Source organism: Tauraco erythrolophus, chromosome 3 (assembly GCF_009769465.1).
Source record: "Tauraco erythrolophus isolate bTauEry1 chromosome 3, bTauEry1.pri, whole genome shotgun sequence".
NCBI classification, from domain to species: Eukaryota; Metazoa; Chordata; class Aves; order Musophagiformes; family Musophagidae; genus Tauraco; species Tauraco erythrolophus.
The window spans coordinates 47,570,026-47,714,204 of NC_141467.1; the positions used below are offsets into that span (position 1 = coordinate 47,570,026).

General features: G+C 40.4%; 3 protein-coding genes across 4 annotated transcripts; all 3 read right to left on the minus strand.

The window, feature by feature from the left end:
- Window positions 1-218: 218 nt before the first annotated feature.
- Window positions 219-21,039, minus strand: TWSG1 (twisted gastrulation BMP signaling modulator 1). Its single transcript, XM_009990507.2, has 4 exons — window positions 20,917-21,039; window positions 12,854-12,953; window positions 8,245-8,511; window positions 219-405 (listed from the first exon to the last, which is right to left on the minus strand). The coding sequence occupies exons 1-4, from the start codon at window positions 21,037-21,039 to the stop codon at window positions 224-226; spliced, it is 672 nt and encodes a 223-aa protein (XP_009988809.1). The 3' UTR covers window positions 219-223.
- Window positions 21,040-27,390: 6,351 nt separating this feature from the next.
- Window positions 27,391-98,383, minus strand: ANKRD12 (ankyrin repeat domain 12). 2 transcript variants are annotated; one of them, XM_086608571.1, is made up of 12 exons: window positions 98,291-98,383; window positions 78,058-78,195; window positions 69,957-70,104; window positions 60,321-60,467; window positions 59,116-59,316; window positions 51,624-51,766; window positions 49,897-50,044; window positions 41,503-46,205; window positions 34,163-34,261; window positions 32,414-32,557; window positions 29,113-29,208; window positions 27,391-28,796 (listed from the first exon to the last, which is right to left on the minus strand). In XM_086608571.1, the coding sequence occupies exons 2-12, from the start codon at window positions 78,142-78,144 to the stop codon at window positions 28,611-28,613; spliced, it is 6,102 nt and encodes a 2,033-aa protein (XP_086464697.1). In that variant the 5' UTR covers window positions 78,145-78,195; window positions 98,291-98,383; the 3' UTR covers window positions 27,391-28,610. The 2 variants fall into 2 exon arrangements, with proteins under 2 accessions (XP_086464697.1, XP_086464698.1); XM_086608572.1 differs by lacking the exons at window positions 78,058-78,195; window positions 98,291-98,383 and adding an exon at window positions 64,084-64,144 and having other exon boundaries at window positions 69,957-70,026.
- Window positions 98,384-103,415: 5,032 nt separating this feature from the next.
- Window positions 103,416-118,666, minus strand: NDUFV2 (NADH:ubiquinone oxidoreductase core subunit V2). The gene is made up of 8 exons (XM_086608575.1): window positions 118,574-118,666; window positions 115,835-115,900; window positions 110,039-110,101; window positions 109,838-109,954; window positions 108,205-108,373; window positions 105,761-105,870; window positions 104,759-104,835; window positions 103,416-103,864 (listed from the first exon to the last, which is right to left on the minus strand). Exons 1-8 carry the CDS (start codon window positions 118,613-118,615, stop codon window positions 103,771-103,773), a joined length of 738 nt encoding a protein of 245 aa, XP_086464701.1. The 5' UTR covers window positions 118,616-118,666; the 3' UTR covers window positions 103,416-103,770.
- Between the last annotated feature and the right edge of the window lie 25,513 nt (window positions 118,667-144,179).

Genomic DNA, 144,179 nt, shown 5'->3' on the forward strand with positions numbered 1-144,179 from the left:
ACTTAAAACATAATGTTGAAACTTCTACTAGTTAGCCTTGCTTACATATATTAAAAAAAGAAAAGAAAAAAAACTTTTCAGATTTTATACATCTTTTTTCAACCAGGTACATTTAATTGCAACCAGTAGGCACTCCACCAAAACATAGTATTTGCAATCCCCATCTCTTTAACTGATAGAGATTACTTTGGCCTCAGTATTGCTATATTAGAATTTTCCTGCTTCAAAACATGCAGTTCATACATTTTACAGTTTTACTGCCATAGTCGATGCATTCTGGCCCAATACACTCACAGCAGGCGTTGTGAAACCATCGGTATTTGGAAGCTCCCATGGACTCGCAAGAGATCTTGCACTGATGTATTGACATGCAGTCATCAAAATACACCACAGTACACATGTGTTCTAAACCAAGAGGGGGGAAAAAATTTGGTTTAAAACATCTTAAAATATTTTTAAAGGTTAGTTAGAAATTAATTAAATGTGCAGCTTTTGAAGAAGGATTGCAAATCATCATGACTATGAGGCATACGGAAAAAAAGGTGATAGAGAAAGCAGAGAGAAGAGGCAGAGAGCCAAGGTACAATCTATCAACTTCAAGTTTTCAATGTCTACAATTCAACTTGTTGTCTGCTCTCCTTCTGGATTGATTTATTTCTATAGTCACAGGTAAGAATGTTTTGGGGTTTTGTCCCCCAGTTATAAGGGATAACTTCTAAATTGTAAGGATGGGCTATGCCAAAATAACAAGCAGGCATGTGTCCTCTGAAGGCAGTATCAACGTATCACTTTCACGGTTGCCAGGAGTTACTATAAGCTATCATGAAAAACTTGAAGTTATTTAAAAAAACCCAGCAAAACCTCACTTATTTAAGTGTAAATATTTCGTTCTCCACAAATGTTTCAACTCCACGATATTCTTCAACCACATTAAATCAAAGAGCTAGAGAATCCTGTTTTCCTCAACTTGAAACTGCACGTTTTTCTTCTTTTTTTTTAGCAACACCACCAGCTTTACTACTAAGATTAAGAAACCCCTTCTGCCCAAGTGTTGACTTTATTTTTCTAACATCCATCCAATTACTTGCAATGCCATGAAGTTTGGTGTTGCAAACTCAAACTGGAGCTGAGGCATTCACCACAACTGTAAACCAAAAACATCCCTCCCCAGTCTACTTCCAGTTCTCCAAGCTGACAGATTTTACCAACTTTCTTCTGTGCTGAACGGGTGATTACACCATAACTTCGTTCATCCTCCAAAGGACCTTGATTGTACCACACTTACCCCCAGCAAAACTTGGCACACTTTGGGGAAAAGCACAACTGAAAGCTGTCTGCAAATGTGAATGTCTCACTCGCACACATCACACAAATTTGTGAGCGGCAGATGTCCAGGGGCTTTCTAGCCTATTACAACTTCTGGTTTGTAGATCCCAGAGAAACATACTTACCTACATTCCAATGTGGATTAGAAAAACGTAATCCAAATGTAAATGGTAAATCAAGACGGTGGGTTTTTTTTTTGAATGATTGTGGAGATATGGAGAAGGGTGAGTAACCAAAGGACTCTCAGAGCAGTGTAGTTGTTAACTATAGTGTTTTTTCAGTCTCTTATCTGTAAGCAAGTCTTAGGAGGCTGAAGTGCACCAGAACGCCCCCTTCAAAATATTGGTGGCCTATAGATTACCAGCCTCAGTAGTATGCATATCTCATGGAGCACTCTTAAGGTGAGGTCTGAAGGTGAGTTGAGGCCAGCATCTATGCAGTTGGTTTCCTCAGTACCAACAATAGATGATCTCTGTGGTGCCCATGCTTTTGGGCAAATGATGAGGGACAACACAACATACAGGACAGCACAATGCACCCAACAGTTTTTCTGTGGACAGTATTCACTGCCTTGTTCAGGCTCTAAACTGATGTACGTGTCTTGCAGACACCGTCTACAGTGCAACAGGCAATAAGGATCTTAGAGAGGAAGTGCAGGCTCATAGCTGCTGAAGCAGTTTTTTGCTCCCAGGAAAGCTGTGCTGCGAGTAAAGCTGCAGTTGTCCAAGAAATCTTGGAGCACCTGAAGTACTGCTGGGAATGTCAACAAAGTACACTGTGGCTGTGTAAGTCTTCTTGGCACTTCTATTTCTGTGACCCCTTATAATAAAGCCTGAGGTACAGCAACCAGAGGAAGAGAGTTCTCACAGAATAAAACCTCTGCCTAAAACCAACCAACATATCTACAGCTTCAGTAAAGACACTTTATTCACAGAGGGGAGGAGGAAAGAGCAAAACAAGTGTATGCTATGGTACTACATGCAAAGAGCGACCAGCCAGGTACACACCTGAAGTGCTCAGCCAAAGCCGCAAAGTGGTAGGGAGATGCAGCCACCACAGCCTCAAAGGCAAGAATCCACCCAGAGGCCATACAGCAGCTCTGTCTTCTTATAGAGAACGCACAAGGACTTGGCAGTATTTCATCACTCGTGACAAAAAGCTCAGATTGCCAGGGTTCCAAGAAGGAGCACGTACTATCCATTCTCAAGAGGCTCAGACATTCCCAAGTAACTGTCTCCCTCACTCCTCACAGGAGGTTTTCAGTGGAAGGGTAAGATATGAGAAAGTATAGGTGAGTCTCCATGCAGCACTCCTCATGAAGTGTAAGCACCAGTGCGTATCTCATCAGTCATCCAGCTCAGTGCTGGCGTCCAAGCACAGGAACCTTACAGAAGCCTCTCTAAGACATATTCAAACTCTTTGTACGCTCTTGCTTAATCCCAGTTCACTCCTTTGATAGCCTTTTAGTAGTTTTCTTCTCAAGTTTGACCTTAAATGCCACAGGTAGGGTCAGTCTTAGAAGGTGTCAGCTGGAGGCACAGAGCCTCTGCCTCAAAACAGGCAATCCTGGCTAATCTAGAAAGATTTCTTGCTGCAAAATCAGCTTTTGAGATGCCATCTCCACCTGACTGACCTAGTCTCTGAATCAGCTTGAGAAGGCAAAATGACTCATGGCTCTCTCTAGATAGCAGTGGAACAACTCTAAAGAAACCAGAGTCCTCTCCAAAGGGTTGCCAGAAGTTCTCACTGCTATCATGCTGATCATCGCACTCTGACTTGCAACACACAGAGGAAAGCCTACAGTAGGTCAAGAAAGCTTGTCAGGAAAGTTGTTCACGCTCTGAGGTGGGCTAGCTGCTCCCAGCACTTGCACGCTGTCTTCATACCAGAGAATGACCAGTTCCCTCTGTGTTAGGAGACATCTGTGTTCACCTTCATGTTAACCTCTACTGTGACAGCCTCATCCGTGTTAGTACCAGTTAAAAATTCCTGGAGAAGCCCAGTTCATCAGCTAATGCCTGCTGAAACTTGAAATAAACCTTTCTAGGATGCAAAGATCAATGACACTGAACTGAGAGACTGAAGACATCTCCTAGGGGAAAGGAGGCCAGAAAACAAGGAGCACCAGGCCCATAACTCCGGCAAAACCAGATGACAGCAGTCAGGTCCTGTGACACTGGAGAGACTGGATTCCTCGACCACTCTCCCAGAACCAAAATGGGAACCAAAGCCAGACCTCAATCTTATTAAGGTGGCGGCAACAACAACCAAAGGTGTTAATCTTGACTGACTGGAGAGTGAAGAACAAAGTTTATTTCCACCTGCACACAAGCCAAGAGGATTAGGTCCTAGAGGACCAGTCCAAAAATGCTTGAAGGGGAGAGGAAAGACTACACATGGCAGGCCAGAGCCAGCAGTAGATCTGGCTGATTCCCAGTAGCTCTTGTAAGCAGCTGGAGGACGTGCTCTGTGTATATGCTACTAAACCGTTTCTGAAGTCTCACTCACTCAGAGACTTGCCAGGTCTCAACGAGTCAGGCTGCCCAGGGTGCACTTTGTTCATCATAGGACACTGGTGGTCCCCTCCTCACCAGCGTCTGTGTGACCATGCAGAGGCCGAGTTACTGAAAGCAGAAGAGTTCCTCACCTCAAGCATTAAATCTCTTTACAGGCTGCAGAAACAGTGACACAGGAAAAAAATATATACCTACAGGCTCTGTTGGGATCCAGGAGAGTATTTAAATTGTTTCACAAACCTAATTACACAGTCATCACTTGGCTCCCTCAGTGCAGATAAAAAGGATGTTACTTAGTGCAGTAACAGTTCTTTCCTTTGCATTTTGCCAATTTTCACACAGTAAGGACTACAGACTATAGGTGCAGGGAGGGAGAAGGATGCAGCACCATTCTTTTTTTTCCCAGAACATGAGTTTCCTACCTTTTTTCCCCCCCAATTCATACTCAACAAAGGTTGTGTAAGAGAAACATTCAAGTCTAAATTTGAAACGACCAGAAGAAATGGACTCACATTTCTCTCAGGCTTTGCTGTGATACTGTCTGTGCTGCAAGTGAGATCTGCATTGGTGCACTACGGAGGAATTTAGCACCTCTGAAGATAAAACACTTCGGTTGTTGTAAGTTAAGGGAAAATGCCTATCTACAAGATGAAAAAACTTTCCCAGTTAATGACAATTCCCTGTATGTCACCTTTGAAGTTACCTTTGGCGATATGCAAGGTTAGTTGTCTGGTGGTCTGTTTATTGGTAGCTCTAAAAGTACTTAAAAAAGATAACTGTCCATCCAGCAGCCATATCACTTTATGCCAATCAGAACTTATATTAATAAACATTTAAAAAAAAAACAAATCCAAAATCTTCCTAGAGTACCTACAGAGGTAGATGCCACTTTACTGGATTTCTATCTCTCCTCTACCTGGCTGGCACTGGAGGAGAGCGGAAGCACAGAGCAGACGCCGTCCCCTACGTCACTAAGCAGCATAAGTCAGAGCCCCTTAACTGTAACACAGATTTTGTTTCATCAGTTGCCAAAAGATTATCTAGTTCCTCTCTCTCTCTCGCCAACATCCTGTCATCATCTGAAACAATTAAGCTTATTTAAACATCTGAACTGGCAGTTCAGAGCTCTGAGGGTATCAGCTAAAAAAGTACAGCAAAAAGAATAAAGTACAAATGTAGCTCTAGATTAATAATTATCACAATCCTCTCTGAAGTAGCAGCTTAAATGCCAGAAACTACCGATACGAAGATCTACAGCAGCTCCAGCAGCGCACGCATACTTTGGCAGCTAAAACGTTAAAAGCCAATTCACAGGAGGAAAGGGAAGACACTCATTAAGATAATAATGGGGAAGTTCAAGGTCTGGCGGCTGGGCTCGTATTAGGCTGGGTCGAGAAAGGAATGCTTTATAGCCCACCGCACTCCACCTCCTCCTGGATCTGCAGCCGCCCTCCCGGGGCCGGTGGCTTCACGCCACTCATGCACAAAGCTTGCGGGTTCCCGTGACTGGTGCTGCTTTTCCTGGCACTCACCCAGAACGGCATCGAGCAAGTCTGGCACCCCGGACCAGCTTAACGGCGATCCCTGCATGAACGCGCATGGAAATTAAAATCAGAATGGCGTAACACTACGTGATGAGGGGTATTTGCAGGCAGAGCCTTTCCAAATTTTGGAATGTATTCCAGAAGACAGCACAGAAGCTTCTGTACCCTTACCAAAATCTACCTCTCATTAGCTCCTCTCCCTGTACAGGCAACGCAATAGGCTGCTGCCAGCACACCATGTTGGAGTGAAGCATGCAAGGAGTCACAGAGGAATTACAAAATGGAGGCACAGCACTGTAGAAAAACCCAATGCACATGTGTTCCTGCTCACAGGAATATTTTTTCAAATCTCTGAATGTCACAGCCTTGAAGACCACTTCTTAGTGAGTCACCTTAAGGACGTCTCCATTGGCAAGATCTGCCCTTAAGCCTAGCAGCATGTATGGGGAGAAGGAAAGAGTAAAGAGATGGTCTTCAGTTTTGTCCACTGGAGGCTATGCTTGTATTTACTGCCACTGAGCACGCACACACACAGACCCACCCTCTCTTTCAGCAGTTCTTCTAACACGTGCTGGCTTGTTAAACCACAGTGACTTGATTGTGGCATTGAACTTTGCATGGGCAGAAGCCATCAGACTCCAGCAGCTTCCTGGGCTCTCTTTCTGTGCCCATGCTAACAAGACTCTTTAGCCCTTGACCTACTGCCCCTCCACCTTTTGGTTACTGCTTCCCCAATGGACTCATCAAAGAAGTATTAAAACTAATGCCACCCCAGGGCTCACACAACATCCAGCACAAGAGGTACAATTCCCCAGCTGTCTTTTCTTCCACCGTAATAAACATCAACTGACCAAGGCCAGCAGCCAACTTTTCTTTCCACCTTCTTCTGTTCCCAATGTTCGAATCACCCACGTTTTTATAAGCAAACTTATTAATATGACTTCTGAAAAAGCAGAGCATTACAAAGTTATCTACATTGTGACCAAGAGGAGACTCCTCAACAGGCTTACATATTTAGATACTTAAAGTATAGGATGCTGAAGGCCGTTTTCTACCTTTTCCAGCTCTTGAGTGATCACTGAGATGGAGGAGGCAGAGCCAATGATTACAAGAACAGCTCTGACATTTATTCCTGTTCTAAGTGTCTACTGAAGCCTGAAAAGCAGTGGCATTTGGAAACTATTTCCAAATATAACTGCTGGTTTTGGACTGTCATCATTCCAGTGAAAGCTCTCTCGACCTAATCTCTAATACGTTCTTAGTAAATGAAATGAAGGAGACTTTTGACTAAGAAAAAATTGCAGCATTATGTATTTGTCTGTGTTGCTAAACTCAAAACTCCTCCACACCCTGGAGATGCAATTCAAATTCCAAGTTTAATCCAAAACTATCATTAGCCCATCCTGTTGGTATGGTAGTAAAGGACTGTCAGGGAACAGCCATCTGGGCTGCAGTACCTAAGCACAGTGGTATATATTCAAGATTGTTCTAAGCATATTTTTTTTTCCTCAAATACAATTTACATCTTTAAATACTGTAGCGTTTGCACATGGGGCTTTTTGATGCAGCAAGTCATGTTAAATGGCAAGCCACATTCTCATAACGGCGAGCAAGCGTTTTAATAACGTCAAAGACGTATGAATGAGATGCTTTCTGACCATCTGGTTTCCCAGATCTGGAATTAATTTATTTTTCTAACATGCCTTAACCAAAGGAAATTAGAAAAGTTGCCATTACAGTCCCATTTAATCAGCAGCAGTCCTGCTCAGAAACAACTAGGTCAAAGGTTCACAACGGTATGGAAAAGCAGCATGTCCATCAATTAGGCTATCTTTCTTTGATAAGATAAAAGAGCCATCACAACAGCAACATACAGGGTTACGAATATTTAAAGTGTGTGTTGGGAAGGAAGCAAAGCATTAATTACACTAATAAAACAAATCAGATGCTCTTTTTTTCCCTGTTAAGCAGCAGTTTCACTATGAACTGTTTATGAGATTCTATTAAGTCTGATGTAATGATTTGCAGGGAAAATTATTTCAGGTTTTGTATGGAAACCAAGAAGCAGAGAATATTTTTCTTATAGTCACTGTTGTCAATAGCTCAAACTTCTCATCTCCCCCCGCTCCCCCAGCAAAAAATATTCTGAAGTCTGTCCTCTAAACTGAAGATGAGAATATAAAAACTTGATATAAAATAAGAGGCTTGTGTCCATAAGTTGAATCCCTGCCTCCAAATCGCTTATTTTTAAGATTGTCTGTCACATATCCCTCCTCAACATAAAGAGCGATCTCGCTAATCTTACTCAGGTTTACTATTAAGCCTGGATTTCCTACAAACCATCCTTCTAAAGAGTTCAAGTTATGCCAGCTCAGACAAAAGAAATAAACATTTACTCCAGAAGCAACGGTTTATGGCACGTGGCTTTCTCAAACCTCTCAAGCCATACATTTCAGTTGTGCCTGCCTCTGCACTGATACATGATTTGGGTTCAGTTTTTGGTCTGTCCTGTCTCCTAAGCTACAGCTAATTGCTTCAAAGTCAAAGAACATACTGTGTCAGTGCACGTGAAGTAACGTAAACAAACTGCCTCGTGCCACAGGAGGAATTACAGAGAATACAAACTCATGTGGTTCAGTGTCTCCTAAGATCATCAGACACTTTAACACCATCTCCTGTGTTCCTCAGTACTTTTGCCTCGCTCCTTTTGTTACGTAACGCTCAAAATTAGACTGAACTTTTCACACTTTTTTATGGGAAAAGAAAAAGCGAGCAGAGACAAGCACAGAGTATGCACCGAGAAGGCTCCTCGAAGAGACGGGAGGAAATGCTAGGAATTTAGACGCTACACTCATTACCTTTGTCACTTGAGTAAGGTGCATGGACATTGTTGCTTGGAACAGAGACGTTCTGATGCTGCGGCTGGTTCACCGTTTCTAAAAAGGAAACAAGGTTCTCGTGGTGCGACAGTTCTTCTGCCACAGGGAAGGAAACGATATTCCAGTTCAGCTGAGTATCCCCTTCTGTCAGTGCCCGGAAAAGTGAAGGAATTGGTTCATGCAACTCCTCAACAGTGCTCTTGGATGTTGGAGGTGTGTCACTGTAATTGCGAGGATTGCACATACCTGCAGAGAAATGAAACAGCAAGTTACACGAAACTCCCTAAAATCCTCTTTTTGAAACAGGCATGAATATTTAGAAAATTAAAATTGCCTTTTTTTTTTTTCTGCTAAGCAGAACAGAGCCCTTTCATATATATTCCACTTCTGGCTCAACGGCAGAAGTGCCACCAAATACAGCAGGATGAGCTCTCCATAAAGGCAGGTTTCAGATCTCTGCAGACTTCCACAAAACACACCTGTGACTTGTGAGATCCAAGTGAAAAGAAAAACCTCATCTGAACAGCACTTCACATCCCTTTTTATGCTAGCATAACAGTTTAGAACGTGAAGAGTTCAACGAAAGGCTTGTTTCCCCTGGGAAAAGAGACGAGGCACGGTATAATCGATACTAGCATCAATCTGGAATGAAAGCTTACAACTGAATGAAGATAGTATCTGCACAAGTCCTGAGGTACAGGAAATTTTTGATCACAATTCAAGTATTTGATCTCATGTGCTGCAGCAGTGCACTAGATCTTTTTAGTCGTCTGTCAGCAACGCAAAGGTCGCTATCAGGAGGGGGCAAGAGTCTGAATTACTTTATCTGCTTAGAGACTGCTGAGATGAACCTTGGTTTGCTACTTAGTTGGAGGTGTCACTACAGGCAAAATGTTTTTTTCCAGGTTCTCTCTTCCTTATTTTTCAGCAGCTTTTGTGGTATCTTTTTTCCAACTTTGTAATCTTTTTTCTCTTTGCCACTTCCTACAAAATGCTTTTGTGATGTGCAATGCAGGTGACAGTTTTTCATTAGCCTTTTAAACACTAACATTTATTAACAACCATGAAACTGAAGGGTATCTTGATTTAATCCGAACATGGAAACAACCAAGATTAAAAAGGAAGGTTGTATCTGCATAGGTATTTAAACTCAGAAGCCTATTAGAAGTCACCTGGCAAGAGACAGACATCCATTTTCCTCATGTACATCTGGATATCGTTTTGGGTAGTTTCACAGGCATGGTTTTAGACAGCTACAGCTGCAAAGCACACCAATCCTTGAAGTATCAAAGCAATATGGGACATAAATGTACAAAATCTGCCTGCCCCACACAACTGGAGAAGCATCTACTGTCCTGCACACACATTAGGACTCCAGCTTCAGAAATCATGTTTAACTAGAGCCTTATACAAGCATTACCAGCGTTTAATAATATGAACAACACAAGATCATCTGCTCCTATGAAAATGTAAGCCAAGTATTGGATAGGAAAAAAAATAAGCCTCTCCTTGAAACAACATCAGGTCCCACTACAAAATAATCCCACTTACACAAACTTCCTACTGTCAACAACTATTTTCCTACTTCTCTCAACTAGATTTGTTCTTCACAAACATTTCTGGACTCGCTGCTTTAATAAAAAACTTCTGTCCCTGCATTATCACCTTTTAGTAAGCACTTGGAATATTCACCATACAATTATAATAAAGGCTGCCCACCTGACAATGAATTAAGAAGATACCAAACCAAGTATGAGTTTCATAGAGATATATTAAGAGATGTATACTTCAGTTGATGTCATTGTATTAATGTTGTGAAATGGAAAGTCATGAGACTTTCTAGAGGCCCCCTCTGTCAGGGTGAATTCAGAAAATAAATTTCACTGAAAAGAAGGACACACAGGAAAAAAAACCATCAAGATTGTTTATTAAATTATTGCAGGATGTGTACAAGTTTGCGTGCATATCAATGAAGTATGAAAATATTATCTTAAGATAGTACCAAGAAACCATTGCTCATAGTTTAATGAGTAATTGCTCAATTTACTAAGATCCTTCTCTCTTACTGTTTTTTAAAGTATTTTAATTATAATTATTATATTTACATACAATAATTATTATAAAATAGTAGCTTTGGTTAAAACAAAAATAAAAAAGTTTAACTTATGAGCAACTGGTAAGGAACAAACATGTCTACATTACTGCTTTTGAATGAATGAGAAGACGCAGAAATGGGCTATTGAAATGATGGAAGCAAATCAACATGAGGGACTAGAAGAGCTTAACTCACAAAGCTTAGAAAAACAGAGGAAAGAGGAACCTGTTGCTGTTCTCCCTCCTCCAGTGTCTTTTTCCGTCAGAGAAAGGACGGAACATCCACACAAAACACACAGCATTTAGCTGAGCATCATAATGTTAGTGCTGGAGGGTAGGAGGTACTTCCCGACCTCAGAGCAGGCATGACCTGAAAGACACGACAACCTATCTGCTTTTACATTACACATGATCAGCGTATAAAGAGACTTAAATATCAGCTCAAGTATCAGCAAAGAACTGTCTCCAGGAAGTATGGCATGCACTCCTGTTTCATCATTTGAATAAGGCTACAGCAAGTATGACCCTACACTGAACAGAAGAAGAACAGGAACATACCATAGAACCAACAAGGTCCGAGGCATCCACAGAACCATCAGGAGATGTTTTAGTTTACTCAGGACTGGGAAATTAGTTAAAACAAAACTTCATTAACTTCTCTCCTGGATATCATCATAGGAAAGGGCAGCAGGAGAGTCAGTAATTTGCAGATTTAGAAAAAAAAAACTTGTGTGGAGATTTCACTTTTTTTCTTCACAATCCCAAGAAGTAGGTTCTTCCTCTCCTAGAGGAGATGAGCACACTATGCCTTGCTTTCTACAGCAGATAATGGTTCTGAACTAGGGAAATAACCTACTGTCCTAATCCTCACCCCTGTGACTGAACATGACAACTGCGTACATTAGTATTACATTACAAAAAAAAAAAAAAAAAAAAAAAAGAAAAAAAAGAAAAAAAAAAAGAAGACATTGGAAGGGCAAAGGGAATGGGGAAAAAAAGATACTTTTAATTTTTTTTTTCTCTCTTTTCAAGGAGCCCAAGATCAAATAGGAAAAACAAACTCTAGGGCTTCTTTCTAAATATGTATCCTCCACAGGTGCAGGAGATGAGAATACTTTATGCCATTGGGAAGAATGACACATATACAGGACCAAGCCATTCCAGTGCTCACTGAAAGACAGTAAAGCAAAGGTAAGCTAGCCAGAACCAAGCAAAAAGCAGGATGTCAGAAAGCACATTCACATCATTATGGAACAGGAGAAGCAATGGACTGCACTGAAAAGGAGCATTTTGACACTTATCATCTGCATGAATTCAGAGAAGATCCAGTCATTCGGTGAAGCTGAGAGCAGGTGCAACACTCGAGACACATCCCTTTCATGGAAGCCAGAAGGATTTTGAATGGCAGCAGAGGGAGACTTACAGCAACCAGCAGAGGATGAAGCTTTCAATGCATTTAAAACAAGAGACAGAACTAGAACACATAGTCCTTAAGCAAGGGCAGCATTCACTTGCAAAGATCTGGGCACTCTGAACACTACCTGTTAGTAGTAATGCTGTTCTTTTTGAGATTATCATCTAATGCTACAGTAAGAACTTGTATGCTGGGATTGTTCAGCCTTGAAAAGAGAAGACTTCGGGGGGACCTAATAGCTGCCTTCCAATACCTGAAGGGAACCTACAGGAAGGCTGGGGAGGGACTTTCTGGAAGAGTGTCCACTGATAGGACAAGGGGAAATGGGTTTAAGTTGAAGGAGAACAGATTTAGATTAGATCTTAGGAAGAAATTTTTCAGTATGAGGGTGGTGAGACTTTGGAACAGATTGCCCAGAGAGGTTGTGGATGCCCCCTCCCTGGAGGTGTTCAAGGCCAGGCTGGACGGAGCCTTGAGTAGCCTGATCTAGTTGAGATACGTCCCTGCCCATGACAGGGAGGTTGGATTAGATGATCTCTAAGGTCCTTTCCAGCCTATGCCATTTTATAATTCTATGATTCTTACCTTCCACAAAGAGCTCTTTTTGCAAATAAAAGAATGATGAAAACATTGGGCCATGCATGTTTACTACTGTTCCCAAAGATTCACAAGGGAGCTCAAACCTAAAGTTGTCCCTGTGCGGTTTCTGTCAATACACTTCACAGTTAGAACCTCCACACAACACCCAATCGCATGAAGCAGGTGCTGCGTAGTTTCCTCAAGATGACAATTCAAAAAGCAGTTTGTGTTTTAGAGACAAAATTAACAGTCAGTTAACGATGACATTAACCAAGCAAAATCTGGACTACTGCCACTCCCCGCTCCATAGCAGCAGATACAGCCTTCAAATGTTCAGTTCCCCACAATAATTTTTTTCAGTACCCGCGGAACAGCTGCAAGATGTTTGAAGCACAGTTTCTGTCCTGATGTTTTACTTCTATTGTAAGACTGTGAGCTCAGCATGTGGCAGGAGGAGCAATTTAAAAAAAAGAAGACAACCCCAAAGAAATGCAAACTTACCAACACAGTCACAGCACTCATCCCAAAGCGTGCCCAGGCAGAGCATGCACTCCTTACAGCAGGAACAGTTCCCTTCCCCAGGGCGGCACTGACACAGCTCCTGAAACAACAGAAAGTCGTTACACCGCAGCAGCCCCAGATGTTAAAATGCTAACACGGCAGAGCGATTCTTCCTCCAGCCACAACTCAAATTATGGCATTAAAAAAGCTTAGTACACTAATACAGTGAGTAAACGGTAAAAATAGTTCCAGCCAAAGAACCGATCTTAGTTTACAAAAGGATCTTTTGCAAGCTTTTTTTTTTAAACAAAGGTGAAATTCTAAAGACAAATCTGAAGTCAAGAAGCATTTACAAGAGAAAAAATGTTATTCATGGGAAAGGTGTGTGCACATTCCTGAATCTGCAAGTTCTTTGAATGTTTTTCCCATCACAACAGGAAATTCAAAGGATGTTTCTTTACATATAAATAGCGTGCATAAGTTATAATTTAGCTAAAAAAGGAAGTTACTATAAGCCGCATGTGCATACTCAAGAAGATACACAACGTCTACCATCACACCTATTCATGGACTCTAAAAGGAACTTACTCACTTAAGTCATCGGACCACAGGATTTTGTGCATGTCTGAACACTTGCTACACATTGCTCTCCATTTTCAATATTAGTGACCACACTATTTCTCTCCCCACTCCCAGGTCCAGCTGATTCATTTTTGCTATTACGAAAAACAACCCTCTCCCTCCTGCTCCCCAAAATGACACCTTGAGATACTTCCAATATTTCTGGAGCCTCTAGAAAGTGAAACGGTATGCACACACATTTTTCTTTAACTGCTACTAAGCTAGAAGAACAGAAAAGGCACAGAAGCAATACAAACATTTCTCTTCACATTACCTAAACCTCGAGGTGCTGGTTTAGCAGTCCTGCTGAAGACACTACAGTTGTCGACCTCAAAGCATGGAAATAGGCTACATGGATGAAGGAAACAAATCTAAAAACCAGGCTGTCTCCTTCTCTCTATCTCAAATCTGTACTAGTAATTCCAGTTCAGCAAAGACCGCGGCTACACGATGGTAATATACGGGCTTGAACTATGCCGTAGTGCAAAACGCGGACAGCTAAGAAGTCACATTTGGTTCTTGTCTTAAGAATTTGGTTTTGATGACGTTTGTCTAACTATCACATTATGCACAACTGGTGAGAAAACAAAATCCCGTTACTGGAAACACTGACCACGGGATCCTTCCCACCCCCAGTGTTACTGGAAGAACCATGGGCAAATCTCTGCTACACACTGGACTGGGGAGAGGATGATGACATCCATCGCCGCTCTTCGATCCCGTTCTCCAGAGGCAGAGGAGGGACAAACCACAGTGTGGTCAGGAGACGCACATGGACAGGAGGGAAGGGCAGGAAGATGGTTTGGCATGAAATTCGCCTAACCTGGAGTCACCACCGAAGGCTCCACCTTAGGTAACCACAGCTGGGTCAGGGAACCGCTCCTTACAGGCAGACACGAACATCACCCACAAAGTCTTTCTGTAGCACCTTGGGAAGAAACCAAGGGGGCAAAACTCCACTTTTAAAGTAGTTCTTTGCCTGCTATTGTTAAGAAGCATCAGGTAGGGAAGAAAGAGGCATTTTTACACCAAACATCAGGAATGCGTTTGCTAGGCAAGACAAGGTGCAGAGATGCACGTGATGGTGCCACCTCTGTTCTCTCTTCGTTCTACAACACTGGCAACTGCAAGTGTCCGCAGCCTGTTGAGCTGCACAGGGATCGCCCCTCTCTTGCACTGACTCACATGGCCCACAGAAGACCGAAGAGTGCGTTTCAGAGAGCGAGGCCAGAGAAACGTCCAGCTGGGGACAGGGATTAAGAACGCAGTGAATGAAGCTTCAGGGCTCCCAGTTCGGGACTAAAACTGCACAAACTCCCAAAACCTGCTGCAGACATGCTACATTGTATTAACATAGCATAAATACATTGATTCCTTATTCTTCCCATCCACTTCATCTCAAATCACAACTCTTCCTGAAGCCAGCAAAGAAACAAAATTCACCAACTACTGTGTGTTCTACGTAATGCTAAGAAATGCTGTTGCCTGCACTGTTTAATGTGAACTGTTGGCACTGCTGAGTGATTGAGTGTGAACTCCTGCTCTGCATGCGTTTTTGCAATATGCAGTCTTAGTGAGTCTTGAATTCTTATTTACAGAATGGAAAACTACCAAGATTTTTTACTTTTTCATCCTCAAAGTTTATTAATGTCACCTATTACTATGCTGTTTCCAAGTAAAAGATGAAAAACAGGCTCATTAATAAAATATACAATTTTTTCCACAAGAGGAGACACCACAGACTTAGAAAGATGACTTATGTGAATGAATGACACATTTCTAAAATATTTATCTTACCATTTGATAAACAGATTGTGTCAGCCTTAAGAATAAAAAGCCCGAATAAAACAACTTTAAAAGTAACCATAAGTAAAATACTGTTACCTTGGCCAGAGAATAGTATTAATACATATTACCATTAAAAATATCCTGTATATTTGTACTTCAACAGTAAAACTGGGCAAACAACTTTATACTCATTAAAGACATTGCAACACCAACAAGCCAGTACGTGGGAGGAGGCGATTCTCCGTAAACCATTAAATGTAATGTATGAATCAAAGCCAGAAAATTTCCTACATTTAAGTTGTTTCAGTTTTATAGAAGAGTATTCTCACAGAATTAAATGTAACCTTAAATTCTGCACTTGGAACATAATAAAAATTTTTTTTGCTTAGCATCTGTATGTGTAAGCACTATCTTGGGATAGCATCATTATACCTACCAGTATTTTAACAAGTTTATTTTTACAAGAAGGGCTTATGAGCAGTGTAATTTTGCTAAGTTGTTTTGTTTCGGTTTTTAACTTGGAAGGGGAAGAGGGAAAGAAAGAGCAACTTCATTAATCAGCCTCCTGAACAGTTCTTGAGCTCCCCCCTTCTCAGAGCCTGACCGTCTCTTCAGGGCAGTAACTGTATGTTTTTCCATATATGATTCTATATGTGTGTGCACGTACGTGGTTTCCTTAACCACTCTCGAGTCTTTCTGCCTGACTCATTCACACTGGATACTTGTACAGGATACATCTTTTTAAAAGAATGCTTACATGAGACGTGGGTGAAGCGAGGCAGAATGAGAAACGTTCCTTGTTGATAGCTGGGGGTGGTGAGGCGTCAGTGGAAGAAAATATTACTCATAAGTGAACGTGGCAACTTCCCAAGCTGAACTACCAAAGGTGCATCGGAGAATGTATTTCGCTAGGCAAGAAATAAGTCTCTCAGTCTAAAAATATGGCATTAAATAGGAAGCAGGCATGTTCATACAATAAAGATACTTCTGCTCCAGAGAGTAAACAAAGATTTTTACAAGGTATTTAACATCTGCATTGGTTTTTTTTTTTTTCAAAGCTTTCTTGAAATGACAGAGACTACTTTCTCGGTGCAGTGAGAAACAGGACCTGAAGGCATTGGCAACATCTCTGCAAACTGGAAAGGGGAGCGAAAGAAAAAGAGCTAATGCTTTTTTTCCTAGAACAGTTTAATAACAGAAAATCTCCTGGAAGCAAACCAGCCAGAACTGTTTTGTTAACCCAACTGTGTTACGTACTACAGCCACACATAAACACTACAAGTAAATTTTTAGATGCCTAAGCCCTGAAGTTAAGGAGTGGTGCTTATTTCATACCACAGGGCTAAACAGTCTTGGAAATCCTTTAAGTCTGTAAACAAGATTAACAGGAGGTGAAGACAAAGATGAAGAGAGATTTTTAATCGGAACGATACTGCACCAGCAAAGGTGACTGCAGGCATGTAGTGTTCGGGAGAGAAAACTCTGTGTCCTCCAGAAAACAAATCCTCTTTAGCAAGATCTGAAAACCACGCCTAATCTATGGCACCATTTGTTTCCTACTCACAGCAGTATTTCAAAGAGCCTTTGCAGATGAGAAGGCTTCCAGCACAGCACAGACGTACCGTCCAAGCCCGAGTACTGCAGGTAGCTCTGCACCGCAAAAGGCAGCCGGGGACTTGCCTCAAACGCGTTTTCTACAAACAATTGTGGGAAAGTCTCATCCTAGAGGTTTCTGCCTTCAAGGATTTCCTCCATGTTGCAAGGACACAATATCTGCCTCCACTCCGCCCAGCGAGCGTAACTGGCCTTTGCATCTCCTCCACACATGGAAACATCAAAACAACCCACGCATCCAAGTCAACAACAGATGTGCTACAATAAATACTGCACCACACGCGCTGCGTGCAACCAGGGCGCGACAGCCTACCTGAAAAGCAAGGCAACAGTCACTTACTGACTTCAACGCACCAATCCCAGAGACACGGGGGGAACTAATTCCATGGTCCCACTCTGCCTACACTCCTAAGTCTACCCACGACTCCTTCAACAACTACAGAAAGCCTCAAAGTTTTCTGTGAAGGCTAAGCTTATGTGGAGAGGCGCCTGAAGCTATTTTCTTACAGAAAAATAAGAAGTAGACTACGAGAGCACCAATGAAGCCAGAGCCTCAAGATGTAAAAGGAAAGCTGAATGCATGCGAGTTGTTGATCTCATGCTCTGTTCTGGATCTAACAAAATAAATATTTATGTAGGGACCACCCTCAAGCAGAGCAGCTCCTAAGGAGTAGCAGTAATGACTGTACTGACTTCTAGCCACGCTGGCAAAAATATTTATATTAACCGTATGGGTTTTGAGAGAGCAGGTCTTTTGTCTCATTATGTCTCTAAGACAAGCAGCCTCATTTTCTGCACGCAGATGCAGACGACAAACATTCACATTCTGTTTGCTCCCCCAGTTGTCTCTGAGCGACATTAAGCTGGTTTCAAGCCACGGGTTTTGCCCAACTAGAATGGTTACAAAAACACATTAGGGGAAAATGTCATGCAACAGTCACGCAAACTCACTCAACACAGTATTTTATTTTTAAGTTCAGATTTCTCCAGAAGAGTACAGAGAAGGAAAAAAAAATACATGTATAAAGTCTACTTGTAAACCTACCCAAGAGATAATATGCACTTTACATAGCAGTGCAGTGCTTCTACCAAAATAGCACTAAATAATTATTTATTTTTTTTAAAGAAAAAGCCAAGAAGAAAGATGATAGTTGCTTTAAGTCAAAGCTTTAGGAATCCTCATATCCACAATCAGACTAGTCTGACCTGATCTGTTCTTTTATAAAGTATGAATACTGACTGGTATTCAGGTCCGTTCGCAGAGAGAAAGCAGCCCGATGGTGAAAATGAACAGCGGCATTCCCCCGAAATTGTACACAACTCACATGGCCTGGGTTACTTTAGGGTCTCAGAAAATTGCATACAATTTTGATTTTAGGGAAATGCTTTAAAAAGAGATTCCGTATCATCTATACGAAGTTAGAGTGAACACACCTGCAGCCCAGAAAGCCAACCGTATCCTGGGCTGCATCAAAAGAAGCGTGGCCAGCAGGTCGAGGGAGAGGATTCTGCCCCTCTACTCTGCTCTTGTGAGACCCCACCTGGAATATTGCATTCAGCTCTGGGGTCCCCAACACAAGAAGGACATGGAACTGCTGGAGCGGTTCCAGAGGAGGGCCACGAAGATGGTCTGAGCACTGGAGCACCTCTGCTACGAAGACAGGCTGAGAGAGTTGGGGCTGTTCAGCCTGGAGAAGAGAAGGCTCCGGGGTGATCTTATTGCAGCCTTCCAGTACTTAAAGGGGGCCTACAGAAAAGCTGGAGAGGGACTTTTTCCAAGGGCATGTAGTGATAGGACAAGGGGTAATGGATTTAAACTGAAAGAGGGGAGATTTAGATTAAATATAGGGAAGAAATTCTTCACTCTGAGGGTGGTGAGGCACTGGAACAGGTTGCCCAGAGAAGTTGTAGATGCCCCATCCCTGAAAGTGTTCAAGGCCAGGTTGGATGAGGTGTTGAGCAACCTGGTATAGTGGAGGGTGTCCCTACCCATGGCAAGGGGGTTGGAACTAGATGATCTTTGAGGTCCCTTCCAACCATTCTATGATTCTAACAAGTAGAGCAGCACAGGGTCTCTCTGCACACACAGGGCTGCGTCGCTACAGGGATGCCAACATAAGCCAAGAAAAGCACCGCCATGTGAACCACCCCCATGCAGCGCAGAACCTCAGCCATCTTCCCAGCTGTGGAAGGACTTCAGTAATTTAGCTCCGCTTCTCCCGGGCTGTACTTTATCCAGAGTAGCTCATAAAAATAAAATTTAAATGCTGGGTGTCTTAAGCTTGTCTCAATAAAAGGTGATTACTTAGGAAGGAGATGTCTGTGCTTTCATGGATGGTGGGACTCCACCAGTGGCACAGGAAAAGGACACAATAGATCTTCCCTGTTTTCCCCTTCATCTGGGCCAACAGCTTTCTTGTGAATCAATAAATCTTCCTATTTAAGTGCCTCCAATGCCACAAATAGCATCTTACTTTTTAAAGAGGTGCCAAGAGGTGACTGGAAAAAACGCAACAGAAGGAACTCACAAGTTTATCGGTTTGTCACAGTGCCCAACGTACCAGCAAAAACACTGGCGTTATCTTTGAAAGGTAAAAGTGAAAAGCCTCTTTCTTGCTCCCCTATTTAACAGCTCCACAGACCATGGTGGGGCTAGAAGCAGCACTAAGTTCTCTTTTTGGTTTGTTTGTTTGTTTTTTGTTTTAAAAAAGCAATGGGTTAGGGCGGAAACCAGAAAGACGACAGTTCAGCCTGCAGTCAGTCTTCATTCCACAGGATGGATTTGTCAATCTGGCAAGTACTTTTATTTGTAAACCAGACAAATTTTATACGGAAGTCAATGAAACGAAGTAAACGTGGAAATGCTTCATGCCAGTTCTGCATTGCTTTTCAGACTGTGGTCATACATTTGCAGTAAGCATACTAGCACATTACCGGCATGTGATACTTGTGCACTCTGCTATTGCATTTCTAATCTACAGAGAGGCAGTGAGAAAGAGTTTCTTTCAAAGAAGCTGCAACCAACTACATGAAGGCTCCTTTTTTCAATATGGAGTCAAGAAGTGTGCTCCATACACCACTAGTAAATAAATACTTGGTAGTTACCAGAACTGCTTGCAATTTTGCTAGAAAAGATACTTTTGTTCTGCTGCACACTGTACCTCTTAACTCCTACTGCAAGAGCAGCAACCTGGTCTCGGTCTGTTTCTTTCACTGCAGACAGACACACAGTGAGTCAAAAGCAGCATCTGGATTTAAGTTTAACATCCATTTCCTACCAGTTCAATTCATAAGTGTTTGGTTTGGGGTTTTTGTAGGTTTTTTAGGTAGAACCACATGCTTTCAGAGTTTGCTCATTACCATTTGTAGCCATAGGTCCCTCCTGATCAAAAAGCTTTTCCAAATGCACCTCAGGACTCTAAGTTAGGTCCCTGCTCATGTTCATTCTCCCATGTGAGTTTTTAGGCATCTTTTAATCAACTGTACAAATGGAGTTGATTAATTATGGAGAGCATCGGGCATCAACTACTGTCCCTCTGCCTGGGCCGGGAGAGTTAATACAGTGGGCAGATTGCAAGTTAAGGGGAATAGATAAGGACAACATCTCAAGATACGGGAACATTGTAAGCACATTTGAACTTCTGGTATTGCAGATATCTTTAAAAAAGCAATTGTCGCCCATAGAAACCTTTCTAATAAAATGTCTGGTTTTAATTGCTGCTTGTTCATAATATCACTAATGGAGACAAAAGAGACTGAAAACTAACAGTGTGACTGGTAGCGGCTTCTAACAATAACCCAGCAAGTATAATCCTTGACTTGAAAACGTTTCCATTAAAAAAAGAAAAATGCCCATATACACACGCACTTACCTATACAATGGTTGTTAATCTGCATTTACATGTGCAGGAGACCATCATTAACGTCTTTTTCAAAAAAAAACACTATTTAACATAAAATATCACTGGATCTTTTCAAGATAAAGCTTCAGAACTGTTTCTTAAACTCTTGAAAGCAAATAAAGGAGACACAACTTGTACCTGTATCAGGCATTTACTGACGTCACTAGCACAGAGAGCCTTATTGCAGCCTGTTGACGACTGGATCCACAGCAGGAACAGAAGCACAGTGACTGTGGGCACCGTGGTGTACTGCGACCTCATGTTTCCCACAGGTGAGCAATTTTCACAAGTACTTCAACCAGCACTGAAATACAAACCAGCAACAGAAAAGGCTATTGGAACACAAGTTAAATCCTACTGCCCTTCCCCCTTACAACTGCTTCAATAAAGATTAACTTTTTTTTTTGGAGGGGAAAAAACAAAAAGTCAAATTGGGGTGCTTAACAACCAAAACAACCAACCCAACCCCTCCTCCCCCAGCTAATTTGCTTATTTGGAGCTTTCTGCTCTTGCACCTTTGGATTAAAACTGCAATAAACTTACGGTGAACAATCACGAGTTTGCAGTATCAAATATGATACTCTATAAGCAGTGACAATAAAAAAATGCCTCAGAAGAGAAAGCCCGCCAGTGAAGACCTAATTCTGCAAATGCATAAAGCAGACAGGTAAGTTTCGTGTAGTATCTCCTCAGGCTAAAGGTACACACAGGTGTCCAGGACCAAAGCTATACAGCAACCTTTCACCATGTGTAAGGTAAGTTGCTGTGTCATCTTTGATGTAGACAGACTGTTGTTTTCACACCGACAGTTAGATGTCACATGGGCTTTCAATTCAATCACAAAGTTGTAAACTTCTTTTTAAAAAAATACAAACACCAACATTTTTTTAAAAAAAAAAGGTCCCAGAGACTTCAAACGAGGTAACTTTCAAGAGCCACACAAGCGACTGAAGTCAACCAGAGACACGAGCATCTGCTACTTCAAACAGACAGAAGGACGCGGTTTGTTCAAAGCATTCCACCTTTCTTCCTTTGTGAAAACCCGGCATCCCAGCAGGTGGTATTTGTTACAAATATAGCACCATCAGCCGTGTGCCAGCGAGTTCTCACTTGTGCTGAGCATGTGAACCCACTCAAAAGAAGACCCTATTGCAGTAGGCACCGTACCAGTATATAATAAAAGGCAGCCCGTGTTTGGGCAAGCTGACAGTGAACCTGTATTGTTCTCGTAAGAGGGAAAAAAATGCTAACGGGGCACTAATGCTAACGGGGTTTCTTTCTTTCTGTATCTGGAAACGTGTTTCTGTTTCATGAACTCAGAAGAACCCGCCACCCCTCAATTAGCAATATCCGAACACAAAAAAGTAGAAAACCAAGCCAACACGTAAATAAGGCACGATCTGGACGTTCAAAGCCTGTGCCAGATCAGCTTTTCTTACAACTCTTATTAAATGCTCCTGGATCTCTCCGCGCCGGGCGCAGCGCCATCCGCACCCATGCAGGATCGGGAGGGAACGCCCCCCCAAAACGCGGGGGCTCGCACGGAGAACACGGCATCCTTCCCCTCGGCAGGGGGTCACCGCGTACCCTCCCTGCTGCTCACCGCAAACAAAGTTTCCCTTCAACCAGAGACGGCCCGAACCCCCCGGGCGCTGCGTTCCGGCGGGGAGCAGCCAAGGCAAGCACGACGCTCGCCCAGATGGGCGATCCGGGCGTGTTCTAACTACGCACCGCGGCGTTTCGACGACGGGCCGTGGTCGCCTTCTACACAGAAGGCTCCCCAGAAGCGCAGCCGGAGCGGTGCCGTTTCCAGGAGCGCCCTTGCTCGGATGCGCTGGCGGCCCGGGCTGACCGCGCACGTTCCCCTTCCCCAGGCGCACCCCACCGCTGTATTTTCGTTTCACCGACCGCTGCTTCCCGAGACTTTTATCCGGCATCTCCCCCGTCCCTCCGCAGCACCACCCCTGCCCGCCCACCCCTCCTCCGCTCCTGCAGCCCGCCTCGGCGGCAACGGCTCCCCCCGGCCCCGGCTCAGCATCGCTCTCCCTCACCGGCGGGCTCGCACCCAGGGCGGAAAAGACCCCAAAAATCCTCCGGCGATCGACCCGCGCTCGGCTCCCCCTCCCCGCCGAGGCTCCCCGCCGCCTCCCGGGAGGCCCGGGCTCCAAAGATGGCACTGCCGGGGGCTCGGGAGGCCGGTGACAGGGAGCGCACCCCCCTGCGAAGGCGGCCCGGGGCAGGCGGGGCCCCGCACGGGGAGCGCCGCCGCAAGCCGCCCCTCCCGGCGGCGGGGAGCCCGGCCTCCTCCTCCTCCTTCTCCGGCAGGCAGCGGGGCGGCTGCGCCGAGCCGCACCGAAACTTTCCTTCCACAAAGAAACAGCCGCGGCCCCGCCGCCGCCGCCGCCGCCTCCTCCCCGGCCACCGGCTCCATCCCTCCGCCGCCCGCACCTCTCCCGCCGCGCCTCCCGCTCCGCCGGCGGCTGAGCTCACCGGACGGCGCCGCGGGCCGGGCACCCCCCGCTCCGCCGGCGGCTCTCGCTGCTCCGGAGGCGGCGGCGGCAGCAACCGCGCGCCGAGCTCGGCCCGCTGCTCCCCCCTCGGCCGCAGGCAGCGCGGAGGCGGCGGCGCGGCCTCCCATCGCCCCGCCTCGGGGCACCGTCAGGCGCCAGGACCCTCCCCCCGTCGCCGGCAGCGCGCCCCGGGACCCTCCGCCCCGGCGGGAAGCGGCTGCGCGGAGCGGGACGCGGGGGGAAGGAAGGAGCCGGCGGGTGGGAGCTTCGTGGTCGGCCCTGTGGAGCGGGACGGGAGCGGAGGGGCGCGGCCGAGGAGGCTGCCTCTGGGCGAGCTGCGAGAGGCCGAGTCTTCCAGCGTGAACGGCTCAGCGTCACCCCCCTCACGCCCGGAGCGAGAGGAGGGAACAAACGCGGAGGTTTTGCGAGGGGACAGGTCTGGCCGGGAGAGCTGGGAAGGGAGGAGCAGAGCGCAGGGGTTTCGCGGAGTGGCTGCCGCGGGGAGCGGAGGGCGCCTGGGGAGGCACCCCCGCACCGGAGGGCTCCGGGCAAGGCTTGAGAAGGAAGAGAGGGAGCTGGGGGGAACGGCCGCTGGAAGCAGAGAGGCTTTTCCGCTGGAGCGCTGCAGGGGGACGCGAGCCTGGCGGTCACCGAGCAGAAGGTGCCCCGGGGCCGCGCCCGGCCGAGCAGGTGGCTCGGAAGGCGCCGCAGCGGGGGGCAGGGCAGGGGCAGCCTTAGATGGGGAAGGGACCGCGGGCTGTGGGACAGCCGCGCTCAGGGTCTCACAAACGCTGCTGGGTGGGTGCTTATCCAGGCTGCAAGGGGCCGCAAGGTAAGGAGTTTAGTCCCTAGAATAAAAGCGCGGGGGGAACTTGGCTAGGAAGCCAGAAACCCCGAGTAGCCCTCAGGCCTGCCAGGAGACAACGAGAGCCTGGCGAGGGAAATGCGGCCTTATCCCCAGCAAGTCTCAATCCCTCCTAACTCACACCCCTTTGTTAAGAGAAATACAAAGGAGAGTGTCCTTAAACAACACACAAGGTGCCATCCCACAGAGAAAACTTGAAAAAACAACCCACACCAAAAACCCACGAGTGGGTTCAGATTCAGATCAGAGAAACTAGAAGATCATTGTCTAAGGGACTGAAACGCTTGGACAGTCCTCTCTGAGCAACTGAATTCTTACTACATAATTTAAATTGGAAAAGCAAAAATCTGTTTCACAGGCCCTGGTAATAGGAAATCGTCTCTCCTTGTAAAGAAAACACAGGCTAAACCTAAGAAACATCTGTCTTCAGATCTCATTATAAGATAGGATACTGCCAAAATATGTTTAAATTATCACAAAAATGTTTCTGCTCATACTTCCAGAGAATGAACTGTTTGTTTTACAAGTAAACACACTCAAACCCCCACCTTCCTCCCAGCCCTGTGAGACCCATGGGAGGCTGCTCCTACTGCCGTGTGGGGCGCAGAGCTGCCACGGCACCCCAATGCCACCCTGCTCCCTGGCTGGTGGAGCTGTGGCTCCAGCAGACTCCAATGTCCTTTCCCTCTCCGAGCACACACCGAGGTACACTGCACAACTGCACCAAGTTCCACCTATCAATCTGCCCGTCTGTCTCCTCCACCTCAAGTATTTTATTATTTGCCCAGAGAAGTTGTAGATGCCCCATCCCTGGAAGTGTTCAAGGCCAGGTTGGATGAGGCTTTGGGCAACCTGGTGTAGTGGAGGGTGTCCCTGCCCATGGCAGGGGGGTTGGAACTAGATGATCTTTGAGGTCCCTTCCAACCCGCACCATTCTGTGATTCTATGATTTTTGTCACCCACTTCTTGCCTAACACAGCCAACACTCCTGCAACCCAATTTTATCTTTTCTGTCCTTTATGAAATACTCTTAATTTTTCACATATCCCATACTTTAATTTAAAGTCTGTATTAGGTCCTCCCACTTCCAGTTATGTACGTTACCTTTTATTACTCTTAGGTATCTGATGGAAGTAAACTCATACCCGCTTACTAGTTGTTAACACCTTGCAGCTTTATCCATTTTTTTTCCTTGTCTTTTTAAATAGATAATACAGATTTCTGTATTATTTTAAAATTTTACAGCTACTTTCAGAAGAACATTTTACTTTCAGAAGAACATCACATTTGCATTTTCCTCAGTACATCTTAAATTCATAGATTCATAGATTCATTCATAGATTTCTAGGTTGGAAAAGACCTTAGAGATCATCGAGTCCAACCATCCCTAATCCCCATTAAACCATATCCTCAAGTAGCTCATCCACCCTATTCTTAAACACATCCAGGGATGGGGACTCAACCACCTCCCTGGGCAGCTTATTCCAGTGGCTGACAACCCTTTCAGAGAAGAAATACTTCCTAACATCCAACCTGAATCTCCCCTGACTAAGCTTATGCCCATTTCCTCTTGTTCTATCACCCTTCACTAATGTAAAGAGCCCTTCCCCTACCTCCCCACCATCTTTTCTCAAGTATTTATAGGCCGTAATCAGGTCTCCCCTCAGCCTCCTCTTCTCCAGGCTAAACAGCCCCAACTCCCTCAGCCGCTCCTCATAAGTTTTATTTTCCAGCCCCTTGACCAGTTTAGTTGCCCTTCTTTGGACTCGCTCCAGGAGCTCAATATCTCTCTTAAAGCGAGGGGCCCAAAACTGGACACAATATTCCAGGTGCGGCCTCACCAGTGCCGAGTACAGGGGCAGGATCACTTCCCTGCTCCTGCTGGTCACACTATTCTTGATACACGCCAGTATCCCATTGGCCTTTTTGGCCACCTGGGCACACTGCTGGCTCATATCAAGCCGGTAGTCAACCAACACCCCCAGGTCCTTCTCCGCCAGGCAGCTCTCCAGCCACTCCTCCCCGAGCCTATAGCGATGCTTGGGGTTTTTATACGCCAAGTGAAGGACTCTGCACTTGGCCTTATTAAAGCTCATGCCATTGGCCTCAGCCCAACGATCCAGTCTGTTCAAATCCCTCTGAAGGGCCTCCCTACCCTCGAGCAGATCGACACAGCCTCCCAGCTTGGTGTCGTCCGCAAATTTACTGAGGGTACATTCAATCCCCTCATCCAGGTCATTGATAAAGATGTTAAACAGAACTGGACCCAGCACTGAGCCCTGGGGAACCCCACTGGTGACCGGCCTCCAGCCGGATTTAGCCCCATTTACCACCACTCTTTGGGCCCGGCCATCCAGCCAGTTTTTAACCCAAAGGAGGGTGTACCTATCCAGGCCAGCAGTTACCAGTTTCTCCACCGGAACACTATGAGAAACTGTATCAAAGGCTTTACTGAGGTCAAGGAAAACTACATCCACAGCCCTTCCCTCGTCAACCAGGCGGGTCACCCTGTCATAGAAATCTTTGATTGGCAAGACCAAATCATCTTTGATTGGCAAGACCTGCCTTTCATAAACTCATGTTGACTGGGCCTGATCACCCGGTTAACCTGTATGTGCTCATTAATAGCACTCAAGATAACCTGTTCCATGACTTTGCCCGTCACCGAGGTCAGACTGACAGGCCTGTAGTTCCCCGGATCCTCCTTCCGCCCTTTCTTCTGAGCAATGTCAGGAAGATATTCCTATATAAAAGCAGGTACAACTTCTTCTTCCACAGGCACCTAACAAATTAAAAGTGGGAAAAAAAATTACCGGGCAGGAACTACATAGTTATTGGGTTTACTATGCTTGAGTTACTCTTACTTTATTCCTGATTGGGAAGAGCAGTGATGTGCACATGGGAAGGAGCCTACTTGTCCATATGGCCTCTTGTTCACTGCCCGTTCACTCTCCATGACAAGAAGGGTACCCTGGGCGTTCCTACAAGCAGGAGGAGTAAGTTCTCTGTAGTAGTTCACCTAGTAATTAAAAATCAGTCCAAACCAAGCACTTTAAATCTCTTTTCCAGGTAAGCAGTCTCATGCCTAAGCCCCATTTCTTTCAGAAGTAATTTCACAGACATCAGATCCCAAGCATTCTTGAATAATTTATGGATTAGTGGGTAACAAATCTTTTTCATGAATATCTGTAACCTTCTACTAATAAATAATTAACTGCTCATGAACAGTACTAAGAATAAAAAAAGGGTTAAATTTCACAACACGGGAATTTTTTTAGTTTCATTGAGTCTCCTATATTTCAGGAATGCTAAGATTTGATACAGCAAATGTTACAATATTAAGAAATTCCAACTAATAACATGACCAATAAAATTTATTAAACATTATATTTACAACTATTTACATATCCTTCCATAGATTAATATTAAAATAGACAATGTACAATTTAAGAATTTTCAAAGGCATTTTGTTGGAAAAAATAGGCTCTATTATGAGACCACCATATAAGAGCAGAAGGTTTTTTTTTTTGTTTTACACAAAAATATTTTCAGTATAGTAAGTCATAGGTATGGCATTACAACAGCAGACTAATACGAAATATGATTTTGTAAATATCACAATTGTTTAGGTATCAGTTATTGAAGTAAAGGAGTTAAGAGTTCTGTGAAGCATGCAATACAGTTCAGTTTCAATTCTTTTACAGTCATGGTGATGAAACAAGCAGCTAAATCAAACACATGCCATACAAAAAAGGACTGCCAACCAGGAACACTCTACACTTAATAAAAACTACAACTTTGGTCCAATAAAACATTAGACAAAAACAGTTTTACAGTTAAAATATCTATTTTATACAGGTTTGAACATTAATTACAAGACTATTTACATTTGCACAATATGTATAAAATAAATTATTTAAAAATGAAGACAATATTACATCTTTTTCAAAAAAAGAAAACTGTACAGTAATTTACAAAATACAATAAGATTAATAGACTATTTTCCTCCAAGTCTTACATTTTCTTCCACAGGCTTTTTCATCATTTTTCTGTGGGAGTTCACCTGTTACTGAAGTTTCGTAACACAAAGCTCTATAACAGATTTTAAGTATCATTTGTTTTTTGGTGGCTGTTTTAGTTACTAACAGCTTCCAGCGCTGTTAACTCATCATGTTTCATCATCTTTTTCAGCAGTAAGCTCTAAAGCTAGAGGCAATTTTAAAATCCAGGTAACGGCATTTACTGGGCAACTGACTTGAAAATTAGCATCCATCAGTCTTCTGTGTTTGAACAAGAACCCGTGACAGACTTCTCTGAAGGAACAGGTGAGTTATTGAGAAAGGTAGTATTCCACAGAATTAAGTGCTCTGTCTTAAAAGAAAAATATCTTCGTGTATCACTGCACCTCAGCTTCTAGTTGTCCAAGGGAAAGGGTGAGACAGACAATGCTATAGTTGTCATATTGGCGTCAATTCAAAGTCATCATTTACGTCAACGAGAGGAACGTAAAACTCCTGAATTTCATAAATGCTGATAGATTTGTAAGTAGCAGGATCGAGTTCTTGTAGTTTAAGCTGCCACTCCAGTCTCTGTACCGCATTTAAAGCTGCTGCTTCATGCTGCTGCCTCATCAAAAGGCACGTCTATTTTAAATTTGAGAAAGAAGTTATGTCAATATTTGAAAAAAATATTGCAATAAGTTTGAAAATAGAAAAAATATCTAGGAGCTTTTCTGGTAGAAGTAATTTCTCCACTACATATTTAGAAGCTTTCAGATTATTTAAGCTATATAGCAACAGAAGTTAGGGCTTTTTTACACTGCTAGACCCCTCTTTATGTTGCGCTTAAAACCTCGACAATAGCCTATGATACTGCATACAAATCTACTATTTACTCATCCCATCTTCATAGCGACATTAGAGGTTTCGTTTTTTTAAGTGGAAATGCAAAGAAGCGTACCTTTAATTTGTCAAACTTATCATCAACGTCCTGTAACCATGACATAAACTGTCTTGCATTAAATCGATCCCTCACTGATGTTTTGCTGTCATCAGCCTGAAAAAAAAAAAATTATTCAAACTGTAAGTTATTTGATGATTCAGTCTTAAACATACTTTAAAATATAAAGCCTATAAGCATACTTTACAACATAAAACCTACTTTGTGGGACCTTCATAAACAATGCTTCAGATGGAAAAATAAACACTGAGTCAAAGTATCAAGGTATATATGAGCATATATGTTGACCACCACTTTCACTGTGAGCCAGCTGCTCACTGAAAATGGGTATTTTCAGATTCCCTCAAGCTATACTCTATTTTTGATATTTAGAGTAGGAGGCTTAAAGATTTATGCCTTAAAGTCTTAATCAGTACAAGGCAGATCCTTCCACAAAATTGCTATCTCTTTGTTCTCTTTAAAATTCAGCAACAAATTAAATGAATATTCCCTCAGGAAAAGCAAAAACATTAATAAAGGAAAACTTAAGCAGCCTGACTTACCTGGCTACACAAGTATTCAAAACCAACAATAAAAAATTATTTTTACCATCAAAATCCCCACAAGTAGATTAAAAAAAAAAAAAAAGTGAGCAGATGTATCTTAATGTCCTGCTCAATGAAAGAATTATTTAAAAAAAAACAAAACAAAACTATTTAATAAGAATCTAGAATGTCACATCTGCCCATTGTGAGAAACTAGATACTCTATACATAGTCCTAAAGTGAGACTATGCCAGTTTAGCATTTAAATAATAATCACTAAATAGAACAAGCTGCTGTTACTTTTTTTAGGAAAAAAAAAAGACACCGTAGGAATATGAACACTGTAGCAATGGGCAAAACCAGGAGAAAAACCTGCAAAGACTGAAATCTCTAGAAAACAGCTGAGATTTCACTTATGAAGGACAGCTGAACAGGCTGGTGTAGAAAGAGCCCTCCCACAATGCTGATCTTGTAACCCTGCACTGTAGACGTTCAGGTGGGCTGTGACCAGCTAACAGTCTGTGCACCAGAAACTTGGTTTTTGGTTTGTTTTTTTTTTTTTTAATGGTTAGGGTTTGGAAGGGACCTTAAAGATCATCTAGTTCCAACGCCCCTGCCATGGGCAGAGAAATCCTCCACTACACGAGGTTGCCCAAAGCCTCGTCTAACGTGGCCTTGAACACTTCCAGGGATGGGGCATCCACAACTTCTCTGGGCAACCTGTTCCAGTGCCTCACCACCCTCAATGTAAAAAATTTCTTCCTTATATCTAATCAAAATCTCCCCTCTTTCAGTTTAAATCCATTGCCCCTCCTCCCCCATCTTTTGTTTGGCCCATATGACTACGGAGTACAGTTCCCCAGGTCTGCCCAACATGTGCAGCCCTACAGTCAAGCCATAAAGTCAAGCCCCCACAGACCCAGACATCCCATAAAAACAGCTCTGAGGTGGTCAGTTTCCTGCAAAATAAACCAGATGTTTGCTTACAAATCTTTCCTAGCTATTTGCTCAAGTACAAGAAAAACTGCATCAGAAATGTTTCTCCATTGTAGAACAAAATTAAGAGTTGCTAGCAGGGTAACAGTAAAATGCCAGAATGCATTACAAGAGAATCGTTTCTTAGGCATCTACATTCTTCCCATGAAGGAAATTTAAATCAAAGCAAGATGGTAGTTTAAAACACTGATTTCTATTATAATAAAAAATATATTTAATACTTTACTGGACGTTATGTGCAGTATTATCATCTTCTAAGCAAAATTACCATAGACTGAAACACAAAGCTGTTGAGGTGGTGAGAGGGAAGCAGAGGCATTTTACTACTACTGTTACTAAACAGATGGTCAAAAAGGCGGCGATGCCGGGGCAGGGGGAGTGGGTGTGCGAAACAACCACAACAACTTCTCCCTCAACAAAGATTCCTTTTGTTTCACAGAATTCAAATACAGAATCAGCTTATTTAAAATCAATTGTAAAATATTAATTATAAAAATGCAGTTACACATGTAACTCAGATGTATCTCAAATTTCTAAAAAGCTCAGGGCCTCTAAATTGGGGCAGGAAAAAAGCAAAGGACATTCTGAACTTCAGAACTAAGAGTGATGATATTTGGACTGTTAACAAAAAAGAAAAATCTCATTTTTGCCCTAGCAGGTAGAAATACTAAGAAAACGATGATTTAAAAGTTTGTGGATATAAAGCTTAAAATGCGAGAACAGTTTCCATAAAACTGCCATCTCCTGCTGAATTACCTCATTGTGCATCACTCTAGTTCTTTAAAGATGGGGGAAAAAAAAAGTAATAGCAGACTGAGGAAACACTGGGTGCTGTAATAATTCTATAAGGGGCTCCAGGACTAAAGTAGAATTCCACATATGTCGGAAATGTAGGCGTTTCATTTTAAAATGCCCAACATCCAATGCATCGACACTTTTATTACATCCGCAACATCGAATTTATTCCTTGCATAATGCGCCCATCACAGCCACTGAAACAGGTTCTGAATGCTGTTTCCATTTTTGTTAGTTAGCAGACCTGTTCACAAAATACAGACACCATGAAATTATATTCTCTTAGAGCATGGCTGCAGCAAACCTCTGAGTGGTAGTCCATAAAAGGTACACAGGTTATAAAGTATACTGCTCATTTTAGGTTTTCAGCAGGAACTAAATACCAACGTTAAGCATGCAAATAATATGGAGCTTGAGATGATATTGAAAAAATAATTTCATCTGGCAGCGTTCAACATTTCACTGTTGGTCATCTGTTTTTTTATGGAACAGTTCTAATGACTGCCTTATAGGGAGGAAAAAAGTATTACGTGAATATCTTCACAAAACGTTTCCAAATTTCACGAACCAATCTCATCTCTTCACACACTACTACATTCCAGACTAGTGACAAAACAATCTCATATTCTGGTAATTTTTTGTTGTTGTTTAAGTTATATCAGTAAGCTTCCAAAATATGTCCTGATTAAAATTCAATTTCTTAAAAACCAGCAGAGTAATGTCCTCGTTTTATCCTTCTCATAATTTCTGGAGGTGAAAGAAAACCAGATACGGTACAAAAAGGAAAACCGGCATACACGGACCCATATTCTCCTGTTATTGTACACCCAAATGAAGCCTAATCAAAGTAACAATCTATATATAATGGGCAAAATCTTAATTAAAGACAAATCAATGACAATTTCAATAGGGGAATAGAATTCTCTCCAAACACTCCTTTTGAGTCAGGCTTGAAAGACCTTTTTGTCTGAAATACATCTCTTTACCTGAGCATCCAGAGGCACATTATAAACCTCGGCGTCCAGCAGAACAGTGCAGGCACTGAATGGTAGTGTTTGATTAGCTAGCGTCCTCGCTGCTCGATAATGAACACGTAGGACTTCTTGTTCATTAGAAACAATTAGCTTTTCCTAATTGAATAACATATCAACATATAAATACACATTTGGTAAATTAAGCATTTCAATTTGATTCATAGAAATTTCCATTCATGTAAACATTTATTTTCATGGCTTACACTTTTGAACAGTGTGAGAAAAGAGCTGGTGGAGGGAGGAGCGGTTGTTCATCTAATCAAATCCAAAATTTCAACTCAATAGTGCAAAAAGCATTCCCTGAAGGTAAGAACTGAAAACACCTTTTCCTCTGCCACCATTAGCCGAATGTCATATCCAGATTTTCCACTTAGTGCTACTGAGGCAAGTTCTAGTTAATGAAAAAGATGAAAGATGAAAGGTATGAGGAGCACAGGGTTGGGACATAGGTTTATGAGTGTCAACTGTATTAAGATTTTTGTCACATGCTTGTCATGCCAGGCACAATGGCCAAACTGAAGCAGAAATATAATTTGCAGGATAACTTTAAACAACATGTAGAAACTCCAGAAATCCATAGGTAGACAAAGATTCTTTCCTGAATTGAGACAAGAAAATATAGCTTACTTGGCCAAACTTGACTTATAGTTGTATAAAGTGGATTTGATTTGAAGAACAATCTATTTGAGCAAAGTAACTAAAAATATGCAGAGTTTTATAAGACATAAAATAATGTATGCGTGTGCTTACTGCTTTGCAACGTAATGGCTCTAATTTTTATCAGAAGAAAAGAAGGTGGATTATAAAAAGCCTGGAAAACAGAAAAAGCAACATCTTTCCTTTGGTTACAACTAATTTATTTTCAGTCAAAACTTGAACCATGTTTAAATTCTTTGTGCTTGTTATTTTATACCTAGCTTTACACCGAAATACCAAATTCAAGTAAAATCCCTCCCTCAACTGGTTTCTTAGGCCACATTGAAATCAACATAATCAAAAAACTACCACATCAGGTTTTAATGAGCCAGCTGCTCGTATAACTGTGGAAACCCTTAAGATACATTCTACGTGAGAAAGGGGTCCTGCCCGTGTCCACAAGCAATCTGTCTCACAACACTGACAAGACATCTCAATCTAGGCTGCCAAGGAAAAAGGTTCGGGCAACCTAAAATAAAGAACACCCTTAAACCAGGAATATTTTCTCAATTTCTGTGTTCAAATTCAGTGAAGCCTACAGATGTAGTTCTAGCTCAATTTTGGGCAGTTTTTGCAATCAGAATATCACAAATAATGTTTTGGTCTGAGAGCCACATGTGTCTTCTATGAATAAAGAATTTACTCTTGCTTCAATTCTTTTAACTCAGTCAATTTGGCTCTTTAGTCTACAACCACTATTAGTTTTCAAAACTAGAGTCTGCAGCTTTCTTCCCACTCCCCACTGTCCCTGGGAAAAATGTGGGCCACATCTTAGAGCAATTAACAGGAAAAAGCTGCTATCTTACCGACAAAAGTATTCTTGCTAACAGTTGTCCAAACAAATTCTTTTTGTATTTACAAGTTTCTCCAATTAATAAATTTAGATAGAAGGCAGATGACTTCTAAAGCTTCATTAAATTGAGCAAAATATAGCCTATCCATAGAAAAAGAAAAAAAACTAAGCTTGAAGTTAGGAAATAAAAAAGTAAATTACTTTAGTCTTACCCTTTCAATACTGTGCTGTAAACGTAGTTTCATCCTTACAACCTCCTGTTGTTTAAATAGTTCCTTAAGCGGGTCCGACAGTGAGGGAGGTGGTGTAATCTGTGGAAAAAGTTTTATAAATGGTATAATGAATATATATTTAACATGTTTAACATTGTCTGTATGATATGAGCATTTATTTAAAAAAACCCCAAAAACATAAGCATGGTATTTTTTAGGGAAAATATGAGAGTTTTGTACCTTCCACTAATTATGTGACTTCAATCCATTTGCAATAAAAGGTTTTAAGGATTCTTATTCATAAAGTTAATAAACGTGACTGAAATGGCATTTCAAACTGTTTAGTGCTTTTAACCAGTCACTGTCAGCATGCCATAGCTGTTCTTTATAAGAGCTATACATTAGAAGATAGTAAAAGTACAATTCGGTTTCAATTTTAAAGACTCTTTAAAGCACAGATGTTCATTTTGAGAGGTTAAAAACTGCCTAGCCAAATACAAAAGCAAAGTAAGAAGAAGAAAAATACCAGTAAAAAATTAAGTCACTTTAGATATATCTATACAGTGCCACTGCTATTTTATATGGCACAAAAGCTAACCAACTATATTCCTAATCTCACAGTCACGCAGAACACAGACAAGCACAAAAAGTGCACTAGAGCCCCAAGCAGTGGCTTGGAAAAGCATCTCCTCCTATCACTTATTCAAGTAAATTTTTTTAAACGCTTATGCTTAAAAAAAAAAATCAAATCAAATAGACTTGAGTTAGCTACCAACACTGTTATTGATTGTCTGCACTCTAAACATTTTGCGGTTTTAGTCAATTATAGTAAACAATTGGTATTACTGTCCTGACTGAGCTGCACGACAAACTCTGAAAACGCACCTGGAGGCCTCATGGCAAGTGCAAAAATCAGATGTGTCTTGAGAGGTAACTAATAAACATCTTAGGAGTTTTAAGGCTTCACCCAAAGTTTATTTTTCTCTGTGCAAGTTCTGTCTGAGAGTTCAGCACGGTTTTTAACAATTGCTAGATCTAAAAGCATTGGTATTGCTTTGGAAACACTCATCAAAACTAAATGAAATACTGCCTGTACTGCTTACTACCACTGATACCTACAAACCATAGCTGAAATACATACCTAGAGGTATTATACTCTGCCTCATATCTAACACAAACATATAAACATAAATAATTCTATTCAATAATATGGGTCCTGCAACCATTGAGAAAAAATAAATCCATTATGAAAACATGGACACATTGTGTTACTAGTATCAATCGTGCACCTATACACTCCAGAAACACAAAAGTTTTCTTTTAACCAAAGTTATTCAATTATTGTTATCTTGGAAAATTATTTCAGGACAACTTTTTCCCCAACTGGAAGTTAGCCAATGTCTCTGGAATTAAAGAACCTATTGAATGACTTGTTGCAGTTCTTTCCTTATTATTTGGTATAAAATGACATTCAATTCCTTCATGTTTCAAACTACTAAGCAAGATAACACTACACTTCTCTCAATGAAAGTGAATTACTCACTCCCAAACCAGTGAGTAACCTTTATGGCATACGGCATGTTGTATAAGTAATCAGTACTAAAACCAAACAAACACACCAAAAAATTCCAAACCACAGCACCTACTGGAATAAACTGTTTCAATCATAATGGGTTTCCACATGTTTAAGTTCAGCCTGAGATATTCTGGAGTCCTAGTTTTACCTGGAAACTTTGCATTCAGGGCACAATCCAACAGTGCTCTCATAGTCTTTCATTAAAGTAAGACAAGATGCTGGCAGTAACACCATGCCTTTATTTAATTATTTTTACTAAACCCAGAAAGATCTGTCAAAAATCTCAGTGCTTTTGTTAATAGAGAAGCACACAGCATGAAAAGCAAGATAAGCAATCTGTCAATAACTATTCTCCGAGTTTATGCAGCTAAGTTACCCAGAAACAAAAATTTCAGAGCCGGCAAGCATCCGCATCACCTGAACAATTCCAAATACTATAAAGCATTGTTCCTTTAAAGCATTGTTCCTTTAAATTTTGCAACAGAAATAAGAATCAACACCGTAGGAAACAACTGGAAAGGACTTAATTACCTCGACAACGAACTCGTGTGGACTTTTATCTGAACGCCTAAGAGAGCGCTGCCTCTGTGAAGCTGCAGTTACACCGCAGCTTTTATTAAAAGCCTGTTCGGGATCCCGGAACGCTTTACTAGATCACTGCTTTTCCCGACCAGCCGCACGGAGCCTTCTTCCCAACCGGCAGCTGAAGGACACACAGCTCCACCCCGCGCCCCCGCCGGCCGGGCGCGCCCCCTGCCGGCAGCAGGCGGACGCGCGGGCCGCAGCCCGGCCCGGACCCCCCGGGGCGGCGCCATCTCCGCGGCGGGACCCCGGCAGCCCTCGGGCCGGTCTGCGCGGCGCTGGGCGCGGGCCGCGAGAAAGGCTGCCGGCGCGGCAGATACAGGGCGTTTTGATCCCAGGGATCTCCGCCGCCTCTGGATACATTCATAAGCGCTTCACCCCTGTCAGCCCTACGCTGTCTTCCAGAACATGAAGCTAAACGGGCTGCCCAGAGAGGTTGTGGAGTCTCCTTCTCTGGAGATGTTCAGAACCCGCCTGGACGTGTTCTTGTGTGATCTGATTTAGATGGTCCTGCTCCGGCAGGAGGACTGGACTAGATGATCCTTTGAGGTCCCTTCCAAACCCTAACATTCTGTGATTCAGAGGACTGAGTTCGTTCACAGTAATCTATGAAATTACGATTTTTTTCCTCTCTTGTTAGAAACACAGGAAGAAACAGCCTCGGATCCTTAAAGTCTGCAAAGAGGGTTTCAATAGTCTCACACCAACTGCTGGAAATCCCAATTTGTGAATCAGCACCGAATTCAGACAAAGGAAATTAACTTTCTGGTCTCAAAGGAGACTGAAGTTAAAGGCTTCAAGGCAACAACAGCCAGAGGAGCCTCTTGGCTCTTCCAGTCAAAGAGACAGTTAGTAAAGTGACGCAGAAAGTGTGCAGGGAAAACACAAGCGTGTATGTTGGACTTGCAAGAACAGAGCATGAAACCAAATGCCACAGAGAAAAGGTGACCTCAGTTTCTTTTATAACCAAAATAAGTTATCAAACTAGTTTCTTAAGGACCAAGACTCCATACAGAAGAGAGGGAAACAAAGGGAACCTGCCTTCTCAAGCGTTTTCTAATCCCAGTCTGAGAAACCATCCAGAAAAAAAATAGACAGAACTCAGCCTTTCACCTCTTTGCTCCACTTCACCAGAAGGCAGCCATTGGAACAGGTTTGTTGGGTAACAGCCGACATTTAAGACATACTCTCACCATCTCCAACACAAAAAAAAAAAATCAAATAAAGTTTCTTGCATGCCTCGCATCCTTCATAACAACTACAAGAACACCAGCTCCTCACTCTACAAACCTTCAATCCTCATTTGTGCCCATTTCAAAGAAGAGCAACACTGAAGTTAACTCAGATTCAGGTATACACAAATTTTCCGCAATTATTTTCCCACATCTCTACCTCCCCTCATCCATGCCACCTAAATCAACTGGCCTGCTCTACTCCTGTAATATTTCATGCATTTAGAAAGCAAGTTTATGGTAACACCACTAAAATAAGCTTCTACCACTTAAGTTTCTACAGCAACGCCATAGAGACTGGACAGAATCCCTTTTTTCTAGAAACGTATCTGCTAGATAGCCATCGGAAGCTGGAAATGAATCATTTTGGTATCTCTTCTCAAGAAGCAGTACAGATAAAGACAGCTGAACCCTGCAGGACATACTGATGTAGCAAACGGAAAGGCAACACAGCTAAGTACAATTTAAATTTACTCACTTAGAAGACTCAGATTGTTTCCTTCTGTTTTGAACTGACCTGATGTCTCCTGTCTTACATTTTGTATTTAGATTGGTGAGAGGGAAGCCACAATTCACATGTGACTGTCCTTACAGCCTTAGGTGAGACGAGTTATAAAGTACAGTATATAAACAAGGCTACAGAAATCAAACTTAAGCGCACCATCTCCTGGTTCCCACCTACAGGACATTTGAAGGTCATCAGATAAACTATAGCGCATCATTAAAATTCCAATGCGGAGAAGAGCATGTCACACAAACTATTCTGAGTCTCAGAGCTAAATATATTGTCTTCACGTAGACCTTCACACAGTGATACCTAAAATACAGGAATAATTTAAAAAAAGAGTATCTACTTTTTAAGAACCTATGTAAATTAATGAGGCAAAAATCAAGTTAACAGAGAATCATTAAAGAACCTTAAAAGGAAAAATTTAAAAACCAATCCCAACAGAAAGGCCATTTTCCAGTTGCCTATTAAATTATACATTATATGCATAACGACACATACATGTTATTAATATTTCACAATTGTAGAGAGACTAGGCATAGCCCTTATTTTCACATTGTTGGACAATGTGTACAATACACAAACATACATTCATTTCTGAGCATGAAATGATCTCTGGTTTAGAAATACTCCTTTTTATGGTATTTGTAATAGGAACTATTATGATTGCGATTTTCAATGGTGACAAACTAAAGCTATGAAATTGTATACACAAGCAAGCTCTGCAGAGAAGTTAAATCTGAACTACTAATAATTTTCAAAATGGTATCTTCTTTCTGGAAAGAAACATGAGAAATTTTACCAAAATTGTGTATTTACACAAGTGACAGTAATTAAACAAAAGCATTTAGCTGTATTGTAGATGATTTTTCACACAAACAAAACTAAAGCGCTTAGAATATCTCCCTCCTTCGATTAAAACTCATGCTGCTTTTTTACACTTTACTCCTAATGGAAATAAACACCAATTTACTAATGATTTATTTTGGCTTCTCAGATTTTTTTTTTTCTTTCCTTTTGCTCCTAACAGCCTGGAATAAAAAGCTCCACCTGTTCTTTCTACAACTGTAGAAGATTAATAGTACCATGAAAGCATATACAAAACAAGTAACAACTTCAAACATCTGTATCACCAGAACATGCGTGTGTAGGGAAGCAACCCAGAATTGTAAATAAGACAAAAATCAGTAACTGTAATCCTTCAAGTATGTATTCACATTTTTATCAACTTTTTTTAGAGGTTTTTCTTTTCAACAAGTAATTAAAAGCCATTGGTAATGAGAAGTACGCATTCATCTCCGATACTTTCTGTAACTAAGTTATCCAAGAATTTGCACTGCCCCGCTACCTAAATTTATTTTAATGAACTGCGGAGTCCCTGTTACACACAGCAAGAGAGACAGGAAGGAAGTAGGAGGCAGTGCTTTTGATATCAAGTCAATAACCCTCCCTTTCTTATAGCGCCTATACGCATCGCTATTTATGACAGGGAAATGAATTCTATTGCCCAGGTAGAAGATGGGCCAGGGAAAAATACATGCCGTGCTTCTCTGCTTTCCGCTTATCCCAAATTAAGCACTGAAGTGTGATGCCAAGGCAGTAAGTTGTAGCTTGGAAACAGTATGTACTTGACTAGCAGCTGCTATTAAAAAAAAAAATAAATCTCTGCTTCCACTGATAAAGATATATTATAGAAGCTGCAAAAGCTATGGAGAAAGATTTGCAGACTAGGGAAGGCTGACAGCCTGGTACATGGTAGCACAGCCTACTGAACATCCTAGTGCCCTTACAGACCAAGTAAAAGGGTCATCTTACCCACATCTTTCCTCAGAATGTAACTGATCTACTAATTTCAGAGAACTGCTGTCACCACCAAATGAGAGAGAACTCACTTAACGTGAAGAGGGTACTTGTATTAATTCTCTTGGGCAGACATAGGGGGCATAGTGAAAAAATGAGAAGACACGGCTTATATGGGGGATTATGACTGCCTCCAGAATGAAGCAAACGTTTTTACATTTACTTCTACACATTAAATTTGTGTTCATTGCTTAACCAAAATAATCTTCAACTCTATTGGAAAAAGCTAAGGCAATATGCCAAGCAGGGGCGAGTTATCTTAAATGAGTCGACAACAATAACTAGTCCATTCAGAAATACGGAGGCTGAAGACCGGATGCTTGGCTCGTGCGTATGAGATCTCATATACATAAACGGCTCAGTTTAGTAGGTATTTTTTCCATATAAAGATTAAGATATTCTCCCCATTCCTCCTGAACTCAAACTTTTCCCAACTTGACACATCTTAAGCAATGGGCATACAATCAAATACTGATTTCTGACATTACCAAGCTGCTGTACATCAGTCAAACAACTAAACTACTTTAGGAAATCAAATATGCCGTGTCAGCCTATTTCAGCTATTACGTGTCTTAACTATTACCATTGCAACAGGTTTAAGCTACTACGCTTTACCTCAGAACTAACTAGAGCAGTTCAGGTGGATCAGATAAAAGAAAACCTCCTACTCCCAGGAGTAACAGTACTTCAGAAAACCCTCAATGCACAATGTTTTGGGTCTCCCACGTAGAACAATAAGCACAGAATCACGCATGCTGAAGAACAAAGAAAGGAAGAACAACTCGAGTGCTACCATGATGATGCTGACCTCAACACAGAGACCAGCAGCGACCGTGTTATTGTGAGACGCCTTCAGGGGCACTTCCACAGCAACTCGTATTATTAACTGCACTTGAGGCAATTATGTCCTGCATTGCACAGATCTCCTCACAGCTGTCACCAGGAATATGCCTGAGTCAGAACTATGGAAAGCTTGGAACTAAGCAAGTGTCCCTGAACTATGGATGTTCTTCAGTGAAAAGGAAAAGAAATTTACATTACTAAACAAAATTCAGAACCCTATAAATTGATGTATTACAAAAGCCAGGACACAGCAGATTACATCTCCTGCTCTTCAGAGTATTAAGGAGAAACTGAGATAGCTAGCAGGCACTCTCCTACTTAAAATTTTCTGTGATGGACTTAATATTTTGAAGCACTGCACATTCACTCCCCCCCTCCAAATGAAACAGCTTTGAATAATTGGTTTTCAGCAAATTATTCCCAGCAGAAATTTGGAGAAGCTCTCAACAGCTTACTTGGTAGGCTTTACAGTAATAAATACTTTGAAATATAATATTTGTGTGCCTTTTACAGGTGTTATACGTGATGGCTTATCTTGTAATGACTGTGAAAGCATTGTTCATCTTTCCACTTAATGAGGCCTTTAAATATGACATTACTGGTCAATATTAATTTGACATATGCCAACTATTTTCAGCACAAGTATTCAGAAGCAAGTTAGGAAGAATACGAAAGTTACAAAAATAAAACCAAAACATGCCTTCCATTGTACTGTACATTTAAAGATCATGTTACTTACAGTTGGGATGCATATCTTGCTCAAGGGATTGCCATCCAGCAGGTATGAGCCATTGAAGGTCACATATTCATCGTAATATTGAGGTGCCTGAGGAATAACACTGCACAGTAATTTACGCTTCTCTTCTATTTTTTTTCTTATGTGCAAGTATTCAAAATACGGGTTTGCTCTCTCAGAACTGTATGGCTGAATCTCTTCAAGTTTCAAAGAATCAACAACAGCTGCCAGCGACTGCTGGGTTTTCTCCTTAGCCTGCAGTAAAGAAGGGTTCACTTGCACAGGCTGAGGCACACGCGACACCTTTCTTTTACGCGGATGATGTACCTGAGCATCATCCTCTTCAGTTAATCTAATCCTTGCTTTCAGAGACACTGATGATTCAGACTCTCTTTCTGATGTCTGCGTGCAGCCAAGAGGATTCTGCTTACCCTGGTTAGCAAGCATATTTGCTTTGTTCCTCGTGATTCTTTGAGGTACTTCTTGCTGTTCCACCTTCTGATCCTCAGCAATTTCTTCTTCTAGTTTAACTATTTGGCTGTATTTATGCATCTCTTCCTGTATCATCTGTTGTGAACCACTTTCCAAATTAGATAAAGAAGAGTACTGTGGTGGATCATCTGTCAACGCATTTTCTCTGTCTGCAGTGCAGGGTTTTTTATTAGCTGATTCGTTCGTAATTCCCTTTGACATTCCTGAACTCAGTTCACAGAGATCAATGTCAGCTTTATTATCAGTAATGTGCACTGAAACCAATTTTTCTTGTTGTCCTTTTTCATTTCTAATGTCTGAAGTATCTGCTGTGTTACTATCCACTTCACTCTGAGCATTCTTACAAACAACTTTACTGAATGTGCACGAACTTCCATTTAATTGTGAACTGCTATCACCTTCGGGAATATCTTTTTCTAACGGTACTGTAGGTAAATCATTCACCCTTTCATAGCTCTGTGAAATATCCTTTGCAGAGCTCTCAGAATTTACAACAATGGGTGCATCAGCCTTCTTAACGTTTGAAGGGAAAAAAGCATTTTCCAGCTCTCTGGTACTAGTAGCATCTGTATCCAAAGTAGAAGTTGCAGTTTGAACTAGTTTTTGTTGTTGTATGAAGGATGAATCTTGACTGCTAATGCCTGGTAAAGACATGTGTTTAGACACATCTGGGAGTGGCTGGATAGGTAAAGAACAAGGCGACTGTGAAGGCAAAACTGATGCAGATTCTTGAGAACTGGAACTTCCCTTAATTTCAGCATGCTGAGGCAAAAATTCAGATACTTGTTGCTCTTTTAATGTCTTGTTTTCAGAATTATGCATTGCTATAGCAGTGTTAGTATCTTGCTCTGATACACCATAACCTGAGCTGTTAAACTCGTTGTTTAATGAATGAAGTCTGTCAAAAGGCACATCCCATGGTTTGGTTTGTTGAGTCACACCACTTTGACTACATGGCTCTAAATGCATACTATAGTCTTCTGAAGGGCTCAGGTGAGAAATATTTTTAATGGTACTTGTACCCGTTGTTGCCTGCTTGTTGCTAACAGCTCCAGTTGGGGATGACGTGAAGTTTGACTTCGAACCAGACATACTGCTTTGAAAATCTCTTTCAAGCGTGCTACATGGTAGTTCTAGTTTAGGAGAAGTGCTAGTGTAAGTCTGAACTGAGAGCGCAGCATTCTGATTATTTTCTTCTGATATTCGAGGCTGTTTGCTGTGTTCAGAAACAGCAGCAGGCATGCTGCATCTTCGAACCTCTACAACAGGTCTACACTCATTTAAAACGAGTTTAACATCTTCAACAGATGCTGATCTAATGTACGCTGGTGGGAGCCTGTTTGCGAAAGGCGGCTTAATGCGATCTGGCAACTCGGCAAGACCATCAGTCTCTTTTTCAAGAAGGACTGGTGATTTGGCACTTGCCAAAACCGATGATTGCGAAAAAGACATTTGGGAATCAGAAACTTCTGGCATAAAGTCTGAATCATATTCAATTACAGGCCTTGGAGTAGTTACTGTGGTATGGCAAGGATCTTCAGAGCTTGCAATTGAAACCATGGACACTGATCTGGAGCTCAGGCCTGTCTTTTCACTTTCTGATTTGGGGGATCTATTTAAATTATCTAAAACCAATGAAGGCTTTATAACATTGACACTCCTCGTATCTACTGACTGTGATCTATTACTTGTAGCGTCTTTCTGCTGTTTGTCCTTCATACAAACATCCGGCAACTCTGAGCTTTTTGAACGAATCAGTTCTTTGCTTTTTACTTCAGCTAATGAGTGTTTTGGTTTTTCTTTCATCTTGTTAAGTTCTAAACAAGCGCGGTTTCTCAAACGTTCCTTCTCTTTCTGTTTTATTTTTTCTTTGTGTTTTCTATGCCACTGTTCTATTTCCAGATCTTTAAGGCTAAGCATTCTTTCAAAACTAGTTTGCATCAAATCATCGTTGACTAATCTTTTTTCTTTAGGTCGAGCATCCTTTGGTGCAGGAGCTGGTTTAGGCTTAAGCTTCTCATGTTCAAGTTTCAGTTTAAGTAAACTACTTTGATGCAGTTTATCTTTATGCTTGTCTCTCTCTTTGTATCGGTCTATATCTTTATCTTTTTTATCTTTCTCTCGACCATCTGGAGTTTTCAACAAATCGTCTTTTGTTTTTTCTTTCGAAGATGAGAGTTTGTCATGCACTGTTTTATTACTTTCTGTAGCACTGCATCTCCTTTCCTCCTGCATGTGTTTTAAGCTTGCTACTGTTGAGATCTCCTTGTCTTTAGATTTGTCTTTTTTTTCAAGTTCCTTTTCTTTGTCTTTAGTTCTACTTTTTTCTGATTTAGTATACTCAGATTCTTTTTCAGACTGTTTGACTTTTCTTTCAGTACAGTGTTTTTCTTTGCTTTCAGCCCAATGTCTGTCTTTATCAGCCTTTTCTTTATCATGCTTCTTATCAGTTTTTTCTTTATTTCTTTCTTTGTCATCAAGTTTTTTAAGAGTACCCGTGCTTTTTATTTTATCATTTTCCTTATAGCATCTTTCTGCTTGCTGGAAATTTGGCTTCTCTTTTACTTTCTCTGTATTTTCATTTACTTCTGCTTTTTCTTTCTCCATCTTATATTCATGTTTTACCTTTTTCTCTTTTTCTCCATTTTTTCTTTCTATCTTTTCAACATCTTTTTCTTTGGCTGAGGTTCGCTTTTCAGTCTTTTCTTTACTTTCCTTTAAATTCTTTTCCTGCTTTTCCGTATCTGCTTCTTTTTCTACTACATGCACACTGACTGCCTCATCTTTAACACAAAAGCAGAACAATTCAATTTCTTTATCTGCAAGCAAAATATCTTTTTCTTCTTTTGTATCTTTTATTTTTTCATCCTTGAGAAACTTCTCATTTTCCTTCTTGTTCTTCTCTTTCTCTCTTTCCTCTTTAGCATTTCTTTCTTTCTGGAACTGTCTCTCCTTAACTAACTTCTCTTCTTTTGCCACAGCTTTTTCTAGCTTGGATTTTCTGTCTGAAGAAAGAGATTCATGTTCTATATTTAACAATATATCTTCATTTTCATCACTTTTGAAAAAGTTCTCTTTCCAAAATTCTCTGTCAAATTCAATACTTCTTTGAACCTCTTTAACATTATCTTTATGTTTATGTTTTTCCTTCTCCCCATCCTGTTCCTTTTTGTGCTTGTCCTTTTCTCTTTCTCTGTGCCTTAATTTATGCTTTTTAAGTGTTTTACCTTCCTTGTCAATCTTTCTCATAGTATACTCTGAATTCTCAAATGTTGAGTTATTATCTTCCTCTTTTATTTTAGGACTGGATTTTTCACCAAATTCTAAGTGAAAATCTTTCTGATGATGTTTGCTTTTTTCTTTGTGCTTGCAAGATTTGCCACTAGAACTTTCTACTAGATATTCAGAATCAGTGTTGTGATCATACCGAACTAATTCGGATTGCAATGTTACTTCAGAACCTCCTGGCGATAAGCAAGTTTTGGTGTTTTCTTGCTTTAATGGTGTTGACTGCTTTTCACTTAATCCACAGGGATGCTTTGGAGATTTGCCGGCAGTGATATGAAATAGATGTAAAGAAGAATCTTCTTTTGAAGTGAAAGACTTCTTAAAGGTTTCTTCCTCTCTAGTTTTATCTAAAGAATCTAACCCAGAAACAGCTACATTTGTTACTCTAGCATTTTCTTTTTCTTGCTTTAGCTCTTGATTTTCTTTATTTTTGCTCTGATTTTTTACTTTCTTTTTAACTTTGCCTTTTTGCTTGTGTTCATTTGTAACCATATATTCTTTCTTCACTCTTACATCAGAATTCGATGTCTCTGAAATAGAGCACGGAGAGACTATCTTCTTGTCCTGAAGTATTTCTTCATCTGAACTTTCAGAACTTGAATACAGAACTCTAGATGGTTTCTGCTTTTTGCTTTTAAATGATTTTGAAAAGACAACTTTTTCTTGTTTCACGAATAAGCTGTTCTTTTCAACTTCAGTCTCATCCTCCTTCCTTAGGTCTTTTCTAAGAATATGTTTGTCATCGATCATCTTTTTCATTTCATCTTCATCATCATCTTTAAACTCATACTCATCAAGAGCAGATGGAAGTGGTGCCTTACTAGGGACCATCTGTTTGCTGTCTTTGGCTACAGAGTCCTTTTCTGCTTCTGAATCAACATTCCCCTCTACACTGGAAGGATTTACAGATGGAGCTTCTTCAGAATCTAGAGTAAGAAAACCAAAAATTAGTTGAATATTGATGGGACATTCTTCACACTTTAGTTCAGGAGAAAATAGTTCAGTTTGGCAGTCATACTGCTATACAAACAAAAAAAAGAAATCAACACTCAAAACACACAATAAACCTTCTCATTAGAATTAAGCTTTTTAAGAGAAAACAAGAGGTCATGAAACCAAAGTGCTCCCCACCCTTTACAGCTCTTGCTCAGGTATATAAAAATATTAATTAGCATTTATATCTCAATCTAACAAATTCTGTAAACCTCATCTATCTATTGTGTATAATTCCTGCATAACCTGACTCTTTCTCAAGGACATCTTACTATGATGACTCATTCCTCTAGAAATTCAGCAACTCTTGTGCTCTCTAACAACTAAACTATGTCCCTACACTTGAACTATTTTTGTCATGTTTCAATGGCAGATAAGCTTTTATGCTTAAAAGACAAAGAGCTCCTTGTGTAAAGAAATTCCCTCATGAATCTTTATGCACCTGATATGGACAGCCTAACGTAGACTATGCTATAATTCACTGCAACTGGTCTCTGCTATACAAGTGCACAGCATGGAACAAGTATGTTGTACTGGATGTCTTGGACTTGCAAGTCCAAAACATAAACCGCTCAACTCTTCATAAAATGAAATTTTAGGAAACAGAGTGTTATCAACACCTGGTAATATGAAAATCTAAAACTCAAAAATATTTAAAAAGTATTTTTGGATGTATTGTTCCCTCCAAATATGGTTCCAAGTCCAGCCTCTTCAGCTGAATCTATCAGTTTGCCTTTTAAAAAGAACTGAGTATTGTAATACTCCGTACCACAGACTAAAGATTGGACATACTGAATAAAAAGTAACAGAACAATTTGAAATAATAGTGTAAGAAAAACAATGAAGTAGTTTCAATTCATTAAAAGTTTGAATGAGAAAAAAAAAAAAAAGTTTTACTGCAGGTTCTCCCTCATTTCCAGTAGGATCCTCTGTGGATCAACTGCCGGTACACAACGGTTAAGACGCACGGCTTGCCCAGGGGCTTCTCAGCAACTTTGTATTCAACAACACAGTATCAACATAGTAACAACATAGTTTTCAACCACACAGTATCAATAAAACACATTATCTGTAGCGCCCAGAACGTATTACTAGTTCTGCACTACCAGCTTTTTATATAAAAAGAAAAAAAAAGGAGTGTTTATGATCTCTGGAAAAAGGGGCAGGCCACTCAGGCAGACTACATGGATGTCGTGAGGTTATGCAGGGAGAAAATTAGAGGGGCCAAAGTCCAATTAGAACTTAATGTGGCTACTGCCGTAAAAGACAATTAAAAATGTTTATATAAATACATTAGCAACAAAAGGAGGGCTAAGGACAATCTCCATCCTTTATCGGATGCGAGGGAAAACACAGTGACAAAGGATGAGGACAAGGCTGAGGTATTTAATGCCTTCTTTGCCTCAGTCTTTAATATTAAGACCACTTGTTCTCCGGGTACCCAGCTCCCTGAGCTGGAAGATGGGGACAAGGAGCAGAATGAAGCCCCCATAATCCAAGGGGAAATGGTTAACGACCTGCTACACCACTTAGACACATACAAGTCTATGGGGCTGGATGGGATCCACCCAAGGGCACTGAGGGAGCTGGCAGAAGTGCTCACCAAGCCACTTTCAGTCATTTATCAGCAGTCCTGGCTAACCAAGGAGGTCTCAGTTGACTGGAGGTTAGCAAATGTGATGCCCATCTACAAGAAGGGCTGGAAGGAGGATTCGGGAAATGACAGGCCTGTCAGTCTGACCTCAGTGCCGGGGAAGGTTATGGAGCAGATCATCTTGAGTGCCATCACATGGCATGTACAGGACAACCAGGTGATCAGGCCCAGTCAGCATGGGTTTATGAAAGGCAGGTCCTGCTTGACTAACCTGATCTCCTTCTGTGACAAGGTGACCTGCTTAGGGGATGAGGGAAAGGCTGTGGATGTCATCTACCCAGACTTCAGCAAAGCCTTTGACACTGTTTCCCACAGCATTCTCCTGGAGAAACTGGCTGCTCAGGGCTTGGATGGGCGCACGCTACACTGGGTAAAAAACTCTGGCTGGATGGTAAGGCCTAAAGAGTGGTGGTGAATGGAGCTAAATCCAGTTGGGTTGGCAGCTGGTCACAAGTGGTGTTCCCCAGGCCAGTACTGGGGCCAGTTCTGTTTAATATCTTTATCAATGTTCTGGACGAGGGGATCAAATGCACTCAAAGTTTGCAGATGACACCAAGTTGGGTGGAGTGTTGATCTGCTTGAGAGTTGCTCTACAGAAGGATCTGGACAGGTTAGATCGATGGGCTTGTTCAACAAGGCTACACATCAGGTCCTGCACTTGGGTCACAACAACCCCATGCAATGCTACAGGCTTGGAGAAGAGTGGCTGGAAAGCTGGCTGGTGGAAAAGGGCCCCAGGGATATGACCGGCTGGCAACACTCCTCCTAATGCACACCAGGACACCACTGGTCGTCTTTGTGGCAAGGGCACATTGCTGGCTTTGTTCAACCTAGTGTCCACCAGGACCCTCAGGACCTTTTCTGCAAAGCTGCTATCCAGATGGTCGGTCCCCAGCCTGTATTGGTGCTTGGGGTTGTTTCTCCCCAGGTGCAGGACTTCCTGTTTCCCCTGTTGAACTACACGAGGTTCCTGTGAGCCCATTTCTCCAACACGTCGAGGCCCCTCTGGATGTCAGCATGACCCCTGGGTGCATCAGCCACTCCTCTTAGTTTTGTGTCATCAGCAAACTCCCTGACGGTACGCTCTACTCCTATCATTAATGATGAACATGTTAAACAGGACCAGACTCAGTATTGACCTCTGAGGCACACCGTTAGTTACTAGCCTCCAACTAAACTTTGTGCCACTGATCACCACCCTCTCTGGGCCTGGCCATTCAGTCAGTTTTCAATTCACTTAAATTCTTTTACTCAAAAGAATCTGAATTCCTGAAGATTCTGTGAAAGCAGAATGAAGAGTTGCTGCTGCCTGGCACTCAAGCAAGTTACTCATGGTCAAGAATCTTTCGCCTCTAAGGAGACAATAGTTTTTTCTGTGTCTCGAGAGGTGATACCTGCTCCTTAATCTTCAGAAATACAGTAGGGGCCAAGAATTACTGCCTCCACATAAGCAAGCTACTATCTGGTCACCTTCACAAACCAGTGATTCCCCTGCTGGCAGCGACTTCTCTTCACTGAGTAAATGTAACTAAGTTATACCCATGTGAGACACTAGCTCCTGATTAATCTACTAAGAATGTGAAATAAGTGGCTTTGGGGATATTTTCCCCTCAAGAAGACCTCTCAGAAACCACTTCATATCATAATAAATACCATATTTTACTCTGTATTATCTTTCTCTGGTAAAACCACCATTCTAAAATGCAATTGATTTGGAGAGCAGGAAGGGGGAGAGAGAGAGAGAGAGAGAGAGAGAGAGAGAGAGAGAGAGAAGAAGAAGAAAGTCAGAATAAACATTTCAGATAATTCAATGGAAAGATTTGAAAACTACCTCTATAACTAAAAGTGAAAAACAGCCTTAGCAATAGCAATTGCTACCTGCAGCAACTCTATGCAAAAGATTAAAACCACCCACCTAACTTCAGGTGAATTGATATACTTGAAGTATGCAATTAAATGTCTACTTGTACCTGAGCAACTGTCCTCATCATCAGAGATAGGCACCTCCCTCTTCAATAGCATTTCCAACTCTTCAGTTTCAGCAACATCAACAGGTCTCTCTCCATGCTTATTGGCTTGAAATGGATTTCCACCATGTCGAAGCAACAGCTTCACAATCTGCAGCATTAAATAAACGAACTTTTAGTTTTTCCACAAGTTACTTGCAATCTTCCATTGCACACAAAATGTGGATAACGTGATACGCTACCCTAAACTCCTACCTATGAAACGGAGACTGCAAAGCAAGACTTCAGCAACTAGGATTCAAAGTCCAGGTATAAGTAATCTGCTCATTGAAAGAGGTAACAGGGAAGACTAAAGGAACTTGTCCTCTGTTACACAGACATAGCATCATCATAAAGAAAAGCAACAGTGGCCTATTGTTCTTGCATTTCCTCACACAATTCATGTGGTTCCTCACCTACCGAACTCTCTACTCCTCTGCACTCAATTCACCTCCTTGATCCCAATTTTATAGCACTTAACTCTAAGGAACAGGAAAAGTTTTTCAAGTAGCAGTACTACTGGTTGCCACAGCATTTCAGAAAAGCCCTAACAGAGATCCAAGTATCTTATTGGAAGAAGAAACTACCTCCGTCCCCAACTGAACCCAATACAGCAAAATCATCAACTTCTCCAGCATGAAGGACAATAAATTGTTAACATTACGATACCAGGGCCACCACATTTTCAGCACGGTATCCACTATGAGTGACTTTTTTTGGTCCCACATGCTAAGAATGGGGAAATTCAGCAGTGATATGTTAACATGAAACTTCAGAATTTTCTGATACATAATGTCAGTGAAATGGTCACAGATACTTATACTGAGACCAGACAAGCAAGAAGTCCAGTTGTCCAGAACTCTACTAAAGTTTTATACAAGTTCAATCTAAAGACCTAGTTTTGTTTACATATCCGTAAGAAACTGTTACTGAACAGTTAATAAAAAATTCACAGATTATTATAATTCATTTCTCTAGCCTTCCCAGAAGATCCTTTCAAACTGAACATCTTGTTTGCAATGTATAGTTGATTTAAGGATATTTTCCATTTTCTGCTTTATGCAAATCTCTTTATATAGCAGATTGCACACATAGTAATGAAATAAAAGAGATATCAAGGGAGAGTGGAGTCATTTAGTCATCTAGTTTACAGAAAAGAAGAACAAATTCAGAAGTTAATGTAAAATACCTACAGTGCTCCACTGCATCTTCTCTGCTAAGTCATTACTGGTAAATTAAAAAAAAAATATTAAGAATATATGTACATCACTGCTCTATTTCAAAGTCCATAAACAAATATATAAAAATAAATGTAGGATATGTATCTTTAAATATTTATATCCATATGTGTGTATATATATATACACACACAAACCCACAGTGTACTGTTTGCAGACTTTTTTTTTTTGAGAATTCTATACAGTAGAGGTCTCTCAAAAAAAGTAATTAAAATGTTTATTTATTAAAAATGTAAAAGTGAAACTTAAGTATTTAAGAAAACAGTTACTAGGAGAAAATATCTGGCCATAGAAGTAGGATGAAAAGCAAGATGAAACAAAGAAAACCAAAACAACTTTAAGATGCCCCCAAAACAGCAGAAGTGGAATTATAAAACCATATGACAGCAACCAGGACAGCCGAGCATTTCAAACCACTTACTTACTCCCCTCCCACTCTCGCTGTACACTCACATTTCTATGCCCACTACTAGCAGAATCATGAAGTGGCGTATCGTCATCCAAGCCCTGAGTGTTCACATCAGCTCCCGCTGCTATCAGAACTTTAGCAACATCGTAGTAACCAACATTACAAGCTTCATGCAGTGGTGTCCAACCTACAGCGAAGAGGGGTAAGTGTAAGTTTGAAAGGTCAAAGATTTAAGTTCGTTTTTTTCTCCTGTGCTATAGATCTTTATTGCCTTGAAACATTTCAAACTACAGTCACATACAGTAGTTGGCAGGAAGGGAATGCCATCCATCTGATGAACAACATATGCTTTATCAGCTTTAAACCTCATGCCAAATTCCAAATTTTACTGTGATTAAACTGAACACAGAAATCGCTAATCAAATACAGAAAGACAAAATCTGGCACAAAATCCCCAGGCTACATGATAGAAATTCTTTGACTAGTGAGCATTTGAACACACTGTTAGGTATATATAAACAACATTATTCTATATGGAAACAGTTTGAAAACCACGCTACTGAAAACAGTAAGTACAGCAAATTATCATAACCACTGCTCCTTTAGAGCCACTGAACATGTACCAGGAATCATTAATAACATTCAGTAGCTATTAGTCTAGATAGCAAGCTATTAATAAATATCGGCAGAGAATTTATTTCTGATATTTCCTAGAATATTAGCCATTTTTAGCAATTTTGATTTCCACATTGATAATCTGAAGTTCAGTGCTCATTTTTTGTAGCAGAGCCTCAACCAAAGATGACCATCAACCCACACATGCTATTCCTTACTTCAACTTCCTCTCCCCAACTTGACGCTTTCCACTTCACAGCTGCCCTGAACGTCTAGCCTGCTGCTGATGCCTTCTCAAAGCCCAGTTCTGGGATGGTATTCAACTTTTGTTTCCAACAAAACCAGTGCAAGTCTGGAAGAGTTTATTCACTTGAACTCTGCATCTAACCAGTAATGGTCTTGTACATTCATAAAGAGGAGATACAAGAAAACTTATCTAATCTCTCAGTGAGGTAATTTCTCATCTTGATGAAAACACCCCTCTTCTCATCTCACTTCTCACCTGCCACTCATTTAAATTAAAAAAAAAAAAGGCAAAAGAAAAAAGCTTCTACCTTATTCTACAACAAATCACTTCTTCTTGAGTTTTGTATACTAAATTTTCTCTGCAATCATCATTTGGGTCACTCACTTCCAACACTGCCTGGCTACCACCTCCTTCTTTCCACTTTCTTGTCATTTGCCCTTTTCCTGCTCACCCACAAAGATGACACTCTTCTGCTCTCACCCCTCTGATCCTTGTCTTCTTTCCCCTTATTAATTCTCTCCGTAATTAATTCCTCTCCACTTTTTACTGCTTTGTCTTTCTATCCTATCACAACGTCCAGCCTGCCAACTCTAGTCCTGGCTTGCTCTCAACATCTGTTTCCTTTACTCTTGTTCTCACACAGCAGTATCATTCTGGCAGATATTTCATGAGCAGGGTTACTTCCTCCATTACTAATTCATTTTCTGCTCCTTTAGTTCTGCCAAATTCTTAGCTAAAAAACTCTAATTCTCTAAACTTCGCTGCATCCCAAGTTCTTATTTTTCTCCACTCATGACTCACTGCTCAAATCCTCCCCCTCTTCTTGACTTCTTCCTCTGCACAGGATATTGAAGCTCAGCCACCTCTGCTTCTCACTTCGGATTACCAATGGAAAAGTATCTCACTTGATCCCAAACACCTCCTCCAGAGTTCCGCATGATGTCTCTAATGAATTGCTCCCAATTGATTCAGAACTAGCTCTCAGCTATTCTCCTTATCCTTTCATCTGCCTTTAAAATTAGCTATACATCTGTACTAGGTCATGCTGGGGTGAAACTACAAAGTTAACTTCCTTCCTAGCAGCTCACACAGTGCTGTGCATTGCATTTGGGGCTAAAATAGTGCTCATACCACACCAGTGTTTTGGCTACTGCTGAACAGCAGTTGTACGGTGTCAAGGCTTTCTCTCTGCCTCCCCCCAGGCAAGAGGCTGGGAGGCAACATAGCCAGGACAGCTGACCCAAACTGACCAAAGGTATATTCTATACTGTATGATGTCATGGTCAGCAACAACAAAAGCTCAGGGAAAGGAGAAGGAAGGAGGGGGATGTTCGTAGTTATGGAGTTTGTCTCCCGAAGCAACCGTTACATCTGCGGAGGCCCTGCTTCCCAGGAAGTGGCTGGACGTTTGCCTGCCAATGGGAAGGAGTGAATGAATTCCTCTTTTTCCTTTGCTTGCATGTGCAGCTTTTGCTTTTCTTATTAAACAATCTTTAACTCAACCTATGAGGGGTTTTTTCTATCTTATTTTCTCTCCCTGCCCTATTAAGGAGGGGAAGTAAGAGAGCAACTGGGTGGGTATCTGGCAGCCAGTCAAGTTTAATCCACCACGACATTTCTTCTTGAAGTGTTTCTATTTTTCTCTGTGATTTCTATGGGCTTGTCTTCCCCTGAACCTCCCCCTCCTTTTCTAAAATTGCTCTTGTCAACAGGTTCTTCTCATCTGCCCTCTCAACTTCTCTGAAGATCTTACAGGGTTCTACTTCTGCTTCCTTTCTTTTCTTCCTCTATATGCCAGTTCTGGGCAGCTTCATCTTCAAACACAAATTCAGCTACCCTCTGTAAACCGAGAAACTATTGATCTGTTTATTAATCTAAAAATCAAGATTTTAGAATCATAGAATCATAGAATGGTTAGGGCTGGAAGGGACCTTCAAAGGTCATCTAGTCCAACCCCCCTGCAAGGAACAGGGATATCTCCAACTAGATCAGGTTGCTCAGGGCCTCGTCCAACCTGGCCTTGAACGTCTCCAGGGATGGAGCATCCACCACCTCTCTGGGCAACCTGTTCCAGTGTTCTACAACTCTCATGGTAAAAAATTTTTTCCTAATATCCAATCTGAATCTACCTCCCTCTATTTTAAAACCATTACCCCTTGTCCTATCACAACAGGCCCTCCTGAACAGCCTCTCCCCATCTTTCCTGTAGGCCCCCTTGAGGTACTGGAAGACCGCTATAAGGTCACCCCGGAGCTTCCTCTTCTCCAGGCTGAACAGCCCCAACTCTTTCAGCCTGTCCTCACAGGAAAGGTGCTCCAGCCCTCTTATCATCTTCGTGGCCCTCCTCTGGACCCTCTCCAACTGGTCCATGTCCTTCTTACGCTGGGGGCTCCAGAACTGGACGCAATACTCCAGGTGAGGTCTCACGAGGGCAGAGTAGAGGGGAAGAATCACCTCTCTCGACCTGCTGGCCACGCTCCTCTTGATGCAGCCCAGGATGCGGTTGGCCGCCTGGGCCGCAAGAGCACATTGCCGGCTCATATTGAGCTTCTCGTCCACCAGTACTCCCAAGTCCTTCTCCTCAGGGCTGCTCTCGATCCATTCACCACCCAGTCTGTATTTGTGCCTGGATTTAGTCCATCTTATTAGTATCTTCTCTTGATGTCAAGTTTGACATCTAACAATTAGTTTGACAACTTATTGTACCATTTAGTTCTTAGTTTCTCCCATTGGGGCCTGCTACCTCAGCTCATTTCACTCGTTCCCATGAATATAATTCTCACTATAACCATTCAGACCCATAAACTGAGCATCTTTAGCAGGCTTTGCTGTAGGTCTAGTTAAACTTCTCACAAATTTTGTCACCTTTCAGCATCACCCTTCACATTGGGAGAATGGTCTTTTTGAACAAAATCAAAAGCAACACGGCCCTTGCTTTAATTTACTTCTTCACTTTCCCATGATCCACTTCTACTGTGGACGCAAAAAAGCCAGTATTTAGAGCCAATGTTGACAGGCAGAGTATTAGGAGTAGTTCGTTATGCTGTTTATATAATGTGCACGTCACACTTGTATTATTTTTCAAGGTTGCCCTTGCATTTAGGAAACATCTACTGAATCCTGCCTTTTTTGTAGGTGTGTGATAGTTTGATGTGTGGGGGGGGTGTTCTGGTGGCAGGGGAGGGGATTTGCTCCCTGTGCCACCAGATCTGAGTCCCATCCCCCCGGGGGAGGTTGAGCCAAGGCGGCGCCTCTGCGAATTGCCCTATTTAAGTTGGGACAAAGGGGCGGGAAAGGGGCTTTTTGCTCAGGAGCGAGGAGAGAGCAGGAGGGCGCTGCCCTCGCTCCCGGCTCCCGGCCGAGCGGCCGCTCGGGCCCGGGGCCGGCGCCATGTGCTCAAGATGGCGCCGGGGAAGCCGCATGGGGGACTCGGTAAGCGCCCCACTCCCGGGGTGCCCGCCGGGCCGAGCTTCCCCAGAGAGGATTAATATCTAAGAGAAGACAATTACAACGACCGGGTCAGCAAAGATGGAGCAGGAGGAGGTGTACTGGAGCTGAGGCTTCCCTTGCAAATCGGTGTGAGATGGCAGGCGGCCCCCCTGCAGCCAGGGTGTACTCGGCGGAGCAGCGGCCCACTCGTGGCCTGTGGAGAAACCCACGTCGGGAAGGAGATGCCTGAGCCCAGGAGAGGTCGTGGAGCAGGGGATGCGCGACCAGGTACTGTTGATAATGGGGCATGGAATGCACGACGAGGTCGTGGAGGCATCTGGAGACCGTGGGACGACCCACGCCGACGCGAGTGGCAGCAGCTCCCTAAGAGGCCGAGACTGGTAAAGCCCGAACTGGTGCGATCCATGGGGAGGATTGCAATCCTGCGGGCAGGACTTACTTTGGAAAAGTTTGGGGACTTTTTTCTTTGTGAGTAGGGGATCCACCGAAGCAAGGGAAAAATGGTGTAAAGACTCCTCCTCCTTTAAGAAAGGAGCGGCAGTGAACAACATGGATGAACTGACCTGTACTCCCCCATTCCCTGTCTCCCTGCGCCGCTGGGGGGAAGGCAGAGCCAGGAACGAAAGGAAAATAGGGGGTGGGGAGGTGTTGTTTTAAGATCGGGCCTTGTTTTCTCTTTCTCCTCTCAAGTAACCGGTTTTCTTGTTCCCTTGTGTCTCTTGTAACTGTTAATAAATTATTTCGTTTTAAGAAGTAAGCCTGAGTCATGTTTTGCCCGAGACCATGGTTGGTGGGTGCTCCCTTTTCGGTTCTTGTCTCGATCCTCAGTCCAAAAACCACGACAATTTTGGCGCCCAACGTGGGGCTGAGGAATTCGAGATAGGAATAGTGATTGGGAGAGGTAACGGGCAAAACATGGACTCCAGAGTGGTGAAAACAGAGGGACCTTGGGAAACTTTGATTGTTGTGTTTGGTGAAGGAACTAGGGGTGGATTGTTTGTGAAATGTGTGTTCTTGTTTAATGTTTTAACTGAAGTTGTGCCTAAATAGGGAATTCGCAGAGGCGAGGGGTGGAATGTGATAGTTTGATGTGTGGGGGGGGTGTTCTGGTGGCAGGGGAGGGGATTTGCTCCCTGTGCCACCAGATCTGAGTCCCATCCCCCCGGGGGAGGTTGAGCCAAGGCGGCGCCTCTGCGAATTGCCCTATTTAAGTTGGGACAAAGGGGCGGGAAAGGGGCTTTTTGCTCAGGAGCGAGGAGAGAGCAGGAGGGCGCTGCCCTCGCTCCCGGCTCCCGGCCGAGCGGCCGCTCGGGCCCGGGGCCGGCGCCATGTGCTCAAGATGGCGCCGGGGAAGCCGCATGGGGGACTCGGTAAGCGCCCCACTCCCGGGGTGCCCGCCGGGCCGAGCTTCCCCAGAGAGGATTAATATCTAAGAGAAGACAATTACAACGACCGGGTCAGCAAAGATGGAGCAGGAGGAGGTGTACTGGAGCTGAGGCTTCCCTTGCAAATCGGTGTGAGATGGCAGGCGGCCCCCCTGCAGCCAGGGTGTACTCGGCGGAGCAGCGGCCCACTCGTGGCCTGTGGAGAAACCCACGTCGGGAAGGAGATGCCTGAGCCCAGGAGAGGTCGTGGAGCAGGGGATGCGCGACCAGGTACTGTTGATAATGGGGCATGGAATGCACGACGAGGTCGTGGAGGCATCTGGAGACCGTGGGACGACCCACGCCGACGCGAGTGGCAGCAGCTCCCTAAGAGGCCGAGACTGGTAAAGCCCGAACTGGTGCGATCCATGGGGAGGATTGCAATCCTGCGGGCAGGACTTACTTTGGAAAAGTTTGGGGACTTTTTTCTTTGTGAGTAGGGGATCCACCGAAGCAAGGGAAAAATGGTGTAAAGACTCCTCCTCCTTTAAGAAAGGAGCGGCAGTGAACAACATGGATGAACTGACCTGTACTCCCCCATTCCCTGTCTCCCTGCGCCGCTGGGGGGAAGGCAGAGCCAGGAACGAAAGGAAAATAGGGGGTGGGGAGGTGTTGTTTTAAGATCGGGCCTTGTTTTCTCTTTCTCCTCTCAAGTAACCGGTTTTCTTGTTCCCTTGTGTCTCTTGTAACTGTTAATAAATTATTTCGTTTTAAGAAGTAAGCCTGAGTCATGTTTTGCCCGAGACCATGGTTGGTGGGTGCTCCCTTTTCGGTTCTTGTCTCGATCCTCAGTCCAAAAACCACGACAAGGTGTCTCTCAGACCCCAACCCCACCTCACCCAACCCTTTATCTTGATCCTCTGATTTACTCTTCCTTTCACTCTGTTCCATCCCTCCTTGTTACCTCAACCTCCTTCTATACCCTAAATTGCTACCCAGTACTCCAGCTTCTAAGTCTTATGCGCTTCTACACTGGTTGAGGAAAAAACAGCAAGTACTGTGGCTTATCTCAGGCAACTACTGAACTCAAAACTGCAGGTTCTATCTTCTGTGAAGGCATTGCTTTGGCGATCTTATATTTACTCTGCTGGAGATTTTTTTACTAAAACATGTAGAAACTTAACTACTGTGAGAGTGTCAAAAGCAAAACAGACAAAAGTTTGCCAGCAGGTTCCAAAAAAATTATTTATGAGGTCTTATAGACAGACCGTAAAGAAAGATATCAAATAAGGAATATTAAATATATGGTACAAGTTACAACTTACCTTAAAATTCATCAATCAGTGCTGCAATCACAGCAAATGCTGACATATCAAAACTATCATTAATCTAGCAGGACTAGATGGCAAGTGCAAGCTACAACACACTCATCTGCTGTGGTGCATGTTAGCTGTCCCAGTAAGAAGACAATGTCCATTAAAGTGCTACCACTTTCACTGTTACTAAACTTTCCATCTCCTCACATAGCCTACAATTCCATTATCAATTACTGACTTTGCCTAATATAATTCTACACAGTTCAGCAAGCATGCACATATATTTTTGTAAATACCTACTATGCAAAGGCCCTGGCCACAACTGAAGCCTTCAGATATTAATATGACGTTCTAATAATATACTATGTATTATAGTGCGAAGTACTACTACTGCCATCAGAAATCAAAAACATGATTTGAGAATTTCTAATAAGTTTTAAGTTATATTTTCTCATTTGTGTATAGCATGAACTGAAATTAAACGTCTGACAACTTCAGCATTAATTTTGAATTCATACAGTTAAGAGAACGTGTATCAACTTACCTGCAAAATCTTTTACATTCACATTTGCACCTAAACTGATTAGCTCTTTAACCTGTTTAACATCCCCTCGAATTGCTGCCATATGTAGAGGAGTTTCCCCTCGTTCATTCCTCTTGTTAACTTTGTCTTTTTGTCTTGAAGAAGAGCTTGGAGTTTTCTTTTGTGTTGGTGTTGTTTGTAATGGATGATTTAAGGTAGAGTCTACAAAATAAGTTTTTAAATGTGACCATAAATTATTTAACACTATTTTTAGTTTTTAACACTTGCATTCAGAGATGACAATAATCAGTGAATAATTATATTCAAATTAAGCATGTATTTGACACTTCACATGTATCAACACAATGCCTAATCGCAATGTGCAAAAAGGTGTTTTGCAAAATCTCACTGTTTTTGAAGTAGCCTTCAAGGACAGATGAAGTCTATCCAAACTATAAGGTTCACAAACTCTGGTATAAATTCTGCTGAAATAGGACAAAGCATGACCATGCAGATTAGTATCTACCCCGCTTCCCCTTCCTCCAGCACAACTCCACTATATTTTTATGTAGCAGGATGCCAGTTTTAAAGAAATAATGTCTATGTATTGTACTCCATATGCTTCCTCGGCTTTGCCAACACAAATGTTTTTGGGTGGACTTGATGGTTTCTTAAGGAACCACAGCTATTCACTTTTAAATGCCAATTCTGTAAAAACACTACACCTGTAGAACTCATACATACACAAAGATTTTTTTAAATACAACTGGACCAAGGACAGTTTGAAGTTCTGAACTAAAAACAAGGTGTCTTCTCTTTCCCATTATTCCTAAGGAAATAATCCAGTTTTGTTCTGAATTCAAATCTTGCTCCAAATTGAGACAATGAGACAATAGTTAAACATCATGAAAAAACAGGTAACATTTCAGTTTTTAAATAATGCATATGGAACAGTGTTTGAGAGGCAAAAATAATAAAAAGAAGAAAAGAGATTTTCAGGTTTTACAGTTATCCTAACACAAAGCTTTGCACACAAGTACAGAGGTAAAGAATTTTTCATCAAATTACTTGTCAATGAAAAATAGAGTTTTAATGGAATTACAAATAATTTTAAAAATTTAAAAAAAAAATCAAGGATTATTGAAAAACATTAGAGTTCAGAATATTCTGACTGGGACAGAATTAAACAGGCAGAAGGAAGAAAACTATTAACTTTGTAAGATCACCTGGACTGTTGTCTCTTGCTGTCATCTGCATGAGAAGTGCCATCTGTTTACGCTCTGACAGAGGATAACCGAAAAGAATGCTAACTGGTGTTGATTTCTTATTTCCAGCATCCTTCTTCATTTTCTTTTTCTCCGGACCTTCCTTCTCTGGAAATATTAATATTTAAAAACTCAAACTGCTGTTCTATTACAATATTTTTCTAGAAATAAAACCATCCTTTTAAGGTATGTGAACTAGTGACTGCTGGCAGGTGATGAAAAACAGAAATTGCATCTCTAATTTACTGCATTTGCATTAGTTTTGGTTACCTATTTTAATCATATTAGAATAATATGCTACTGAGTTAAAGCACTTAAAGCTGTAAGGAGGATTAATAAAAAATTCTAAAAGATGAAAAACCTGTTTCACAGCAAGACGACTGTATATGTCACAACTTTAAGACAATCAAGTCAGGCACTTAAAAAATTCCGTAAAATCAGCTAGTCAACTTTCAGCCTTCAATACTCACCTGAGACAGTGCTGTATTCTACTTCTCTCAAGACACCACGTTAAAAATTAGGAAAATACTTTTTAATACTAGTATTTGTTAGGTAATTGGATAAATTACTTTCAAACTTATCCTGTTACTTCACTTTAGAGCAATTTCTTCTCTAAAATTCATATCTTTCAAACACATACAGCTATTTTATATACATAACTTCTTCCCTTTTATCAATATTTACACAAGTTGTTTAATATGTCATGTCCGAGTTTTATACTAGGAGCTAAAATTACACATCTGAATAAACAGATAATTTCTAAAGCTATTCAGTACCTACAAACTCTCACAGATCTCCAGATTGGTTAAACGTGCCCTGAAATCAGACAACTTTCTAATATCTAATGAATTTCAAAACTAGAATTCTATTTGTGTAATTTGGAAACTTTAGTCTACGTCTTCCATGCTTTTCAAAAGTTCTTCCTTCATTTTTCTGTATAAAGGTCTCGTAAACCAAACACATTAGGCATTTAGGTTAAAGTACGATAGAAAACAATTGATTTGTGATTAAGTGACTTTGACTAAATAATTTTTAACTGAAGCAATATTTCACGATCTCAACATCAAACAAGCACAAACTCTCAATGCATCAAACTTCTTTTGGTACAACTACTTTCTGCAGATCTTCCTATCTGGTCATTATTGTTTAACTGTATTTTCTAGAGACATATTAGTTTGCATTTATGTGTAGTGAAGACCATTCATTTTCTGTAATTATCTTGTCTTTTCTGCAGCTGCTCTTTTTCTGTCTTAACAGAGTCTTACCAAATTCGGCATTTTATATCTTGTAAGTAGCTTATATTACTTACATGTTAGATCTATAATGTCTACCTTTTCCTTCAGAGGCCTTAGGATGTAAAAGATGGCTCAAGGAACTTTAGTCAGAAATTAGGTGATTTGGAATTAAAATTTTTAAAAGAGTTAAAAAAATAAAATAATTCTAGCTATCACTGTCAAGGAGGAATATTCTAAGAGACCCAACCAATAGAAACATCATCTTGAAAGTCTGAGCAAATAATTCCCTTTATTTCCTTCCCTAAAAGCCTAGGTTCAGTATTAGGCTTTTCCAGAGATTCTGCTCACTCTACTGCACCCTCTCCTTTTGGAAGCCTCCCTGCTGATCACCTTCCCAACAGGCCTTTAACAGCTGGACAGGACTCTTCGTCCTACAGTCACGGGTAATTCCAGTTCACCCTCCAGGCTGGACTGCTGACCACAAAGACAGGGACAGAATTCAGTAAGGGTGTCTATTGCCCACTTTTTCTCCTCTGTGGCTTGCTGATGCGCTAACTCCCATGAAGCCAGAACATGAAACAATGCTGAGATCTAAAAATTACAACAGAGAACACATAACAAATGAAAGGGGGGCAAGAGGGAAAGTTGTTGGACCAATTAACCAGACTTGTCCATACTAAAATGCTAGAATTTAGCTGAGAATTGGTTGAGGCTTGGTTGGGGATTCTTACTATTAGTTAATAAGCCTGGTTGCCACACTGATCATCTTAGCTTTTTGTGTAACAAATTATTTCATCTTATTCTGACTGTGATCGATGATCATCTGATGAGACATTGTTCATTCAGTTTTAGTTAATCTTAGTATTCTGGACCACACTAAAAAAACTGTGGAAACATGATTAAACTAAGTCAAAGTAGGAGGTAGGGATTTTATTTTTATTACTGCTCCCATGATTACATTGGTCTCCCAGTTTCCTTTCCTAAATGTCAACCTCCAACACTTGTATGATAAAAACTTCATAAAAAAAAAAATCCGTCAGTTGCAAGAGCAAAAAAACTTAAATCAGAAGACTCTACTGAGGCAAACTTCACTGATGGTCTGCAGAGTCACAAAAATTAATAAAGATTACAAATCAGAAGCTTAAGTCCATTTGAGGTTGCTAATCATGCCATTCCATGTTTTATTAAGACCCAAAACGACGACTCTTTATCTTTTGATTTTCTCCACTTCTGCCTTAGGTCCTCTCTGTGGCCATTCTTGTTTCATTCATTTCCTCTCAACTCATTTTCTGCCTTCCTACTCTTCTCTAAATCTCATCTTCTAGGCTTGATTACAGACAGAGGCTCTAGTAACATAATGCTCCTCAGGCACAGGATGGCACACAAATAGTGCACATTTTGAATTCCATAGTGACCAAATAAGAAATACATGATTTTACACACTAAACAATTATCAGCAAGACTATTAAGAATGGAAAGCTACAGACCTATGTACATATTAAAAAAATCCTACAAATTTATCTATCATGTTTAAAAAGGTAAGAAGATCCCATTTACAGAAGTAATTGTTGAGATTTTTCTAAACTGCATGCATTTCATACTCCTGAATATCTAAAAATTCATTGAATATCGGAATCAACACTACTGCCCTATTGGTGGAATATCTGCATAGGAAAATTTAAAGAAAACCTACAATGAAGTTGTACTTTCAACTTTTCATTGTGAATATGCTGTTCTCTCTCCAGTGATAATGTACTGCATACTCTTCATTGATTCATTTAGTACTTTCATCAAAGCAACACATTTCAATTTGTCTGGCATGATCTGCTGTTTCTTAGCTTATGCTATTTAATGCTCATGATTCTTTTATTGAAAAAACACATTCATTTTCATTCTGAATTATTCCTTACAATTTTATAGCTATACTCAGCTTGAGAAAATAATACATCAAAATAAGTGAAAAAAATCTTTTGATGATCTTGCTTTTACTTTTTTACTATACATTGTACTTTTCCAGGTATTTTTATTTGTTGGGTTTAGGGTTTTGATTTGTGTTATTTTTTGTTCGTAGGTTTTGTTTTTTTAAATAATTTTGTTATTAAAGTAAGTAAGTAAATGAGAGCAATTTACTCCTGTCTCATGTTTCATATTGTCAAACATATATTGTCCTCCCCTATATATTCCAATGCATTTCAGTGGTGGGGCAAATTACTTTTCTATTACTCTCTACTAACGCAGTGTTTGTAAAGCATTTCTAAAGCTTACCAATTAAAAGTACCAAATAAGAATACAATTGTTTTCACCAAGTTATGCTGTAATTATGCCCTTACCACTCAAAAAAAGACATAATTTTATTAAAATTGATGTGAGACTTCATATGCGTTTTCAGTAAATCTAAACAGTTCAATACACAAAATTAATATGATCAACAACAAACCTAAAAAAGAAAGTCTCAGGACTACAGCAGGTCCATCTGATAGTCCACTTACTGGAGCATGTCCTGTAAGAGGCTATTGCCTTCCCCCAAGATCTCATGCATATGCTCTGGTTCTGAATATACAAGATAAAACAACATATGACAAGACGGATGGAAGGAACCAAAAGGAAGGGAGAAGGGCCTATAAAAGAGAAATTTTTATACAAAAAAAAAAAATAATCCAATAGTAAAAAATTACCTTTTTTAAAAAAATAAATCCAAGGAAAAGAACAAATGCAGCTGTTTATAAAGAAGCTACACAAATCCACAGAAAAATTCTTCTAAATTATTGGGAACTCTCATTATGCTTATTGCAGAACATATTGTAAGATTTGTTTTCACTACTCCAAGAATATCATCACACAGTACACTATACTTTATTTAGCAGAAGATCAACTTAGTGTTTAGGAACTTTGACTTTTCAGCTATTCTTTATCTTGTGGTAACAGAAACCTTTTCACAGCTGTATACTTAACATTTATACAATTTGAACAGTAATAACTTCCCTAATAAAGGAATAATATCAGTTTAAGAAATTAAGTTTAGGTAGAATTTCATGCATAAAGTTGACTGGAAAAGTAAATTAGGGGGTTTTTGAGTATTTTGTTTTCAAAGTCTAGGCAACACAAATATCTTCTTTTACATTCACTTCTGTCACTTTCTGGTATTCTTCAGCAGTTAGAACATTAGGGAATTTCTTACTTGTTATTAAAAAAAAATAAAAACTCTTCAAGTGGCTTCATGTTCAATTACATTTATTACGTAACCTTCATAACATGCAGCCAAATCTATCTGGACAACATTCCTTTTAAGATTTTCCTTTTGCAATGTGAGTTTTTCATCTGACACTTTAGAAAAAGGATTTGAAAATAGCCAAATTATGTGCAACGGTGATTTAGGTGCATTTGAGCACTCACTTGTAGAGGAGCTTAATGAAATTCACTCACAGTACTTAAATGTACTGGCATGAGAAACATAAGAATCACTGGCAATTATTTTAGAAGAATTTATGCAAGACAGATTATGTTCCAAGGCAACCAATGACGTATCTGGGTTTTGTTTGTTTGTGTTTGATTTTTTTTAAATTTAGATAAATTACAAATTCCCAGTCAAGTAATTTCTAAACGTTTTAGGAAAATGAATTATTAAATAATGTCACGTGTATTTCTCAAAACAAATTACGCCAAACTAACAGAATATTTCATTTGGTAAAATAACCACCTTAGCAGATAAAGGAAATAAAGCAAAAAGACCAAATTCAAACTTCAGGGCTCTTGATACTCTGGTTTCAGGTAAAACTGCTATCATAGTGCAAACTGTAAGGAATAATGGGATTAAGAAATAGCACCATGCCAAGTTAAAACATCAACTGTTTGAAATAAATGCTTCTAAGGAAGTTATAAGATTGAGTGATATACAGCAAAAGACTAACATTTATTACTAACCCTGTGGAAGACAGTTCAAGATGATCAATTCTACAGATGACAAAGTTACGAGAGACAGAGATACTGAGATCTGTGTGATTGTGGTAATCTGACTGAAATTATTTTAAAGAGAAACACATCATGACTACTGTTGCTTCCCACCCTCAGTGAAAGATGAGAATGTGATGAAAAGACCTCACAGTATACTGTACACTGCAGAGTTATCAAGTTACTACTGTGATACCTAATTAAGTTTATGGCACATTTGTTTAACCAAACCAACACACTATGTGCATACACGCACACAAAACCAACTCCATTTTCTTGTCTCTATCTCAAAAAAAACAGTTAAAAAAACTTGTAAGAGTTGAGCAGTAAGTCCAAATCCAGCAAGCAGTAACAGTGTGCAAACATTCCCTTCAACAGTCCCACTGACCTCTGTAACTATGGCAAGCACAAGTACAGAAATTGTGTTACTATGATGTACACATGGAACATAAAGTGGTCAGTTATTTTGCTCTTCTGGATGTCAATTAAATGCTAAAAGAAATATGGCTGTGCCATGTTTGGACTACTTTAAAGACAGAAATCGAAGAGGTCAGAAAACAAAACTGAAAATAAACAATAAAGAATAGAAAATAAACCGAATATCTGGAGAACATAATTTCCAAGGGAAGATCAACAAATTAGCACATTCAGTGTAACTGTAACTCTTGCAGTTTCCTGATAACAAACTATGTATTAAGACTACAAAAAAAAAAGCACCTAAACTTATCTTCACAATGAAAAGATTTTTTCTGATCTGCAGTTATGTTTATTATGAAAAATTCAAATTTCTCTCTTCAGACTAATAAGGTGGAGAAAGCAAACAAACTTGTCCTTTCCAAAAGCAGCACTTGACTGTTGTTCTTATTATGATAACCACATCAGAGGTTATTTAAAAATAACCAGATTAATTAAATAAATTTTTAAAATTTAAATAATGCTATTTAAGTAGTCTAAATAAGTGATGGCTTTTCAATAAAATTATGGTTTTGGATTGGGAAATTTCAAATCAGAGAATTTATTAAAGAAGGTATGAAAAACGTTTCTCCTTCCACCATCCATTCTACCAGTCTTAATCTAAGCTTGTGTGTAGAATCTTTCTAAAAATCTGAGTGCAGTATATACATTGTATTAGCTTTTTGTGGTTGTTCTGATCAAAGAACGAGGATGCGATAACAGAGCCCGCAGTTTAGGATAGCCGGCCTAACAGTCCGACAGTGTAACAGACACACTCCTGCACAACAAAAGAAACTGGGAATAGGATGCTGTTGCTCAAAGACAGGTATGTAGTGCCATTTCAGGCACTGTCATCATCCCACTGGCCTCTTCAGAAGGCCACAGGTCTTCTGTGGCTCATGTTATCTTTCAGCCCTGTGCAGACTTCTCAGCAACTGCTGGCATCTCAACTTGCATTGCATGGCTACATTTAGGCAACTGGACTCAGTCCTAACCAGCCTCAAATTATTAAGAAAGTAACATAAAGGCTAAATCTGAAAATATTTAATATAATTTATTGCAGCAGTTTCTTAGGCAAAAACACTGATTTAAATCTAAATTTAGATAAACAGGAGGACTGGAATTGTTCTAGACTCCTATGGGACACTAAAAATTCTGTTTGATTTCAGCCTTGCCAAAACTGACTGGGTGCAAAATTTACTTTATGTATAGTTTTGTAAGAATCGAATTAAAAAAATTAATTCCAAATTAAGTTAACATTCGGTTTGCCTGTCCACATTCGTTATCACTTACAGTTTCTAGACAACACCTGAACCAAAAAGATGCCACTACAAAAAGGAGCAAGAGGTGGAATTGCAGGGGGCAATTTTTACAAAAATAAAGGAAAAAAGATAAAAATCTTAGTTTATGAATGAATACTCTGGAGATAGAACCGAGAAAGCTCTAACGATGTAAAGCTCTACCGATTAGGTATTCCCATTCTTTGACTGATTTACCTGCCTAAACAGGATGAAACCCAATTATCATGACGTTTCTACAATCAGCTAGCAACCCTGTCATGTATGACAGAGACAAGCCATTTATAAATTAATTACACTAAATTTTTTAGCACAGGGCTATTTTTTATGGCATTTCTTGATATTTGTTCACTCAGACACATTTTTAGAAGACCCTAAATGTTTAAAAACATTTGAAAAATCAAACTCAATGGTCTCATCATCTGTTACAGAGAAACTATTTAGCAAAGCAGTAGGAATGTTTTTGCTATTCTGAACTCTGGAAAAAAAACATACATATTGGAAGACTATTAAAACTAAAACTATAGGGAAATATAAAATGCATCCTGGAACTGTAATGAACAGTGGGAAGAATGGAGTAGTACCACATATTTTTTCAGAATCTTTCTAATTATGAATTGTATACAGAACCTTTGACTATTTCCCTAGAATACCACTACAGATTTTCAGAAAATATCCGAAGAAAACCGAGATTTAAAGAAGTGTTTTATTTTTAAACATTAGCACTACTAGCTGGTAAGAAGTTTTGCATCACCTCTTCTTTTCCCTCTGTCTCTGTTTACACTCTCATCTCAAAAAATGTACTTTCTTCCTTCTCAAATGACACTTGCCATTCTCCTTACGTGAGCAGGCAGACACTTCTGTCCGAGGTAACAGTTTAGTCCAGCCACGGTAAACCTTTTCAATGTCTAAGATGAGTTTGTGAAGCAGCACTGCATTTCATGATCACTGATGTCAGTCCTAATCCATGTTAGTGTCAAACATGTCACCAATGCAAGTGGTTAATTGCCACTGGTCTAATCTAATTGGTTAGGTACAGAATGAGCATTATAGGAACTATTTTTTAATCCTAGTATCGCTCCTGCTTCTTAAGTTTGTAGAAAGCTTATGCACCAAGTTCCCCATCTGTGGAAGAGGGTAGTCGCTCTTACCTACTTACCTCAGCAGTAATGAAACCAACAATGAGCTATTGTGTTTGCTACACTGTCGTTACAAGCTATGTGTCTGCTATTGTTATATTAAGCATTTCTTGTCTCCACTTGAACCGATTCTTTCATCTCCCTGCTACAACTTGTAACAAGAAGACTTTGTAGTGTGCTCATTGTCTTTTTGTGCGTGTCTAAGAGCCTAGAGTAATCCATCTGGTTTGTGGCAACCATGACAATAGATGCTATAGCAAGAGAAACACAAAAAATTACATTACCTTACAAGATGCTGTGACAATGAATTATTTAAAGTTGATGGGGGTGAGGAGAGATGACAAAAGACTTCCAACACAGAAAACATTAGATAAGTGCTAAATATTACTTCTAAATATATTTATGTCTATTACAAAAATCACTTAGACTCTAATAGCAAGCAATACATTTAATGAAGCAGATGCTGGGAGCATACTTCTAAATCATACATGGTCTTTTCAGAATCAAGTGGTATCATGCATAGTGTAAGACTCTAGAATTCTGTAAAAACACTGAAAATAGACATCTAAAGTCAAGAGTATTGTTTTGTAAGTGACTATTTCAAATTTAGATTTCATACCATCTTCTCTTTAGAGTAACAAGAGCATGTATGTAATATCCAGGAGCCAAATCTTCTGCATTAGATGAGTCCTGGACAAAAATTAAATGTGTACTGAGGCATATACTTCTATCTTGCATTTAAATCTAAGCATATTAAGGGAATTATCTGTTTATGAAAACATTCAAAGGTACAATGAGTACTGTATAAGAAACCATAATACTGAGCCTCTGACAAATTTGAGGAACATGTCTTCTGCTAGCCTTCCAGAGGGCACGGATACTATCTTGCTACCAACAGAACTATTACTGAACTATACATAGATAACTAATTAACTAAACTGAGAGATAACTGCACTCTTCGAATACATCCAGGCTCTTTCACTTTGGCTTGAAAAGAGCCATATTAAGAACGGTATTCTGAAGTCTTGAAATCAGTTCTAATAGAATATACTTAAGTTAGGAAGAACTAACAGCCTGTGCAGAAAAGGTATCCTGAACAGATCATAGGGGCTTCAATTGAAAGAACTCCCTCACAAAAAAAGGCTACGAAAGGTTGACAGCTATATCTCATATCAAGCCACTTACATGCCTTTTCATCAGTTTATTTGTTTAAGCACATGGATCTCTAGAGATGACAATGAAAAGTAAGACTTTTTACTAAAACAGAAGCAAAAGAATGAGGTTAGGAAACAACTGGAAAATACAGATAAACTGCGCTGGCATGCTAGCTTTTGCTAACGATAAGATGAAAGCCTATATGACAGAGATGCAACATCCAGAAGCAAGCAAGCAACTTCTTATACTTAGTATCCTTTTTTTACAGGGAAAAAAAAAAAATCAATATAAAAACCATAATACACAATTAATTAAATTAGGATGTATTTTACCAACAAATAATCAGTTAAGGAAATAAAAAGGTTCTACCTGTGTCTGAATTGCGATCTTCATTTCTGGATGGACTAATAGTAAAAGGAAGTTTACGTTTCATGGAAGACTTTTCTTTCATCTCCTTCCCCACATCACTCCTATCCACTTTTGGAGTTTTGCTGTAGGATGCAATCTTGTCCTTGCTCTAATATAAATAAAAAGTATACTAAGTAATTTTTGCATAAAGCAGAATAGTCTTATAATGTATACAGACTGAAAAGACCACTATGCGAGAATGTATGTGCATGCATGTATGTATATGTATTACACAGTTTATTCAAAAACTTTTAAAAATTAACCTTACTAAAAATAATCAATGGCATTTCTTCGGTTTTAAAATTCGTATCTTCTATGTTACTTCTACTTCCAGATACATGACTGTAGAATTGCTGTTCACTATTAGAGCCTTGATTAATAAGCAAAGGAACAATACAAACTGGACAAGAATTTACTAAGTCTTAATGACCATCCCAATTTCCTTCCCTGACCGTAACATAATAATGACATTAAAAGCACATTAAAAGCCCACATTGCAATTCAGACTGTGAATAGTAACACAGTAGCAATAAAAAAAAAATCTCCAATAACCAGCCCTGGCCTCCACTCCCGCCCCATAATCCATCCATATAGAACTTCCTTTCTATTGCAACAAGAATAATATTGTAGTGTTTCATTTTCTAAAGCAAAATTTACTAAGAACTTAGAAAATCTATGAAGAAACTTTTTAAACTCGTACCAAATTTAGAAAAAATAGGTACAAGCTATTTGGAATTTTTAGTTGCATAAATCTGGGATTTTTAGCTTATAAAACATATTTCAAGATAAACAGAGAAAAACCTGGCTAGGCACAATATTATCTTATGTTTGATTACTTTGATAATGTAGGAGGTCCAAGTATGTAAAAGACAGCAGGCTACTGAGAAGACTGCTTGAGAGAAACCTCTGCAAACCTCAACATTTTGGCCTACCAAAGTGAAATGTAGAGACATAACATCTTCTGTTCATTATATGCTGCAGAAACACGTTATGCAGTTATGTCGGCTATCACAACTCCACAGCTTGATATCATTCTTAACAGAGGATCAGATGAAGCCACTAACAGATTCATTTTCTAAAGGCAGAAGAGGCAGATACACCCACTTATGTGCCAATCAGAAAAACAAAAGGATGCTACTCAGTACTTTCGATGTATGAAACTAAAAGATCTATTCTCATTAGAAGAAAACTAGAATATAAGTCCAAGTAAAGATACTATTCTTGAGAGCATCTTTCCTTAATTTAAAAACAAACACAGGTAAGAAGTGTAGTTTGATCATATCATCAGACACTCTTGAGTTTAAACTGTTGCCAAAGGGGTAGGCAGCAGTAATTAAAAAAAGAACCTGCAAACCAACTCTACCATCTTCAGACAACAAATGCGTGTACCAGGGAAACCGCCAAGATGGGATCACACTACATCAGAATTCCTGAAGTGAAAGGTTGATGCGCCCAGAGAAGACCTATTTTCACTCTGAGTTTGGAAACATGGAAAAAAAAAAAAACCACACCCAAAAAGCCAAAACCCAAAACAAACCAAAATGCAGAGTAAAACCCACACACCAAAACCAAAACCAGTCCTCCTCCAAAACCCCGAAGGAAACAACAAACATCCCTCAGCCTTTTTATTACATGCTAGAACAAGAAAATCTAAAAATCTAAAAGCCCTTAAGATTCCCCTAAGCCCTTGGGAGATAAAGCATCTGTGCTATTACTTTTGAAGGAAGTTAATTAATCTAATGCAACTGATCATTTGCAAATGCTTCTGTAAGTCGACAAAAGCAGATCCAAACTCCATTAAGCCCATTCCGATCTCTTCCACTACACAGAACAGTTTCTCCACTTCAGTCTAATCTCACCAAGAGCTCTCTTATCCCTTGTTTCAAACAATTCAATTATTTCTCATATGTACATATGTAAATTTCCCACAATACGATCAAGTGGTATTAAAAATTTATTGCTTTCTCTAGAATATTGTTAGGCACTAGGCAATAAAAAGGATCAATTAAAAATAATTCAAAAATCCTAAGCAGGAAACATTGGTTTCAACTTGTTCTGTAGAAAAAAGGCAAGCTTTTTGCAGTTGGTAGTCCTTAAAAAGAATCACTTTTTTTGGTACTAATCAGTAAAATACATTGGTAGATGCTCAAAGAGATACAAGCTGCTTAAATAATTTGATAGCTTTACATTTATTCTTATTCTTACATTGTATATATGCATCACATTAAGTACTATGACTTATACACTACTTTTTTTGATAATCACTAAATATTAATTTTGTGATGATCTAATTAGGAGAAGAGATGGTTCAAAATGTGTACTTTCAGATAAATAAACAAACATTGAAAATGAAAGTACAGGCTATACACAGAAAACACAGAAACTGAAAAATGAGAGTATTTTGTTCCTTAGCTATTGTGGAAATAAATATTTAGCCACCACAGTGGCAGACTTTCCAACTCAAAAGATGCAATGAACAGGGTGCTTGAGAAGTCTGCACAAAGTCAATGCTATTTAGCATTTTCAGTGACACTGCTGAAACAGACACGCAATTATATATGCGGACACCATCACAACCAGGGGAGAGGGAGTAGCAAAGAGGGCTGGCACAGGGAAAATAAAATGATTAGTGAATTTGAAAAACAGTCTAAATACAAAGCAAGAAGGGAAGAGCCAGGAGAAAACCAAGGTTCTACAAACTGATAAAAATAATTAACTGTACAATCACAAGACCCTATGGTAAAAGCCACAAAACTCTTAACAGTCTCCTGGATTCAACTTCAAGTAAAGGAAGGCAAGAGGAGGTAGTGAGCCCTGCAGGTTAGAACAGGCATTTTGGTCTAAAGAGTAGGCATTCACTGCTCCAACTACTCCTGGTCACTGCAACAGCACGGACATCTCTTTTTCAAGGTCCAAAGCAAGGTTCAAAATTCAATATGAACAGGTCTATGTACTAGTTTAATGTGATCAGTGGAAGCAACCCAAAATGGAGTTGATACATTTTATAAAGCAACCTGTAACTTAGAATACCTGCAAGCTTTCTGAAGTGGTTCATTAATCTAAAATGAAAACTTCTGAACAAATAAAATACTGAAGAAATGATAATGTTCAGATACATAAACTATTGCTGCAAACAGAAAGGCATTACATACACTTCATGTCCACTACAGTTAGAGAACATTTCATGGCTTGAGACTGCAACAGGAGACAAACAAAGGTTATTTATCCTTCTATTGAGTATCTAACATCATGTCGGTCAGTGTAATTAAGTATCAGAACAAACTGCCCACGGAGACCGGAATTTCCACCAGTCAAGGATTTAAAGAAAAGTTCTGGCAAACATCTGTCAAGAACTGAGTACAGCTTATTCTACTCTGGGGCAAATGGATGAATTGTATCCTCACTGGAGGATGTAGTAACAAGGAAGAGTTTTCCATCAACAAAACCATACTATGTGTACTCCATAATGAGGAACACGTTTTTATTCTGTTCAACAGAAACAGTCTCAGAAAGCTAACAAACAGCAGTCTGGACAATCTCTTGATACCTCATCCCAGCTCTATTGTCTGGTGCCGCTACAATCAACGACAACACACAAAAGCAGACAACAGAGTGCCAAATAATCTAGCAGATGTATCAAGCCCTGGGAGAATAAGCATTCTTTTTCTGCCTATCAAACACAATTACATACTGAAGCGTGTTCTGCATGGTATTAAAATGGCTTTGGGCACTATTGCTGGACCCTTCTAAGAAAAGAGTTAATTCTTACAAATCTCAAATATGTTTCTCCTTTGGACCACATATCTATCATTTACTTCCTTAGTTTCGGCCATATAAGTTCTAAAGTATAAATTCAGATAAATTAAAACTTCATTATCTTCTTTTATTTATAAAATATCTCATGCAAACACTAAATTGTCTATCCACTGTACACATTCTTACAATTTTTTTATTTATTTTATGCTGCAAGATCAGCAACAGAAATAAAAATATATGTACCCTAAAGCATGTATGATACAAACTCAGCTTATTAGCAGGAATGTTATTTTTAATGTCATTTTTTCAAAGCTCTCAGAAGACCTGAACACATAGCTGATTCACATAGCTATTTACTGGTTGCTAGAACAGCATAATAAGCATTAACTTCCACTGGACAAATATGAAAGATTGTCTCATAACAACAGTAACTTTACTACATTCCTTAGTCAACAGCTGAGAGCACACAACCAATAAGAGCTAAACATGGTATCAACTAGGAAAAACAAATCCTGCAAATGTTTTTTCTTTTATCTTAACATATTAACCATTGAAATAGTCTTACACCATGTATTTGGGCCATTACAGAAGCAAGTAAGAGCAAGTTTACATAGCAAAGTGCACAAGTAGTCTGACAGTACTACTCTCCAGAAAAAATAAAAAGCCTAAACTATGCGAAAAATACAATTAGAATGCATTTTTTGTACTAAGGACCACGGCAATTATCTGAATGTTGACAACCTCAGGGTTTTTTTCATGCTACTAAAAGACACGGGCATCTCTGATGGCACAGTGAACAGTGACTCACTGGTCACACAACACTGAGAAAAGTGTGCAGACAAGAGGTATTTTCCAGATTAATCAAGACACTTCCACATCAAAATGCCACTAAAGCAAAAGTTTTTCCATAGTATCCCTTTCACCTGCAGCATCAGTACTTCCTTACATCAATTACATTAGGTTAATGAATCCATTACTCTTCCATAAGAAGTTCTGATGCTTCAAAGACTATTGTTTTTAAATTCATGGTTGCAAATATTTACATATTGAGAAAACTCAATATGTAAATCAATTTGCTTTACAGAAATTTCCACTACTTCCTGAAGATATTTCATGTAAAACTATCACTGTTGACTTGTCCTGGTCAATCTTCACTTCAGAGTTTTATTTCTGTGTCCGTAATATAGATTTGCCTTCATTATTTTATGTTGTTCAAACTTCAATTTTACTTTTATCATATTGCCTGTGGAATTTTAAATCATTTTCTAGGCTGAATTAAAATTATTACATTTTGGCAATACTTTGTCTATTTTTTCTAAAACAAGGGAAAAGATTGCAGATTATTCAAGGGCCAGCTAAACAGTGCTGACAATTACTTATCCATGTGTTAGAGAACAGTTGATGTGACTAATTAAGTGACTATTAAGTGACTATTTAACATCTTAACCATGTATTCAATTTTCTCAAAAAATGACAACAGCAACCAAACTGTATTTATTATGCTTAAAATCTGAATACAGGAATATTAACTGCACCACTTAAATAATTCTGTAATTTTATTTAGGATCTCACATTTTCAATATTACATATATCAGTTTATACCACACAATCCTCCAACCAAATCCTACATTGTTCTAATCTCACATTATATATTGTGCCAAGGTGGATAGTGAGCAAGACTGAACACAACAGGGCAAGCACTTTATCAGTTTACTATCCCATATCAATCTAATTAGTCCACCACTGTGTTTCCAGACATATGTCCTTGGTCAAACGTTCATCTTCCTCTAGATTTTAATGCTCTAAGTAATCATGCCTTCATGGGCATCTTAACCTCGAATACCAGGCAAGGTAGAATCTGAACCTAGCACATTTGTCCATACTTCTAATTCTTGTACTGGTGATCAGTCTCAACAACAAGCATTTTCTTGTTAGGGCAGCCACCTAAGGACAAACCTCCAGCCAAACCAGTACGACAATAAAAAGGTTTTATGTGACCATTAAAACCAGAATGTTAATTTACTCCTTTCTAGACCAAATTAAAATTTGCTGTATTTCCTGGTGGTGAAATAAATCACACCATGTTCACTGTTCCGTTTCCTAAAGAAAGTTATTCATATTTTCATATAGATTCATACTTTCTTCTGGTGAAAGAGAGCTACACATATCTCTTTCAGAAAATCAGCTAACTTTGCAGGAATTGCAAGGTAGGGGGATTAAATAGCCCAGCAGACATAACTGCTACCATTACCAGTAGATCAGAGGTGGGAAATTACTGGAGAGGAAGGCGTTAAGACAACCAGTGAATACTGAACTGAGCAGAAGGATCACTGCTAAGGCAGATCCTTTGGCAGTAACTGCAGATTCAACAGCCACTCTGGAAACAAGCACCATTTTCTACTATGGTAGCAAGCAACAGGGAGAGGAGGTGAGGGAGAGTCAGAGGTGGAGAGTGGAGAAGGAAAAAGGGCCTCAGAAGTAAACTCTTTATTTTGATTATTTTTTTTTTAAACTCAGATTGCAGAGCAATTTGTATGTAAAGTTCAAAGCCTACGAAGGAAGAAAACTGAACTATAAAAATATGATAATCTATTTCTATACATTCAAATCTACAAACAAATGCATTCCAAGCGTTTCAAGCCATACTTTTAGCAGAGAAACAGAGAAAAGGAAACATTTTGACACATTCTAGCAAACCCACTATTTTTGCTTTGATGAAAGTGAACAAAAGATGAAAATTCATTTTATTCTGTTATAGATTTTTTTAAAATTAAAAAACACAAATAAATCTTGGGGAAAAAAATTACAGAAGTCGGTTTTCCTAGCGTGAGCAGCTATTGATTATGTCTTCATGATTTTCCTGTGTAGAAAGTTTTTTTCAGAAATACTGAAGCGTCAAGATAACAAGAGTTTATAAAGTCAGAAAATATTTGCTAAATAAATAACCTGAAAATCTTTACAAAATGTAGCTTATATACAAGTATATAAATAAAAAAGCAGTACTGAATACCACAAAACTTCATTGCAATAGCCTTCCTATTCTTGCTGCTTGTAAGCCCAAGTTTACCCTCCCTTATTCCCAGTGCTGAATGACACTTCAATTAACTTTACCATACCCCAAACAAGGACCAGAACAAAACAACAACAACAAAAAAACAACATTTTTTCATTCCTTTACTAGTAAGCCCATTTCCTTTCCCCATTTTACTCTGTTATCTTCCTCGTCTTATTGAAGTAGCTCAACATACCTAGCAGAAACTACCTTTGCCTCACTTTACTGGGACGCATAAAACAAACTGGGAATAGACTAAAACTAATGTTTTCCATGAATGCTTTCAAAGACAAACAGTTTGAAGCAGATGCTGGATCTTCTAATCTTTTCCTATTATTTCATCTCTCCCTGTCTAACATCCATTCATTAAGTGGTCTTACAGAGAATACAGACTTCAACAAAATAGTAAGTATGACCACGCACACCATCTTCTTGTCCAGAGAACACAGTTTTAAACATCACTTGGGAGATAAATGGATTCTCTCTCCTTGGGGCAATATACAACTCATCATTGACAACACAGATGATTATTCTATCTTTTGTTATTCATTAGAACTGCAGATAAACTCATTTGTTGTACAAGCGTACTAGGCAGACAAAACAGAGAACTAGGTTATTTGCAACTCAGCTCCAGAAGTTTGAAAATAGAATACTTCACATTTATAAACAACAAACCACCCTTCAGTATTACTGAATCTTGCATACTCCTTCATTCTCCAATCAAAAATAGATTGTACAGTTTTTGAAGCGGACTCTCTCGTATAACCATTCTGTAGCATTTGGCTTCCCAGTCCTCCTAACAGAGGGACCAAGTCCCCGTGTTCAAAAGGAATATAAGAAACTTATGTTTGTTCATTGGTCTGTGCTCTGTCACAGGCCTTCAGAAATACTTCATTTGTTGTTACAGAGAGCAAGACACTGTAAAATTGAATAAAATATGAATCATTGTTCTTGTGAGTGTATAAAGACCTCATATGATGTAAGATACGAAAACTATGTGCTAACTTACATCAAATAAAAATGCATCCAGCTTCCTTTTGAATTAAGTTTCATGGTACAAAAAAAGGCATAAATTCTGTTCCCTCGTTCGATTTATAGTTAAAGCCATGTAAAAACTTACTTTTTTTTCCTGCACTCAAGATATCAGAATACAGATTCTTATTTATTCCTTCCCATTACGGTAACAACAATCGTGACAGAACACATGCTTTTCATTTCACTGAAGTTAAATGGACATTAATATAATTTTGTTACCTTTCTTGCAGTTGTTTTTTCCACCATGGTGCTATCACTGTCAGAATTTTCAAATTGAACTGTTTTTGTAGACCCAAATTTGGGCATTTTATAGCTGTTTAGCTAGTTGTATCTTGCATCAGTGGGTTCATCATGTGTCTGAAAAACAAACAAACAACATTACATAAATATACGCACTACAGTGTCATTTCAGGACAAATGTTGTAACTGCAGATGGCAGCAGGGCTGAATAGTACCTCAAAAAAATATGACTAATAATGGCATCCGACTTCAAGCACCAATTCATCTGCAGCTCAAACTTTGGGGTGAAAACCCAAAAGGTCTAACACAGCTCCTCCTGGGGACAGTGTCCTCAGAAAACCACCAAGTCAGTTGCTGAACTGCCTCATCCCTCTAACTTCTGCCTTTGGCAGACTTAACACTTTCGGGTATTTGATGGCTTACTTGTTCAATATCTCATTTAATTTTATAGGTAATAAGACTGGGAGGATGGACAAGATCATTTCTAGCAACAGTGTGAAGAGAAATCAAGTTTTCTAGCCTTGGAAACGGAAATCTTGTCTGCCCAAAATATTACAGAAAGGACAAATCTTGACGATTTGCTATCCTATTTGTTGGAATAAGATACAGATGTTAGAAGAAAAACTTTCTAAAGCTTAGACCTGGAATTAGAAACCTTAATTTCCACTGTCTAGCAAACTAACTACATAAGCCTTTGCTATATATACATATGCAAAGCTCTAAGAGCATTGTGGTGTTTCATCTACAGAGTATATCAAGTAAAATGTCGTTACAGATTCACCTAATGGAATTTTGATTATTCCATGTTAGTTTTGATTCCACTTTTCTACTTCAAAAGTAGTAAAATATTTTTAATACATAGAACCATAGAATCATTTTAGTTGGGAAAGACCTTTAAGATCATTGAGTCCAACTGCAATACCTACCTGGGAAAGTCAGGTTGTCCTAAAAACTTATGCCAGGAGCATAGCAGAAGACTGCTCTACACTTTTAACACTGTCAGCAATACAGCCTAGTGCTTTTTAGCATTACTTATTTAGCATCTTGTTAAGAACTACAAAGTTCTTACTACAAAGATTAAAGTTAAAATAAACAAACAGGCCAAAATTCTTGTCAGCACATCAGAATTTTTACTAGACAAACTATTAAGTATTATGGTGAGTTTAGCAACAAAAGACTGCAAACAGTACCAATTCTGAATAACAAACAAGAAACAAAGAACACTTCTCTCCACATTCTATGGTTCAGGCAACTGCCAAGACAGGAGCTAAAATAAGACAGCAATTGCGAGGACAAACTCAGCTCACTACAGTGCAGAAGTAAAAGACCATAGAAGAAAACATGGCAGATAATATTAGAAAGCTAACTTAAAGAAATTTGTAGCAAGAACTCTTGTGAGAAGCTCGTGAGCCATCATCTTCACGTCTCCAAAGGTGCACTTGAGATTCTCACTCGCTCTGCTCAGGCTTGTTAACAAACAAATGTGTTGTTAGGCCACTACAGAAATCTAACACAAAAACATGGCTTAGAGCAGGAACAGTGTCATAACCAAAAATACCAACAGTCATTTGCTCAACTCACTCCTTCACCTGACTTGGCTCTTCCACAGAAGAGACACCTTTCTTGTAAGATTGCCTGAGAGGAGAGGTCACATGAAAAGTAAAACTGCATTTGACATCACTTTAAAGCTAGCGATGTTTTACGGGTCTTTTTGAACTGATGTGATCATGGTCTTAGTGAGTCTTGTAGTAATTTTATGTCTCAGCTAGATGTCGTTTCAGGTGCGACATTTCTATCGTTGCTTTACAGTTAAGATTCTGGGACCGTAATGTAGAGAATTTGTTGCTGTTATAGGACCAGGGCCAGTATTTGGGTTTGACACAGGTAACTGACAACAGAGACTGGTATTTTCTCTTTGGCAGATGACTTTGAGAAAAGTTTCACACACTAGACCTGACACACAAAACTTTCATGTTCAAACAAATTTCTATGCACCACACCACCACCATCCCATCTACCCATCCATCCCCCATAAGACCTAAACTATGGCAAATTCCCTTACACGATATTTTGGTAAGATTAATACCATTGTATGCAACAAAGTAACATCTTACTTTCTAATTCTTCCAGAACAGGAAGGGAAGAACAAGAAGGGAAGGAAAGTTCAAAATGCTCAATCCTACAGTCAGAAAATTAGGAAATGCTGCACTGAAGTCTGCTCTTTTCCTCCCTTTCCCTCACATTTGATTTTTTTTTTAATATTAACCAAGGAAGAGCTTAATTAGAAACTGTCTCACATACTATAACCCTGATTTTGTCTCCACTATGATACAAGATACAACACTGTGAAATTCCTACTGTTCTACACTTACCGAGATAAAAAAACACCATGAGTGTATTCCCTTCATTTATGTAGCGTCAATAAGACTCATGCAGCCCTATTGATACGCAGAGTAATTGTTCATTTTTCATGGACATCAACGCACAGTTATTTGCCTTTTCTTTTTATTTGCTTTTCGCAACAGTTGCAGGAAGAAAAAATGTTATTGGTGCAATGGATAGTACTCTAGAATGAGTGTCCTGTAGTTTACAAAAACATTTCTTAATCCTAAAAGAAGCAGCAAGTTAGTATCTTCACAGACAACAAGGACTGTGCTGGTTACACCATACATAGAGTATTACCATGGCAGTAAACATTTGTTTTCATGGGTTTAAAAAGAAAACACAAGCCATAAATCTGCTTTTGCTCAGTTAGCCTCTCAATCCCTTTCTTTAAGTTCGATTTGCAACAGTTCCCATTGCTGTATCATCATGATTACAGCTACTTTAAAACAGATCAATGCGTGAAAGTTATCTTTATTAATTTTAATAAAAATATTTCTCATTGCATATGCTGCTGTTTTCTTTCTTTCCTTCCTTTTTTTCTGCTACCCAGTTCCTCAAAACTATTGCCATTCCTGCTCTGCTTCTCTTCTTTCCTGGTTTGGTATGCCATTCCTTACACCCTTCTGGTACTGACAGTAAGGAGCCCAACTTCATGAGTTTAGTAAAACGTATTAGCTTAGGCTTGGCTCCATTCCTCTGATTTGCCTCACCAGTAGGGGCTAAACCACATTAACTGAACGAGAGTTCCTCCTTCATAAAAGGCTCAGCCTCCCTGCATGTCCTTTTCAAGTCTTACTGAACAGAAATAGTTCATTTTTAAAAATGGTAGACCAAAAAAAAGTTACAGGTATTGTATAGGTGCAAGAGGATGATGAAAGCATTTTCAAAATAAATTTAAATTAAAGGTATTTTTAAATAATACAGTTAGCACAAATAATATATAAATGTAAGTAAATGAAAACAGAAAGCATAGATGTTTCCCTTTCCTTCACTACATGATCAAAATTTAATGTGAATTCATTCAATTCCTGACCCCAGGCCAATTGTGTTTTGAAGAGAGAACTGCTTCGGAAGTTCACTAAAACTGAGTATCACATACTGGACTATTAAAGCAGAACCATCCCAACTATCACACTGACACATGGCAGTATTTCCATTAGATTTTTTATGCACCAGCTTGCTATTTCACAATCCCTGTGTGAAACACCTTTCAAACAGACACAAATGCTTCAAATATTTGAGTAAAAAAAAAAAAACACCCCACACTTTTCTTAAAGGGTAGTTATTTTTAATTTCATAAGATATCACTATGGTCCAGAAATGTAAGCAAACTATTCAGCCCGTGATCACATAGTATATAGTCAAATAGAATTCTGAACTGAAGAAGTGATTTTACTGACATTTTAACTTTATTTCCGTTTGCCTGCAGTTCAGTGCCATTTCAACTTGTGTTCTCAACACAGTCAACAAACATTTGCATTCAAAGTGAACACGTAGAACATTAGCAAGTTCTTCCAGGGAAACCTAGATTTGTCTGCTTTGAGTTTCCTTCAGGGCTGCTTCTTAATGCAATTACTGGTTTATCAGGCAGTCTTGGTGGCTGATATTTCAAATCACTAGAACTCTAAATTAAAAGTTAAACTCTCTACATTCAAATCATTCTGTCACAACAAGCAGTGCCATCACTTTTCATCTGACAAACAGGCACAGCTGTGCTTTTTCTCTAACCAACTGATCTATTTCATGCTTTTCAATAAACATAGAATCTGCTTCCTACTAAAGAAACTTCTCTGCATGTAACAAAATCAGATATTTTGATTTTATGTTTGGACATCTTTCTTGCACATTCATTATCGGTTATGAATGCCCTATTATTTGAAAAACTGTTAACTCTTCTCTTAATCATTTTTCACCTAAAAGAACTAAAAAAATTCTATTTTCTCCTTAAAGTAACAAGGGAAAGCATTTTGATAGATCTACAGGCAGTGATATAAAAAGCTAGGATTATTTCATAAAAAACCCCACCCCAAAAAATCAAACAAAAAAACCATCAACCACCAGAATTTCAGATATAACTAGCCACATAAAATTAGGCATATAGTAAGTCTCTAATACCAACAAGTTACTCTATTAATTTGTATAAGCTTACATCTAGCACTAATGAAAGGGTATGCCTTCACCTATGTAAAAATCCAGAGAATTCATGCAGTACTCCAACAGCATCACTGCCACTGTCATTCAGTCCCTTCGTGTGAGTTTTTGCATTCAGCCCAGTATCCCAAGAAACTGAGGCCCATGTATGATTCACCAAGGACTTTCAAGCCTGTAGATGGATTTTCTTTAAATTTGACAGCAGAGAAAAGTTTTCAAATACATTAAGTACTCACAAATTTCACGGAAACAAGTGGCTGGTGGATAATAACAACAACAATAATAATAATCATCTGTCACTGTTTTCCCTGAGGGAAAGTTTCAATATCAGCTTCATGCCACATTCCATGTAAGAATAACTCCAGATAAGATTGGCCTTTATAAACCACTTCCTTTTCCTCTAGTCACAAGTTTCAGTTGAGACCTGCACATTACCAGAATCAATCAACTGTAAGACATAAATCTGTAAGAAATTAAACATCACTAGTTCTGGTGCTCGCTGAACTACTTGTTTCCTTTCTGGTTTACAATGCATGCTTATCTTCTTACTCCTGCATGTCTTCCCTGTAGCACATACACAAAAAGTTACACAATGCTTAGGGAAGGTTTTCGCTTAGGGAAGGTTTTCTTTGGTAGCCCTGTTGTACAGCTATCTTGAAGGTTAGCTGACTGCTATTATAGCTATCAAGGGCACAAGACTGAAATTCTATGAGAATATTAGTAGTACATGGGTTAATTTCCAAGATATTGCATTTATCCTTGAGCTCTAGAATGTATTTGCATTTTAAAAGCAGAAGATCTAGCATAAAGCAATCCTCTCAACTACCTCTGTTCTGTGTTTCCCGTATCTTATTTCACCCGCAAAGAAAAAGAAAAAAAAAAAAAAAAAAAAAAAGTATCCCTCTCTTCCAATAGGGATTTACTCCAGACTGGGAAACAGTGAATCAACTGTACAAAATTTCTCCTATAAATATTTGACAGGAGTGGAGTGCTTCCAAATGTTTTGCTAAAATTAAACTTCTGAAAATGACAGCTAAAGCTACATCTACATTAGCAAGAAGCACAGAGTTATCAAGAGCGGATCTGTAGAGTGGAACAGCTGGTAACAAAAATTCTCATTTTACACTAGTCACATTTAGCAGTATTGCTCTGGACTAGTTGTAATGCAGTCCCATGTACTAAACAACACACATAAAGGTTGGAGCACATTCAGCACATTCCCGAACACATCTCTCAGCTTAAAACAGGAGGAATCAAGCTCTGAAGCCACTGCATAGAGCCAACTAAACTACAGTGAGGAGAGATAAGGACAATCACTCTAAAGGTGTATTACTGATTCCAACTAAGACACTGACGTAGATTTCCTTTTAGCAATCTCCTCCCTCCTACCCCCAAGACTTTGTCTCTTCCAAGTTTATTTGGAAATGACTGGTACAATCCAGATCTCAAAGCTATTAAGAGTCTGCTATGGAAAGGAAAAAAAAGAAGTTGGTGGATGAGCATAAGAGAGACACGTTTAAGAACAGCTGAACTGAGGGAAATGCAGGCAAAAGCCAACATTACATATTCTGTTCAGAGAAAGCCAGCTGGCCAACCCGTATGTACATACTGGCTAATTAAGAAGTATGCAGGTAGCTCCCGCCTAGCCATGCCAAATGTTATCTGTATTCTGGTGGGAGCGTCAAAGGCAGTTGAGGTTAATGGGAGAAAGGCAATTAGTACAAAGGACCAAAATCCAAGGAAAATTGGGCTTTTTAAATACTATAAGGAGCAGAGCTTAAGCAAAAAGATATTACCAAAAAGATGTTCATTTAACTAAGTTTAACGCTCTTTTGGTTCTTTTTTCACTTTATCAGGAAAGTGCAAATTACATCATTACATTTTAGTTCACAATCAAAGCATCCTTCAGCAAACAAATTAGAGAAGTGATTTCTTTCCAAAACAGAGGTTAACAAACTCCAGCATTACTAGTGCTACATAAAACATTGTGATAAGAGATGTAGCAGCACGGCAAATTTTTTTCTTCTTACAGAACTTAGTGCTTCTGTACAGATAGTCACTCAACCATCACCTACTGCTACATCATGAAACAGCTCCTGGTCAGACTGCAATGCACATGTTATCAGATCACCATCTACCTTTTCACCTACAGTGTCCAGCAAAAAAAAAGGGCTCAAGACAGAAAAAGAGATTATTTGGGATATTTTGGTGAGAGGTTGGAGACATGCTAAGAGGCACAAGACGAGGAATTCAGAACTGTAGGGAAGGAGACCATTCAGGTACAACACACAGTAGGAGGGTAGTAAAGTTCAGTAGTACAGAGCTGGGCTTTTCTGTCTTGGGAATTTAAACACCGCATGCATGAAAAGAACGTCTATATTTTTATCTGATATTTCCCACACAGAAGTATGCCTGTGAGAAGTAAAGCTTCAGATTAGCTAAATGAGAGAATGTGATTGCCATGAGGAAGCAGCAGATACAGAAACTTGAGAGAACAGGTAAGAAGGGATTGCACTTGGGAGGAAAGCACAGAAGACTCCATGATAAACACGAGACCTTTTTCCCCAGAACACAAACCAAAATTCTTCAGTCTTGCCATTCCTGTGGCCCTGTAAAAAAGCAAAAGCATTCCATATCCTTTTAGTTTTAGGGGAGAATGACAAACTTACTCCTGTGGTCAGTTTCCCATTACCTCCTTGGACAGACACACTTGTAGAAATGAAGTCTTAAACACTGCTGCTATCTCAAGAGAACGTCAAAATGATGATAAAGGATGGGACACTGCCCAGGACATGCACTTAAAAACCTCATTACAACACTATACTAAATACTGTTCTGAAATTTCAAAATTTCACAGTGACTGTAGGCACAAAAATATTAGTCTCTGTACCAAGGTCTTCAAGGCAGAGGACTACATAAACACAGCTATTCTATAATCATTGCAGCAGTTTATTTGATCTTTACAATGAAGACAACAAAAGGGCTATTAAAGGCTTCCTTTGAACAAAACTAGGTTTAGGTTTCTTGTGCAGAGTCCTATGAAAACAGTGTTACATGGATCCCAAAAAAAAGACTTCCTGCCAATCATTTAGCAACTGAGGGTGCTGCTGGAGCCCAGCATGCATGCTACTGCTAAGGAGGATCACTGAACAACTTAACTCCCAGGGTGCTAAAGCTGAAGTTGAGTAGGTATGAGATCTATATAGTAAAACATTTTTTCCAAAAGCTGATAATACATTAGACATATGCAGCTATAATGGACTAAACATATGCTGCAACACATTCCTACTGGCAAGCCTGCCTCCTGCTGCAGGCTAGAAGCATATTGTCCTTTAAAAGCTTAGAGGAAACCACATTTTGCATAAGAAAAGATTAAATAAGAGGCTACTTGCATATGTTATACTATTTAAGACTAAATTTTTTACCATCACCACTTGCTCTATGTGGTGCACACTAAAATACCATCAAATTCAATTTACCAGGCTTTTTTTGCCCTGCACTCCATGGTGTCTCATGGTAAGTACAATTCAGCTCTCCAGCAGCAACCAGCAAACAAATTACTAAATAATACTGGCCTTAGGTAGCACACCAACTTAGTATGTTGGAGAGAACAGTGCCTGAATGATACATGCAGCGGGTTTTACAGAGGAAAGGTGACAAGAACATTTTTATTTGGAAAATATTCACAAGCTCTTTTCACACATGATTGCGACAGTTCGGTCCATGAAGATTCCAATGTCAGAGTTGTGGTGAAAGAACCAAGCTCCAACACAGTCTCAAACTAACGGTGCCTAAGGCAACAGTCTGTTGCAGTATTAAGTGCAAATGCAGTACTCCAGCGTGGACATGAGTCACAAATTTGGCAGATTTTACAGTATTTGATGATAAAATATGACAAAACACTTTTGGTCCAGAAGTGAAGAATTCTTCTTTATTACAATTTTCCTTTAAGATTTGCACAACACTTGAGATGACTTTGTGGCTAGAAAAAACAACACTGAGATCAGTTCTACTCCTTTCTTTGCTATACCTATCGTGCAACCTCAGAGCAAGTGCCTTACCCCTCCCCTGTAGCAATTGTCTCTACCAGATTTCAGATGATACACTAAAAATCAAAGAAAAACAACAGCCTAAGAAAAATACACTTTTCAGAAATATATGTCATGAGATAACCTGGATATGTGTATTTTGGAGACTCCTCAGATCCTAGCTAACATATGAAATGGACTACTAGACTTACTGCCCTATCACAGGGTATTTCTACATTTTAATTTACAATGTTCAGATACTCGAGATCCAAACACAAGGATTGCACAAATCTTTCCATAATCAGAAAAATAAAATATTTGAGCCTCATTTTATAAAGGTTTCCTTGAACAACGAAATAGGAATGGGCAGTGACTATTCATAAACTTCAGAACAGCTTTTAAGAAGTACCTACTCATCACATGCCAGACTACACTACGCAGGGCTAGGATGAAGCCTCTAAAAAACAGCCGACACAGGCAGCAAGACAGATTTTCCAATACTTCAGCTGGAACTCACCACTACTTCCTAGCAAAATAAAGAACGTATCTCATAGTCTAGGAATTTCTCCTAAGAAGAGCAAAAAATGAGAAGACATACAACTCTTTCCTATGCAGAAAACAAGTAAGACTCTTTGCAGGGGTTTTGTTGCACTTCTCTATATAGGACCTTGGGCTCCTACCCAGAACACCTTAAAATCCGTATTTTAAGAACCAGAGTTTACCTGTGCTTGGTTTCAAGTGTCAAGTTCCACAGATTTCACAATACTCTTCTATTTATTTTCCACGCTAATAGTAGCACCTAGATTCATCGACCTCTTTCGGACAAATACTCTCTATTAAAGAAGACAGCAAACTGGAATTTTGTAATTGCATTTTAGTAAGGTGTTTGTTGGTTTTTTGTGGGTTTGTTTGTTTTTTAAAAAAACTAAACATATCCTTACCAAACAACACAAGAACTTTATTACTTCATTGCTCATAGATATTAAAGAATAGTTGAGGTTAAGGGACATCTGAAGGTCATCTAAGTCCCTCAGTTATCTAGTTAGTCAGACATTTTCAGCTGTCCTTGTATCTTACATAAACCAGGTTGAGTTTGTTACTTGAACAGGAAAAAAAATGGTAAAAGAAACAATGGAAATACAAATCTTCCTATTCTTGACTAATTGTAGACACCTGTAAATCATGCAGTGGAGTTTTACAAGCAGAACACTGTGGAATAAGAAAAACTTTGGCCCAAAATTTAATTTACAAAATCTTATTCACTGATTGAAAATACCACACCCCAATATGTCTTTGAGATTTGTTGCATGGATTGACTTGATTAAAGGTACTACTGGTTTACAAATTACAAATAGATTATACTTCAATAGCAACTGTATCTAAGTAAGAGATTGCTCCTCTTTCATGTCACAGCTCATCATTAGAAACACCCCTGCACTTCTTTCTGTAATGTTTTCTTGCAACTACACTTATAATAAATGTCAACCAAGTAAGGACTGAAACTCCTATTGGAGTAGCATCGGACATATCTTGCCATACGCTCTTGTAACTAAAACTCCAAAATCTACCTGTCAGAATGAAATCAACACATTGGCACTGATTTGCTTCTGAAAGTAAAAAAGAAAAAAAGACCAAACAAATGTATTTTTTATGGCACCTTACAACTCTGATTTTATTTATACTTACTTAGACACGATCAATCAATATATTCGTTTGCCAAATGTTCTTTTTAAGCTAGTTTAGGCCCTAATGTTCTGCGGAAATGTTTCTGTAGCACTCAAGACAAAAATTGGACTTCAACTTTCTGTGATCATTCTTACTACTGGCAAAGGCAAATTCTCATGGCAATTGAAGAAAGTTGCTTCTGTTGCTGTGCGAAAATTTTTGACAACCTGGTGAAGTTCTGAGGAGCCACTGACCAGAAACACATGTAGTAAGTGGCTTAACTTGCTTCCAGAGAAAGAGAATCTATTTGTCAGTCATACCACGATTCCCTGCTATCTCAGCTTGCTTTGATTTCCACTTTCTTAAAGAGAAGGAAACGTCTACCATGCTTTAAAAATTATCCTAAAAAAGGAGGATCTATCCTGGACAACACCATAGAACTTACTATCCATAATCAAAACTGAGAATAAGAAGGGTTAGGCTCTCTCTCCTTTCACAAAGATTAATTTATTTTCACAACATCGCTGGAAGATGAGAATTCATTATATCCTTCATCTTACAGATAGTGAATTAAGTTCACAGAAATAACGAGGTCAAGAGTTTGACCAATTTGCCATACCCATAATACATTATGGACTTTATTTTTTCAGATTATTTCACATTAGACGGTACATTATACTTGGCGAGATCATGGCTACTAGTGACTTCAGTTTCAACTTCTGTAAGGAACTCCTCTTCCCTACCACTGCAGAAGGAAAAAGGTAAAACAGTCTCAAAGCAGTTGCTCACAAGTGAGGAAAACGCTTGCCAAATGCTCACAAAAGACCTGTATCTGACACGACTTCCAAAATAGACTGAAAATTGGTAATTTTCAGGATCTGTGCTCAACTTTTTTCAACATGGAACCCTCTTTTCTGTTCCTGTAATCTCCTCCTAAGTTCGAGAACTTATTTCAACTTCTGCAATAGGATTCCTCTTGGATCAGTATCCTGGACCGCACAATTGCAATGTATCCCCAGAGATCCATCCCGTTCATTATGTAAAGTGGAGTCCCAACCAAAACCCATCAACTTGTAATCCCATTCCTCTACCTGCAGAAGGGCAAACGAGCAGTGCTACTCAACACATGGCAGACAGCATTTCTGACACAGCAGAACATAAAGGTTAGTGACATCATAGTATACAGCAACAAGGTGTGCAAATACAGACAAGAAATGGCTTTACTTCTTTTGCAATACACTCCCATTTCCTTCCTTTACTTTCTCTAAAGTTTCCAGTCTCAAATAGATTCTGAGATCCTCCCACTGCAAATGTCACTCTGCACATCAAGACTATGAAAAAATAAAAGCAGCGTGTTGATATCAGACTTCTAAACTCATATGGAATTAATTACTGCTTATGTCTTGCCATGGCACTGAAAAACCATAAAACCCACTATTTTGTCAAAATATCCTTGCAGGTGCTATGCCAAACAATCTAGTCTTGCTTGGCATATAAGAGCTAAAAGTTATTAACAGAACATGACAGAGGAAAAGAAATAAAAGGATCCAGCTATCTATAAATGACCTTTAATGGTCTTTCACATAGATAACTGAACATGGAAGAACAAAAGAAAATGTGTATTCTAGGCTCTAATTCTACTTTAACACCTCAGTAGTATACTAAATATTGAAGTCAAAGTATCCAAAAAGGTGCCATTTTCAAAGGGCAGGACACTGTCAAAGAATCAGTAAACCCACCTGCATCAAGCCCTATTCAAAAGAAGACACCAAGAGACTGCCTCTATAGACCCTGTAACGTGCTGAGAAAAGGTATGAAACAAAAAAAAAGCAGGAAGGGGATGAATTCTTTGCCAGTTGACACTTGAATATTTGTCTCATAAGACACTGAACTCCCTCCTGACTTTAAAAAAAAAAAAAGCTATAGGAATTAATTTGTTTACATAATTTTCACCTTTAGGGTGAAAAACAATGTTGACAAACATGGCCTAAACTGACAGGGTGGTACAACCTGAAAACAGGCAAATGGGAAGACGGTGCTTTGCAACAGGGATGTCAAAAGAAGATTTAATATAAACAGACAGCTGAAATAGGGAAGCACTAATGAGAAAGTACCCGAAGAAACAAAAAGTAAGATCAAATACTATGATTTCTTTACTTTTATTTTTGAACAGAAATAGCTTCTAAAGTCTGAAATCCTAAGTGTTAGTTGTTTAGTAAAAGAAATACACAGGGCCAAGGGACTGTCTTTACAACAGGTACGCTCTGATTTATACCTCAATCGTCCAGATATTTATATTCAGGATAAACTTTCGGAATAGAAGTTGTACCAATTTAAGGTAACAGAATTATCCATTATTTCAGAGAAGCACTTGAAGGGCTGTGGGCTTGCTTAAAAGTGAAGCATGTGGACTGGATATGTATGTTACAAATGAACTAGCGAAACCATAGTCTTAAGTAATTAATAATTTTCCCAGCAAGATTGGAAAAATGCTAGTTTTTTTCCAGAAAAGCATAAAACAGCAGGAGATTCGATACCATAATGGCATACCAGACTGTTCAAGAATGGCAGAATCTTCATCAATAAGCCAGAACTATCTTCCTCTTAAAAAAAGACAGATCATTCTATCGCCACTATTTCTCTGTTTTCTTATATAATTTCCTCTTAGTAACTGAGAAAAGTGCTGTGTTCAAAGCACTTATGTTAATATTTAATGACAAAACTAATTTTAAATGAAACAGCTTAAAATACCAAAGCTGAAAGTTTGTGGAACTTGCATAACATAAACCAGACGATATTTTTATTAGAGAATAGTTAGGAATTATTTAAAAGCAGAAAATCCTCCCTGATTTGAAGAGACTTGTGTTGAAGCTTCTCTTTATGCACATAAATACACATCCCCTGCCCCAAACTGGGAGGGACAAGATGTAAGAAACATATGTTTAAAAACAGGGTTAACTTCTGACATTAACAACAAACAAAAAAAGGACTCCCTCTCCCCCAAACGGCGATTAACCTGCCTTCCCGAAGTCCCACATTGACTCCCATTTAATTTGGGCAGGAATGACTCCCAGTGACAAGTGGCTTCATTCCTTCTGAACTACATATACCACTGCTAGAGTATTCCTCCATGCGGGCAAGTAAGGAACTGCAACTGGTGCCAGAATTCGAAACCAATCTGAAGGATGTTTGTCAGTATTGTCTTATTCTCAAGCACATTTCCCTACTCTCAGACTAACTCTTTGTCTTTCCATGGAAGATACTAGCATTATTGTTTTTCCATATGGCTGGCTGTCCTGCAAGGAAGCACTGGAAAGAAACAAACAGATTGATGAGAGTACAAATACAACTAGTTGAATAAAGAATTGTTTTTCTTTCTTGAAAGGAATTCTGAAAGATCAAAAACATCATAATTTTATTTTCAGATGTTACAAATATTCAAATTATAATTTCTGAAGAAATGATCTTATTAATATTTATGCTTTAGCTACTTTTCATATTTCTCCTTCAGCAGTAGAAAACAAAGTCGTTTCACTTTCAGTTTCTCACTCATGAGCTTACTCTGAGTTGTAGGCACTGGAAGAGACTTTCTTCAACTAAGTTCTAGTACTAACAACACAGAAAAGATATTCATGTATTTGTCTTTTCTTTCTAAAACAAAAATAAAAATATCAGAAACTGTATTTTTAATAAGCAAGATGAAGTGCAAAGAAGTCTTGTTTATGTAACCAGTTATTAGTCATTTAAATTAAAAAACAAAACAAAACACACAACCAAATATAAGAATCTGTATAGCAGAACTTAGTAGAACGCACCACAGCTTTACCAGACTACCACACACAGGCAGTACAAGAAGAATGCAACCTTTCACTATTAAAAAATAAATTAGTCATAAAAAACACATTACCTACAACAGTTGAAAAACATTTCTATTCCACATTTGAAAGAAAAAAAACAACTGTTGACAGTCTTATAATTTATTAGGCATTCAGCAACAGGTTCAGCATGGAATCCCAACACACTAGCTAAAATTAGAACTTCGTAACATTTCATTCACACTGCTGGGGTGAACTAGATGACCTCCAGAGGTGTCTTCTAATCTCAACTAGTCTATGATTCTGTCCTATGAATTAAAAATGCAGATGTTCTTCACCTCAGCAGCAGCACATCTACCAGCAGTTCTCTCCTCCTGTTGATACATCCAGCATATGAAAAGGTTTAAGTCTTCTAGCAAGTCTCCAGCAACTTATGCTATGTAATCAGGACAGGATTTATTCCAACAAAGACTTACACAAGTGGCTAGAAGAACCTGTGTAGCTTGTGAGTACTGATGTCACACTCAAGTTAAATCATCTCACTAAGACAGCTGAATAGAATACAATTATATTCCTACTGAGGGACACGCATGGCTGTCAAAATAAACATTTACATGGAAAAACAACCTCACCTCTTTATTCTGAGAAGCAGACATACATAAGCCTCCAGAGCGCCTGAAGGGATCTCCCTTTATTCTGGATAGCCTCTCAAAATAAAGGAGATTCTTTTCTTTCTTAGAGTAGATTTCTTCTTTATAGGATCAAGAAAAGAGTCACGCTTGCCCAAGAACTCTGGCTCTCAGGAGTCAAACACACTTACTGCAAAATCCATTAATCCTCTCTTTTAATCTACAAGTCTAAAAAACTTGTATGTTCACAGGTGCTTCCTCTTGAGGCTTTTTTAGGATGAACTACGGGTTCAAAGGAAGCACCTGCACAGTGTTTAGCATAATATGATATTCCCATTAAGCTAAACGGAGAAGTGGAGTTGTAAGCTTCAGTTTTGATCTACTGGTTATTCCTTAAAGACATAATTAAGTAGATCTTTGTCAACTAAGAAAGACTATTCCATTAGCACAGTGTCTACCTAAGAAAAACCTAAAAGCTTTCCTATCAGTACTTTGCCAAACTCAAGATAAGCAATCCTATTGCAAAATAAGTTTAAATTCCTTCTACAGGAATCTACATTTCCTCTGGAAACCTTCTAAAGATCTCCAAGACAAGAGATTTCAAATCTACTCTATAGATTACTACAAGAAACTGGGTAGTGTCTATTTAAATCTTCATAAGCTAATGGTAATTTGCCAACCTAAAACCAAGAAAATCCACAACTTATCTACAGCACTGCCAGAAGGAACATAACCTAAAAACATGCAAAGGCCCTTCATGGGCTAAAAGCAGATGAACTGCCAACACCTACTCACAGTCCTTCAACTTTAGCAGGATTCACCATGGGTGAAACAGTGTGCTTGAGTGCAACTTTTCATGAGCAAGACCTAAAGCAGTAGATGCAGGAGAAAGAAACAAGCTTCTGACACTGACCAGGCTTACTTACAGGTCCCTAACTGAATAACTGAGGGTTTTGTCCAGGCTAAACTGTGAAGACACGCAAAATATTCAACGGTCTTTATTGCCACCTCTTGGCCATCACCACATATCACAAAAGTAACAGAACAAAATCATATACCAGTTCCTTTAGGAAATAATTTGTTTTTTTGAGAAGAGAGATAGTGAAGTAACAGATGGAGTGGAACCAGAGAATAACCAGAATACTGTTTGCATACAACTATTTAGAGCTGCAAAACCACAGTGAGTACTACAATTAACCTTCAGTAATGTTTTACCTTGTAATCTGGAGAATCAAAGGGGCTGGAAAGCAAAGAACCAGTTATTTTCAAGACAAAATACAATATTTTTTGAATTATTTAAAAGAAGTAACATGGTCTTCTTGAAATCAGAGGACAAATGGATTAGCATTGCTCATTCTAGAAAGAGAATATCACTAAATGATCTTCCCATTTTCCCTTTATCAGTAAACTAGCATAAGAACTCAGATTAGTAGGTTGCTGAACAGTGTAGAGCACCACAGAAAGCTGATTTCTCTCAGTTAGCATTCTTTGTTACACACAATCTTGAAGTGAACATAAACAGAGGAAGATATTTCCACAAAGCGGCTAAGGAAACCATCTATCTATCTATCAGAGCTTGAAAGGTTTGAAAAGCCAGACACCCATTAAATAGGACTAACACAATAGGCTTTGAAAGACAATGGAAACTATAAGAAACATCTTCATGTAAGTAAGCTCATTTCTGCTGCCATGAAGCGATGAAACTGTCTAAGATTTCTACCACAAGAATACTCCTGGAAATGCAAAGTGTTATTTGGTTTCTGTTGCATTTAATGTAAAGAATGCTCAGGGAGGCAAAAAATGTGCTTTCTCTCTCTGATGTTTTCCAACTTCATGAATGCAAGACACAGAACAAGATGAAAGTCATTCCAGTACTCTTCATCTCCACCAGGCTCACGTGACAGGGGCAGGGAAGAAGGTGCCTCAAGTCCTCCTCGTCAGCTTGCATTTTTACTTTTTGCTTCTAATAAAGATTGTAACTGTGTCCAACATTGCTAGTGGCTTTTCTTAGCATAAACCAGTATGAAACCAATCCTCTTGTGACATTGTGGCTAGCTAGAGCACTGAGTAGCAGCCATGAAACTGAGAAGAGTTTATTCATTTCTTGCTTGCTAAAGATAAAGGCGCTTTGTCAGATCCAGGGAGATAACCCAGAATAAGCCGAGGCAAAGTCATATTCTCAGGGGCTTCAAGTCTCTCTTTAAAGGAATATTTAGGTTTTATGCAAGGTGGCAATGAAGGTCCTCACCTACATAAGTGAGATAAAAAGCGTGGCTCCATAAGCTTATAGAGGAACTTTTTAAAACTTCTCTAGGTTCTGGAATAATAATGAACTGGTAAGAAAAAAAACTGAAGATGTTAGCAGGGCTCTGACTTCTGTTATTCTGTTAATAAAACTATTCAGTGTCATAACACAAAATGCAAGATAGAGTTTGTGCTAATATTTATTTCATACCATCTGTCGCTAGAGTCTAAGTAGAGTCTAATGATGTAGTTGAAAAAAAAAAAAGTCTGATCTGGAGACTAAATGACCAATCAACACTTATACTACTCCATCTGCAGTAGAACATGGAAGAGAAGAAATACCAAACATTCATGCTCGGCCCACTTCTTTGTAAGATAAAATCAAATTTGTCAAAAGTAAGTTGTTCTGAGTGCGCACATTAACAGAGTTGTAGCAGGTTAATCATTACATATTTTGTGATCAATAGGTTTTTCCAGTTTTAAAGAGGACCAACTGCGCTAGTCTTCCAGACAATTTCATCAGCTTAAGATTGTCTAAACATGGTAAAGCAGTTCAACAAATAGAATCTGTTTTCATATATTTGTATGCCCAATATTGAGGAAGAAGTTCTAGCTCAGCCAATTCTAAGTGCCAGTATTTCTGTTAAAAGGATATATCCAGGACTTTTCCATCTAATTAAGTTAAAGCTGCAACAGGTTATGGGCTTTGAAGCAATTCAAACAGACACCTAATGGTGCAAAGAAGTGGCTGCTTGAGACCATGACTGATGACTTTTAATTCAGCAAACACAGGTATTCAATTTTCAGTTTGTGCTTTCAATCCTAAGGTAAGTGGTAACACAGTATTTATTACCTCCTGCAACTAATGCCAAACAAACATTGAAGCTTCACACAAACATTCATTCAGCCTGCTTATTATTAAAAGACGTTTTCCTCAAAGAAGTTATCTATTGTGCAAGCTGCTGGAAGAAACTGTAAATGAACTTAAGTTTGTTGCACAGAGCTTGCTTTCTTACACAACACTTGTCCTAAGCTTTGCTGCCTATAGTATTCAGAGTTGACAAATAACTTCCAATAACCCTCTGAGCAGGAGAAGAACACACAAAGACACGGCAATAGAAAGGCAGAAACCCTTGTATCTGAAAGACTGAGCTGTCATCTTTGCAAAAGAACCAAAGGCTCTCTGATCAACTGTCTGCACTCCGTGATTACTAGAGGAAAGCCAGGAAATCAGAAAAGGGGCTCACATACTGTAGACCAAAAAGCTGACATCACCGCAAGAATGCCACCAGAGTCCTCTGGGTGCCGAGAAAAAGATTGGCACTCCTTGACATTTTAGCTTACAAGCCACATACAGGAAAATAGAAAGGGGAGGGGGAAGACAGAGATAGTCAATGGGTTTACCATTACCTCCCCACTGAAGGATTCTGCTATACCTCAAACCCTGCAATTTTATTTGAACATACAGTTTCTCGAGCTTGCCTAGAAACCTACTGAATCGACACGGTGAGATTAAGGTCCCCAGCTCATCACAAGGTTAGCTGAGAGTCTAAGTTTCCATCTAAAGAATGAAGAAAAGCAAGTGACAACTAACGTTCGCACAAGCCTCAAACAATAAGAACAGGTGAAATGCCCTGATGTCTCACACCATTCTGAAGATCTATTACTCTGGGGACTCTTACCCACTGAACTACAGCAGAAGATTACAGTGGAAGAAGGAAAGAAAGCACAAGATGCTCAAGCTCTTTGCAGCTGCACAGCACCTGTGGGTAGCTCACCATGTGCCTAGAGTAACCTAGATGCAAGGACCCAGAGTAACTAAGATGTGAGGACAACCAAGCTGCCATCAACTTGCATACTATACAACACCCAAACCCTTGCTGCTTCAAAACTAGAGAGGTGAAGCGACTGCCACCTCTAAACCATGACATGTCAATAACATGAATTATTTTAATAAAAGTTAGTGATTTCTTATAGACATGATGATCTCACCCTTTCCTAACGTTCCAAGGTTAAACATTTCTTTCCTGGAGCATAAGTACATTTGGACTATTCCACATCTGTCTGATAGCTTTTTGTTCCTACAACTTACTCACTTGTCTTCACTAAAGCACTGAATTACAAGATAGTTTATGGGACAAAACAGAGGTATAAAATTCAGATTTTCCACCGCACCACACGGCCCACAAGAAGAAAGCCACAGAACGCAGTGACAGCGTCCAGGCGATTTCCGCAAGACCTCTAGTCGATAATACTGATGTTAAACCACTCGTTTTATTGGGGAGTTGAAATTTAAAAAATCCTTTCGTTTCTTATCAGCTACCCAGTCCTTAAAAAAAAAAAAAAAAAAAAAAAAAAGACTGAATATTAGCAACGGTAGCTAGAGCCAGGCTAGAACTAGCACGAAGAACTGTGTAACCGAGCCTGGCATTCCCTCATTTCTCGTCCTTCCTTTGTTGCTCGTGTCACCTGTGCCGTGCGAGCTCCTGCGCTCCACCTCAGCGGCGCTGCCTCGTACCAGCAGACGCGCCGGCCGAGCGCGGTATTCTGCAAAACCACCGGGCGCCCTCCCGCTCCCAACGGAAGAGCCAGGAACGCCTCACTCGATCACCCGGGGTCTCGATCGGACGCGGCCAGGTCAGCCCGGCACGGCAGAAATCGGCGGAGCAACTCCCGAGGCTGCAGGGAGCTGCCGAAATTCCCGGAACGGCGGCGGGGCGCTGGGGTGAGTGTGTGTGTGTCTGTGTGTATGTGTGTGTGCGTACACCGCCATGCCGCGCTCGGTACCCGCGCCCCAGCCGCCCGTGCAGCCCCGCCGCCTCCCGCCCCTCAGCCCCGGCCCTGCCTTCCGCGGGAACCACCGCTCCGGCCCCCGGCACCCGCCGCCGCCCTCCGGTCGCAAGCGGGCTCCCCGTCGGACGGCGGGGCAGGGGCTGGGCTCGGCGGGCGAGAGGCGCGGCCGCCAGACGGTGACAGCGGCGGCCATGGCTCCCGCCGCGGCGCTGACAGGCTGACAGCGGAGAGCCGCTGCCCGCCGCCGCCGTGCCCCCCGCGCGGGGACAGGCCCGCCGCCCCGCCGGGCTGGGGAGGCGCGGTGCCCGCTACCCGGGAGGGCAGGGCAGCGGTTACACGCCCCGAGGCGGGCACCGGGTGAAGGCTCCCCGGACGCCCCGCTACCCGCCGTTCAGAGACAAGGGGGCGGCACCCCGCGGGCGCGGGCACCTCGGCGGCGGGTGGGATCGGGAATCGCCGCCGCGCACCGACCAGGGATGGGGACGCGCGGTCCGGTCCTCACCTTCTCCCGGGAGCCAGCGGCGGGACGCGTCCTCCTCCTCCCGCCGCTTCCCCCCTCCTCTCTCCGTGGCGGCGCGGCCGCGGGGTTCCGACAGGGGAGCGGGTGCCGCCCGCCGCCACCGGCAGTGCCCGGGGGCTCAGGCTCAGCCCCAGCTCCGGCCGCTGTGGCTGTCGGGTTTGAAAACACCCCTCCCCCGCTCGCCCTCCCTCTCTCCCTCCCTGCACTGCCGTTGCTGCTCCCCTCCTCCTTCCGCCCCCCCCCTTCCCCAACGTCGCTGCTGGAGTAGCGCTGCGCGGAGCTCCCATTGGCCGCGCCCCGCCCACGTGGCCCTCAGACAGGGCAAGGGACGCGGACGGGCACGCGCTGCCGCGAACGTTACACCGCTCCGGCGGCGGGTGGGGAGGGAAAGGCGGGGGGGAGCAGCAACGTCACTGCACCGATCCGCTCCTCGTCTCGGGGAGGGAGACGGGACCCGACGTTTCCCCCGCCCCGCCGGGCTCCTCGCCGCTGTGCGGGCGGAGCGCCCCGCCACTCCGCGCAGGCAGGCGACGAGGAATAACGGGCTCGCAGGGTGCCGGGGCAGAGGCAAGAGAGAAGAGGGTGGCGACGGGAGGGCGCCAGCAGTGCGCACGCGCCGCGGCGGCCACGCTCTCCTTGGCCGCGGCCACTAGAACCTTCTGGAAATGGCGGCGGCCCGGCTGTGGTGCGCTTGGTCGCGGGGTGAGGACACGAGAGCCCGCGAGTCCCCGCCGGGCGGAAGGCGACCGAGAGCCACCAACGCGACCCCTTCCTGCCGCCGCGCCCGTGCCGGCCGCTCCCTCCCCGGGGAGGGGTTTCCCGGCGGCGATGGCGCAGTGAGTTTTAACAACCGGCGCAGTGCGCTTGCGCGGCAGGCGCAGCCCAGTGGCAGCAGCGCATCCAAATGAGGCGGGTGCGGCGGGGAAAGAAACGGTAGCGTTCCGGGAGGGGCCGGTGCCCCCGCCGGGTGCGGGACGCCTTCTCGCCTGGCGTACGCGCTCGTAGAGGGGCTGCGAGGAGCGCTGCGTACCGGCAGGCCGCGGTGAAAGGGTCGCGCAGCTTTTGGGAGAAGGCCCTGGACGCAGGTGCGTGTGGCGCGGTGCCGGAGAGCCCGGGGAGACCGTTCGCCTTTGCGGCACCCGCGTGGAGAGTCCGCCGCGCCTGCTGGCCTGGTCGGTGCCTCCTTCCGCGGCGCGCTGAGGCAGTCTCCGTCCGCCCGCCGCTCCCTCCCGGCGTGTCGCATCTCGGCGGGTGCAGGCAGGGCTGCAGGAGCTTCTGTGGGGGGCGTGCGGCCCTCAGCCCCGCGGGCGGGTACAGCCTCCTGTTTGAAGCTTGGGCCCGCTTGTTTTCAAAAGAAAAAGCCCGTTTTTTGGAGGGGTGTCTTGCTCGTTCCGATAAGCCATAAGTCATGTAAGTGCGTCTGAAGTACTACTGAAGTAGACTGATGTTGGTCCTAGCTGCAACCTTAAAAACAGGTCTTTCATCTGCACTTGTGAAAGGTTTTGCATCTGCTTATTAAAGTAGTAGTATGTGACAAGACTTAGAGAATCTGTGTAGTTCTGTACTCTTGAGTTCTTGAATAAAACTCCCCAAATTGCTTCTGGATGGTGCTAAAGATAGGTGCGCTGCCAGGTGTCATATTTTGAGAAGGCAGCTAAACAAAGCCCTGGCATTTGATGTAGTCTTAATTGCCATGCTCAGTCTGCTACTGGATTACTTTCATCTGTTACTGTATAGAAAGCAAAAATTCATTAATATTTACTATCCAAGTCAGAAATGTGAATTTTTCAGAATTCAAATATTACTTTAAGGCCATCTATTGTGTGGACTCCTCCTATATTCTGATCTCCACCCATGACATTTCATGGGTGGAACTTCCATCACAAATCTCGAATATTCCCATGCTGCATAACAGCTTATTATTTAGGCAAACTTCTCTCATTTGCTTTCAAAATCTTATTGTATAAATGCTGGTACAGATAATTTATGTTGTAAAGCAACTGCCTTCATTTTCATTTGGTTTTGTTAGTGTACCTTGAGTGCTGTCAGCTGACCGGGAACAGGTGTGGCATCACCTGTGACCACGAAACAAAAGGAATTGCATTTACTTCATATTCTTTCATATCAGGTTGATTACAGAGGCCATCACTTGAGGTGGCAAGCAGACTGAAGAGTAGACAGGCTATAGACTGCCAGTGTAAGTAGAGTAAGAACTGCTTCCCAAGGCAGAATATTTTTTGTTCTCACAGTACTAAATAGGGATGGTATTGATGATTCACCTTCTAAAACACGGGAGGCTACAGGTGTAGCGCAGCAGTGTAATACTGCAGTCTGATCCTTGTGCATCAGCACCAGCAGCATGTGGTTGCTGAATTTCAGTGTGTGTTGATAGGTATTCACAACCAGCAGCTGAGATAACAGGGAAGGAATCTCATGAGCAACACCTTCTGCAACAGATGTTAAGATTTGATAATAATATCTATCAGTAACTAAAAAATATGGTTCCTTGAGCCTTTCATGAGAACTACTGTTTGGACTAACAAAAAGCATCAGTCAGTTAATTGCTAATTGCTACCTCTGTATTAGTTTCTTCCCCTTGTCTCCAGAAGCCACTCCCTTTCACATAGCTCAGCTGCAAAATGCCTTTGTAGCTGTGCTGTGCTGGCAGGCATAGTGCTTCCCTTCATCTGCCCTACCTAGCAAAACACCTGTGGTATCACCTGCATGAACTACTGGTCTTAATCAAGATGCAGAGCATCTGGTTGAACTGTCATTGCTGAATTCAGTCTAGTAATTGAATGACCGAAAAACCTCAGACTGCAGTACAAACATCTAAAAATAAGAACTTTATCCTAAGAACTTGCACAATGTCACGCTGGTGAAAGCACAGGCACTAGCCCTGGGTAGGTAACTGGCAGGTCAGCCAGTGGGGCCAGCCAACCTACTGTGCAGCTGGAACAGAGTTTCATTGCTTCTCCCCATTTCATGACAGAACATGGTTCCAGATAACATTTTTCTAGTGGTGTCTGGAGGTCATGGAAATCCTTTCCAGTATCCAACATCAGATGTATCATTGTGTATCTAGTGGAGTTTCCTATTACCTTGAACTTTCTTCCATCATTACCAAAGGAAAGAACAACCAGTGGATTTGTCACAGGTCTTCTGCTTCCATCTTCTAAATCTCATTTCCTTTCTCAAGACTGTACCTATTAAATCTTCTCTAGGTAGTCTTTTTTCCCTCCCCAGCTAAAAGGCTTTCTTCTACTTTTTTTCCTTCCACTTTCACATTTGGAGAATTAATATAGCATGCGAATTCTTTAATTTTTCCCCTCATTCAAGGAGAGGGGCAAACAAGACCACCAGAACAACAGAATCTGTTAACTGCTGCATTACCAGTTTAAGGAATGTATTGGCTGTTGCTGTAGTTAACTCATTTTCATTTAACTCACACCCCAGTACTCTCACAGTCCAAGATATTAACAGGTAGATCAAAACTGCAGAATTAAAAGTGGTTAATTATTTGACAGGTTAGTGTCAGCTGCCCAGAATTACTATTAGTAATCCTCTGCTATTGAGGATTGAAAATAATAGAAATTTTGTCCTGTTTTGTTAACCTAAAATATTCAATACTACTAGTAAAAGCAAGCACAGGGTATTATCTGCAGCTATTCAACAACAGAAAAGAGAGCTTGGATATATTAATTCTTAACACTATTCTATAACTCTGCTGTAATGATCACCTTGTTAATCCTCACAGTCCTGCATAAGTTGTCATTGTGAAAATAATTTTGTATCTAGTAAACCACTACATGTAACAGATATTGCAGAATCTGTATTTCTAGTTGTTAGAAACGCTTAAATGTCAACAAAACATGAAATAACTCAATATGTGAATTTTTTCTTTAATCATTTATCTTAATACAATGATTGCCAAACTTTTCTGATGTAGAAACCAGGACCATAAAGCCTTATATAACTGATGAATGAAGTGGGTAAGATGATAGAGAAGGGCAGTTGCTTATTTCTCTTCAAATATTTCATGGTCCTATAGCTGCCCTACAACGTTCAATTTGATTTTAAACAGTGGGTGTATCAGATTTGTACCACGCAATAAGGATAATGTAAATTATCCTTTTTAGTCAAGTGATTGGCAGACTGTTATGTGTTGCATCAAAATGACTGACATACCCGTCTGTGGAACATCACTGACATGATCTCCAACAAAGGGGAAACTGTTGAGGTCCATGTTCTGCTCATGAGACAGACATCAACATTTTCACATACAGATGGAATAACGGGGGAGAAAAGTGGGGTAAGGCAACAAATGCTGTCTGTCTCATTTTATGCCACTAGAGAAGTGCCACATAGTGTCACATGCCTGACCTGCTACAAGGCATGTAGCTATTAAAAACACTGGAGTGACCTTTCAGAAAAGCATTCAGCAACTTTAAATTACAGATACTACTTCAATCCATGTGTTATTTTCTCCTATGGGCAGTGTTTTATACTACTTGTATACAAGACTTTTTGTCATGCTTATTGGGTGACTGCTTCACTCATGACTTGTATTTATCAAATTTACTTTTCCCTTTGTACACAATTCAATTATTTATAAATTTAGTAATGTAGAAGGGACAGCAAGTTTTACATACAGATCACACAGATTAGTTCTTAAAAGTAGCCAATACACAGCAGTAAGGTCAAAGAAGGATCTGTGAATCAAATAACTAGCTTCATGTATTACACTTTGCCATATATTAAGCTGTTCTGGTATATTCTATATTCCCTCAACTGCATAACTTGGCTGTAATGAATAAATTTGTACAGGAAGTGGTTTCTTTGTTGCTGCTCATTCTTTTAGTAGAGTATTACTGGTATTTGAGGTTGTTTTTGTAACATGGTAAAAAGATAATTTGCGCATTTTTCCTGGTCACTGAATGGTACGAAGAAGAATCAGAGTCAAGAAGAACCACTTCTTACTGAATCTACCAGATTTTTTTTTATACAACACAGCTTGGATCACCTTTCCTGTGTGTTTTTTTTTTTTGTTGTTTTGTTTTAAATTGCAATTAAAATTAACATACCTTGAAGTTTTGTCAGATAATCTCCTTTCAGTTTGTCTCCTTTTGCATTTGCTAGATTTGTGACTTAGTGAGTTTTGTTGCATCTTCAAAGAACCTTAGAAAAATCTGAAAGAATTTTCAATGACAGATGAAAAGATGCAGCCTTCACACCTCAGTGATCCTAAGTGGACTCTTTCAGTGAGTCACTTGACACTCTACAGAACCACTTTTATATTCTAGAATGATGATCACGCTTTGCAGTATAGAAATCATGGTAAGTTAGATATTGTAATTGCTGTTGCTTTCTTGATTAAAAAAAGTATTATAATGTACCTCATTTTACTGAGATTAAAGTTACTTTATTGTTTTCAGACAGTTAATCTTATATTACAAAAGTTCTTAGAGGTCAGCTCGAACTCCAAAACCTGGTCCTTTGGGTGGTTCAGTCAGAGAAGTAAGGCCACCAGCTGGCTCACAAGAAAAACGTCCACTCCTGAAAAATGAAAGCAGTTTTATTCAGATACTGTTTAATAACTCAATAGAAAATAGTAACAAATCTGACTTAAGGCTGAGACCAGTTTTTTTTTTTCCATTATTTCTATTCATCCTTCAGAAACGTGTGATGATACTCTTAAATCTAAGGGATTCCAAATTCAAGTAGTGACAAATAGTTTCATAACTGAAGTGCAAGATAAGACCACTAGTTTTTTTATTTTTTTATTTATAGGGTGGCCAGACAAAAGTGATGTTGATCCTAGAAATACCAAAGGCAGTATCCAATTGTATCAGTTTTATTTTTGTTAAACCAGAGTTTCCAAACACAGGGAAGTAAGATTATTGTTCTTGTATTCAAAAAAATCATTGTAGAAACAATAGGAATAAGTAACACGCAAGTCAAATTTAATCCTCCATTCACACAAATGTACATGTAATTGGGCTAACCAAAGAACAATGGGAAATAAGAAAATCTCTGAAATAACCCTTTCACAAACTTTCAATCTTTCTGGTTTTGTTGTAAATAAATAAATAAATAATAATTTTTTAAAAATCAACAAATGCCTGTTGGTTGATGTGATGTAGACAAAAAAAAAAAATCCAACAGGGGATATCATTCCCCTATTAGGTACTAAGCCAAATCACAATTGACTTTTTCACATTTCATGCTCCTCCAGTCAGTCATCAAGAACATGAAAATTCTCTTGGTTCTTTCCAGTTCTTTTTGGCTTTGAATATACAGAAAAGCACTGAATGCATGCCATTCTATTCAGTAAATTAATGAACGCTTTTTAGCTGCACGTTGTGAACTCAAATCACTGGTACAGGAATTTAGTTTCTCAAAAAGATCAGTCTTGAAGTAGTTGGCCAGTATTATACAAATACAGCATACCTTGGGCCAGGTTTGGGAACTTTGCCAGCCTTTAGCTCATCAATTATGTCTTCAATATCTTTGGGTGTCAAATCTTCCTGCAGTCAATCAATAAATAAATAAAATAAAATGAATAAATAAATAAATGACAAAACAGAGGAAGAGTCAGCGATTGTGTTAATTGCAGCATAAAAAACTCATCAGATTTGTGGCTCTCTTAGGCGTGATCTTCACATAGGTACTTTTGATCCTGTCCATCAACATGCATGTACTGATTTAAAGAATTAGGAAATTTTAAAAGCCTACTGTCATTTTAATGTTAAAATTTTTGGTTAACATATAGATGCAGCAGTTATGATAAAACTTAATGTTCACACGGGTCATCTATAACATGGGTTTGTGTTTTCAGGTTCCTTGGAATATTGGTGAGCTGCATTTCTGCCTATCCGCCATACACATGCCATTGTACATACCGCAAAATGGTGTCAGCTGTGACAAAAAATTGTGGGTACAGTTCAAGAGAACAGTTCTTTAAAAAATTAATCAGACTATGATAACAAAGTATTTTAAAAATAAGCTTTTTTTAAAAAAGCTAGATTCAGTCAATACATAATTTCTTTGGTCTGATGGCATGAAGTGAGCCATAATTCAGAAGTCTTAAAGTTCAAAAATAGTGCTCAACCAGTCTGTACTTTCCAACACACTGCTTTAAAGTGCTTTTAAAAGCTTATCAAATAACCATTTAAAAATTCCAGATTTATGGGCAGACCACTGTCACAAAAATCCATCACCCCACTTGTATAAATCAAGATAGTAACTGAAAAGAAAAATACACTGATACTTTGTGTTACAGATAAGTGTTCCAGGAAGAGGCCAAGAAACTAAAAGATGCTCTAGGTTTTAAGTTGTCCTTGCCAACGAGAATTTGAAGTAACTGACCAAAACTTCAGAATCTGAAACCAGTGAAAATACAGGTAACCGAGCAAAGAAGTTTGATCTTTTAAAAGGGAATGTAATACTTACATAGTAATTGTCATTTATTTGTACCATCGGTGCATTTACACAAGCACCTAAACATTCCACTTCTATCAGTGTGAAGAGTTTATCAGGTGTTGTTTCCCCAACTTTTATACCTAAACCAATAAAGAATATTAGGTTCAGCAATGGTTACTGAACAAGATTAATAAAGCATGAGTCTTAAGTACTCCATAGTCTTCTCATTACCTGTATTTTGGCCTTTAAAACATTTGCATAGTTAAATCCTCTTAAAGGAGTCCAAAAAGTTTCCATTAAATAAAAGATTATTAGAAACTGTGAAGTCAATCTTTGGATACATTTTTGAGACCTCATTTATAGGTATGATTTATTGAAAAATAACCATGAAATGACAGGTCTAAGAAACAGAACAGCTCTACTCAGGAACATTTTTAGTAATCAATACAATAGAATGGAAAAATAGGGAAAACATAGCTTTCATGTGCTGATATGAAATGCATTAATATACAGCGTTGAGTACTGAATTCCCAAATCAAACAAGATCCAAGCATTAACACTGTTAGCTACAAATTCATAAACAACTTCCAAAGTTTATACACTAAGGCTTATTTCCTGAAAAACTCTGTATGCATACTTAGCTTCCATAACCACGTTATTGTTCTACTGATAAACACACAGACCCTCCCCAGAGGGCAGGTTAGCCAAAACAACATCTTGGAGTCTGATCTCGACAGAATACTCTATGGAAGGAAGGATGCTGAAAAGCAGTTTTCCTCCATATTTATTAGAAGGCGGGGGGGGGGGGGGGGGGGAACTAATAAAAGTCTAAGTAAGGCCTGTGTCTCAGTTAGAGCTACACAATCATCCTTAATGCTTTGATTTCTCAAGCAAAGAATTTCAGTTAAAATTAAGCTATCTTTGCAGTAACAAACCAAGACAAATTCCATCCAAACATGCCTTTCCCAGACAACAGAATATATGAAATGCAAGATAATAAGCAGCTGTTCTGCAGCTCCTACCAGAGTGGTTCTTAGGGAATGTTAGCACAGCTTACAACTTCATAGAAGGGGAAGAGTTGTTAGTGCTGATCTTATCCCCTCTTCTCCCCATAACCACCCAACAAGGAGGAAAAGAAACCCCAACCCACACACCAAACCCACGAGTTCTCCTTACATCTCATATAATGCAGCACTCTCAATTGACCTTTTCTATGGAGAACTTCTAAGTTATGTTAACATCATGTTTGCTATCCAGAGTGACCTTGACAGGCTGGAGAGGTGGACCTGTACAAACCTCGTGAAGTTCAACAAGGCCCAGTGCAAGGTCCTGCACCTGGGTCGGGGCAATCCCAAGCACAAATACAGGATGGGCAGAGAATGGATTGAAAACAGCCCTGAGGAAGAGGACTTGGTGGTGTTGGCTGATGAGAAGCTCAACATGAGCCAGCAACGCATGCTTGCAGCCCAGAAAGCCAACCGTGTCCTGGGCTGCATCCAAAGAAGCGTGGCCAGCAGGTCAAGGGAGGTGATTCTGCCCCTCCACTCTGCTCTCAGGAGACCCCACCTGCAGTACTGCATTCAGCTCTGGGGTCCCTAACACAGGAAAGACATGGACCTGCTTGAGCGGGTCCAGAGGAGGGCCACAAAAATGATCCGTGGGCTGGAGCACCTCTGCTATGAAGACAGGCTGAGAGAGTTGGGGCTGTTGAGTCTGGAGAAGAGAAGACTCCAGGGAGACTTTATAGCGGTCTTCCAGCACCTGAAGGGGGCCTACAGGAAAGCTGGAGAGGGACTTTTTACAAGGGTGTGTAGTGATAGGACAAGGGGCAATGGATTTAAATTGAAAGGGCAGATTTAGATTAGATATAAGGAAGAAATTCTTCACTCAGAGAGTGGTGAGGCACTGGAACAGGTTGCCCAGAGAAGCTGTGGATGCCTTATCCCTGGAAGTGTTTAAGGGCAGGTTGGATGGGGCTTTGAACAACTTGATCTAGTGGCAGATGTCCCTGCCCATGGGAGGGGGGCTGAAACTATATGGTCTTTGAGGTCCCTTCCAACCCAAACCATTCTATGATTCTATCATCTTAAGTAAAAAAAATCCTCACAAACAACTTATAGCATATACCTTAAAAGTCTTATTTTGCATATAAAAAAGTGCCATAGCATTCAGAGGCCTCTCCTATATATGGGACAGGGCTTACCTTCTCAGTCCAAAGGTCATATTAGAATAATGCATTTCCTGGCAAATTGCCTTTAAGACCATTAAATGGCACTCCAGACAATGGCCCTTTCTGCTGTACTGTATTGAAGTCTTTAAAAATAAAGAACAAATGCAAAATCTGAAATTTGAAGTATTTAGGGCCTATTTTCAATGCTATTGCTCTGTCCCCACCATATGAAAAAAATTTACTTCAGTATCATTAAACAAAGGTAAAAAAAATACAAAAAGTATATTACAAATTTGTATCCTACCAAGTTTCTTCTTAATGGCTTCTAAAATACTATCAGAGTCTCGCAGCATGCAAGGCGTGGTAGTGCAGACCTGAATATGGTATTTCCCAACAGGTTTGCGATTATACATTGTATAGAAGGTTGCTACTTCATACACTCTCATGGGAGGCATTTCTAAAATTTCAGCAACCTGTAACAAGGGGAAAATAGACACTATTGAATTCTCACAGGACATCAGCAAAGACATTAACAAACCATTTCAGTAATGTCACCGGTTCTCTGCCTGAACTAACAGATAAATAAGAGGGAGGGGATGGGTATCGAAGCACAGCTGTACTCAAGTGCCAGGAAATGACACCAGTTACTCTGATTGGAGTCACCCTGCTCAAGCACAAACTCCACGAAGCCACGGAGTAGCAGAGCACGGAGCTCAAGTCAGCTTCCCTCCAGCATCCAGTGTCACACACAAGCCAGAAGCGAGGAGTCAGCTGGGTTCCAGCTTTCATTGTCAGCTCCAGCTCATACTGCTCCAGCTCATACTGCACTTCCGCTCTTCGTAGGAACGAACTTGCACCCACGTGCCCGCACTAACCCACGAAAGGTAAGGGAATGCTTATAGGCTGGTGCTATGCTCACCGAATTCAGATACAGCAGGTCCGTCTAGGGTCCTGCAACGCACCAGGGGTGGCCTTAGAAACGCCACTGCAGCATCTGCAGATTGGCGTCACAGCTAATAAACAGGGAGTGAAGCACGATCTCCATGGAGCCGGTTCTGGTGTAAGTATCCCTGACCTCATTCACCTGGAACCCTGGCAAATTGCTCAGGTTGAGAACTGGCTCTCTTTTCCAAGTGTAACTGGTTTATGTTCCAGTCTCTTTAGCAGGCACCTAACGAACCAGAGAAAGCATTTGTTCGCTTAAACAAATCTGAAGAACTTTTTAAACATAGTATCAATCCAAAACTTAGAGTAAATAAACAAAAATACTCTTCCCATTCAGTGTTAATGGAGATTTGAGGCTTTATGCTACACTGTAGAAACAGTAGCAGACAAAATTCACCCTTCCGTAAATGCGCACTTAGCTCCTTCAGTAATTTCTGTAACGCTCACAATCCTCACCCCTAGCATTATCTTGATTAAGGTAGAACTTTTCAATTTAAAAATGATGATACACCAGTCGTAACACAAAATATGACAGATTTATTTGTAGGAATATAAACCAGAATTTCTTATTTCTTTGTATTTGATTACTGTCATGCAATCTATCACTTTGGAGCAGTGCAGTTGCTTGCTTGCTTATTTTGAAACAATTTTAATAAATAATTTGATAAGCCTTCCAGGCAGCGAACAAAATTCTTCAAGTTTCTGTTCCTACTTCCAGGATGATTCTGGGACAAGAGCCTATCCAAATAAACCTCATGCAACTTTTGTTTTGTTCTGTCTGTAGTTTCTAGCAATGTGCTAACATTATGTAAACAACAGAGCCCTGAGTTCCCTGGCTTAGTTTTCCCTTTTATTTTTAAAAATATAATCTCATAGGGGATTCTCACAATTCTGTGGCATGTGTATGCTTTGATAAATAAATGCTAATATTCTAGTAAGATATTTAAAGAAAAAGTAAAATTATGCTTGAAAGATAATTAAGTACTAAATACCTTATTCATAGCTGATATGGGCAACCATCCATGCTGTCTTTGGGCCAAATCTAGTACTGCCATGACAGCTGCAGACTTATGTCCCTCTGGGTAGTTGTTTACGATTGCTTCTATTCGCTTTTTAAAGGAAAAGAGGGAAAAAAAGCATCAGTGCCGCTCTAAAGACAAAGTCTGTGTATTTAACTTTTTTTGTCTGCGTACCTTTTGATTTTCAGGTGTGAACTCAAATGGAGTATCTGGATTGTTTTCAGGGCTATCTCTGTGCTTCAGGAAAAGAGAGAGAAAACATATAAAAATAGGCTTGTCAGGAAATTATTCAAGACAGATTTACCGTTGTAAAATATCTTCTCATTAGATAGTTACAGTTGAGTTGCTTGAATAAAACTGATATATTCCAGATAAAAATTTCATAGTACTCAATCATAAATGATTAAATATCTCTGGGAAAGTTATCAAAAATATCAAATATTTAATCACTCTAAAAATAATAACTTATTCCTGTTATTTCCTATTCAAATATTTCTTGAGGAATACGGTGTTGTTATCAAAATATATATGTTTGTTAACACTCTTAATACAGTTTGGCAAGTACGTTCAAGCTCATCGCAGGTAGATTAAGTCCTTTGGTTAATATCTGAACAAGGACTAAAACAACAGCTCGCTTTTTTCTTTTCCTGAGAGACGTTAACTATAAAACTTTTAAAATACAGCAAGCTTCTTGATGAATAACTAAAATGTTTGCACATTCAAACACACATTATTAACCCATTTTAACATATTCTTTTGATTTGTCATGGATTTCAACATTTTCATTTTAGATACAATTCTGAATCAGAGTGAAAGAAGCAGAATTTTGAATTAATATTTCCAAAGTAAGGTATTCTATCATATTGTTTTTCAGGTGATCTTCTAGGGAAACATCAAATTGACATTCACTTTTCTATTTTCAGAAAACACAAATTTGGAAGTCTTGAAGAAAGTGACATTTTCCTACAATAAAATCTTAGTTCTGATGACAATGCTTATCTACTAGAAAAACTTCCTGCACAAGAGTTTGTTATCTCTAAGCAGCTCATTATGATATTCTTGAAATACTCATAGCTAAGTTTCATTCCAAACTTCATACAGTTTTCAAATTGAGAACATTTCAAGTTAAATGGAAAGTTTGGGGAAGAATGCAAGCTACACTTGAGACTTAATGTTAAAAGCAATCCACAACCAGCTAATGATAAAAGCTTTACATGTATATTTAGGAGAACAAAACCTACTCCACTGATCTCAAGTAACCTTGGGTAATTTTGCAGTTTCCACACTGCGTTATTAAGCAGCGAAGGATTTAATGAAAAATCTTAACACTGCAAGATACTTACATATTGAAAGATTGTCATCAGTTTGGAATTTAAAATATGTATGTCCATAGCTATTCCTGGATTTAGAAATTTTAATATGGAAGTATCAGAAGGCCAGATACTTAACTTCAATTACATCTGTTGGTGTAGCAAAAGAGATTCCCTTTGCTTATCCTGTCCATATCCTGGAGCAGACAGTACTACTGCCACCATCAATTTGAGAACATATACCCCTACCACAGTTCCAAGTCAGATATAAAACTACAGTCGATATCCACTTCTCCACAAAGGACGACTGTCCCCTGATGACAGGAAGTACAGAAAGATAACTGTTTCCCTTTGAACACGTTATTATTTTATTAAGTATTAATTTATTGCTTATTGTGTGATCTACAAGATAACATAAAACTGCTTTTAGGAACACAGTTGCCACTATTTTAGACTGATCCTTCCAGATAAAAAATTTGACTCCTCATATGTAGTGTTCGTGAGAGTTTTCTACCAGTTTTAATGAAAGTTCTCAAAAAGAGGCTGATGGAGGAAAAACTGATTGGAAATACTCTGCAACTTTTATTTTTTTCCCCCCCTTACAGACCTGTTCTATGCCTTAGCTGCACAGATCAAATCCATGATTCATGATAAGTATTTCCAGAACTTAATCTGCATGCCTGTTTTATTTCAGGCTGCTCTTTTTCCTTCCATAGCTATTTGATAACAGTTACAATTGTACTAGATCTCAATTTCTTTTCAAATAAGTATATTGGATTTATGAAAGTCTCCCTCTTTGTCTAGAATAGCTGTTCTTTTCAGTGTATTATCTGTAAACTGATATCCAGAACTATCCTACACGTGAAGAGGAAAAATAAAGACTTTGTATCTGAAGCTCCAGTTTGTCACACAGTCAGCAAGGCACCAGAGATACATTGTAAACGCTACAGCACAAGTGAATGCTAAATAAGATAATGTCACTTTTTTGTTGTTTTCCATTTTCTTAAACAGGCTTCATCTTATTCTATGCTGGGGAGAGTTTGATAGTTTTCATCGAGAGCTTACAGAGCTCTAGGCCTACCGAGCTGGCAGGAATTTGTCAATTGCATGTTCCCTAATATTTCATTTGTCTGACCATTAATGTACCATTTATCTGAGATTTACATGAGATTTGCTCCTAAATGGTATCAGTGCATTTCTGCCTTTTTTTAAGATACAAATTCTGCAGAATAAGATCAGAATTAAGGACCCATGGCAGGGGGGTTGTAACTAGATGATCTTTAAAGTCCCTTCCAACCCAAACCATTCTGTAATTCTATGATTCTATGACACAATATTGGAAAGAATACTATGTTAAACCCCAGAGTGGTTGAGCTTGGAAGGGACCTCTGGAGGTCAGCTGGGCCGATATCCCCTGCTCAAGCAGAGCCACCCAGAGCTGGTTGCTCAGGATTATGTCCAGATCGCTGCTTCTGAATATCTCCAAGGTGGGAGACTCCACCACCTCTCTGGGCAACCTATGCCAGTGCTTGGTCACCTTCACAGTAAAAAAGTGTTTCCTGATGTTCTCTGAGGCCATTGCCTCTGGTCCTGTCACTGGGCACCACTGTACCACCATACACAAACTACGTACAAACAATTATGTCTGTACCAACTACAGCAGTTTCTTGAAAAGCAAGGTCAAACTCCGTCCACACGTTTCTCCCCCCCAATTCCCTTGTCATGCTGTCCAATTTCCTGAAGTTTCACACAATATGTTTTTATTCCCTGCACAGGTTGACTGTATCACATTTGCATTGCAGCATTCAGCCTAATCTACTTAAATTGTGAACAACTGCACTGTGAAGGCCTACCCAAGTCACACTGTCCTCACAAACAATGGAACTCTCCCATGGAAGGTTCTAAGGCTTCTAAATGTTCATCTCACTCTCTTTGCTACACCAACCTAGGCCATTTTATTATTCTTTTTCAGTGACGTAATCATCCATCTTCCTTGACACAGAGAATTATTAAAGAGTGCTGAAGAATTACAATAGAAGAACTAGAATAATTTAGCTTTCATATATACTGCAAAAATGTTGGCCTGAAACTTGACCTATGCCCTGTGGTAAACACCAGTTCAAAACAGTGTAAACCAAAATGAGAGAAGCGTGTGGTCTGCAAGGGAAAAGGGGCGACAACCTGTTAAAACTCCATACCAAATCAGCAATGAAACTGACTACTTCTCCAAGGGGAAAGTACCCTACATTTACTATTCCAGCAGAACTCAAGATCAAACCTCTCAAATTAAGAATGGTGGAAGTGCTCTCAGACACAAATATTTTACTGACCATCTTCACAAGTAACTAAACCTACAATATAGCAATTAACCTTCTGTACTGAGCCCCTGTGCAGCCCTATGACAAAGCCCACATCAGGACAGTTGATGTGCTAAAGGAAACTCAGTCCCTGTGTTGAAAACCACAAAGTACAAGAGTTAAGTTTCAGCTGTTAAGGAGGCTAAAGACAGGTAAAGACAGAGAAGGCATGCTTAAAGAAAGAAAACTCTTGTAAATAAGAGTATCTTTGAAATCAGCCTTTCCCTAGACACCAGAAATATGATAGATTTAGAGCAGCTTTCTGATATTACAACTGGCAAACAATCTACTTTGTTTTAAACTTGATTCACTCTTTCTAAAAGTGTGATCTGGCTGCCTGTGATGGCACCAGACTGAGTTTAATGGTTGACAAAGTCTCTTCTTGGGCGTTTCAGAATAAAAAGAGTTTCAGTAGAAGTTTTGTTATTTCTGTATGCTTCTGATAAAATATAAGGAAAAAATTTGCATGAAAAAAGTTTGCAAAGGGATACAAGGGCATGCAAATCAGCACTGCCTTTCAATAATAGATTTTAAGGCAACCAGCTCCCCTGCTGTTACAGAACAAATATACCGTATGCATTTCCCTTCCTCACACATAGATTTTCTATATGGAAGGCGCAATAAGAAGCACTGATATGCTTTATAAAACAAAACCAAGACACTTGTGTGCAAACTGACATGCAAAGAGGACCACCATAACACATCAGCGCTACTCCCAGGTAAGCCTGCTATTCCTCCACAAGCAGTTTTTAACAACCTTTGTTAACAACCTTTGTTGCTTGTAATATTCCAGAAAACAAATATTTTTGTTTACTGTTGTTTCCTGCCCACCTCCCCCCCCCCCCCCAATCTAGGGGAAAAAATTATGTACCATTTCCTGATTGTATACAAACACCTAGTGTTGATTAAAATAACGCCTTCAGCTCAACTCAGCAGGAACTTTCCCTTGAAATTTGATGTGTTAAATAGCATCTGAAATTTGCTCTGAAGGTTTTTCATTGTAGCTAGGGCAAACAATGACAAACACACACAATGACATCCAACTATCTTCTTCCCATAGCCTTTTACTTCATAGAACAACAAATATTACTCTATCAAAAAAATAAAAAACAAACAAAAACCCCACAACGTAAAACAAACAAAAAACCCACAACGTAAAACAAACTCCCACACAAACAATTTCCTGTGCTCTGCTGGCAAAAATTCTATTGTGAAATAAAAATAAAAGGAGTGAATGATGCTATTAAATGAAACAGCTGGATATCACAAGTAGCCAACCAAACACACCTTTTCTACTTCCCTTTCAGGCTCCTCTCGTCAGCAAATAATTTAAGCAGTTACATAAATTTCGCAAAATGCCTAGAGAATTTACAAAGCTCTCTAGCTTCACACGCTAGACACCAACATCCATTAGGGTGCCAAAGACATCTTTCACCTGTCTTCATCAACCTCAAACTACACTTGAAGTTTCCTAAATTGTCATGCTACACTGTTTCCTCTATTCCCTGAATACGCAACAAAATCTGTCCAAAAATGCTGAGCACCTGCTTTCAACAAAGTGGTCAATTCTCTAGTAGCTAAAGTGTTGATTTCTACCAAATGTTGGAAAAACGCCAAATTATTCAGCTGTTGAATTGCAGACTAAAGCTCTGAATGGAGAAAAACAGGACAGAATACACCTGAGATGCTCCAGGTTCTCTTCACAGGTAGACAGACAACACACCTGCTTTACTCATTTAAATGTGAGGGCACTTTTTTTTTTCTGCAATCACTATTATTATTTATACATATTACAACAATGCCTAATGGCCTCAATTGTGAATCATTATGCAACATGCTATATAACATATCATATGAACAAGACCTGCACTTTTCAACTGCTAGTGAACAGAGCTAGACCTGGACCTAAGGGTAATTCTGCAGGAAATTTTAGAAACCAAGGAATTGCACCTACAAAAAGCTTTAATTACAAAATCAATGAACTTCAATTAAAAAAAGTTTTATAATGAAGTAAGTTCAAAGTCTCATCTGCAATCACACACAAATACTGCTAATATCACCATTATTATTAATAAACAAGAGTTTTCACAACATAAGAAACACAAGGCCGAAAACTAAAATAAAACCTTTTGATACTCCATCATCACTGTAACAAAAAGTCCTACTGAAAAAATGCTTCTTTGTATATTCCAGCAGGCTTCTATAGCAAGTTCTGCCCATCAGAATCTTTTAGGCAGGTTAAAAAAGCATATGCCAAACTCTTCTTACACATCCCCCTTCCAGTAAGGTTGAAAATTACTCACCACAAATAAGGCTCCTCCACTGGAATTGCGCACTGCTGTTCTATGTAAGTATCGGATTTGCCTTATCTACAAACAAAATAGATAGTATTAATAGTTAATAATTTACATAACTGCTAGAGACTGCTTTCAGAACCAGCTCGATTTCTACTCTAATTTTAAGCCATTAATTCTAATGTTATCACTAATAATTTTAACTAAGTCAAGAGAAGAATATTAAGGGCTCTCCTGTGCTATGAGGAGAAGGCACCTCTTAACTCATCTGGACCGTTTCAGACTGTATTGAGTTGTCCGGCTGAGATAGAGCTAATTTTCCCCACAGCAGCCCTCGCAGTGTTGTGCTTTGTGTTGGTGGCCAGAAGGGCGTTGATAACACACCAGCATTTCAGCTACTGCTGCAGTGATCCCACAGCATCAAGGCTGCCTCTCCAACACTCTCCCCTCACCAGCATGATGGGGGTGGGCAAGTTCTTGGGAGGGACACAGCTTGGACAACTGACCTAAACTGACCAAAGGGATATTCCACACCATACGACATCTGCTCAGCAATAAAAGCTAAAGGGGGAGGGACATTCGTTACTACAACATCTGTCTTCCAGAGCAACTGCTACGCATACTGAAGCCTGTCTTCCCAGGAAGTGGCTGGACATCACCTGCTAATGGAAAGTACAGAATAAATCTTTTGTTTTTCTTTGCTTCCACACACAGCTTTTGCCTTATTAAACTGCCTTTATCTTGACCCACGAGTTTCTTACATCTTATTTCCCCCCCCCTCACCCTTGTCCTGCTGAGAAGGTGAGTGATAAGAGCAGCTCGGTGGGAATTTGGCATCCAGTCAAGGTCAACCCACCACACAGAATATGTGGAAGTTAAAGGGTTTAACTTCAAACAGATAATACTTTGCCACAGCTTAATCTAACTGCCTTGAATACAAATTTTCATCAAATATTCAATGAAGAATTTTCCTATTTATTACTTTATAGCATGGCCTTTCAAAAGTTTGCAGAAACTACCATTATTGAAAGTCAACTCTAGGAAGCATTTACATGTCTCTTGAGTTTTTATGTAAGAGAACAGTGAGATGAGGCATAGGAGAACAAAGTTAAGAACCTGAAACATCAACAGGACACAGACCCATATGCAAGTTGCGTTCAGCTATTCTCTGTAGTCTCTGTCTGGATCTGACATGCCAAAACAGATCAAGATTGCTAGATTCTGGCCAGTACTACTAAAATCATTTGATGATATCATCTTGTCATAAGCAAACATTCTGTTAAAAAATTAATTTTATGTCAATTTTATATTAATTTTATTGAATTCTAGACCAATGTTGAGAGTTCTTAAAGTAAGAGAAGTATAGCATATTAAAAAAAAAAAAATCTTCCCTTAACTACTTGATTTCTGTTACTACATAAAATTTGTGGAATTTCAAGTTAGATCCACATCAAACTAGCAAAAATATAGGCAAGAGGTCAGATCTGAAATCCAAGCCTAAGTATCAGGGAACTACACTCCCTGCTATTCTCTAAGAGCAACCTTATCAGCTCAATCTTTCCAGCAGCAGATCATGTAATTTCACCTGCAAAGTAGTTTCACTGATAGCTGCAGTCTTTTCCTGTCATACGATCAGTCCTTCCAGGAAGCACTGGATTTACTATGCAAATGTGTGTATTATGTAGTACACACCCACTTCCTCTTTGATCTCCCCTTCTGGCTCATCTGAAAGCAGCGGCCACCAGGAAAGCAACTAATCCGCTGCAATTCTGTGTCAGAGGCCAAAATGAACTCTGGGATAGATGAATAACTGTGGATTACAGATCCTTCCTGAGTGCCACCTTTTCCAGGAGACGCAGTTTATTGTCTTTATCAACTGACATGACAAACATCAAATGAACTGCACTGGCATGCCAATTTAAGTGCCCTCAATGAGCCAAACAAAATGTAAAATTCAGACAAAAGACTAAAAAGTGTAAGTAGGGCATGCAAATGCAACTGAAATTCTGCAGACAATGCTGAAAAAAGTCTATAAATAAGGATTTGATGTCCTGGCATAAATCCTACTAAATGCTAGTATTGCATATATGCAGTTTTGGCTCTGAAGGGATCACCACCACGTTGCAAGCTTCAAGTTTCTAACTGTAAGAGGCAGTTTCCTACCAAAGGAAGCACTTCAGATGAAAACCCTTTAATCTATCCAAAGAACCAAAAACTAAAACCTATACAGTTCAGACTTTAAAAAGAAATAGGATGAGGCCTCGTTTTTTGCACTGGCCCAACGAATTTCAATTAGCATGAAGAGCTGACTCAGGGCTGAAAAACAAACTAAGGGCCTTCCTTCCAATGGTTAGCCTTACACAGACAGGCAAGTCAGAAATATTCCCACTTGGGAAGCTTCCCAATAACCCACAGCAAGCACCAAGCAGCCACCGCTGGAGCCTTCTTCACTGGATGCAGGCAGCGCAGCTCCAGAGCCGGTCAGGTAACGCGGGCAGGCCCCAGGGCCCCGAGGGCTGGGGAGACACCCGGCAGCGACGCCCTTCCACCGCCTGCGCCGGGCCTTTCTCCCCCGAGGCCGTGCCCGGCCGCGGGCCCCCGCCGCTTGCCCACTGCGAGGGCAGCACCGACCTCGCCCTCCCCTCCCCGCCGCGGCCTCCCGCCTCTCCCGCGGCCTCCTCCAGCCGAACGGGCGCCCTGCTGCGGCCGGCGGAGACAGACGTGTCGCCGCCTCAGCCTCCTCCTTACCGAGCGTGCGGCCGCGGCCCGCAGGGGAGCGCACAGGAACATGGCGCCGGCGGCAGAAGCGGCGACTCCCGCTCCCCCGCTTCCCTCTCCTTGAGGCCTGCGCTCGCCCTCCGCGCAGCGCCAAGGAGACCCGTCCCGCGCATGCGCCAGCGGCGGGAACGTGCTGGCGCGCGGCAGCGGCCGCCGCCTGTCGTGATCGCTCGTCCGGAATTGGGAGTCGGATTCCTGCCCCGTCAGAGGCGGGAGGGTTGTGGCAAATAACGGAGGCAAACCGCAACGTCTCCATGAGAATATTCTGTGAATTTGAACCTTTCCTGACGTGCACCAGTGTGGGAAAAAAAAATAATTCCTGGAAGCATGTATCTGTAATAAATAGGGGAAAATTGCAGAAGCGGGTGAGGTTTTTTTTTTTCCCTTTGATTTCCTCTTTTCTACCCAGTTTGGTTGATTGGGGTATTTAATGTTGGAACCGCTTGCATGTATGTTTTGACCTCCTTTGGTTAGAAAAAACAAGACTAAACGTTTGTTTGTCGTCTTGGCCTTTGATAAAGATTCTCATTTTACAGTATAATTCAGTTAATACAGTACAAATACTGGAACTGAAGAAGATACAGGTTAACATGCACTTCCTTGGATGTAACAGGTTGTTAGAGACATCGGCCATAGATCCGTCCTTGCACAGACCCCTTATCGTTCAGGTCTCGTGATCAGGAATGCAAATGTATTTTTTTTCTCTGTAAAATCAGTTCAAATAACAGCTAAGAAGGAAGTATTTTATTATGATGAGTACTCAGCATTGCAGATTTGCAAAGCATCAGTTGATGTTCCAACATCTCTTTCCGCATCCTCCTTCCCTCTGAGGAGGACCTCCCCTGCACTCCCTGCCTTCTCACCTACCCTGGCTCTCAGTGACACAGCCTTATTAAATTCATGCAGTGCACAGTTAAAATCTGTCCATGTATTTTTTACTTTGGCAAAAACTGTGGTGATCTGCTAGTTGACTCCATGAATATCAAGTACTTTTAGTAAATATATGATAAAACAAAAATTCAGCTTTCCTTACAGTGTTTTCCTTCAACCAAAATGTTAAATTATGTTTCACCTGCTTATTTATGTTGAAAGACCCTTTTTTACTTCATATAAACATTCCAAAAGGCAAAAATAACTACACTAGAGCAAACTGAGTTTTATTAAAAAGACTTCATGACTACATTGTGGATTTGCACTGATAAAAGGATCCATCAGGGCACTTGTTGGAACAAAAGGCTAAGTTAGACAGAACCACAGTGGCTATGCCTATGCGACCAGTAGTTGCACATGGAGGGCTCCTGTAAAGACATCTGTGTGTATGGCAAGACAAGAGCCCCACTATATCTCAACAGATAGCTCTAGACAAAGCTCAAAACACTAAACAATACACATCTCTCTCATGAGATCACGCCTGAAGCACTGTGTTCAGCTCTGGAGTCCCCAACACAAGAAGAACATGAAGCTGCTGGAGCGAGTCCAGAGGAGGGCCACGAAGACGATCCAAGGGCCGGAGCACCTCTGCTATGAAGACAGGCTGAGAGAGTTGGGGCTGTTCAGCCTGCAGAAGAGAAGGCTCCGGGGTGATCTTATTGCAGCCTTCCAGTACTTAAAGGGGGCCTACAGGAAAGCTGGAGAGGGACTTTTTACGAGGGCATGTAGTGATAGGACAAGGGGCAATGGATTTAAACTGAAAGAGAGGAGATTTAGATTACACATAAGGAAGAAATTTTTCACTCTGAGGGTGGTGAGGCACTGGAACAGGTTGCCCAGAGAAGTTGTGGCTGCCCCATCCCTGAAAGTGTTCAAGGCCAGATTGGATGAGGCTTTGAGCAACCTGATTTAGTGGAAGGTGTCCCTGCCCATGGCAGGGGGTCGGAACTAGATGATCTTTGAGGTCCCTTCCAACCCAAACCATTCTATGATTCTATGATTCTATATTAGAACAATTTAAGATACCTAGTAGTCTTTCAGATAATTGCATATATATATATATATACAGACATACACATATATGTGTATATGTGCACACACATATTTGGCACCTGTTACTGTAATTAATGTCCTTTTAACAGAATATTTTTCATTTGCACAGATCAGGTAGGATGTGGTACCAACTCTCGGGTTAGACTGCTGCCTTTTACGTTTGGGTTTACTGTAGTCAGTGGTTGTCTTCCTGCTCCTTCATCTCCTCAATGCTGAGAGATACTATCAGCATTTGTATTTAAAGTGCTGCCATCAGTATTTGATATTTTCATGGATTTGTTTCACTAATTATTTAGTCGCTTATAAACCTCATTTCTGTACTTGTATACCACAAATAATTTAATAAAAATTCTTTATTATACGATAGAATATATGATCACAGTAATTTATTAATTATATAAGTTCGCCCAATGTGACTTTCTCAGTTGGACTTCATAAGTGTTTTACTAGACAAAGGAAAAAAAGAAGGATTTGGAAGCATTTGTAATTTAAACTCAGTCTGTTTATCAGAGGACAATACTAGAAAACCAGCGTGGCCTTGAATGGGAGTCCAGTATCTGCAGTGATCTGGAGACTTGCTCATTGCTTTGTGCTTTCTGCCTTCTACGTGTGCTGAACTGAAGTGCCAAAGTCCTGCCCACGCAGGGCCTGGTGCAGCACTGCAAAGCACATGCATGCAACTGCTCAAACTGCCAGTGATACCTAAGAGGGTCTTTTATGGACCACAGTGATTTCAGACAACTCCTTTTCCGGTGTGACCCCTCAGTAAGGGACGTTGCATTAGAGAGAACAAGAGTCCCTATATTTGCTCTTTTGACAAGGGTCTGGAAATGCAGCAGGTGATGTACTTGTGCCTATGGCTCCCATAGGGCAGGTGTGCAAGGACAGGCAAGGAACAGCCAGACCATCTCTTTCTGTAACCTCGTACCCTGTCCCTAGCAGCCTCCCAAGCTCTAATTGCATGGGCTGGTAAGGGAGAGATGGAGAATACTATTGTTTTCTGCAAATGTAGGCTAGAGAATTATTCTTGCAATCAAATAATTATTTACAGTGTCATTGGATTTCTTTATTAGTATGCATTATGCCAAATAATTGCTTTCAGGCTTTTGTTTTAAATGGAAATAGACTAGGGATATTGAATGACTGTTACATTACTCTCCATCTTGAAACACAGAAATAACCAAATCAGCTTTCATTAATCTTCAATCCATTATTCATGTACAGGCATTCACTATGTATTTTCTGACATTCAAAAATAGTACTTCCAGCCATAGCAATACAAGTAATATTAACCAATCATACTTGAAAACATTCAATTTTAATTATTTCATGATACATGTTCCAACATTAAGTAATATAAGTAGTAAGTAATTTGCAGTGTACGGACTGTGAATGTTGGCAAGCCCTTTGAACAGATTCTTCGGAAAACAGGTCATCTGGAGAGAACATAAATACTATCAAATGGTATCACAGGCTTCTTACCACATTCAAACACCTTCAGTCAGCTCTGCTGTCAACTATGTAAAAAAGAAAAAGAAAAGGCTATTAAGATCTTTCTGAAACCTCAGCGTTATACATTAGTATGTTCATATTTAACCAGTACAGTGATCTATTTTAGGAAGTGTGAAAACACAGGGGACAAACAGAAGAGATCATATTAAATAATAAAGACCTAAAAACTTTGGAAAACAGAACATTGTCAGCTGCAATCTTCACATTGCAGCACCGTACAAAAAACTGGTTTATATACCCAGGAGTGTTTCAAATGAAAAAATGTTGCTATCCTTGTGATAGATTAGATTTAATTTATCAAAAAAGTTTACGTACTACGAAGCAGAACTATCTGAGGTGTATTTCTGCAAGCAAAGCAGAGACAAAGCTGGCAATGAACTGCCTGCTCATTTAACGCACTCAACCTGAGAACTGTAAATATTAGAATAGATATTTATTAGCCTCGTAGAAGAAACTTGTCCAACAGAAAATGACTGTATGGGTACATGGAATCACTTCTGCAGAACATTTTTCTTCAGAGAAATAACTGCAGAAGGATAGAGACTGGAAAGAAAGTTAGAAGGTACATGGAACATGGAAAAAAAACAACCCACAATTACTCAGCCACAGTGCTGAATGACAGCCAAGAACCAAACTGGAAGCGAACACCAGGGAATACTGCTGTAGGGGGAGGGTATCTGGGATGATAATAGTCCTTACCATGCCAGAGAAACCTGGACAGTGTAGTAGGTGTTAGAGAATCTGAAGAGACATTTATAAAGAAGGAGCATGACACTGCCACAGGTAACTGGTTGTATGTTCTGTGCTGGTGGAAAGTGGTACAGCTCCACCAAAGGAGAGAGAAGTGAACTGATACTCCTCATTTGAGGACCAGGCCCTCTGGTTTGTGATATATGACCTTTCACAGCCCATTTGTCATGGTTTGATGTGGAGGGGGGGGGGGGTGGTTCTGGTGGCAGGAGAGGGGTTTTGCTCCCTGCGACCTCCCTGGTTTTGGAACCAGGTTAGGCTTAGTTCTGGCCACCAGATCAGACTGCCATCCCCCTCGGGGTTGAGCCAATAGGGCGCCTCTGCGAATTGCCCTATTTAAGTCAAGACAAAGGAACCGGAAAAGGTGCTTCGCCCAGGATCGAGCAGAGAAGGGAGGAGGGCACTGCCCCCGCTCCCTGGCTCCCGGCCGGGCAGCTGCCTGCGTCGGGCCAGCGCCGCCCACGGAGAATGGTGGCGGCGGAGCCAGCTGGGGAACTCGGGGGCACCCCACTCCCGGGGTGCCCACTGGGCTGAGTTCACCTGGAGAGGACTGAGATCTGAGAGAAACAGCCGCATCGACAGCAGGTCAGTGAGGATGGAGCGGGAGGAGGTGTGCCGGAGCCGAGTTTCCCCTGCGGCTGATGGTGAGATGGCAGGCGGCCCCCCTGTAACCAGGACAGCCTCGGTGGAGCAGCGACCCACTCGCAGCCCGTGGGGAGAAGATGCCTGAGCCTGAGGATGGTCGTGTTGGGGTGCACAACAAGGCAGAGAGGCATCTGGAGTCTGCGTGACGACCCACGCCGGAGCGAGTGGCTACAGCTCCCTAAGTACCCGAGACTGTGGTAAAGCCCACACCGGAGCAATCTGTGGGGAAGGATTGTTTCCAGTGGGCTGGACTCACGCTGGAGAAGTTTGTGGATTTTTCCTCGTGGGTAGGGGATCCATTGGAGCAGGGGAAAAGGGTGTAAGGACTCCTTCTCCTTTAAGAAAGAAGCAGCAGTAACAGCACGGAATGAACTGACCTGCAATCCCCCAGTCCCTGCCCCCTGTGCTGCTGGGGGGAGGAGGTAGAGCCGGGAGGAAAAGGAAAGTGCGGGGGGGAAGGTGTCGGTTTTAAGATCTGGTTTTGTTTCTTTCTGTCCTCTCGAGTAATCGGTTTTTGTTTCCCTTTGTCCTTCTAAGTAATCATTAATAAACTGTTTTGCTTTGAGAAAAGCCCCGTTTTGCCCAGGACCATGGTTGGTGGGTGCTCCCTCTGTTCTTGTCTCAACCCTCAGTCCCTTTGGTTTTTTTTTCTCTCCTCTCTACTTTACTGGAGAAGGAGAGACTGTGTGAGTTTTAGTTGCTGGATCAGCCTAAAACCACGACACCATTGTATACAATAAATATATTTCAGTCCTTTTTTTGATGATCACTTTGCTTCCATGACTGGAGTACTAGAGTTTGCTTCACATAAATAGTAGCAGTACCAGTAAATGATGGAGAATGACAATGAAAATAGGCTCAAGCTGTATTATGTACTGAATGCACATGAAATGCTTATAACCTCAGCATCCTTTATAAAATACTCACGGAATGAATGAGAGGAAGTCTTACATTAGCTCTGGAGACATGAACTCAGTAAAATACTGATACATGTTTTAGCCAGTTACTTTATTTTATATCATGAAGTTTGATACATATTTAAATATAAAAGTAATCTGTGCTTAAATTCAAAGATGACTTGCTGGTGCTCCTTCATAATATAGTCTGTTCTGTATACAGATGGCACTACAGATTAGCAACACATGAAGTTTTTTCTTTACTGTGTATTTCTTTTACGACACACTGCACTTTATTCAACATGCCTACACATTGCTTATGTTTCTAGATATTGCTTTAGTGTAACTGAGGTCTAACGAGCAAGCCTATACAGTAATACGAAACATTATTCCACTGATAGAATAAGGGATGATGAAAAACATCTTAATGATGTTTACTATTTGCACAAAGGCATTGTACAATTTTTTAAGTCCTTTGATTAGATTTGTACTTTCTACAAATGGAGTTGTTTCAATACGCTGCAGCAGTTTAAATTTTACCTTTATGTGGAAGTACATTTTATGTTATGTATAAAAGTGGAAATACACTTAAAGTTTAGAAAGAATCTTAATTTAAACTGTTCTATATTTCTACTACTCACGTTATTTCGAAATATGTAACAATAACTTAAATGTGCCCATATGAATAGATATTTGTGCTGGCAATTAAATAATCATAGTTGGTACATAATTAAGACTTTGATATCCAATGATGAAGACTGCTTTTAGAACGTGATTAGAAATTATTATATTTATTTTACAGATAGGAAAATGTGAGGCAAATGTGTACTGATGCCTGGTTAGTCACAAGAATTCACCAAGAGCTAGAAAAGAACACAAGTTCGCGGACTTATAATCTGGCATCCTGTTCCATGGACCATGCTTTTCCCCTAGTCTGAGAGAAATTCGGTTCCCAGCGATCAGGCACTCATAGTCTCTGGTTTGCAGCATGGGAAGGGCACTAGGAACAAATTCTTCTCAATTAAACTATTAATAGAGAGAGAGGAGGAGGTAAATGCATTCACACACTTAGCATTAGACACTTAAATGCCCAGGCTAGGAACCTCCACTCCTTCTGTAGTTTCCTGACTCTCTCCTGACTATGTACAGAGCCTGGAGACCTACTTTCCCAAGTTAGTCTCCCAAGTCAGGAAAGCTGACTTGAAAAGCTATGAGGAAGAACGGCTTCCAAATAGTCTACACAATTTAATTTTAATTCTTACATTGCTTCTGTGTGCAGGCTAACTATTACTTTAAGTTTAAGAATGTTTTGATGTGTAAATAAAATGCTGTAAGGGACACTGCTTCTCTCTTCAACAAGGCTATGAAACACTGGTATGATTTCCATTGACATCTCCTGACTTTCTCATGTTAATCATCCATGAAGTTCAAACACTATTCAAAAAAGGGATCAGCATCTTTTTGCAGCAGCTTTGAACTTTCTTTATTGAAAAGGGCAGCTAGAACTATAATTAGGTACAGCTAGTCTTCATTATTTAGCTCATTTATTATTTATGTCTTCCTCCCACAGTGCTTGTGAACCTCACATCTTGTGCTGGCAGAGATGAGAGTCTGAATGTAGCTCTACTTGCTCTCGCAAGCTCCAAGTAACACAGCAGTCCCTGTGGCCTGGCAGTTGATTCATAAGCTGGGCTTCAGGGTGTTGACCAAATGCTACCAGTCATATTACAGCCTCCAGCATCCCAAGCGAAAAATTTACCAGTGCTCTCTCTCAGGCAAGCAAGCAGAGACGAGCACCCCTGTATGCAGTTACTACCTGCATGTATCGTAATTCTTGTCACTCCCTCACTGCAGTCTCTCCCGAGCTCATGCTGGGTAAATTCTTTTTCTGACATTTTGTAGGTTATTGTATTACCAAGTTCTTCAGGACTTCTGGGAGGTGGGAGGAGAGGTAACTGTAATTTTCAATGGAGACAAATGCAAGATGGACACTACAGGATGGAGTTTTAGACTGTTTTCTTTTAAGCTCTTGATGGTCAGTGTGTTACTGTCTTTTTACAAAGGTGATGCATGACCAGAATGGTGACAGCTTTAGTAACAACTTGCATTGCCTTGTCATGCTCTTTAAGAACAAGTTTCCTCTTTTCTGCAGTACGCAGCTTTCATCTTTCTGGGATGCCTTCCTCCTCAAATCAGTATCTGTGAAGGACTAGCAGATGGAAAGGCAAGAACTTGAGAACAGCCTGGTGGATATTGAGTGGGTGAGGTTAAAGTGGAAAAAAGTAGAATTGCTAAAGTAGATTCGAAATTTCTGCAGAGCTTTTTCTTTTCCTTCCTATTCTAAAGAGAATAAATAAAGGTTTAGACTACAAGTTGTTTTAGAAAGAGAGCAGTGCAGAAAAAGAAAACCAGTGACCTACTTAAAAAGAAATTAAAATGCACTAAACCTCTTGGGGTTGAGGTTACAAAAAAAAAAAATAGTAACAAAAAACTGCAGCACAATGAATGTGTGCATGAAAGGAGACAACATTTTCATTTCTTCCCTAGAGGCGAGAAAATTTTACCAGGAATGAATTTGACTTCTGGTCAAATTATTATTAATGCAGTTGTTATTATTATGCAGTTTAAAGGGATATTTTTACTTTGCCTAGAAACATTTTGAGGGCTCTGACTTTCTAATGTGTTAGTATCTTGTCTGAAAACAAATGCTTCTCACCCTGTAAGGTATCCTAGGGCACAAATAAGTTTCTGCCATCCTTGTCTATTATCCTGTTTATTATAACAGTTACACTGTATTTCAGTAACATTTTTTTTTTTTACTTTTTTTTTTCCCCACTGACTGTTACACAGACACCACCCTGGATGATCAGAAGCTCTTTTTAATTTGTCCTTTAATCTTTGATCTATTCTTCTTGGATGGTCCTTCCAGGACTTGATGCTTCTGTTGGCACAGCTCTCGCTATCACCAGGTCTTATCAGCCTTTCCCTTGCATCAAAGTGGGTCCCCAGGGAAGGAGTCTGTTTTACCTAATGTAAATTAAAACATGCAGACCTAGTCGGAGCTACCTCCACAGCTCTGTGGATAACAATTACAAGCACAAGAATTACATTTGTCTTATATCCAAAGCTTTGAGAGTAATTAAGTCTGTTGGGAACAGACAGGCTGATTTGATACCTTTGTGGATCATTAGGATCCAGCTGCTCCACACTTTGATACCTGTGGTGAAACAAATCGCTGCCAAGCTGACAGGAGCATCCTGGTGGACAGGTCCTGCTTACAACACGAGAACCTCCCATTGGTGTGTTCCATGCATGCACACTCACACCTTTCCAAGACTCAGCACCAAGCCTGGGTGCCAACAGCGTGACTGCTCCAGAGTCTGGGCCAGTCTTTCACCACCAAAGCTGACACAACAGTTCATAATCACCATATTGGAACAGGAGACAGAGGAGATGTGTACCAGACCCAAAAACATTTATGCCCTTACCTGTCTGTAACTTGCTATTCCTGCCACCATAGACTCTGAGGTTTCGGATTTCTCATTTGTTTTCCTCTTCTGACCTTGTTCCTAAGAGCTTAGTCTCCTTCTCTCTTTTAGTTTCTGATGCCTGCTCATCACACTATTTTAATCATCTTCAGTCTTCTCACTCTTCTTTGGTTTGTCCTCTTCACAGATCCAGGCATGATTTAACGTCTCCTATCTTAATCCAAATAATGCCCTTGAACTCACCTGTTTGTCCTGTTTATTGCCTCATCATGCTTTCTCTTTTCATCTCTCGATGTACTTAACAAACAGTTTAAAATTGCTGTCTGGGGTTTAATCAAAAAACCCACTTTAATGAAGCTTCTGCTCTTGTACTTTGCTGACACCTAAGTCTATTACTTATTTCAGCAACTATCACGTTTTTTTGTCATTCCTGAGTAAATGTCCCAGTGATTTAAATCTTGCCCCATCCACAGCCATTCAGAATATTGCTGCAAACACTATTTCCCCAAAATTTGGCCACAACATAAAGGAAAATTCTGACTTTCCTTTATTCTCTAAAGGCTTATTTTCACTTTCAAGGCCTCTTTTCTCTTATAAAACTGCATTAGTAGCAGTTTTTATTTCTGCTATTCAATGCCCATAATTATTTTGATTCAATTGTACAACACCAATTTCTGTGTCAGAAACTGGGTGACAACAGCAACTATGGGACCAACAAACATACCAGATATCGTCTTCTAAAGTGGACCCTGCCTGACAAAATCCATGGTCCAATCTGCACTGCACTGCTGTCACTCCTCAAAGGTAAACAAGGACCTACTTTGTCACTAACTCATCAACAGAAATGCCTGTCTCCTCTGCAGCTGCTGTCATACAGAAGAACGCTCTCTGCATCCTGGACATTGTCCTCATACACAGTGACAAGAGATTGCCTGGCTTGGAATTGCCAGCTCGTGTTTGGGATTAATTCAGCCATCTGGGCCGCAGGACGGTGAGTTATGCACCAAAAACAAACACATGGGAGCTTCTGGGCAGGCCCATGTGCAGGTCTGGTGCTGTCAAGGTGGTGGTTCTGTGGAAAACCTCCTATTACACTCTGATGGCAGTCCACATTGCCCACTTGTTTCGTGCTTTCCCTGTGCAATTAATTTGTGAGAAATTTCCTATATGTTTGAATATCTAAAAGAACCTTTCAACTCCTCATTAAAATTCTTCTTTGCTCTGCTATCTAAAAAATCCATGACAACAGTTAAGACTGCTGGAACAGATACCAGTCACACTGATGGTATCATTTATTGTGTCATTTGTTTGACTTTTGTTTGACGCTGTTTTGTCATTCCCTTGCACTTTCCCACCTGTCCCGTAAGTACTTCTGTCCTCTCCTATTTAATGCTTTGATTTAACTTCCTGGACACAAGGATAGGATGTAAGAGGGGCTTTACTCAGAGAAGCTGTTCCAGTGACAAAACTAGTTCTAACATGTGTCCTTGTAGAAAAAGAGCTATACTGGAAATTACTGTAAAGGCTTTAGTAGAAGAGTGGTGTAAAGGAAATGGGAACCAAATCCCAGTGCTATTGCAGATTCATTCTTCTCACAGTTTGTCATCCATTTGTGGTGTGGATGATTCTGAACTGCCAAACGTAATATTTATAATCCCCAAATCTGCTCAAATCTGTAGATCTTCAGTGCTCAGAATGCTGTCTTTCCTGTTTCGCATGATCAAACTGTAATTGGTGTTAAGTTATTCCTATTTATTCTGGAAATACAAAATGTGTTACTTTGCTCTTAATCTGCATAGACTGAAACCATCTGCTGTGGTTCACAGTTGAAGAACAAGAGATTATAAATCCTGTCTAGTATTTATATCCAGCCCTCATTAAACAAGTAATCATTATTGCTACCAAGTTGTAAGTCAGAGAAGCGTACAATTATAATCTTACATTTAAGCACATGAATGACCTATTCCCATTTTTAAAAAGAAACATTGAAATACATGTTTATCTTTTGCTTCTACCTGATGGTGAGAAGGCAGCTTTTAGTAGCTAAGGTAGAGGAGGAGTGGAGGCTGTTCTCAGGTGAGTCAGTGATTGTAACTCCATGCTAAGTAAAAGGTGATTTGACAAAAGAAAGAAAATTCCGCTGTACTCAGTTGTGAGATCAGCTAGTTTGCCTCCAGAACGGCAGGAAACAAGAGTCAGCAGGGACTAATTGTGCAGTGAGAAGACCTATTTCTGATTTTTTTTTTTTTGTTTGCATTGTACCCAGATATACTGCAAGCCTGCCTGAGTTAAAGCAGAAACATGAAGCATCCTGTTTGCTTCGCACCCAGACGTACCACAAGATTGTTTGATTTAGGGTAGGAAGTGAAATACTGTGTAACATCTGTTTGCTCGACATAGTTGCACAAAAATAGTAGAGCTAAGGTAACTGTACCCAGCCTGCAAAAACTCGAAGGAATTAGATGGCCAGCACGCAGTCTGCAAACAGGTAGCGCCCACCTGAAGAGGCTGGACTGGACCTGTGTGTGAAACAGTGTATAATCTGTCTGACAAGCCAGAACAGACTGATTCTGACCTAGGGAAAAAGAAAATAAACCTTTGGACCAGACTGGTCTTGACCCACGGGAAAGCTGTATGTAAACACGAGTGATACACGGTGGAGCTTGGGGAAGGGAGAATATGCCCCCTTCGGTTTGGCATCCCCTGCTGGAGAGCTCTCCAGCTCAGCCACCACAGCCTCAGAGGCTAAGAGTCATCAGACGATGTAGCTGTCAGAAACCACAACGCAGCCTCGGTCTCACAGTGTTGAAGACCTAAGGCTTCGTGTTTAGCTCTATGTTTTTAATTAATGCTTGATTTTTGGTTGTTAACAGGTGGATTGCCTAAAAGCTGAGCATAAATAGATGGCTGCTTGAGTTATTGACTGGCTCATCCTCTCAGAACTCTCCCATTACAGTTGTCCCCAGGTCTCAGCTGCAACAGCTGATGAAAAGCAGTTTCTGCCACCCACACCAGTTTACCAAGCTTTGCAGGGCCTGAAAAGAAACAACTTACAGAAGGAGCAATAACACATAGAAGCTGAGGACAGGAACAAGATACCTGTGAATCCAATGGACCAGGTCTCCTGTGCACGTAGATACTGGAGTGCTTTTTATCTATGCATTGGGCACTAAGTATTTTCATTGGATTTGGATATTCAATGCATATAGATAGAATTGTATCCCACACTTTATTCATGCCCACTGCCTGTCATCCACTGGCATTCAAAATATTGATTCAGTCTGAATCTTAGATCCAGTGAAATTATGCCAAAGGTGAATTTGGTCCTGTTTGATTGGTAAGTAGATTTTGCTTGTGTCCTAAATAAACTAAAGAAAGAAATAAGAGCAGCAAAGCTAAAAGTGGCAGAGCAGATTTGAATCCTTATTTAGCTTTTTTCCATGATGTAAGTCTTCAGCTCACTATCTACTCTTATGTCTCCTAGAACATATTTTGAATGATGATGCTGCACTCTTTCTGGAACTGTTTACTCAATTTATTTGTTATATTTGCACAACATCGTACAAACAAGATAGATCAAATTTTTTCCTGTTGACATAATTCAACAGACTTCACTTAGGTTTGACTAGAAAGAATTTGGTCCAGCTAGTTTTGTTTACAGATTTATTTAAAATTAGGAAATGTTTTAAACTTTAGGTCTGCACCTAGCTTTCTGGCTGACCTTAGGACCGGAAAATTCCAAGGCTCATTTTTCGCTTGTGAAAAATGCCACTTACGAATAAATGTAGGAAACTTCCAGCTCCTTATCATGATATTTTTATTGTGTTTTCTGTATGAAATCCTTCAACCACCAATCTTCAGACTGTTTTCCGGGAAAGGTTGTTTTCCCCATCCTTTTAAGAGGGCAAGTTTCCCCATAATTACCCTGGTCTCTGACTTCAAGAGGAAGCAATACACTAAGATCTAAATTGTTGAAAGGAGGAATCACAGAACTTCCTATTGGATTTAATCTAAGTTGGTTTAAAGAGCCTGATCCTTTTGCTGTCTTTAGATGTGTAGCTCGTGCCGTAGAAAAGGTTTTAGCAGAAGGAGATAACATAAGGGAGTGTTGTGACCCTCTGAGAGCCTCATAGAGATTTAAACAGTGTTACAGGCAGAGCTCCTCAGTCACAGACATGCTCAGAACAGGGTAGGTGTAAACCTATCTTAACATCTAAGGATCTTGTAAGAAGATTCAAGAGCAGCAGAGAATCTCACCTTGGTGCTTTATAGTACTGTACTTCTCATGTATCATTATGAATGTAACCCTTCTCCTTCAATCAGAAAAGGCCTGAGATAACAGGCTTTATCCTCACAGCATCTTTATGCCCAGATAACCATTACGCTAATTTGGTTCTAAAGGTCTTAGCCTTTACAGCTGAGCCTTATAGTTGCTGTAATCACCTGACTTCAGAGAAGATATAAAAAATAATTTCAGCTCCTTTTACCATATATGGTGCAAATAGCATACGTAAGATTATTTGGTTAGGTAGCCCTCCTATCTGATTTAAAAGTGTAAAACTTCTCTCCTTGTGTGTAATACTGCAGCATCATACTTGCATCCAACAATATTGGTTTGGTTCAAAACAAACAAAAAGAGATGCCTTTTCAAGCAGTGCGTACTTAAATGTGGAACTTACTGCCATGCAGAGCTATCAATGCCAAATCATATGCATGTTGAGGAAATGGAAATAAGACAAATCCATTAGGAAAAGCCAAACCCCAAACCACCAAAGGCTATGAAGCACAAATATCTCCTCTGGGCTGGCAGTTGCCTGAGCCTCAGGGTGTTAGCAACCAGAAGAATTTGCCATCAGTGTTTGCCCTACTAGAATGTGCCCCATGCTCTACTATTGGCCACTGCTGGACTGGTTGGACCTTCAGTGTGACCTCCTGCAGCCATTTCCATGTTCATATATTACATTTTTTAACATACACGTGCAAAACAAAGGCCTACGCTGATACCACGTTTTAGTAGGCAAAATCATAAACACAAAGTCTCAGTGAGGATTTTTTTCAGATGTTTGGTTCACTTCAGACAACACAGGAGGGAAACTTTTTGAAGCCTTAAGGTTAGTGTTTGTTAAAAGACTAGGTTTAAGTCCTGAAGAATGCGCATATGCTTGAAAAGTTGGCATGTGTGAGACTGCACTATTATTGGCTATTTGGATATTACCTGTTCTTACAAGCCTTGTCTGTCTCTGCTTCTTTATGGTGAACATTGTATTTAAAACAAGGTTTAATGAACAACTACATCAGAGCTTCTTTGTGAAGGTTCAGCAGATCAATTTACTCCAACTCGTTATCATGAAATAAAAGGATGAAGTAAAGGGCAGGCTTTAATATGAGATGGATAGTCACTGAGCAAATTGCTGATTTCTGTTAGAGGCAAAACCTTGTTTTGTCACAGCTTCTGTCTCTATCCTGTGGTGCTTTTACATTGCAACAAAAGAAGCCCAGTGCTGCACTTGTGAATTTTAAAGGCCAACTTGATGAAAAAAATACAGCTAAAATCCAGAATATTCTGAGGAACGCGCGCAACTACGCCAGTAGCATCCTGTAACCTTTCAGACTAACACAGCTGATGCAGGGTACGTGGAAGTACCAGGCCACAGTCTTGTCATTTAGTGCCACCCGGTGGACGTTTATGTCCATTGCTCAGGTCTGTGGTTCTCTGGACAAGATGTCACGTTTGAGCAGACCGGGCAAGATCGAAGCTGGTGCTTTAGCTGAAACCCAGCTTCAGCTTTCTTTTAACCAGAGCTAATGCACTGTCTGCTGAAGGTGAGGATAGAGTGCTGGATAGAGCGCTGGTTGTATTTAGCTGTGGAGTAACAACTTCAGCTACTGCTGTTCTCCAAGTAAAGGAGAGTCTTTACGCTTCAGAGGAGTAGAGAAAGAACCAGCCCTATATGAATACTTACAAAACGAAAACATATTGGGTTGGTAAAGCCGACTTCAGTGATATTTGGAGATAGAAATATATATATATATATACATATATATATTTGGATTGTTGCATTTTTCATGAGCTTGGCAATCAGGTGGCAGGCACCACCAGGTTTGTTATGTGGGTATGCATGCAAAATTTTAGGAAATAAATGGCAGCATGAAATACTAGTCAAAGGGTTCATCAACATGAATTTGAGAAGACTACTTTACTCACAGTAAGTGTGTGAATTACATCCATCACCCTAAATGAATGTCATGGTATGTTTCATGGTATTCTGTTATGTATTTATCTACTATATATACTATAGGAAGAAAATCCAGTTTCTATAAATTTGTCAATGTTTTAGTTAAACAACTGGGGACTACTTATTTTAATCTGAAGTACATTAAATAGAGTGTCTGGTAGCTAGTACTATGCAAAAATTCTGTTTGTAGTCATCTATGATTTTCTTCAGTGATTTCTACTTTGAGGTTCATCATGTTGTTAGATACACCAATTTAAACTAATAGTAATAAGTTATTTCTGCTTTAACCATGGTAACATAAAGGCTCCAGACCTATATATCCTGGAAAATCTTTCTTTATAAAATTATTCTCTGACGGCAATATGTACAATAAAATGGAGCAGGCACCACATACTCTTCACCTGATCCTGTGGCTCCCTTCTTTGTCAAAATAATTCACATTATTTTGAATGATTCCTTTCACGAAAAAGGTTAGAAAAAACTACTGTAAAAATTAAGGGCTACCCACATAGATTAAATTTAGGCAGGAAAATTAATCTCCTTTTGCATATTCTATGGCCAATGGGATGAGATAACATTTTCTACAATACAGAACAGCTGAAATATTGTGTAAGGCAACTAACTGTAAAAGAAGCTCTGCAAAAATAGTGCTTTAGGAAAGCACTAAGAAAATCACTATTACAACCAAACTTTGTAACTTTAGAGAAAAACATGTGCACATTGCCATGACCCCGCAGAGCTCTGGCAAGAGACTTTAGGCTGAGGAAGAACTTTGAGCAACGTGTGAGCTGGTGTACAAACTTGTCCACTTAAGGAAGTGCTGTGTTTCAAATATATGCCTATTTGCAAAGCATATTCTTTTCTTACTGCCACCTTGTGACCAGGGAGATAATTTACAGGAGTTCTTTGAGACGAGTGTGTACTCCTTTACACTGCTTTGCCAACAAAATGGCTGAGATTTTACAGGACAATTCCACTTTAGCTGGAGTGTTGCTGCAGCAAATGCTGCCTGAAACAATCCAACATGCCTTTGGTGATTCAGAGAGTGTAATGACACCACAATGGTTTGGGTCAGCATACGATGTTTGGGTGTCTTACCATCCAAATCACAAGTAGTTTCCCAAATAGGGAGCCAATTTCTCCCACTCAAATGAGCCTGAAAGGAGATAACATATCAGTAGATATATTATTCATATTTATATTAATTCATATGCTCAAATCTTTTCAGGAAACTGAGGCCTATAATTTGATACAAAACATACTTACGTTTTTACCCTTAGTGACACCATTTTTCATGCAAATAACAGATATCAAAACATTCAGCTGCAAGCATATCTTTGGGATTTGCACATGTAAGCACAGATGTATGCATATGGAACTCCTTACTGAAAATGTGGCCCAGTTAATGCTTTGGTTCATATGGGAGGAAGAATTAAGAGGCACCAATTTACATGTAAAATTCTAGGGATGTGCAGCTCCATATAATAAAATTTTGAAGCAAACTAAATAATAGAAACATATGACCACCATTTTTAAGTCCCGTATCGCCAGAAGGACTCCTAGACATTTTCTTTATTGTTGTAACACATTTGCGGAGAAGGGATTTGGAGAAGTACTGAGTCGACTCAATATGAGTTAGCTGCAGGAAGTCTCGTTTATTGCGCAGTTCTTATTGCTTATATAGGCAGTATTTGCCAATAATCCTAAGACCACACCTTTTCTACACCATTATTGGATGATACATATGCTTGTCATATTTAACAGCTTATTTCAAACAGGTACCCGCCTAGCGAAGCTCTGCTCTAAGCAAACACTACTCCCTTACCATGCTGCATAGTTTTCTTATCCTTAACTTCAAGGGCATTCTGCCCCTGAGGCCTAACTTTAGAGCTCCAGTCCTTATTTACACAGGGTTTTCTTCGTGCAGTCTCTTCAAGGATCTGCACTCTGACAAACATTAATGACTCCCATAACATCTGAATGCATCCATAAGACTTCCGACCACTTAATCATTTATAAATGGTCTTTTCTACACAGTTTTTATGTTTTGAAAACTAAAGCGTTGTCAGAAAACTGTGAAACCTGGCCAAGTGAGGACCTCAACATTAGATCTTCTCAGCTTGCTTTTCCTCCTGCTATTCTGGAGGCAAGCAATGGATGCATAATGTCCGGGGTTGAGTACTGAGCTCCAGCACTACTTGTACTTGCCAGGCTCATGAAATTGTTTCTCTGCTACCATGATCCTTTGTCACTTCCTTACTCCAAGGAAGAACAGTCATCAACAGGCCAAGCTCTCTACATAGATGTTGAATACCTGTTTTTTCCAAAATACCTTGAGTTTGTCAACTGAAAACTGGCACTTGACTCATTTCTTCAGTGCTGTGTGCTGACTATCCTTGGAATATGCCTCTGATGAAGTACTGGCTGTATATCCCACTGCGCACTGAAAGCTGACGTTTTTTAAGACAAATGAAAGTATTTTAATCTTTTTTTTTCTATCTTCACAGCCCTTAGAGTTTCCTGAAAATCTCAAAGCAAAGCTAAGTGATTTATTTTCAGAGCTCAGCAGTTCCTCTTATTTATATATGTGTGAGGACACTCTTGCATGCGCAAGAAATCTTAATATAACCAAGTCTTCATCCTCCAAATGGCAATGAAGAGTACTGCCTAAGTCAGCACCCATTTTTATAAGCTAACAGCAGCTAACCTTCGGAAGGCAGTAGCTTGTGAATAGCAATTTCTCGTCTCCTTTGCTTGCTGCAATTTATGCCTCTGGAAAGACATTTTAGGTAAATTTACCAAAGGTAAATGTAATGATGATGATATATTAAAAGCTCCCAAGCTGGTTAATCTTTCAAGGCAATGGAAAGTTTATTGAAAGCAATAATAGAACAGCCTGTGCTAGCCTCCGGTCACAAGATATAAAGGTGTTTATTTTTAAAAACCTGAGTGAGGGTTGAGCTTCACAATCTGTTTCCCACACTGTTGCACTTAGGTCAAGGAACCTTTGCTGCTAGACAGGGAAAATGCAGCAGCCCTTATGCCCAGTGCTCCCAAACACCAGCAGGGTCTCAGAACTGAAATATAAATCCCCAACAAGGTGAGCTGGGGTATAACTGTTCCTCTGAGACACCTGTATTGATCATTGTCATGATAACACACATAGGTGCAACACCCACTGTCTATCCGTCTCATTCTGTGGGGTACCAAGAGATATAACAGCTTACGTCATAGAGAGTTTATGTTTTACATACTTTCTTTATTAATGAGGGAGAAAGAACCTCTAATGCAGAACTCAAGAGCCTATTTAAGAATGTTTTTCTCTGGGGAAGTTTATCATCTCTATTGATTTAATTATATCATTGAGAGTATGTTATTTTTCTTAGTCCCCTTGTGAAACTCTGTGTGATTTTAAGCTTGTTTTCATTTTGGTTTGAAGTGCTTCTAAAGATACATATGTTAAACTGAAAAAACACATTACAAATCCTGAAAGAACCTGCCTACAGAAGTCATTGCACCATCTCAGTAGTGGCAGCATAACTACATTCCTATAGCTGTATGGATAATCTCCCTCCACAGCCCAGTTTGTGCTTTGTAGCAGAGGCTCTATATCCAAAAATACTCCCATTCTATTTCCCTGGGGTAGCAGTGGTCGGAAGCTCTCTGTGACTTGTGAGCCAGTTACAAGGTGGGAAGGGAGAGGAATGTTGATCCAACACTTAGTAGATAGTTATGTTAGCTATATAACTAATTTCACTAATGGAAATTTCACTAATGGAACATAAATTTTCACTAATGGATTCCCACCAGAAATATTTTAATAGGTAGCAGGTCTTTTGTAATACACCATTTCTGACTGTGAACACTGGCACATTACAGAGGGGCTGGAAAATACTCTAGAACACTTTATTCTCTTTCATCTTGAAGATATCCAAACCCAATTACTGTACATAAAAAGACCTGAAAATAGATTAAAATATAATCTACCTTTAGATAAAGCATTTGCTCCACCGGCATGACATAAGTGGCCTGAGAGCAGGAAGAGCCAAGTTTAGAGTAGCAACAGCTGTAGATAAATAGAGAAAATATGGTATTACATGGGAAAGTACTAACAGTTGAGAAATGAAAAGATGTAACCCAGGAGCTGTACCCAGTACATTAAAAGGATTCGAAATTGAGATCTGTTCTTCGTGTTGTTGTACTAGTATTTGTAATAGTATTTGGACTACGGAAGCATCAGTCTGTATGTAAAATCCTAGGGAAATACAGTCCCTAATAACATAAATATAGACCACACTGCAGATAACTGTTCTTGCAAAAATTACAGTGACCGCAAGCTAGCAATACAGCTGTTTTCTATCACAACAGGGAGTTTAACTGCAGTGGTTACAAATTTAAACAATCCAGAGATTTTGTTGCTATGGCAGCATCAGCCCTCCGCTGCACAAGTCCAAATACATGTGATACCATTCAAGTCCTTTCACATGTGCCCCATTTTATTTCATAATAAAACCTTGGAAAGCCAGCGTTTAACTATGCTAACATGATGATTGCGTTGAGTAAAGTTAAGGATATTGCTTTTAGGAAATACATTTCACAGCATTTTTAGCTTGATGACAAAAACCATGACTCATAACACCAAAGAATGCTTTCATGGCTAATAATAGGCTGCGATTAATATTTTTCCTGAAAAACAGTTTCTACTGTTATGAAAGTCTGCCGCTGATGATCTCGGGGACTATATGATAGTTTTATTTCAGCCAGTCAGATGGTAGAATATCCTGTAAAAACTGAACTGGGTTTTGTTTATACTTACGTTGAGCCCTGCTACTAGAAGAGCACCTTGCCTCTTCAGTGTGTTCATCCTCTCACTGTTCCTGTCAGGCAGGATGATGTCATAAAAGCTCTTTTAAACCTGTGAATCTTGCTTGCCAACATCTGAAATATTTCTGCAAAGCATGGCATCCACATATGTGACATGTGTATATGTATATATGTATATGTATATATATGTATGTATATATGTTGGCTTAGCCAAGAAAAATAGCCTTTTTCTTTTTTCAGCTTGCCACAATACTAACCTGTTTCCTGCAACAAGGAATTCACAGATGGAGATGGAAAGAAATGTTTACATGGTCACAGGGACCCGCGAGCAGGAAAATTGTTCCCTAGTTTCTCAGTTTCCCATGTAGTGCCTTGACACAAGGATGCTATGTTCGAAGACTGCAGCTGGGTGCTCCTGCGCTGTCCTTCACCAGGAAACCAGCTGAGCTACATCACTATCTTGTCCTGCTGAACTGCCTGCAACCTCAGGAAGTCATTTGCAGCTCGTTGATTTGTTTTGCTTGGTGGACTGCATGAGTTGCCACTGTGAGCTCTAGGCTTTTCTGTACCACCCTAAGTACAAAATCAAAAGGCTTCTGCTTGAAAATATCTCACTTTTCACAGATTTCTCAAGATATTGTCTGAAATATGAGAGCTTTGGGTGGAGGCAAAACATTGCACAATATGGATGCAGAGACTTTCAAAATCGTAGAATCATAGAATGGTTTGGGTTGGAAGGGACCTCAAAGATCATCTAATTCCAACCCCCCTGTCATGGGCAGGGAAACTCTCCACTACACCAAATTACTCAAAGCCTCATCCAACCTGGCCTTGAACACTTCCAGGGATGGAGAAGCCACAGCTTCTCTGGGTAACCTGTGCCAGTGCCTCACCACCCTCAGAGTGAAAAATTTCTTCCTTATACCTAATCTAAATCTAAATCTCCCTCTTTCAGTTTAAATCCATTGCCCCTTGTCTTATCACTACATGCCCTTGTAAAAAGTCCCTCTCCAGCTTTCCTGTAGGCCCCCTTTAAGTACTGGAAGGCTGCAATAAGATCACCCCGGAGCCTTCTCTTCTCCAGGCTGAACAGCCCCAACTCTCTCAGCCTGTCTTCACAGGAGAGGTGCTCCAGCCCTCGGATCATCTTTGTGGCCCTCCTCTGGACTCGCTCCAGCAGCTCCATGTCCTTCTTGTGTTGGGGACTCCAGAGCTGAATGCAGTATTCCAGGTGGGGTCTCACGAGAGCAGAGTAGAGGGGCAGAATCACCTCCCTCGACCTGCTGGCCACGCTCCTTTTGATGCAGCCCAGGATACGGTTGGTTTTCTGGGCTGCCAGTGCACATTGCCGGCTCATGTTGAGCTTCTCATCCACCAGCACTCCCAAGTCATTTTCCTCTGTGCTACTCTCAATCCATTCTCTGCCCAGCCTGTACTTGCGCTTGGGATTGCCCCAACCCATGTGCAGTACTGACCCCTGAGGAACACCACTCATCACTGGCCTCCACTTGGACCTTGAACCGTTGACCACAACTCTTTGAGTGTGACCATCCAGCCAATTCCTTATCCACCAAGTGGTCCCTCTGTCAAATCCATGTCTCTCTCCAGTTTAGAAACAAGGATGTTGTGTGGGACAGTATCAAGTGCTTTGGACAAGTCCAGGTAGACGATGCCAGTTGCTCTTCCCCTATCCATCAATGCTGTAACCTCATCATAGAAGGTCACCAAATTAGTCAGGCAGGATTTGCCCCTACTGAAGCCACGTTGGCTGTCACCAATCACCTTCTTATTTTCCATATGCCTTAGCATAGTTGCCAGGAGGATCTGCTCCATGATCTTGCTGGGCATGGAGGTGACGTATAGAAAATTATGTGAGAATCCAGTGTATGTTTTTCTCTGAATAAGAACTACAGGGTGACATTAAATAATATTAATACTTACAAGTAGCCTGGAAGCATCTCTTAATTCCTCAATCAATAGGTCACCAGATCCTTTACTTTTAGAATAAGATTTTAGTATACGTTTGGTTTTTTTTCCCCTTTTTATAATTAATTTTATTGCCAGGTCTTGGCAGGTTTTTGTAAATGCAGCAATGAAGACATGGGCACCTCAGTATGTTCATGTTAAGATTGCACAGCACTTTGTTCCTGTCAATATCCGTAAGAGAAAAATGGCATTTACCTTCAGGTTGTAGTGGAAAGAACGCCTTGCAACCCTCCCTCCAAGCTAAAGAGAAAAGAAATCTCCATATGCAGATTGTGTTGAATCATTTCTTTGGAGATAGCATTGTTCTATCAAGTACAAGATCTGAGATCTAAGAGAAAGGGAAGAAAGTGAAAGTGAAAGAAGAATTGACGGATGTCTGAAAATAGTTCTTGGAAAGTGTCTATTTGAAACTTTTTTCCAGAAATGAAGTATATAGTATCTTACTGGTTGATTCATTATTTATATCCTTAAATCCAGACATTTATTTAAATGGATACAAAGGTTGAGACAGTTAAAACCAGAGGCCTTTTTATACATTAAAAATAAAAGCAGATGCTGCATCAATCTTTAAAAGAGCTACAGAGTTTGTTCTGAGGATCTGACTGCTGTCCCAGACAAATCTGTAGAAACCATAAGAGAGAATAAAAATCAGTCAGTGGGTGAAGTGTAAATGTGAGACGCAGGGGAAAAATCAGCATAGATTTCTTTTTATTTGCATGTTTATTACAGTCTTTTGAAGGTGTCAATGAGCAGATGATCACAGTTGTTCATACATATGGATTTTCAAAAATCTTTCAAAAAGATTCCTTACCAAAGGCATGTCAAGCTGTCATGACCTAAGACAGAAGATCTCTCAGGGATTAATATTGTGTTGAAAAATGGGAAACAAATGGAAAGAATTAATGTTCTATTTTCACAAACATATTTCACATTTCATTAAATTCTTTCCATTTGTCTCAAAAGAGTTGAGCTTCTCAGCTCAGTACTTGAGCTGAGAAGAATGCTGAGAAGAATGGCAACATTGGTCTGCAAAATGGAACAACTTCCACAGAAAAGGAGTGAGTAATCTGGAGCTCTTCAACTTGGAAACTAAACCATGGGAGGGAAGTGGGGGTATGAGACAAATTTGACCATACTATGAGTGGTACAGAGAAGGTGATTAAGGAGTATTGTTCATTATTTCTCACAGTATGAAAGCTACAGAATAATCAGTGAAATTATTTGGTATTGCATTTAAGAGCAAACAAAAGCAAGTTGTCTTTCCCTAGGGTGCATAATTAAATCATTAAACTCAATGCCATTGAGTCCAAAGTATAAGGGTCTTCAAAAAGGATTTAGAAACACTCATTAGAGGCCCTTTAGCTCGTGACATCCTATATCAGGTGGCTGCAAAATGAAGCAGATAATTAACAACTTTGAAGACACTGTAAGCTGAGGATTTTACCTCTGCCATTCATATCCTGGATAGTCAGTCATTTTGATCTAAATATCACATTAATCCTGTAATTGTTTCCCAAGGAGATCTTTTAAGTGTTGTGGGTGAAGATCAACTGCAACAAGACACCGTCACCATAATGAACACCTAAAACTGAGTAGACTCCAGAGAACCGCGTTGCTTGAGAAACGTGAATGCCCTTATGGACGTTATGAGTCATTTATGGATGTTATGACTCATTATTTTATTGCTGTGAATAAATAAATTCATGCCTCTTGCTCAGCTCAATTCTGCAAAGACATCTTTCCATACAACTACCCATGAAACATGGGATGGATTCCTGGTTTTGTTCTGTTGTGTACATGAAACACTATGTAGCATCCTAATCTTCTTTGGAAGAGAAGACTGGCTTATTCACCACTCCTTCAGCTAACTAAGAAATGACACCAGGAATTTTTAAAGTCAGTCTCTACAGCATCTTTTCCAGGCAGAATAGCAAAAGTTGCCTTTTAGAGACTCACAGCAGTTGCTTTTCTACTGCTGGAGAGCAAAATGAGGTGCAAAATATCACTCTGAAAGGCTGAAGCTAGAAACGTGGGTGAAAAGAAATACAGACTTCTTTCTTCCACTTTGGCTCTGCAGTCTTTTCTTCCCTAATACAGTCCAGAAAGATACTTTTGCAGTTTATTCATTTGCAAGAACTACTAGTTCCTAATGTGGAAAAAAGCTGCCCGTTTGAAGGCATTAAATTTCTGATGCATCCAGCTGAGCCACTAATGCGATGAATCACCTCCAGTACACAGTGCTGGGCTCAGCATCGTTTTACATCCAGCTTTATCAGCCTGCTGAAGCTTGGTCCGTCATGCAAACCCATGGGGTACAGGTATCATCTTCTGTGGGCAGCACTCTCTCCTGCAAAGTGGGTCATGTCTAAATAAATCCAAATGCACCATCTGGCATGTGAGTTAGCAGCAGGTATTGGCTTCCTCTAAGGAGTAAGAATTCAGTTTTAAAACAGCAAGCACTTGCCTTGTTTCAGGGTAGAACTGAGGGAAGTCCATAGATTTGTAAAGGACTTAGTGACCAAATTAGTTTTGGCAAATGAAAGCAAAAGAGAACAATGCGTAGAGTAGGATTAGTTTCTCATCTCGAGTATATACATCAGGACTCTAGAATAATCTTTTCACAGAGTATTTTTCCTATATGTATATGAAAAACTGTCAGTTCACTGTTTTTGACTGTTTTCCACCTGAACTCAGGCTTTCTTACTCCTCTTCCTACTTTTTGGTTCAATCTGTCTTTCCTCCCTTGCAGCAGAATCATGGTTTACTCTTTCCCACCTCAAACATCTATTCCTGACCTTATTTGTTTCTCCAACCCCTTCTCCATCTAAACCTCCATTTCACCTCACTAAAAGTGATTCTGCATTCTAGATCTTATTCATTATTTTCGATCTCATTTGCAGCTCTGGGCTTATGGAAGTTTTGTCCAGCCCATTGCCTTCCTTTTTCCAAGTCATCTCAGAACCAGCACTCCTTCATTTTCCTCAGCCTGGTCTAGGGAGGTAGACTAAATTTCTTAATGGTTGGGACGTACACGTGTACAGGGGAGGAAGAAAGAGGGAAACAACCACCTCCAGCCTGTGGAGCCTGCTCCCAGAACCAGGCACCATGCTTCTGCATGCAGTCACAGCCTCCTGAAGTGCTAAAGTCCTGCAGTGAGTCTGAATGAGATGCCTGAATATCCCAAGGTCCTGGCCTAGCGTGATTTGTTGAAGGTTGTAGAAGGATTCCATGGTAAGGAACTGCAGCCTGGTCAAGT

What these genes read in the sequence shown, in the direction of transcription:
- NDUFV2 (XM_086608575.1), bottom strand. Translation starts at nt 118,615, where the DNA reads ATGTTCCTGTGCGCTCCCCTGCGGGCCGCGGCCGCACGCTCG. An exon ending in AAATAAATGACAATTACTAT is followed by an intron (nt 104,836 to 105,760) that starts GTAAGTATTACA and finishes GATTGACTGCAG; the next exon opens with GAAGATTTGACACCCAAAGA. An exon ending in GTTCCCAAACCTGGCCCAAG is followed by an intron (nt 103,865 to 104,758) that starts GTATGCTGTATT and finishes TTCATTTTTCAG; the next exon opens with GAGTGGACGTTTTTCTTGTG.
- TWSG1 (XM_009990507.2), bottom strand. Translation starts at nt 21,039, where the DNA reads ATGAGGTCGCAGTACACCACGGTGCCCACAGTCACTGTGCTTCTGTTC. An exon ending in TCAGTAAATGCCTGATACAG is followed by an intron (nt 12,954 to 20,916) that starts GTACAAGTTGTG and finishes CTGTTGTTTCAG; the next exon opens with GAGCTGTGTCAGTGCCGCCC. An exon ending in ACCTTACTCAAGTGACAAAG is followed by an intron (nt 406 to 8,244) that starts GTAATGAGTGTA and finishes CTCTTGGTTTAG; the next exon opens with AACACATGTGTACTGTGGTG.
- ANKRD12 (XM_086608571.1), bottom strand. Translation starts at nt 78,144, where the DNA reads ATGCCCAAATTTGGGTCTACAAAAACAGTTCAATTTGAAAATTCTGAC. An exon ending in TACAGCACAGTATTGAAAGG is followed by an intron (nt 32,558 to 34,162) that starts GTAAGACTAAAG and finishes TTATTCAATTAG; the next exon opens with GAAAAGCTAATTGTTTCTAA. An exon ending in ATAAGTTTGACAAATTAAAG is followed by an intron (nt 28,797 to 29,112) that starts GTACGCTTCTTT and finishes AATTTAAAATAG; the next exon opens with ACGTGCCTTTTGATGAGGCA.